This window comes from Patiria miniata, unplaced genomic scaffold (genome assembly GCF_015706575.1).
Source record: "Patiria miniata isolate m_02_andy unplaced genomic scaffold, ASM1570657v1 HiC_scaffold_1, whole genome shotgun sequence".
NCBI classification, from domain to species: Eukaryota; Metazoa; Echinodermata; class Asteroidea; order Valvatida; family Asterinidae; genus Patiria; species Patiria miniata.
Window position 1 is genome coordinate 17293345 of NW_024037047.1, and position 114993 is coordinate 17408337.

At 40.5% G+C, this 114993-nt stretch overlaps 4 protein-coding genes across 4 annotated transcripts; 2 read left to right on the forward strand and 2 right to left on the reverse strand.

Moving 5' to 3' along the window:
• The first annotated feature begins 14684 nt into the window (after positions 1–14684).
• LOC119731137 lies at positions 14685–74999 on the forward strand. Its single transcript, XM_038204166.1, has 46 exons — positions 14685–14800; positions 16810–16947; positions 17372–17515; positions 17649–17873; positions 18129–18206; positions 18901–18978; positions 22896–22967; positions 23921–24055; positions 27376–27560; positions 28649–28853; positions 29174–29370; positions 30292–30352; positions 30576–30791; positions 33077–33255; positions 38918–39015; positions 39930–40152; positions 40804–40944; positions 41859–42034; positions 43463–43632; positions 44746–44960; positions 45324–45464; positions 46130–46317; positions 47172–47325; positions 47496–47659; positions 48578–48640; positions 49570–49669; positions 50129–50308; positions 51740–51873; positions 52450–52593; positions 53203–53277; positions 54226–54375; positions 54924–55028; positions 55323–55590; positions 56066–56252; positions 56829–56914; positions 57276–57371; positions 57573–57754; positions 58456–58695; positions 58899–59071; positions 68421–68564; positions 70281–70466; positions 70764–70861; positions 71861–71931; positions 72351–72416; positions 72930–73056; positions 74106–74999. Exons 1-46 carry the CDS (start codon positions 14685–14687, stop codon positions 74282–74284), a joined length of 6753 nt encoding a protein of 2250 aa, XP_038060094.1. The 3' UTR covers positions 74285–74999.
• A 6827-nt stretch (positions 75000–81826) lies between these two features.
• Positions 81827–82872, forward strand: LOC119731145 (phospholipase A and acyltransferase 1-like). The gene is made up of 2 exons (XM_038204179.1): positions 81827–82310; positions 82790–82872. The coding sequence occupies exons 1-2, from the start codon at positions 81827–81829 to the stop codon at positions 82870–82872; spliced, it is 567 nt and encodes a 188-aa protein (XP_038060107.1).
• Positions 82873–84679: 1807 nt separating this feature from the next.
• On the reverse strand, positions 84680–85638 carry LOC119731150. The gene is made up of 2 exons (XM_038204195.1): positions 85584–85638; positions 84680–84978 (listed from the first exon to the last, which is right to left on the reverse strand). Exons 1-2 carry the CDS (start codon positions 85636–85638, stop codon positions 84680–84682), a joined length of 354 nt encoding a protein of 117 aa, XP_038060123.1.
• Positions 85639–91429: 5791 nt separating this feature from the next.
• On the reverse strand, positions 91430–107822 carry LOC119731156 (adhesion G-protein coupled receptor D1-like; the record flags this gene model as incomplete). The annotated part of the gene is made up of 21 exons (XM_038204205.1): positions 91430–92669; positions 92778–92901; positions 93336–93434; positions 93616–93657; positions 93943–94069; positions 95621–95706; positions 96247–96313; positions 96411–96477; positions 97249–97402; positions 98210–98315; positions 99034–99137; positions 99229–99352; positions 100116–100168; positions 100323–100425; positions 100543–100603; positions 101543–101668; positions 102172–102280; positions 103617–103685; positions 104018–104173; positions 106077–106105; positions 107249–107822. Coding segments are annotated over 21 exons (2469 nt in total), but the record flags the coding sequence as incomplete, so codon positions are not given.
• Between the last annotated feature and the right edge of the window lie 7171 nt (positions 107823–114993).

Consider the following 114993-nt stretch of genomic DNA (forward strand, 5'->3'; position numbering starts at 1 on the left):
CCTCCCCCTAATTAAAGAGTAAGAAGCAAACTGGCCCACTTTACAAATAGTCGTTACAGTACGTTTATTAGAGAAATTCCTTTTCTCCTAAATACGGATTGGTGAAAATTGAATAACAAGATAATTAAAAAGGGCGGAAAACCCCTTGCGTCAGAATTTGGTTCTTGATCCGCCCTTGATGCCCTATGAACTGCTGTTGTCCCCTCCCCCCCCCCCCCCCCGCTGTAAAAAAATATTGTTTATGTCATTGCTGCTTGGTTCAATAAACTGTAATGCACAAACAAGCCTTTTAATTCAGCAAAAGAATCGATACCGAATCCGACGATATCGATACCGTGGCGGTATCGTCAATCGAGGATGATCACAGGTGAAAAAAGTCACATCGACTACTGGAAGACTTTATCACAGATGTGAATAGTTTCATTAACAAGTCCACTCATATGCGCCTCTTTGTCTATGCTGGCTGGGATTTACCATTGAAGCACTACTGCCTATTCAAAGACGTCTTCATTCTTTGTGTAATGTGTACACTAACATTATATAATTATAGAGTTAGTGGTATGGTATGGGAAGAGTCCAGAGATGAACTCTAAATAATTCTCAAAGGCTGTAGTCAAACTCGCATACGCGACGTCCGTTTGGGCGCTCATCAGCCGGGCATTGTGTCTGACTATGGAACCGTCTAGCTACCATCTTCTTACTGCATGCCTTCTTATTCTGGCTTTTTGTCGGTCTGGATCTGGGACATTTACGTCTTGTTACAATGTAGATAGATGGAAGGAATTGCATCAGATCATCTACGAACCAGGTAAGATTGTATGAAGAGAAATTGCTGTTCTTGTATAGTGGTAAGTTTTGTTCATCCTCTTTCACTCTGGTTAAAATGCAGCATTGCTCATCTGTCATATTAAGTCAGATGTCTCCGATATTTTTCTCTTGGTGATATAACAAGGTTCTCTCATTCTAGTATTACGCCTAGTCTGCGAACACAACAAAAAACACGAGACCTTCTCAGCTCTCGACGGCGGTTACAGCCCGATAGTCCAAAAGGTTCGATAGTCCGAAGGTTCTTTAGTCCGAAGGGTCATTAGTCCGAAGGTTCGATAGTCCGGATAGACGATTAGGTGAGACAGTTCGAATCGACAATAAGGTTCAATAGTCCGAATTGACAATAAGGTTTGATAGTCCGATTTGACATTAAGCTTCAATAGTCCGAATTGACAATAAGGTTCCATAGTCCAAATTGACAGTAAGGTTCGAAAGTCCGATTTGACGGTAAGGTTCGATAGTCCGAATGGACAGTACGATTCGTCAGTCTGACACTTGTCGATTCGGACTATCGGACCTTATTGTCAATTCGGACTATCGGACCTTATTGTCGATTCTGACTATCGGACCTTATTGTCGATTCGAACTATCGGAACGTATACTTTTTGTTCGGACTATCGAAACTTATTGTTAATTCGGAATAATGAAACTTCGGACTATAGATCCTTATTTTCCTTTCGGACTACTGAACCTTCGGACTAATAACCTTAATCTAAATTCGGACTATCGAACCTTCGGATAAATGAACCTTCGGATTATCGAATCTTCGGGCTAATGATCCTTCGGACTATAGCATCAAATGTTCGGATTAACTAACGAACCCCCTCTTATGGGAAATTTCTGCATTCGGACTATCAAACCTTCGGACTATCGGGCGGACAAACAAACACAGTTTTATAATTCCACGGATCACAATATAGGTAAATGACATTTCAGCAAAACTAAAACACTTCACATGTAAAAAAGAACACTCTCATAACATGATAACTAGCACTTATCATAACCTTTATTTAGACACCTCCTGCTTCCAATGTTAAAATAACATGCGTTATTATTGTCAAGAGTTTATAGTCTTGCCCTGCCTTCTACTTGGCTACCCTGGGGGAAATGTGGGATTATTCAGATATTGTTTTCATGATACGACATGGTTTCATTTTATTGGTATATCACGTACCTTAAATGTGATCCGTGGACAAAATTTTAAAACTTTGTTTTTGTTTAAAATTCCATAAATGGAAAAGTACTTGAGTGACTTGAATGATCGTTTTTCTAAAATGAGCTTATTAGTTGGTTTGTTACATCCTAGATCTGCAAAGCGGTACATGCAGAACTTGCACCCCAGTTTCCCCAAGCATAGGCATACCACTTATCACAGCATTTGAATGAGATTTAAAAAACTATTATTACAGGGTTAACGAGGTACTGCAGAAAGGTTTGTGTTCCCGTAGGTGGGTTTTAATTGTAAAGTTTCCGAGCGGAGCGTATGGGTGTAGGCTTGATGTATGCATGCTGGTACGCCAGACGTAGGGTCGGGCAGACGGCCTTTGTTTAATATCGAAAAAACACCTTAAACATAGTAGAATACACCAAAAAAATAGCAAAGCATAGTTTTGGTCGAAAATAAAATGAAAGGATGAAAAATTAATTAGACCGTTCAAATAAGGCGAATGGTAAGAACCGCGTGCCGTCAAAAACGATGTCACCGTGCACAGACGGCCACGTTTGACCGTCCAATGGAGGCACCGGCTCCGCTTGCTCCATGCGGCAAATCACGCTGTGCTATATCGGTCAGCGGCAAATAAAAAAACACGCTCACACTGTCCATCTCTATACGGCTGACATTTGGGGTACTTTCATCCCAAAGTGCTGGCTATTTTCTTGTAGTTAATTCGCACAGGTGGGTACGACATGACTTATAGGTACGAGTTACCTGGATTCGATTTCATGGGTGCGATTTTACCCGGGTACGAGTTGACCTGCTCCCTGCATTCGCTGTCTGAATGCCATTAAGCAGCGGGGTTACGCTGTTACACCGACAGTAAACGTCGGCGGCAATATCGTCGTCTTATTCGCAATAACTCGAACATAGTGTCTTATTTTCATTCATCTATTCTTTATATACATGGCAGTCTTTCATTTGTCGAGGAAAACTGGCGAAATATTTTAAAAACTGGATTGATTCAGACGGGTTGTAAGAAAAAAAATGAAAAGATTTGTTTTTCAAGCAAAGCTTTCAAATTTGGACAATCTTCGGCTCATCTTTGTAAAATTCATATGTTATGTTCTCACAATTGTTCACGAGTTTAGGCTGTCTGTAACTTGTGAAAATCATGTAGATTGTTTTTTGCTGAACAATGGGTTCGGAATGGTTGTAATACGTCGTCTGATATCAGAATAGTCTTTTGGTCTGGTACTCAGACTAACCAAGCGATGCACAAGTGCATTGGCATGAACATACGTGTCATCGCACCTGTTTGTTTTATTTTTCCATTTATAATGTCAGGCATTGACTGGGGTAAGGAAGCTAAACCCAAAACGTGTTCAGGCTGCAGTTGTGACGAAACCTGGAGAACTATTAACTGCGCGTCAGGGACAACTGTGTAAGTTAATTAATGTATGGAAATACACACCTGTGAAAACTAACCTTAAAAACAATGTAAAATTTCCAGAGTTGTAATGACTCGAGTCAATGACTCGACTCGACTCCGACTCGAGCCACAATTTTTAGTGACTTGAATCGAGGGCAAATGACTCGACTCGACTCGAGTCACTGCGAGCAAATGACTCGACTCAAGTCCCTCATCAGAATGACTTGACTCGACTCAAGGAAGGCTAATAAGACCCGAGTCCCCAAAATAAAAGCAAAACTTTGCGAAAGATATTTACAATGACTTTCACCGGTGCCGGTTTTTGTTCACGTCATGTTAGAATAATGTATACATATACCTTCGTGGTTCAATCAGTGTCCCCATTAGTTGAATGGCGATCAGCTGCCACCCCCGTTTTATTTTCATTAAGAGTCAAATGTTGTGTCAGCACATGTAGAAGCCCGAATGTAAAATTTAAAAAGCCACAAAAATGACTCTCTGTCTTGTTTTTTTTTTTCATTGTATGGTGTTCAAATATTTGTGAGTCGAATTGACCTAAGCTACATACTTGACTCGACTCGACTCGACTACACACTCGACTCGACTACACTTGATTCGACTCGACTCGACTCGGGTCACTTCTTCAAAATGACTGGAGTCACAAAAAATAGTGACTCGCTACAACTCTGTAAATTTCCCGTAGTTTGTACGCTTTGATTGTGTAAACCACGGGAATTCCAGTAAATATTTTTGCCATAGTGCATGTTGGTATACACAATGCATTAGCGCCCCATGGAAATGTAGAAGTTCCAATTGTGATTCGCACACACATCCAATGCATAAATAATGCAAACGGCAGTGAATGGATAATTCAATAGATATGCTATGGATAAACATTGCGCTATTGTAAAATTGTGAAAACTCCTTTCATATGTTTGGACACATTTAGTGGCGTCTACATTACATGAACCGCGGGCAAATTAAACTGTTTAGGTGCTTAAAAAGCTGCTCAATTCATGTGTTTTTGTTTCTATACAGGAGGGTGATAAATCATCAATTTGATTTCATTTACGAGAACACATTCAGTCCCAGTACGACAAGCATGTAAGTTAAACATCCATAGTCATCAAAACATTTGATGCAAATGTTGGGCTCGATCGGTCGATCTGAGCAATCGGTGGATTCTGCAGGACATTTCGGACTTTACTTACCTTTTTCAAAAAATCCTCATGAATCATGAAATTCCACTACTGTCTAAGTCGTATAACGTTCGACCGTAAAAAAAATGAGATTGCCTCAAACAATTTTATATCAACACAAACCCCTGAAAGATTATACAGTCCGTCAGATTTGTTTTATCCTGTCGTACTTTCAAGTTCTGTGTTATATTTAAAACTGAATTCGTTATTATTGTTATTTTTTTTTGGGGGGGGGTTGCATTCGCCCACAAATAGAACCGCCCTGCGAACCCGATTGCCAGTCCCTACATTATCTGTGCTGAGAGGATTTGGGCAAAGGTCTTCCCCACGAAAACCTGAATATTGTCGAGCCACAAATACCTCGACATCTGTACAGTATTTTGTTCATATTAATGTCAAAGCTTTCACAAGATGACACTTTTGGGGTACATCGTCACCAAACTGTTGGGTGAAGAAGAGTCAGTGTAATATCCGCCATTTGCTCATTTGTTTCTCTGAGTTTCTGTTTGATTTATCGGCATCAATTACTATTGTAGCCCAAGAATTGTCTTTTTATATCTTTGCCATTTTAGCATTATCGTTGGTGGAGACTTCAAGATTAATGCGGCAGCTTTTAAGAGATTATCGGAGCTTCGGGAATTGTAAGCAATGAAAGACTTCATCTGCACGTCACTGTACACTAAGCCAAGACATTCAGAGAAGTCAGAATTTGATATCAGAAAATGTTACTCCAATAGACATAAACCCAAGTTTCTCAATGAATATGAAAAAAAGCTTATACAAAGATGTAATTTCTGTGATCTCACAACGTATATTATGAGTTGTAGGAGGTATTTCTATTGCATTCAGTTTATTAGCAATCTCTATCGACAATTTCCAGTCACAATTTGAACCTAAAGACAAATTAATTACAGACAAACATTCGGCAGCGTCTATACGTTTGACAAACAGATGTGAAGGAGGGTACTTTTTTGACGGGGAAAAACGTTCCGATTTCAAGGAATCAACATAATAAGGGAGGAAAAAACTAGGCGTGTTTATGATTAAACTTGAAGACTTTTTCTTTTAATCATTGTTTTGACATCCACAGGACCATCGTAGACACAACGTTGACAGAATTTCCCGATTTGTCAAAGTGTGACGGTCTGGAATATCTGTAAGTACCGACACCTATCTTGACTCCTATTCAGGTCTGGACTCCTATTTAGGTCTTGCCAAAATGATCAATGTGCTTGGGAAACCCTGCACACCCCCACTTGCCTCAATTCACCTAGATTCGCCATACCAATTTGAATGCGAGAGTAGGGCATTTTACTTCAACCCTGCTATGCCCAGTGCAGTTGGCAGAGAATTATCAGACATTTCAAAACATTTTAAATTTGCCTGACTAAAAGGGTTTTGAAAGGTGAAATAGTGCTGGAACTTCGAAACTTTTCGAAAGGTTTCGGAAGGTGAAGCAACTCTGTGAGCAAATTCAGTAAGTTGCCTTTCAATACCTTTCGAAAGGAATTGAAAGGTGCGGTAGTGCAGTAACAATAAATTCTGGAGGATTTTAAAAGGTCCTGCATTTTTTGTCCTCCAATTTGCCAGAACCCAAATTTTGAGGTGTTTTGAATGGTCAAACCACAGGAGCTTAAACAGATACATTTTTTCTCGGGCTACACTTTGAATGGACTATCAGACAGGATGTGATCCAAGCACAAGGGCGTACATGCTTGCAAGTATGTTCATTTTAGCTTGCGTCCACCGAGCTGCAAGGTCGGTCAGTTTAACCCTAAAAGGACCGGGTTATTTTGACCATCTCTCGGCCGGGGGAGGGGGCGGATTCTACCCCCTTCCCCTAAGATCTCGGACATCGAGTGACGAAACATTTTGAAACTCGATACATGCATAGAGCAACAAAATCTATCAAAATATGCGCGAGGCTCGAGGCTAAAAAGTCACATTAGCTTGGGTCGACAATTTTATTTTTAAAGCTATAGCGGAAAAAGTTGGGGGGGGGCGGATTCCGCCCCGGCCCTTTTAGGGTCAAATGAATGCTAACCATAACGCCATTTATTATTATCTCAACAAATAAAGAAATCCGGGATTTATTTATCCTCATCAAGCTGACATCTCTATTTTCCTTTTATTACTGTGGAGTAAATTGAGAAATCACTAAAGAAAATTATTATGACGATAATCAAATGGTCTCCAGATTTAACATTAATATTATACATGAACATTTAGATTTGTGCGGTTTCGGTTTGCAGGGACCTGACGGGGAACCGACTAAAAATGACGCCATTCAACTATAGAGGGCTTACTCTACCCAAGAACCTCACTGCAGTGTAAGTTGAACCTTTATTGGGGTGGATATATCGTGTTTTGAAAATAAACTCTTCATTTTATTTGTATCTATTTTCTGGCCTACCCCTAGCCCTAACTCTAACCCTAACCCTTCATTTAACATGAATTCGATAATTTTTAATATTAGCTTCTTAGATATAAAATCTTGGTGGCGCAACTCATCCTGAATACCCGACGTGTGAGTGCGATATTAATATACAAAGGGAAACAAGTACCCGAAAATGAAACAAAATCATGATTTGGAATGCATTTCGTTTGAGGTTTTTGCTAATATAGGCTTTACCAAACCTGCTTGATTACTATAACACGTATGTATAGTGTTCCACGAACTACAGATTGCTAAACATATATGGTCACGTGTTTGCCAATCATAGTTAGGCTTAAACTTCCCAAGTTGATTGAATGTTACAACGTTGTCCGATATTTCGAATATGGCGGGCGCTGTTTAGTTTGTGTAAAGTCCGTTGTAAATGACGTACCGCTAGTGCTTGAACACCAATATCCAATATCGGTGGATACGTGCGCTTTATAAACCCGCATTATTGAAAAAAAAAATTAGGCATTATTATTAGCCAAACCAAAAAGCACCCTTCTATTGCGTCTGCCATATCAGGCGCGGAACAAGGGGGGGGGGGGGTAAAAAGCAACAACCAGCTCCGTCAAAATAAAAAAAAATATTCATAGAAATTTATTTTAAATAATGCGACCCCCCCCCCCACCTGCTCCGACACCCCCCCCCCCCCCCCCATGTTTTTGTAATGTTAATAATGTCCGCCTGTGGGCAAAATACGTACATATCCAGCTTGGTTAGAGGGTATTTGTACACTACTCTGTAATATAGTGGTAATCGTCGGATTTGAACAGGGCCCCTATTGAAAGTATCCCCCCCCCCACCTATTGGTTTTCGGTGGCCAGGTGTCCGAATAAAAAAAAACCTGTCTACATTTCAGAATGTTTTGCTGATGACCCCCCCCCCCCCCCCGCAAACTGTCCTGGATCAGCCAATGCATATCTCAAAAAGGCTAATAGTTTATTTGAACCAACCGATGAAGTATTTCATATCTGTTATCTTCCGTCATCAGGCACTTGATGGACAACCAACTTGAATGGATTCCTCCTCATTTCATGTCCAACACACAGGTTGAGTATGTGTAAGTACATCATTCGGTTAACAGGCTAGAATTCATATGTCAACATGAACACATTATACAAATAATGAATGTTCGTGGGTGTAATGGTAAGAATAATTTCATGAGGTGACAGATGAAATGTTCCATTCCTTCCATTGCACGAACGTGAAACATTCATTATTTGTTTTATACAACACCTTAATAAATCCCTGTCATCTGATTGGTTGACTTTTAATAGCCAATTTATTTAGGTTAAAAACTGTTTAAAAGTTCGACAAGTTCATCATATTTATATTAATGCAAACTGTTCGACAGGTTAAGAACAATATTATTCAATTCATCTCGATTTAAAACAGCGCCATCAGTGCACCAGCAGCAGTGACACAGTGCAATGGAAGTTCTATTCACAGTGCAATATAACTTCCATTGCACTGTGCGCTGCGCACCACGCGCGTGCTGTGCGTTGGTACGAATAATTCCATGACATGTGATCAGCGATCCATCAATCAGATGACTGGGATTTATTCAGGTGTTGTATAACAAGAAATGATTGTAATGTATTATCTATATTATCTTACATCAGTAACAGGCGCAAGAAACTTACGCACATAGTTTCTGTACAAAATTGTGGAGGGATTTTCGTAGAAGTAAATTGAAATCGACGAAAACCATGGATTATTGCATGAAGCGGTCAATAAAATCAGATGAGATTTATTCTTAGTTGATAAAGTGGCCTCGTTGTGTAATCTATGAAGGAAAAAAAACCCAAACAAACATTTAATTATATAAAGGCTTCCTTCGTTGGAAATCGTGGACATATCTTTGTTCTGATTGTTTCTTGTAGGCGTTGTAACAAAAATGCAATGGCACAAAAGACCTCTTGTTTTGGAAATCGAGTGATCAAATAATATGTTTTATTTTCAGAGGGCTTTGCGGGAATGAACTGAGTATTATTCCTACGGATGGTCTGGTGGGTGTGGAGAAACTTCACTTCTTGGGACTCGCAGAGAATCAGATAACCTCCATCTCAAGGCGCAACATTCGTCTCCTGAGATCCCACAATCTTAAACATCTGTACGTTTGAAACGGCTGGTTTGAATTTTTAGGCATCATTGCTACTCTCTTTGTTAATTGCATCTCGATTTCACATATATAAAATGTACGTGTAATCAACAGTCTTTGCACTAAAAAAATCGTTTCAGTGTTAAAAACCAAATTCTAATAATAACAAATAAATATGTTTTCCTCAGAAACTTGCAGATGAATCAGATAAGTACTATTGAACCAAGAGCATTGTCACAACTGAGGCAGCTCAACATACTGTAAGTACGAATGCGTTGTGATGTTCGGGGAAAACATATTTTATATCCAGTTATAATACTGCAGCAGGTGAGTTGATTACCGACCAAGACCTTGAAGTACATCGTATTGTCCGTCAAAGGGCCATGGGATGTAAATCTTATTTTATGCAATCCTGGGGAATGCACCTTTGTGTCCCATTTAACCTTAGTTTTAATTTTCAGTTTGCCATTTTTATTGGGCATTTTGGTGCCTTTTTGGTTTTTATGCTGATTTTGCATATTCATGAGCAAACGTGTGATGTAATTTCAGGCAGAAACTTCCATGTTACAGCAACTTCGTGCATCAATTTTGTTTTCTTTGGTGATTCGCTGTTATTTCAGTAGATGACATTAGGTCACTGAGCACAATTGTCCCACAAATGTTATCAAATGAGCAACTTTTGGGCTCACAATTTCGACAGAAAACCCCTCAACTGAGCAGCATCTTTCTGAAGTGACATCACAGCAACAGCGCCCTCATTTGTCAAGAAAAGCATGGAGTATTTGAATGTTTAAAAAAAGTGCGCCTTTCAATAAAATCAACCAAAAATGGATGTCAAATAGTTCTTATACATAGAAGAGGAGTAGAAAGTTGCACAAGTAGTTACCAAGTAATTACATTTTATGTCATGGGCACTTTAAGGGTACTTTATAGGACATTGGAAAACATATACCCGTTAGACGTTTTGAAGCACCTTTTTAAAAAAAAATTCAGGGAGTTGAACCAGAACTTGCTGTCAGATCTGCCACCGAAGACACTGGATGGTCTGCCAACACTGCTTCATTTGTGAGTATGCTGCATTTCCTTATCTCTCTGTAATTCCATTATCAAAATCATCAAAGTAATTCACTCAGTCTCCCTTTAAAAGGAAAACTTTCATTTTTCGTTTGCAATCACCACCTTTATAAGTGGCCCTTTGTCTTAAAGATGGAGATTTTTGCTTAAAAAAAACGAGGTGCAGGTAAATGAGCGTGGGTAAATAATAATATTGATACTAATCAATTTATGTCTTATTTTAACTGGGTAGCCCATTCAGTGGAATCCACTGATCTCCCATGGGGCCCAGTAAAGAGAAGACAATGTGAAGAAATTACAGTTGTAGAGGTGGGAGGAAAAGCCCAGAAGAGTATTCTGAGGAAACCCACGGAATCAGGTAGGGTCTGAAAACCCAATTCACATATTGACCCAGGCGGGATTGGAACCCGGGTCACAGCGGTGGAAGGCGAGGAAAGTACCGCTACGCCAACCTGACTCCCCAACGCCAACTGCATTCATACCGTGAACTATCGCTGTGCCCGCTCCTCACATTACATCACAATTACTAGTAAACTGAAAAATAAAGTTACACGTTCAAAATATTATTATCAGCTTTATATAATCCATTTTAAAACCTTGCTTTAGCTTGATCCTTAAAAGCACAGTGGTATTTGTGTAATAAATGTAAACCATATAAATAATAATGATATTTTGAATACAGTGCAAGTCAAAAAGAAAGTGACAAAACAAAACACAACTAGTCAAATCAGTTTTAAATTTGAATTCCAGTGTGTAATTTCACACATTTAGAATTCCACGGACAGCTTTTTAAAAAATAGCTTCTTTTAGTTTACATGTGTATTTTCTGATAGCAAGGATCAATTTCAGTAATTCTATTTCCAAGATGATTGAAGAAAAAAAAAACAGTTCACTTTCTTTTCGACTCACCCGCAGTTAAAATAATATACGAATGCCAATAAGTGTGTACCCCACCCCATCATTCCCACAAGGCAAACCCTCGTTAAAGAAAATGTAATAAATGAATAAATAAATAAATACAAGCAGCATGGGATCAACATAATAAATCAGAGGGTATGTTCTTGACACAGAGACCTGAAAGAAAACCAGCTGAAAGAGTTAAAGGAGAAAGCCATCACCAACATGCAGAGCATGACACACCTGTAAGCTTCCTCGTCTACTTCTTTTTTAATACTTCGCAGTGCAGACGTTTGAGTGAGAAGTATTTGACATTAGATACGTAGAGTGAAGCGAAGAACTGAGAACTGTTTAGAAGGTCATGGCAGATACACGTAGAATCAGACCCGGATTAAGTGTTTCGTAGGCCCTAGGCACCAGTGTTCCGTAGGCCCCGCTCCACCCTAGGCACTGGCACAAAATTCATGTTAATGTAATACCCAAGTACAAAGCACTGTACAAATCACGACAGGCCAAACTGGTATAGGTCCAAGCTCTAACAGCCTGTTGGCACCAATTCGGGACTCGGGGCGTCATTTGCTTCTCAAAGTGGGGGTAGAACATACATGTGTATCTTGATCAGTATTAATTATGCGAGTGCGAAGCCGAAAAGGTGTGGGGTTGGGGTCCGCTTAAGGGCCCCAGAAAAAGTTGGATTCTAGGCGCCCTGTGGTGCGATCTGAGGCAATTTCTGACGACTGCCAAAGTTTTAACACAAGATCATCATTTAAACAAATTTTTCGAGTTTGGAGTTATTAAAATCAGCTGTTCTGAGCTATAGAATCAAATGTAGGCTACATTTTTTTATTCAGGGACGAAAATCGACATGTTCCCCGTTGCCCACCGATCGACGCCTATTGTTGGCACCGTGCTTCAGAACATGAAGGGCCCATGCATACATGTTGTACAGCGTCAGTTGGTGAAATCGAAAATTCTGAGAGAGACCCTAAAACTTAAAAACAACTTTTCTCTGTGCGTGCGCGTGTGTGTTTGTGCGTGGATAGGCATATGTGTTTTATGGCACACTGCGGTGTTTTCGTAAGCCCCCCCCCCCCAATTTTTTTTTTCGTAGGCCCCCAAATTGTTCGTAGGCTACTGTGCCTACTGTGCCTATTGGGTAATCTGGGCCTGTGTAGAATATACTGGATGAAACCCCAAAAAAAAAACGGTTGTAAGTTTTCGTAACAATGAACTTGCCCGTAGATCATTGTAAATTCCTATGTCAGTTGTAGACTATTGGTCAACCTTGTTGTTCGCAAACTTGGTAGCACAGTGTGTTAAAAATATATAAAATCTGTTATTTTTCAACATAAATGTGTTTCATTTCTCCGCGAAGGTATCTGTCTGGTCAGGTTCCTGGACTTAGTGTCATACGATTCAATGCATTTTCGGCAATATCGAATTCCCTAGAGGAGCTGTGAGTATTCGGCTTTTTTTCTCATGTAGATTCATTTAATCATTCGATATTCTAAAAATTGTTCTTTTGTTACAATTTTCCACTTGAATTCGGTCTTTGAGTTATATTGTTTTCCGTACGACTTTTGCGATGATGGAAAGTGAAAGTGATCAATGTAGATGTACATGTATACGGATGTGTTCCAAGCTGTATGTAATAATGACTACGATAGTCAGCGGTGGAGATTTGTGGTCAACATTGAAGGGGGGGGGGGGACCAGCAAGCGCTTTGGACATTCGAACGGCGTGCGGGTGGGGGTCTGGGCGCCTTTTGACTCTGTGGCTGCCGTTTAAGGCCAAGAGAAAAAATTTAGCGCCCCACCCGGTTCCTTTTTGGAGGCCGCCTCTTTTTTTTTTTTTTTTTAACGAAAAAATTATAATTTTTAAACAGTGACATCATTTTGGCCTCTTTGTCTGTTGCATCTAGCCCATATAAAGCTGGTATGTCATTCCTAAGTCGAAGTGGCGGCCATTTAAAAAAAAAAGCTGGCCGCCATCTTGACAAATAACTCGGTCGGGGGGCCATTTTGGAAGGAAAAAAAGAAAAAAAGGGCCTCCTCCTTCCTTTTTTTCCAAAAAGGCAGGACGCTAGACCTGTTTTTTGTTTTATTTGGCCTAAACATTTTGTTTGCATTTTACACATGGGCATAATCAAAATGTTACGTCCATTCCCACCCTGTACTCATGCATTTACATAACTGAGCATAATTTTGGGAAACCACAGTGCAGGCTTCTATAAATTTACGCACTATGAAATAATAGTTGGTGGGAAGGTTTAGGGAGGCATGTCCCCACCACTGTGATCTCCGCCCATGGCTATAGCATATCCTGTACATTTCCATGTCATTAGTTTTTAAAGTTTCTGAAACATAATAACAAGCGATTAGTTTTCTTTATCGGCAGGCATCTTGGTGACAACTCTTTGAGTACTTTCCCACACGCGGTGTTATCCCTGGAAACATTTAACCATCTGACTCATATGTGAGTAAAACATTTTCGCATGTTTTTATAGTTAAATTAGTCATTTGAAATAGACATATTATAAAAATAATCTTTATGCCATTGATGTCTGACTTTAGGTTCAACTATGATTAAAAAAAAGCGAGACCAGGCAAGTATTAAAGCTGGTAGCAGAACGCATAAAGCTTATATTTGATTGGTTTGGAGTGGATAAAAACTCATTGAATAAAGCAAAAAAGTCATGATCAGGTCACAAACTGAGACATCGTGAGATGTTCGTGAAACAAGCGGCATCTTGACGTAACAGTCGCAACCATGCTCATATAACCCAAGACGTAGCCTTGGTCAAGGGATTCGTGTATAGTGTCCGTGATGGTATCTGGCCGCTATCCGTAAACACTAGCCGCGTGCTTATGCACTGTGCGGAGCGCAAACAGCGACCTCATGAGGCTTTACGATATGCACATCATCTGGGAGGAATAACGCCTTAGTCTGGTTCCCAGACCAAAAGATTCTGACTATTTCAAAACTAATCTTCGTCATCACTTCGTCGACACTCGGAGGGCGCCGGATATTTCCGGGCATAGATAGGTTGTATTTACCTGCCATGCCTGCGAAAAAACCAACGAGTTCACATATTCATTGCTTGCATTTAAAAAACGTGAAATTCAGTCACGAATTTGTGCATCAAGTATGCACTCGGATCGTCCAAGGGGCGAGCTTAGCTGCGTCATGCATGTACTACATATATTTTGAATCTGACGACGGTTACCCATGGCGGTATGCCAAAACTGGGCTTCGTCTTCAGGTCGCAACAAAAATCGACGACTGAAATGTTTCCGACGGTCGTAGCTCAGGCCCCAGCTTGATCCTTAAAAGACATTCACGGAATATTCTATATCGTCTCAAGATCGACCCGACGGCGGCTTTTAAGTACGTGCAAGCAGTATAGTCCCATGTTTCATGACCAATGGCACCATTGGCTACATAAAATCTAAAAAGTGGTCAGTAGCGTTAGCATTTACGGTCTATGTTGCTTACAATTATTGCAGCAATCCTCAAGTACGCTTTATTTTATCTTATTCAGATATTTAGGTAACAATATGATCAGCAACTTGACGCACTTCAGTGATGATGCCTTCCCGGGCCAGCCAATAATCTACGAGAAAATGCTGGCCGGACATCGGCCCTTCAGGAGTCTCCCAAATGTTACTCACTTGTAAGTTGTCAGACTACGTCTTCTACTTATTGGCAATAATCTACCTCACTTTTCAATGTTATAATCCAGGATATTAGCTGCCGATTATCTACCAATTGTGACATTTTAGTTGCTTGCAAAGTTGAAATTGATTGTTGTCCAAACAATGCTATACTTAAGGTAGCATATATTCCATTAGCCGAAGTTTGGATGCTTTAAGGATGCTGTTTAGCCGGGGACCATTCATTTGAGATGTATTAAGGATGTCGTTATTGTGATGCTTTATTAAGCATTTAAACGTTCCTATCTGTTTTCCTTTCTGAAGTAACACGTCGCCTTTGAATTAATAAAAACAAACTTCCATGTAGGCCTATAGGCTGTAGTTGAGGATCTCAACTATTTAGAATTTGTTGTTGAGGTAATGAAGTTAACGCACAGTGTTACAAAAACCGAAATTCCTTACGAAAGCTTTCCAGTATTGTTAGATTTTTTCAAGCTGTATTTGTAAATAAAAACATAGTTTAGACGACGGAAAAATATTGGTCAACCACATAAACACCTCTGATATCCTAATCTTGTACAAAGCTGGGATTTGAAATGCTTTGTACATGCAGGTATCTGAATGACAACAAAATCAGAGGAATAAACGGAGGCGACTTGTGCAACCTTGCGATGCTCGAACTTCTCAATTTAAACGAGAACGAACTGGACGAGATCACATTAAATGACACCACATTTGCCTGTTTGCCAAGTTTGGCCACACTGTAAGTCCAAGTTTCAGTAGTATTGTACAACTGAAGTCGAGACTTGAAATTGATTTATGACTTACTTAGAATATCAACTTTCTATTATATTTAACATCAGATTTTCTTTCTAATTATTAGGTCGATGTTTGCAAACATGGAATGAAAACAAAATAAACGTGAGCAAAGGATACAAAATGTGCATTCGTGAAATAGCCCTATCTTGCAGATGTATTTGTATCCAATAAGCAATGTTCTTGTCTATATTTGCGCTCTACTCCTGAACAGAAATATGTGGGGTGGACGTTTTCCAAGGAATTTCACTTTGTATATTTTCTTCGTTTCAGGCGGCTTTCATCCAACCGTTTCGGATCTATCCCAGCGGCATTACAGCTTCCCGAGAGAGTCCCATCACTCCAAATATTGTAATTTTTTTGACAAGTTGTTCCACATGCAAATGATTAAGATATATTTCATTGGAAAATTCGTGAGAATGGAAAAACACACGCTTAGAATACTTAATAATTCAATAAGACTAGATGATAGCCGTCCGTGGACAAACATGTTTGGATAATGACATGTTTAAATTACCATATATAGTAAAGTCTGTCCCGAGCCAATGTGGCTCATCAGGCCGGCGTTTATCTCCGGTTTCAGTAGCATGAAACGACTGAGAATATTTCTACTCCCCCTGGATGGGATGCTAGTCCATCGGAGGTTACTCCCCAGCTAATGCCGGTACCCATTTATACTCCTGGGTGGAGAGGGGAAAGTGGGGTGAAGTGCCTTGCCCAAGGACACAATATATGACCAGCGGCTGGATTCGAACCCCGGACCCTCTGATCATGAGTCACGAACCCTAACCACTAGGCCACACACTCCCCAAATTACCATATATATCAGAGACAAAATATGCATTTGCAACTTTGTCACTTAATTTTAAAGATCAATATTTTAACACCAATAAATTTAATTTTTGAAATATGCCCAACAAGTATGTGACAATTGCTGTCAAAAGTGGGCTTCCGTCTTTTTGCAACACCCAAAACCCGGTTTGATCAAACACTGGTAAGGAAAGTGTACCGGTCACACTTACACCGTTGGGTACATTGGTCAGCGGCTGATTTGACATTTTACTACCTGGGTAAAGCCTCATAAACTAGTCCCGATGGCGTCTTTTTTCCTCATACAGGAGACTCTCGCGCATGTGTAAGTTCCGACTAGGGTTTCGTTGTGGACAGTGTGAAAAGCCCTTACTATCCTCGCCCATTTTTTCTTCCCTGTCAGATCGATCAGGCATAACAGCATCAGCTTCATGGAGAGGGGAACCTTTTCCAACGTGACAACCTTAAGGCACCTGCATCTCGACCGAAACAGTATTATCTCCATCGAGGATGGCACTTTCCCAGAATTCGTCGAAACCATGTAGGAGAGTACAGAAGATACAAACAAAAAATGTCTGATTGAAGACAATATTTCTGAAATGACAAAGAAAGAAAATCTTGAGAGAAAGATCTCTTCCAGGACCCCTTGTTAAATAATGAAATAAAAGCCCACCCCGGTGGGCTTCTATTTTATCATTTAACAAAGGGGTGCAACCCTCAATAACATTTAATACTGAGCTAACTTTTCCAAAAGGAGTTTGACGAGTCAGGAATAAGTTGCAACACAAAGTTGCCTTGGCCTAATTGGAGTGGGGCTTAAACACAAATCATCTTGTGAAAACTTTGTATTGTAGCTATTATTTAATAATGTGGTATCCTGCCTAAGAGCTTTATTTATAGGTTTCCTATTAGGTTTACTTGGTATAATAAGCGCAATGTTTGTATCGTTTGGCATATTTCTGCAGTAATTTGACGGGGAATGATTTTTACTTCCTTAACGAAAACTCCTTCACCAACCTGACCAATCTGACGTCACTGATTATGGATTCCAATCGGATCCTGGTCCTACCAGAGACTGCCTTTGATGGATGCACCTCACTTAGCACGCTGTGAGTAAATAACCTTCCTATGTAACAACCTCCTCAGAAGTAACACGTGTCACCGATTGAGGTGTCTCTCGAAACTGATTTCCGGACTAAATGAGACCTTACCAGTCTTTCAAATTTTGTTCCCCCTTTCAAGTTCTCTTGCAAATAACAGCATTGGTCGCTTGCTGCTGACGCATATTGAAGATTGTCCAATCAGCACTCGTCTTAGTTTGTCCAATAACGAGGTGTCTTACGTGGAGGACGGAGTATTTGCTGATATCAACTCGACATCTGTTATCGATTTGTCGGCTAACCAACTTACGGAAATTCCCAGGGCAAATTCGTTCGTGAATCTGACATTTACAGGAGAAGCATCTTTGTGAGTACTTGTAGTTGATTGTTTTTAATGTGAGGTTTGATTCAAAATGTTTCCATCCTTTATCCAGTGTCATATGTCTGATTTAATATATATATAAACATTCTAAAACGCAGTGTAATAATTTTGTTACTCCACAAGGTATTACAATTATATTGTAATTGGGTCCACATTGTGGATAAACTATCAAAAAGAAGAGATGTTAAAATATATAATATTGTATTTTAAAAAACATTGTTTTACCTTTCCTCTTTCAAGAAATCTCCGAGATAATCGCATTACCTCCATCCGTGCTGGCGACTTTGAGAATATTGATTCACAGTCTTCATGCACTGTGTGAGTTTTTTTCTTCTCAGAATTCATTTGACTTATTTTTGACTGTAACCTCATTTTAAAAGCAGCCAAAAACACGCACACATTTCAGCTTTGCCTGACATGATTTGTTATTAGAAATTTGTGTCTTGATACATGACGACATACTAGTCTGGTCAGGCATTTTGTTCTAAGCAGTAGAACACTGGTCAATCTATTGAAAGTTGTTTGATATTTTTTTCCAAAACAAAATTATTACATAACTTTGATTAACAACGGGAAGAAAATATGTGTTTGTTGTTCGTAAATTATTTAAACCGTGTTCATGTTTTCAATATTTTCTTGTTATGTTGGATTTGGTGATAAAATAACAACTTAGCACATATTTATCTGTTTATCTTTCAGGGATCTATCACAAAACCAAATCTCGATGATTGAGCACGACTCTTTCCATTCCTTACGAGTCACGTGAGTAATTTATTGAAGAACATTTCCCTTTGCAAATATTCTTATTGTCTGTGCTTTTCTTAAATAGGGCCAAGCTGCGTCAGACTGGACAGATTCCAAGCCCAACTCCCGAGCTTCTGTTGTGTCAATTTCTAAATTTGGTTGATTTCCAAACTTGGGTCGATTTTCAAACTTTCCGATTGTATTTCTGTTATACACCGTATATTTTATGGTGAGCACCGTGTTGTATGCTTTCTGTATGTTTTCTCAGGAATCTGTTGCTGAATGACAACCCTACCAAAATAGTCCATCCAGATGCATTCAGAGATGTCTCATGCAGTGCCAATTTGTAAGTATATACATCCAGACTCTATGTAGCAGTTGTATCCATAAGGGAACGGCCTAAAGCCAGGCGCACCCCTTCCCAATTTTGCCGCTTCACTGGATCACCCCATCAACGGTACGTTTTTTTTTTCACATGATGTTAGTCACATGATGATAGATGGCAGCCGTCAATTTTGAATCATGTGGGTGCAGGCCAATAAATGTGCCCGAAATTGTCGACGCCGGCCAAATCACGATTTGCATGCCCTCAAATTCTCCAGTATTAGAGCATTTTGTGGGCCATGAACTGGAGTGTTTGTAAAAAAGAAGAGCTCGTATTTCTGTGAAATTTGGATGAGATAGGGTCCCACAATTGCTCTGCCTTGCAATAGAGCGCAGGCATCATTTTCAGAATGGCGATGGGCTACATGCCTGCCTTTAGGGGTGATCATCTTTGGATGGCATTTTCTCCCAAGCATCATTGGTTTAACCCCCAGACAATTGAACAGAAAGTTATAGATGATAAAATAAGCCTTATTTTGATGTGTGTCTAAAACACTTCAAAGACCTGTGAGTATTTTCCCTGAATTTTGGAAATTCAGGAAATTTTGGAAATTGAATTTTGGAATTTTGAATCACTTGGCTTTGGCACTTTGTTTACTGGTCTGCGACATTCTTCGTGAAGCTGATTGGTCAACATAAATATTGCGTCCGATGAAATCAAAGTGCTGCCCGCACACCCTTCCAATGCAGATATCGGATCCGGTTAAATCGCATGCAAAAAAAAAATTAAACATGTTTCGCCTGGTATACAGTCAGACCAGTCCCAATTCTCAGCGCACACCTCTTCACGATGGCCCAATGATCTGGTGAACCGGTGAAAGGAAAGGTGACATGTGAGCCGGGCTTAAGCCAGCACTGTACACAAGCAGATTGTTGATAAATCTAGCAGAAAATACAGCCACGGTCTATATAGCTAGTATTTCTATTTACCGCACGCTGGCTTGTCCAATTGCAATCGTGCTTGCTTTCTATATATGTTCTATCTTAGCTATTAGAAGCATTTAGAACTTCTCCACATGTCTCTGAAAGTTGACTATAATTATTCGATGACAAAGTATCCTTGTTGCCATCAAAACTCTAAAGCAGAAAAATTGACAACAACTATGTATCTTTATTTGGAATAAAATAAAGCCTTTCCTAATGGTAATAAGAGTTATTGTCTTACATGAAGGGATCTTTCTCGAAGTCAGATATCGGCACTTGAAAGCAACTCGTTCCAGTCCCTACAAGTCGGGTAGGTCATTTACTACTTATCCTATTATGAAAAAGCTCTCTGTCTGTTTGAGAATCCGTCACATTTTAAAAACAAGAAATGATCTGCCAATACATGTATTTACAATGTTGTCCTTAATCTTGTACTCCAGCATTTGAAACAAACCGCATTTAACGTTCTGCCAGTTGTGTATGTATGCCGTTGTATTATTTTTTCCTTTTACTTTCAACATTTGCTTTAGGTGGTCTTACAAAAACTACCTTGCTGAATATGCACACAGTTTGCTTGTAATGATCGAAGTGTGAATATATGCTGTCCTTTACCTAAAACACGACTTTGATAATTTCGTCAGAGAGTGTGAACATTTTGTGCAATTACCTTGGCCTATATTCACCTATGTGTCACCTATATTCGGCGAAACATTGTTTACCCGGATAATTTCAGCCAAATCCACTGGATTAGGCTAATATTGTGATTTTGTCTTTGTGTTTAGAAACTTGTTGCTGAACGACAACCCCATACGAGTAGTTCATCCACTGGCATTCAATGATGTATCGTGCACCAGCAATCTGTGAGTACCAGTTTCTTTAATCTCTACAACAAAATACCAAATGTCTAATCACATCATCGCCACTCGGCTGTCGTCGTTATCCTCCTTCCCACATTGGCATCAGGGTCGCAATGACTCGACTCAAATCCGGTTCGAGTCGCAATGTTCATTTACTCTACTAGGATTGAATAATTGCAGGTGAATGACTGGACCTGGCTTGAGACATAGTAAGAATGACTCGACTTGACTCGAGTCAAGTCTAAAGCTGATCAATAGTGGAGTCAGTAAAATGCAAGGAATTGAGTGTAGTAGATAAAGATTTACATGTAAATGTCGACTATAACGACTTCACTGTGCTCCAGTCACTTCCTTAGAACGACTCCACTCGATTCGAGTTACGTAATTCAGTGACTCGTTACAATTCGGGTGACCATTACAACCAGTTTAGGCCCTAAACTAAATATATATTTGTATCATTTTCACAGTGAGATGTTCAGAAACAACTTGAGCGTCTTACGATCACTTTCTTTCAACAAAGTGAAGTGTGGAAGCCTGTAAGTTTTATTCCACAAAATCTCACTTTCGATTTTCTATATTGTCTGTAAACATCTTCAGTGAAGTACCCAAGTACAATGCGTTCAAACGATAGCAATGACCCGTAGCAACTTACATAAGCGTTTATAATGGTACGAAATAGACTCAGCCTCCTTCACATGCCACCGGCCAGTAGCCCGGTAATTCGGATGTAGCCTATGCACCTTAATAAATGTCAACAGTTTTTAAGGATGGATTTCAATTTACTGTGTCATGGTGTAATTGGTAAAGATGTAAGTCATTTCATTTGCGTCGTGAGGCCACAACATACAAGAGAAATATACAAAACGAGTCAATTGTTATATACATTTTCCTTTTTTGTGTGACTTCCCCCTTTTCTTCAGTTTACGATATGTGTAAATTTCATAAACTTCAGGAGTGAAAAGTGGCAAAACAAAATACATCAATAAACTCAATGGTGTTGTTTTTTGTTTCAGGTTTTTAGGCAGTAACAGTATTGCAATGGTCGAAGTTGAGGCTTTTCACGTGACAGTATCGCAAGTGTTGTAAGTAAACTATTCCTTGGCGAGACGACAAAGATTGATAGCGCTTCAACAAATCGACATTTTTTTTCTAAAAAATAAATGTTCAATTTGTTTGTTTGAATCATTCCAAATAACCGTCTCTCCTTTTTGGACCTCTGCAGCCAAAAGGGTTTTTCCATCTTTAGAACGGCTTTGCGATCACTCTGGTTCCCGGTCCATGAATTACCGATGCTGATTGTGGGGCGGGGACGAGCCTACTCCGCTCGAATGGAATTATTGTCGGGTAGCCAATAATTCGAACAAAATTATACAGTGATTGAATGTGACATTCAAAATTGAATAACATTTGTGTTGGTAAAAAAATAGCAATTAAACAAAGAAATCTAGTTTTCGGAATGAAACTTGATAATAGCACGAAGAAAGCAAATTGAAGGTGGCATGATGCCAAAACTTAAATACCATTTTATAAAACTTTGGTTCATATCAATTGGAAATTTCCGTTTGTTTTATAACAAATATTGAAGTCTCGGTGTGGCCACGTGGTGATAAAATTCTCCACATTTTCCAAATATGGTTATAACTTTTTTTTCAATGGGCAAATAAGGCCAAGATTCCAAATAATTCTCACCCCTGGTATAAACCACAAGCCTTTAGACTCCCATTGGCCAGACCCTAACCACTGCAGAGTAAGGAGTGTTGAAAGACAGCAGCCCCAAGAGGCGCCTAATGCCTTTGTGCAGTAATTGGAGATCTTACTGGCCAACCCCTTTGTGCCGCCGATCTTTCTGTGTCAACCCCTCGTGTCGCCCAGAGCTCAGACAGGTCGTAAACAATCCTGGCCCACACAAAGGCCATGTGACCTGCCTATATCTTGTGCATGAGGGGGTTATTGACCTAGAAACAGTGTGGTGATAACATTCTCCATGTTGTTTCACGGTGTGATTTTTTGGTCACTCGACTCCGAGGGTTAAAGTAAGAAATCATGTTCAACAAACATATTTTTTTTTTTTGCTCAACATTTTTTTTTATTTTTAAAGGGATCTGAGCAACAACCGTTTGAACTTCATCAAAGGCACGATGTTCGTCAATGGATCCTTAGTGAACATATTGTAAGTAAATGATTGCATCATTGTGCAGAGAATAAACCTGTCAAAAGTAATGGCGTTTTTAAAGCGCTTCAATTGCGAGTTTGAAAAGGGCGGACTCACTATTAGGCTTGTTCAGAAACTTAAATTGTGCTTGAATTGAAATGCAATGTTCGTAACAAGTGTGCGTTTGGTTGTGATTTGCCGAGAAACTCTGAGAGACATACGTTTATAAACATTAAAGTTTTTAAAATTAAAGTTCTTTTTTGTTGCATAACTGAGGTTATGCTTTAATCCAATGGTAAATCACATTTCATTTTAATCCCAAGGGATTTGCGCAGTAATCAGCTGGTTTCCTTACCGCGGGATACCTTTGAAGGTGTCAGCATACAGCAAATGTAAGTTGTCGTCCGTTGCCAGACACATGTAGGCCTATACCCACTTTAGCTCCCCCCCCCCCCGCAATGCAACCTCTGTCAAGGAAGGAGTACATATCCAACAAGCCAGCCCTCCTTTACACTTTTTCAATGTCAAGAAAATGTTGGAGTAATCACCAACCTTTGGGAGTCAGGTTGGCGTAGCGGTACTTTCCTCGCCTTCCACCGCTGTGACCCGGGTTTGAATCCCGCCCGGGCCAATATGTGGATTGGGTTTTCAGTCCCTGCCTGATTCCGTGGTTTTCCTCAGAATACTCTTCTGGGCTTTTCCTCCCACATCTAAAACTGTAATTTCTTCACATTGTCTTCTCTTTACTGGGACCCATGGGAGATCAGTGGATTCCACTGAATGGGCTACCCAGTTAATATAAGAAATAAAATAAGAAAAAAAAACTTCTCCTTCTCGTCTAACATTATTTCCCGCCCATCCAAGCGTGGATATTTGAAAATATAGTTACAATAGTCATCGATGTGTGAAGATGAACATCAGTTATATTCCAGATTCACGCAATCATAAGTTGAGTTTCTTTTGTTATACAGTCGTTTGGATGACAACAGATTGACCATTGTTCCAGACTTCTCTGCCTTGAGACTGATGATACTGCGCCTCAATGGTAATCTTATTGCATTCATACCAGATGACGCATTTGCCGAACAATCAGCACTGCAAGAGCTGTAAGTACGATATTGGTGCAGACGTTGACGGGTTTTCTATCTGAATATCCAAATTTATATCATTTAATATGTATTACTCACTTTTTTTGGAAAACTACGGAGGTATGCTAAGCCGGGCTTATGAATGTATGTTCAGGCGTCTTTGCGGAAATGATGTGCCTTTCACATTTAAAAAGGTATTCATCTCATTATTTATACGTATTAGATATCTTCAGGAAAACCTAATCACGGAAGTACAAGGTGCTGTTCTGGAACCTTTAACAAGCCTTGAGATCCTGTAAGTTTGGGCGTAATTAAATATTTCTATATTTATAAATTAAGTAACAATTAAGTGTTTCTATGGATGACTGGTCATTCTATTCAGTGTATCAAGACCAACAGGAGTTGTGAACTTTTCCTGGCAAATAGAAAAGTATATCAGGGAACAAAACAGAAAGCCCAAAACCCATTCAGTACAAGGTTATATAACCTTGGGAAAATATCACGGAACAAAGCACTTAGCCTGTACACCCAAGACAAACACATTGATGCGTGTACAGCTTCATTGATAGTTGTGCCTGCAACAAGGCAGCAGCATTTTGTACTTGACAGAACCCAAAATGTTCACCCGCCGCCGGCGGCCGCACCGTCCACTTTTCAAAAAAGCGTTATTACAATAAGCATCACCTGGCGATTCACAATGCAGTGCGCCACCAAGAGTTTGCCACGCAGAGTTCATTTTCCCCCGTGCATTGTGGGAGATGGTCGACAAATTCGCAGCGCGGGACATTTGAAATTGTTCGTTTTTCCAGTCAGTTGTTTCGTAAGCGTATGATTTGAAAATCTGTTTGCCCCCTTTCTTTTCATTTTATCAATATGGCGTTTTTGGTAAGGCGGCAGAACGCCATGCCCCAATCTGTGACAAGGTATCTCAAGTTGTCTACTGATACGAATTTAAATGGGCCATGTTTTGTCGACCGTTAACTTGAAAAATGGACTCTCCGCGGCAAACTCTTGGTGGCGCACTGCATTGTGAATCGCCCGAATTTCAAACTTACTTATTTGGTATTAAAATAATGACCAAGAAAGACATAAATGTTAACATAATATCGCTACATGATTTTAAAATCGAGCACAAAGACATTCAATGGATAAGGCAGAAAAAAAACCACCAAATGTTTTCCGAACCGACAGTGAATTGGTACTGTTAATATGTCACAAATCATCTCACCTTTATTTCTAGAAACCTCGCCAATAATCAACTGTTCTTCTGGCCGATGTATTCAGGCATGCAGAATCTATTATGTCTGTAAGTTACTGTTTGTTTGTTACTGGTGTAATTAATATAGAACCTGAATTAGTGGCGCGCTTATGCGCCTATCAAATGTTTCCCCACCCCTCCCCCCAGGTCCGATGTCGGGATTTGGTCACGTTTTTCATGACCCAGGGTGGAGATTTTGGTCACTCAAATTACATTGTTAACATTGGCGTACTAATGGAAAGGAAATCACTAGTGCGCCCCATGTATGTAAGTTGGGGCATGGTCGGGAATTGTCACTTCAATTTTGCCCGAGGGGTGGGGATTTTGTCACTTCAAAAGTGACAATCCCCACGTCTTGGGTGGGGCAGCCCGGGAGGAGAGGGGTGGGGAAACAATTGATAGGCGCATTACGGACCCCTTAAATAGGAACATTAACCAGCAAACATTTTAAAATTTGCAATAATTTTTGGTACCTTGATTTTTAAAAAGAATAACACCCTCGAAAAAGGCCTTGGTAAAATTGCTACGCATCTGTATTTATGGAAACTTGAAAAATGCCTGACGTGCCAAAAATGACTTTTCACTTCCAAAAATCCAAAATACATGTCTACTTTTGGAACTCGGTGTACTCGTACAAAGATGAACACTTATGAAGTGATTTTGTGGCGGTCATTTGGTGAAAACTGAAAATTATATAGGACATTAAAATGTCTGTTAGGGTGACCATTGTTTTAAAATAAAGGACTCATTAGCATGTTCACACACACAAATCGAAAATGACCGCTAATAAGGACTGCATTCAATCCAGCCCGACTAAATCTACAACCCATCGGCTGTAGGTAGGTCATTATACATTTTCGTTCCCACGCAAGTTCACGATGTGAAACCAAACGTGATCGAACGAGGAGACATTGGAACGAAAACGCCGGATGAGAAAGGGCTTAAGTAAAATTCGTTTTGACCCATTTCCCAGATATTTCTTATTTCCCTTTTTTTATGAATACCAAGATAAAATTTCAACATGAATGTATCTTGGGTTAATTATTGGTAGGAATCATTCTGTCAAAAGTTATGGCAAGAAAAATGGTAACCTAGTGTAAAATGCCCGTAGGCGGGTCGCGTGAGGGGTCTGAAAGCTTGCCGCGTGACCTTTTACTTTCAGACTTTTTTATGAACTTAATTTAGTCACGTTTGCGTTTTGCGGGAAACTTAATACTCCTGGAGTGTTTCATAAGAACGGGGCAGAATCCGCCCCACTGCCAATAGGTGACAGAAACTCGCTTTTAGGGTTATCCTTGCGGCAGGTATATCTTTCTATTTATGAAACTATAAGATTTGAAGCTTTGCATGGTGGGGTATCGGTATCGTTTCGGTTTGCGGTAACACCATGTGGTAATAACTACTGCTTAGAAGATATTAGTTCTGAAAAGAACTTGTCCTGCTTTTTATCAACTTTGCTAAGTAGTTTGTTTTGTTCTGATAAAAACAGTCCTGCTGTAAGTTCTAAACGAACTTGTCATTTATGAAACTATTACATATACATATACATATATTACATATACATATATTTATATCATTTTTTCTTTGACTCCCAGAAATTTATCTGAAAACAACATCCAAGCTTTTGGCCAGGAAGCGTTTTTTTCTCTCCAATCTGCAAACAAAGTGTAAGTTTTAGATTCTATTTTACCCAAGCTCCACTATTAAACATCAGGATGTGATATGTGCTGGAATGTCAAGGGTCTTCATGATTTCATTACAGAATTTTGAAGTCACATTGTCCTCTCCATAACATCAAAAGTGAACTAAAAACTATTCCAACTTTGCATGTATATACACGAATTCATTGTGACTTATGTAAATAGATTAATGCTCATTGTGATGTTTGAATTGCCTGCATTTGAAAGCTTCTTTATTTTACTGATTTGCCTTAGATAACTTTCGGTTATGTCACATGCAAAATTAATTTCAGAGTTTTATAATGTGATGACTTTATGAGAAAGATTAGTATCGCAATGTGCTTTGGAATCATCTCTCATCTCGGCGTCTGTAACATTTAACGCATCTTTCGTTTGTCCAGGTTACTAGGCGGAAACCCACTGGGTTGTACGTGTAACACAATATCATCACTGTCGCACATTGCTAACAGCGTATCGTCAGCCGTGTGCGCCATGCCCACCGCAACCAGCGGAATAGAGCTTACCAGCGAATACATCCAGGACATTCTCAATTCAAGAAGCCGTGACGTCCATCTTTTTCAATGTGGTACGTGTATGAATATATCACATGCGGGCAGTTACATATTGATTTTGAATATGGCTTCATTATTATATAGTTATTTGTCAGTCTCTTCATTTTTTTTTCTCTCAAATGAACCACAAAGGGTTACGAGTTTGTGGTTCCTGACTAGCGCCCCTCGAACAAAGATAATGACTAAATGGGGAACCGCCAACATACAGCTGGATAGCTCAGCTGGTAGAGCACCGAACGGTTTTCTGGAGGTCGCAGGTTCAAACCCCGCTACAGTCACTGTCTTTGTTTAAGTTTTGAAAATTAGAATGTTGAATATTGAGTCCTGAGACAGTTCAGCTAAGATACCGTGTTCTCAAATTATAAACGAGGAAGATATGGGTTAATAATAGAAACGAATGATTGGTTCATAGAGTTGAGTGTTAGACTGGTTACCTGCCCTAGAAATGAGTCCCGAATACGTTAAGAGGTTTTCCTCCTAATATAAATTATATGCAGGACTGCCTTAGGTCTGATTCCCGCCTTCTGAATACAAAATACAGCGATAATTTCATTGCAAACCAGATTATGGCAAAATGGCAACAAGTTGAACCACTAACGTGCAATATGTCTGTGTTGATGAGCTTCAATTTTCGCTGCATTCTAAAGTTTTTCTGGCAGCTATCAATTAAGAGACGGGCACTAACTTTTAGTATTTTAATATATCATGCCTATGCGGACGAAATGCTCGAAAGTTGCCTTCGTGGAGTCACTGGCGATCGTGTCTACTCGTTATAGTATACAATGAGGGCTTTATTTTGTTCAAATGTCATCCATGCACGTTGTTGTTTATGTTGCTTACGCGCAGAGATGATCCAACCAACGACGGGAACTAGCTACCGGTCCCCATGTATTAAGGGGGCAGGGGCAGGGAAACATACAGTGAACGTCGTTATACGGGAGCATTAATGTTAATATATTATTGTCAGACATCTTTTATCCTTGTTTGTTGATATTTGTTGTTTATATAATGCTATATATAATGTCCGTCATGGTTTAATTGGTTTCATAATTGGTTTCATAATAATTACTTTCGTAATGTGAAGCCCTCTTTGATATTTCAGGACCGTATGGCGTACAAGCAAAGAGCCCCGTCCCTGGTGAAATACTGCTCAAATGGACAGCGCCCTCAATGCTTAACTTCTATTTGACTGAAGCTGGTTGGATCAATACTACAGCCATCCCAGTCAATATAAGCGCAGTCAATATAACCGATGTGCCGGTCAATATAACAGAGAGTCAGCATGCAGACACCTTCAGTGATGAGTGGTAAGCTATAGGAATGTAGCATCAGTCAAATGACGGTGGTAGCTCGCGTTACGCAACAAGATTAAAGCAACATGCTTTTACAGTGAACATTTATTATATCCGATGACTTAATTCTTTGCTTTTACATCAATTGAAGTCGCAGCTATAACTGTTTCCACGTTTTATTATTGCAAATAATTAACCAATCCAACAACAATTAAAATCTAATTCATTGATACAAGAGATACTCTTATTCCATGAACATTGCTATGGACGATGCCAAAGCAGACACTGTCATTTGGTGCCAAAGACTACAACAGCCCATTGTTTCGCACGCACAGGTTGTATGAGATTCTCTGCAGTAGTCATAGTGCTCCATCGGTGCGTAAGATCACTAATGAGACACAGATAGTTTTGTCAAATCATGATGGAGTTGTATATGGGGGCGAGTACACCTGCCAAGTCATGCTATCGGTCAGTGGTTATACCAGCGCGCCGGATGAGTTTGTTACCGTCGTCGTCGACAAATATCTACTTGGTAAGTTGGCTTTCCAAAAGTATTTAATGAAGTACCGTGGACTCGGTAAGGATTTCATTTTCAGAAGTGGATGGATTTTGGGATAGTATTTATAGCAAATATTGTTACACTGACCTGTTTAAAGTTTTGTGTTCGTAGATGATGGAAAATCAAGAATAATCCTGTTCTTGTAATCTGGTTGCCTGACCCTACTTCAGACGAAATGGACCTATTTATAGACGTCGGGGAAGGGTCAGGTCAAAGAACCAGACTAGATGGCTTGCACCCGTTCATGGATTGTAAACAAAATGTGGACTAACTAAATTTGGTAAATTGGCGGCACACAACTAGTGCCATGATTTCACAAGATGCTTGAGGTTCTCATTCACTTAGAGTCAAGTAAGGTGTTTCTAAATAATTTAGTAGTTTTGTTTAATGTTTGCAAACGTTGTATAATACTTTTAACAAAAAGACAAAAGATAGAAAGTGACTTGAACACAATTGCTACTTAAACGACCTTATAGTATATTGGACTATCGTATTCGATATAGGCCTATGATTTTTTATGCATCGAGATACCTATGAAACTCCAAAACAGTACGATTCTTCTCAAGAAATTCAACAGGACATACTTATAATATGAGTGAAAAGAAGCGTTTGTTTATGGTGTAAATCGAGGACACACACGTGGAACATCATTGATGAATCGAGGACTGGAACCAAATCGAGGACGACCTCGATTAGAAAACGTGTACAAAACCAATGAGAGTATAAACAAAGGAAAAGGGAAGAGGACAATAGAAAATCCTCGAGTTACACCATAAACAAACGTGTTGTAGGACGTGTGTGGGTATACTTGAAATTGTCCGATCATAAACCCGTGAAACATATTGAGATTTGATACGCACTGTCTCACAGGTGGCATTATATCTTTTCACACAGATGATTTAACGCAGAATGAAACATCGGACATCGTTCTCAACATCACCTATCGAGATTTTAGGTAAATACCAGTTTTATTGAAACGAAGTATTTTGACCTTCTTTTCTTTGACGATTAGCAAAGATCGCCGTGTTTTTTGTTTTTGTTTTAAGACAAAAAATCCTTCCAGTTAAGCCATGAGAAAAAAATACACTAAAAGTGTCATGTATTTGAATTTAGATATTAATTTTTAATTAAGGGTATGTATTGAAATCTTCAAAGTCTGGTCGTCATTTCCTCTCCAGCATAGAAAACATCGACTTCAACGCTGTGGAGAAAGCACCAGTCTCCAAGCCAACGTACATGCTATCACCATACCGAACCTGGCTGGCTCTATCAAACAATTCGTCCGATAGTATGATTGAGTCCTGGTTCCGTGATGATTCTTCCATCAATTCGGTCCACGAGGGCAAGCTGGTCCTGTCAACGACCAACACCACAAATGATCACCAAGTGTTTCGGTAGGACTTGCATTGCCCTGTGCAATCTATACACTTCATTGGCAAATTAAATCTCAAAGTCATAAGCAGCGACCATTTTGAAAAATAAAATTTCATGAGTCATTGGATAAGCACTTTGCCAATACGTACATGTACAATGAACCTTCTTTTGTGACTGATTTCATAAAGGGGCCATTTTTTTTTAAAATTAATAGCTTATTTTACACCAACACTTACTTTGAATGGAATGTCGAAAAGGGTCACATTCGCCTGGAGATATACCAACAATTAAAGGCTTCTATATCAAAATGCTACTTGAACAGTCTGGTCACATAAAAGCCACATAACATCCTATATATACTTAATCGAGACTATATTGAAAAAAAAATCATGTTTGTTTGCATCATGTTTGTTTGCCTTACCTTAACATATGTACAGCAAATAACGCCATCGAGTTATGAGTCAACTCTGTAAATGTCAGTCAAGCACCGCTGATGATATACAATGTAACAAGGAAGTGATTATTCGCAACGCCTTCGAATAAAAACTAATGTGTAACTTTATCAAGACTAGCTCACCAACGCGTCAGTCAGTCCTTAAAAATGGAGCCGCTGCAATGGCTCGATTTTCAAGGACTGACATTTTTCAAACCCTTATTCCTTGGTGCAATAATTACATGAAAAGGGCAATTTGTTTTCAAGGTAAAGGCGTGTACACGAGTTAATATTTATATCCACAATGCGGTATAAATTTGTATACTGTAGTGCAAATAAACTGTACTCTTTAAGGTTGAGCAATATTCTTCTATTGAGCTGGACAAGTTTCTCCGAATATATCATGCCCGCGAAGTGAATCCTGAAAGGGCAAAATTTGGCAACTGAATATGTATGAGTTATTATAGTAAAACAAATACAACATGGTTTATTTCGGGTGGATAGGCCTATTATTGGAAGTTGACAAACTAGTTCGCTTGCTTCGCCTCGGGAATTAGTTTGTAAACCTGCAATACCTCGGGGAGCTAATATCAACTATCCACCCTCAAACCATGTTATATTTGTATAATATCGTTATAGCTAACCCTCAAACCATGTTATATTTGTATAATATCGTTATAGCTAACCCTCAAACCATGTTATATTTGTATAATATCGTTATAGCAAAATTTGAGTTAAGTCTGCCCTTGTCGTTAATCTCTCAAGTGAGTTCTGTTCCTCTCGGTTGCAGCTTTTTCTCCGAGTCATTTTTTCCTGTGGATGGACTTGGCTTCGGAACACAAGGACAGCGAGATTGCACCAATCAGCTGCATAATTTTGGGTAAGATGATCAAGGGAAAAAATGGTATGGCAGGGGTGTGGTTAATTGTCGACTGCATGCATTCACATTGTGAATATGAATCGCAAGTTTAGGAGATGTAACATTTGACAATACCATCGAAAAATCCCGTCCGAGCCGGTTGTATAGCTTAAAGGGAATATACATCATTTGCTTTTGTTGTAGGTTTCAGAAATGGATGGATTTGGGAGGTTAGTATTTTATAGCAAATATTGTTAAACTGACTTTTTGACGTTTTGGGTTCGTAGATGCTATAAAAACCAATGAAAAACAATCATTTTCCTGTAGTCTGGCTCCCTGACTCCATTTAAGATGAAACTGAGCATTATATAGACGTTGGCGAATTATAAGGTCAGAGAACCAGGCTGGCTGGCTTGTACCCATTCACAGGTGTGTCATCGATTGCAAACAAATACAGAATTAAAACTAAATATGGTCGATTGGGGCAAGTATTTGAAAAAAGCCAGGTTTTTCAAACGCTGTTCGGCCGACCAGTGTTAGAAATTGATACAAAATACCACTTTTCTTGAAACTGACAGTACACCAGGTGCCATGATTTTACAGGATGCTTTAGACTGTCATTCACTAACAGTCCAGCAGGATATTTCCTAATAATTTGGTAGATTTATTTTTTGAGGTTTGCAAATGTCGTATTTTCCCTTCAAGTGAGAGAGATCGATGTGAATTCACACACCATTTTTTTTCATGTTCACATCCCCTCAATTACTTCTGTCTTGCAATATCGAATATCAGAGCTAGGAGGTTGACATGCAGGTTCAACATATTTTATGTTTGGTTCATTGGGACATCAAATGATGTCTATTATCCTTGGCGAGGCTGTGATACCAGACAGTCATCAGACTCAAATGTCAAAACTGCTAAAAAAAAAATTGTCAGGTCAAACTAAACGACCAAAATATGAAACACAACTTTTTTGCGAATATAACTATTTAATTTGGTACTATATTGTTTAGTTTCACGAGCGCCATCCACACTTGCATCAACTTCACCGGGTCCGAGACGATAGTCCTTGGCGGAGGCGAGGAAGTCTGGCTGTATGTCAATACAATTCTGCTGATGGAACTACACAGCGATCCAACAGGAACAACTACCCCTTGCAAGAGAACCGAGCTGGTTGGAGCGTCGGAATACGGTATGGATGCATGACAAAATATTCACAATTTCTCTCATCGTCTTGTTTTATTTTTCAATTACAATACATGTATAAGTTTCATTTGGACCATTGGAGATTGATTTCTTGAAGTTAAGATGAAGTCAGCATGCATTGCTGTCTTGCAATTATTCTAGGTAAAGTTTATATGTAATTTGAAAATCCATTTTATATAGATTATAGTTTTATACATCTTGTATTTCTTGAGTTGTTCATCGGAAAACGAGTTGTTTATTTTTGTTCAAAAGTGCAGCATCGGCTGGTCTTGCATTTTAATATTCTTTCAGTAGAGGGCGAGCCACATAAATAGTGGTCTCGAAAATTATCTGCCACCAAACTCGTTGGGGGGGGGGGGGGGCAACAACTCTAGAAATACAAAGTGTATTAAATTGAATTTTCGTGTAGTGATTTGTCATTATGTTTAACATTACGAGATGTAATTTCATAAGAAACCGTCAACCAATGAAGCTATATTGACCGTAACAATACAGTGTTTTGAGCGCGACAAATGCAATCCGAATGAAAGTCAATGCTGATTTTTCCCGTGTAAAACACTAAATTGTTACGACCATATCATTTGTATTGTCGGACTGTTTCTCGTGATTTTCAATACACCTCTTGACACACATCATGGAAAATCAGTCAACGAAAATTCAGTTTAATACATCTTGTATTTCTTGAGTTGGAAAACGAGTTGTTTATATTTGTTCAATAGTGCAGCATCGGCTGGTCTCGCACTTCAATATTCTTTCAGTAGAGGGCGAGCCACATAAATAGTGGTCTCGAAAATTATCTGCCACCAAACTCGTTTGGGGGGCAACAACTCCAGTAATACAAAGTGTATTAAATTGAATTTTCGTGTAGTGCTTTGTCATTATGTTTAACATTACGAGATGTAATTTCATAAGAAACCGTCAACCAATGAAGCAATATTGACCGTAACAATACAGTGTTTTGAGCGCAACAAATGCAACCCGAATGAAAGCCAATGTGGATTTTTCGCGTGTAAAACACTAAATTGTTACGACCATATCATTTTTATTGTCGGACTGTTTCTCGTGATATTCAATACACCTCTTACACACATCATGGAAAATCAGTCCACGAAAATTCAGTTTAATACATCTTGTATTTCTTGAGTTATTCATCGGAAAACGAGTTGTTCATTTCTGTTCAATACTGCAGCATCGTCTGGGCTCGCACTTGAATATTCTTTCAGTAGAGAGCGCGCCACATAAATAGTGGTCTCGATAATTATCTGCCACCAAACTCGTTTGGGGGCAACAACTCTAGAAATACAAAGTGTATTAAATTGAATTTTCGTGTAGTGATTTGTCATTATGTTTAACATTACGAGATGTAATTTCATAAGAAACCGTCAACCAATGAAGCTTTATTAACCGTAACAATACAGTGTTTTGAGCGCAACAAATGCAATCCGAATGAAAGTCAATGTGGAATTTTTCGCTTGTAAAACACTAAATTGTTACGACCATATCATTTTTATTGTCGGACCGTTTCTCGTGATATTCAATACACCTCTAACCCACATCATGGAAAATCAGTCCACGAAAATTCAGTTTAATACATCTTGTATTTTTTGAGTTATTCATCGGAAAACAAGTTGTTTATTTTTGTTCATTAGTGCAGCATCGGCTGATCCCGCACTTTAATATTCTTTCAGTAGAGGGCTAGCCATATAAATAGGGGTCTCGAAAATTATCTGCCACCAAACTCGTTTGGGGGGCAACTACTCCAGAAATACGAAATTTATTAAATTGAATTTTCGTGTAGTGATTTGTCATCATGTTAAACATTACGAGATTTTATTTCATAAGAAACCGTCAACCAATGAAGCTATATTGACCGTAACAATACAGTGTTTTGAGCGCAACAAATGCAATCCGAATGAAAGTCAATGTGGATTTTTCGCGTCTAAAACACTTAATTGTTACGACCATATCATTTTTATTGTCGGGCTGTTTCTCGTGATATTCAATACACCTCTTACACACATCATGGAAAATCAGTCCACGAAAATTCAGTTTAATACATTTTGTATTTCTTGAGTTAATCATCGGAAAACGAGTTGTTTATTTTTGTTCATTAGTGCAGCATCGGCTGGTCTCGCACTTTAATATTCTTTCAGTAGAGGGCGAGCCACATAAATAGTGGTCTCGAAAATTATCTGCCACCAAACTCGTTTTTTTTTGGGGGGGGGGGCAACAACTCCAGAAATACAAAATGTATTAAATTGAATTTTCATGTAGTGATTTGTCATGATGTTTAACATTACGAGATGTAATTTCATAAGAAACCGTCAAGCAATGAAGCTATATTGACCGTAACAATACAGTGTTTTGAGCGCGACAAATTGAATCCGAATGAAAGTCAATGTGGATTTTTCGCGTGTAAAACACTAAATTGTTACGACCATATCATTTGTATTGACGTACTGTTTTTTTTTGAGTTTCAATATCCCCTTTTACACACATCATTGAAAATCAGTCCACGAAAATTCAGTTTAATACATCTTGTATTTTTTTAGTTGTTCATCGGAAAACTTGTTGTTTATTTTTGTTCAATAGTGCAGCATCGGCTGGTCTCGAACTTTAATATTCTTTCAGTACAGGGCGAGCCACATAAATAGTGGTCTCGAAAATTATCTGCCACCAAACTCGTTTGGGGGACAACAACTCCAGAAATACAAAATGTATTAAATTGAATTTTCGTGTTGTGAATTGTCATTATGTTTAACATTACGAAATTTAATTTCATAAGAAACCGTCAATCAATGAAGCTAAATTGACCGTAACAATACAGTGTTTTGAGCGCGACAAATGCAATCCGAATGAAAGTCAATGTGGATTTTTCGCGTGTAAAACACTAAAATGTTACGACCATATCATTTTTATTGTCGCGCTGTTTCTCATGATATTCAATACACCTGTTACACACATCATGGAAAATCAGTCCAGGAAAATTCAGTTTAATACATCTTGTATTTCTTGAGTTATTTATCGGAAAACGAGTTGTGCATTTCTGTTCCCTAGTGCAGCATCGGCTGGTCTCGCACTTAAATATTCTTTCAGTAGAGGGCGCGCCACATACATAGTGGTCTCGAAAATTATCTGCCACCAAACGCGTTGGGGGGGGGGGGGGGAGCAACAACTCAGAAATACAAAGTGTATTAAATTGAATTTTCGTGTAGTGATTTGTCATTATGTTTAACATTACGAGATGTAATTTCATAAGAAACCGTCAACCAATGAAGCTATATTGACCGTAACAATACAGTGTTTTGAGCGCAACAAATGCAATCCGAATGAAAGTCAATGTGGATTTTTCGCGTGTAAAACACTAAATTGTTACGACCATATCATTTTTATTGTCTGGCTGTTTCTCGTGATATTCAATACACCTCTTACACACATCATGGAAAATCAGTCTACGAAAATTCAGTTTAATACATCTTGTATTTCTTGAGTTATTCATCGGAAAACGAGTTGTTTATTTTTGTTCCCTAGTGCAGCATCGGCTGGTCTCGCACTTTAATATTCTTTCAGTAGAGGGCGAGCCACATAAATAGAGGTCTCGAAAATTATCTGCCACCAAACTCGTTTGGGGTGGGGGGGGGGTCAACAACTTCGGAAATACAAAATGTATTAAATTGAATTTTCGTGTAGTGATTTGTCATTATGTTTAACATTACCAGATTCAATTTCATATAAAACGGTCAACCAATGAAGCTATATTGACCATAACAATAGAGTGTTTTCAGCGCGACAAATGCAATCCGAATAAAAGTCAATGTGGATTTTTCGCGTGTAAAACACTTAATTGTTACGACCATATCATTTTTATTGTCGGACTGTTTCTCGTGATATTCAATACACCTCTTACAGACATCATGGAAAATCAGTCTACGAAAATTCAGTTTAATACATCTTGTATTTCTTGAGTTATTCATCGGAAAACGAGTTGTTGATTTTGTTCAATAGTGCAGCATCGGCTGGTCTCGCACTTTAATATTCTTTCAGTAGAGGGCGAGCCACATAAATAGAGGTCTCGAAAATTATCTGCCACCAAACTCGTTTGGGGGGCAACAACTCCAGAAATACAAAGTGTATTAAATTGAATTTTCGTGTAGTGATTTGTCATGATATTTAACATTACGAGATGTAATTTCATAAGAAACCGTCAACCAATGAAGCTTTATTAACCTAACAATACAGTGTTTTGAGCGCAACAAATGTAATCCGAATGAAAGTCAATGTGGATTTTTCGCATGTAAAACACTAAATTGTTACGACCATATCATTTTTATTGTCGTGCTGTTTCTCGTGATATTCAATACACCTCTTACATACATCATGGAAAATCAGTCCACGGAAATTCAGTTTAATACATCTTGTATTTCTTGAGTTATTCATCGGAAAACGAGTTGTTCATTTCTGTTCAATAGTGCAGCATCGGCTGGTCTCGCACTTTTATATTCTTTCAGTAGAGGGCGCGCCACATAAATAGTGGTCTCGAAAATTATCTGCCAACAAACTCGTTTGGGGGACAACAACTCCAGAAAAACAGAGTGTACTAAATTGAATTTTCGTGTGGTGATTTGTCATGATGTTTAACATTACGAGATGTAATTTCATAAGAAACCGTCAACCAATGAAGCTGTATTAACCGTAACAATACAGTGATTTGAGCGCAACAAATGCAATCCGAATGAAAGTCAATGTGGATTTTTGGCGTGTAAAACACTAAATTGTTACGACCATATCATGTTTATTGTCGTGCTGTTTCTCATGATATTCAATACACCTGTTACACACATCATGGAAAATCAGTCCAGGAAAATTCAGTTTAATACATCTTGTATTTCTTGAGTTATTCATCGGAAAACGAGTTGTGCATTTCTGTTCCCTAGTGCAGCATCGGCTGGTCTCGCACTTTAATATTCTTTCAGTAGAGGGCGAGCCACATAAATAGTGGTCTCGAAAATTATCTGCCACCAAACGCGTTGGGGTGGGGGGAGCAACAACTCAGAAATACAAAGTGTATTAAATTGAATTTTCGTGTAGTGATTTGTCATTATGTTTAACATTACGAGATGTAATTTCATAAGAAACCGTCAATCAATGAAGCTAAATTGACCGTAACAATACAGTGTTTTGAGCACGACAAAGGCAGGCATGCCCCATACCACCAAACATGAGTCTGTATTGCATCGTCCTAAATTGACACTACACTGGCACAGCTGCGTTTTGCGTCACATCGGGCAGTACGCGCGACGCACGTGCCAATCTCCATATAGGGAGTTCTATACGACTTCTCGCAAGATCGACATACCATAATATAGCTAGAGGGTTTTCCCCCGAAAAACATGGCTATAATTGAATAAAATCGTTGGAAATTAAACATATTTGACTTGTTTTGACTTTTGGACCGAAAAGTTCAGATTTTTTTGACCGAAAAGGTATTTATGAATGGGTTCGGCTCGGGTAATTATCTGTGCATCCAGACTCCAATCGGTCTCATACAAAGCATTTAAAAACGGCCAAGCACATATTTGTTCCCTTATGGAAGTGAAGCAACCCACCATATATAATTGTCATTTTTGTCTGTGTTCTCATATTTATAGGCGAGGGTTTCATTGTTCCGGAGTTAGGAACTCTTATCGATGGTGAATGCCTAGTGACAGATATATGGTCCGATGAGAAGATTGACGTCAATCTGAAGGCAAGTAACAGGCACCTTATTCACTTTAGGTTTATATAAAGATATGTTTTTATTTAGGATATTTGCAACAAATTGTTCCGTTAATTTCTTTCAATTGCGTAAGTAGCTTTACCTTTTATAGGCGCCCTCTATTGACAGATTGCACGTACCGGTGTAAAAGGTAATTCTGTCCCCCGGTAAAAGTGTCCGGGGGGACAGAATTACCTAGGTAAAAGTGTTCTCCCTTGCCCATAAATTCTGTCCCCATCCAGGTAATTCTATCCCCTCCAGGTAATTCTGTCCCCCAGGTTTTTTTGTCCCCCTCTTTTGAAATCCGGAAGGTTATTGTTTTGATGAATTCACTCTACAAGGTATACATTTTGGACTTTTAGTCTGCCCTTCATGAATATAAAAAATATTTAATTTAGTCTATTGGATGATACGTGAACACAATGTTTTGATTCGGAGTACGGTGAAGTCTATCGTGATTCTACCGCGATAGGTCAACACAGCGGCGATGCATGGCGATGGCCCTCGTCTCATTGATAGTATGATACAACGTCTCCTTGGATTGGTCTGTGTTCCCATCATAGCGCGTAACGAAATTTCCTATTGGACGAATTTCCATTGTAGAGGGAGACGCATATGTACACATGTTATAATCACTGCCTCAAATCTTGCAGCATGTACTGGCGCGTGCGACACGCTGCTGCTCTCAGTACATACTGCATGGGGACACATTTACCAGGGGGACACTTTCACCGTTGGGCAGGGGGACATTTTTATCTGGAGGGGGACAAATTTACCTAGGTAAAAGTGTCCCCCGGACACATTTACCGGGTCACGAGCCGGTAAATGTGTCGGGGGGGGGGGCACATTTACCAGGGGGGACAGAATTACCTGTCACACCGGCTTATCAACTCTCACACTCACAGATTGGTGACCTGTATCGCTTGGATATTTTCCACACGGAGCGCAACCCATGCTCGTCAGCCTTCTTCCTTCAAGTTGGAGGAGTCAGGTTCGATAATGATTGCCGACCCATCGATTATACCTTCTACGCTGCCGAAGATCTGCGCGTTGGTGACGTCATCGGTTCTTTCGCAGTTTCAGATGCCTTATCAACAGGATATGTCCACCAAGTGACAATTTTGAATGGTATGATGAATTCTGCTAACATAACCAATGCTGCTAACAAGTTTAATATTGATTTGTTTTTGCCATCCTTATTTCCTTCCATAATTGTCGGGTGGCTTGGGTGGCTTGTGCGTAAAGCGCTCGCCTCTCACCAGGGTGACCACGGTTCGAATCCTGGCCGCGGATCGCATGTGAGTAGAGTTGTGCGTTGGTTCTCTCCTGTGCCACGATGGTTTTTCTCCGGGCCCTCCGGTTTTCCTCCCTCCGGAAGAATCAAACACTTTCGTTCTCAGGCTGTGCTCCGTGGTCATATATGGGTCGTTGTGGCCGGTAGCCATAGGCGCCTTCACGTGCCAGCGGCCCGACCACGTTGTAGCCGCGTCCTTCGCAATTCAGCATACCAGCTGCGAGTAAGGATGATTAGCCTCCCAAATTATTATTATTATTATTATAATTGAAAGATTATTTGATCTGATAAATAGGGCTAACATTTTTTTTTTTTTTTTACGGTTGGTATCGATGGTTATTAATTCTTAAGTGTAGAAAACGCTCATCGTGTTCTGAGCCGACCATCCCATGTTGTATCAGTGACATTTCATACACATTCATCCCTTTATAAAACTCGTCTTTTGCTTAGTAGTGTTTTGTGAGGTTGTTTTATTATTGTTGCAGTGGACGAGGCCCAACAGTTTACCGTGGCTAATTACAGCGATGAGGATACCAGTACAGCAAGCCCGTCCTCTACTGATGCCCCACTAATCCAGACGGTGCTGGGCCATCACTTCTTTCCATGTAACCGCTCATCCCAACAAGGCATGTTCTTAGGACTGACTTATTTTCAATTTCGAATCTTACTTGTTGCGTGACATTTTAATACGTTTTTATCGAACACTTAAAAAAAGCTACGCTTAGCGATGTACCTTTACCTGTGTTAAAAGCAGTTTTTGTACAATATTTAGAAGACCAATAATTGAAAAGAGTGTAAAAAGGCCAATTGTAAACAGACGGTAACTTTACCCTGAACGGATAGATATTTGTTTAAGTTCAAAGCCTCTTTTAACTGTGCAAGATATTCATAGCGTAAGAAGATATGTAACGTTAAACCAGACCTTAACGGCGACTACGCAAAACCTAATAAGTTAATTGGCCCACCTAATTTTTCCCACGGCGGCGTGAAACGCAAAATGGGCTTGCGCTCGCTATGTTGGTGGGTTGGTAGGTGGGGAGGTGGGTTTGAGGGTTGGTGGACTGCTGGGCACTTTACTCGGCACATTCTATCCAGTGTATAAGCCTTTTCGGAGTTCCAACTGCACATTCGTAACCTGTGACAACGCGCATTATTTGTCTCAAATGACCTTTGACAACATCGCGCCACTGACTTTACAAAAAGGCTGTTTGTGCATTGTGGGTACTGTCAAAGGTCATTTGAGACCAACAATGTTCGTTGTCACAGGTTACGAATGCGCGCAGTTGGAACTCCGAAAAGGCTTATTATACTGTGTCCATGCCACGCGTGTAACACAGCTTTGCAAGTGGATTTTTGTGTGACACTGATGCGCATGCGTCTATTTTGCATAGATCACGCCCCATTACTCTCGAGCTGCCATAACCCGTCTCCACGCATACCCACCGTGGGCTGTACCACTTTGTACTTATTCTCTCTTTTTTTCGGACCAAGTGCAAATTCCCTGTGATGTTTTTAAATTATGAATATTAAATTGTTGCAGTTCTCGCAGACACAGAAGAATCGTCCACCAGCAGTGAACTCAGTAACATCCACACCGACCGTGCCATCCTCCTCCTATCCAGGCCATTGGATTACGAAGTTACACACTCGTATCATCTGAGGTTAAAGATAGTGGATGCTTTTGCCAGAACCAAGGAATGGTTCGTAGTTATCAAGGTAATACGTTTTTCTTAGTGAGTAGTGTAACACAATGTAATTTTGAATTCAAAGTGGAACAGTTATTAGTTGGAACTATATCGAGGATCAATACATTAATCTCTCGATAGGCTCAAATTATACAATATCACATTCTCAAAGGTTCCGAAAAAAATCAATGTTGGTAATTTAACTACAGGCGAGTGAAATACTTGTGGAACAAGGTATTAAAGATCAATCCGGGCAGGCTATCAATTCTACTAGGATAGCCATCAGTGGCTAAGCATTGTGCTAGGTATTGTTCAGATAATCCGTCATGGGGCAGTTGCATTGTGCAATAGCGCTATTGGTTTCTCCATTGAAGGGGGCCTCATGAGTGTAGAGCAATCCAGTGCCCAGACTCGTATTTAGACCCAAAAGCAACTCCCTGGGCATATTCGAGACCTGTTCTCGAGTGACCCGTGAATAGTGTTCTCGGGCTGCCGATAACGAACGCCCAAGTGCGTATTGTGTGCAGCTGGGCGAATATTCAAGATGACAGCCGCCATTTTAAAAGGGAAACTAATGACCTTACGAAAATAGTTTATATCGAACAGCTCTAACAATTGGCAAAGACAAGCCCACTCTATGAATTCGTACAATTTTGTGTATATAATTTTTTAGTATTTCTGCTCCTATATTGAATGTGTGATTTCAATTTTATGCACAAAAATGAACGCAAGTTGCTGTAGAATCCGCCATCTTTGTTCTTGACGTTCTCCAACTACTCCCCATGCAGTATTAGTGAGGAGTGAAAACCTTGTTCACGAACACCGTTAATAATATCGGAGCCTTATATGGCGCACGTATCTACCAACAATTAGGTACTCAAGGCGCTGGAAAATATGTCTATTAATAAAGAAAGGTAAATAAAGTTTATGAGAAATATGAGACCCAGTATGTAGCACTTTTTAAGGGTTTACAAGGTGCTGCGGCGCATATATTGCAGCCACTGCCAGAAACAGCGGGGCAAACCCTTCTTATCTTAGCGATAAGTGTTACTGGGTTCTTTAACGTGCATTACACAACACACGGGACTACGGCTTTACGTCCCATCCGAAGGACAGAGCAATAATAGTAAAGTGCCTTGCTCAAGAGCACAAGCACCATGTTCCCACGGTCAGGATTCGAACCCATGTACCACGGCACACAAGTAAGCATTGGACCACAGCACCCCAATGAGCCCGTTCCTGCGTTGGTTGCCGTGTTCATTCAACACGAATACGGGTTTGCGAATACGCCCCTTGTGTATATTGTGTGTGGTTCTTAGGATTCTAACCCAGACTGTTGTGGCGTGGAAGTGCTTTCCTCCATTGATCAAATTTTAGCAGTTATTTCCTCGTCAAGCGGGCGAGGCAGTAGACGATAAAGAACCTCACAACTCCCAACATGTTTTCTTTTTTTTTTAAGATCTACGTTGAAGATGTTAATGACAACTGTCCCGAGTTATCCAATGTTACGCGAAGCTTCTACCCTCTGCCAGTGCTACAGCAAGGACCCATCGGGCGTATCATGGTAGAGGATGCCGACAGTGGAGTCAATAGTCAGATACAACTTCATATCGAGAAAATACAAGAAATGTGAGTACATGCAGTGCTATTGTGCTAATACTTTATACAAATCACTGTTCAATGAACGTGTAGTGTACATTTTGAGGTTTTTATGCGCGGATTCCAGCCCAGCTCTGTCCCATTTGTTTCCATAGAAATTAATGGGAAAAAATGTGACTACCCCCTGCTCCGACACCCAAGCTTTTTTGGTAGTAATAATGTCCGCCTTGCACAAAGTACGTACAGAGCCAGCTTGGTTAGGAGGTATATATACATTATTCTGTGATATAGTATTAATAATCGTCGGATTTGAACAGCGCCCCCATTGAAAGCATGGTACTGCCACTGCAGCCAAAACGAGATATAGTCATATCTCTCAAGTTGCTTTATTTTTGTGCATGATATCATATATCATTACAAATAAACAAAACAAGATACAATAAACACTTGGCATCATGTAATTTGGCCATCTATATGGGTGAAACTACATTTTTTTGGCGTACCGGGCCGATCGACCGACGTTACTTAAATGGCAAACAAAATATGAGAACTATAGAAATAAGATCGGTCTCCACAAAGAAGGCGACGCTATAACATTTCGGTACCCGGATGTAGGCCGGGTTGCGGTTTTTTTCCCCAAATGACATCGGCTTCACACATTCTGATTGGTCCATTACATGCATAGCTAATGCCTTGTTCTGCATAACAAACACACACAATAGGCTTATGTCTTGTGAGAAATGATCCTCACTGTAGCTATTTAAAAGTCAAGACGAGAAAAAGTGAAAAACGCTCACTGAGATTCGAACTCGGATCACCTGATAAGTCCGGACTACTACAAACCAGTCCACGAATCAGCTGCCAATCGTCGGTGATTGAAACACCATTATTCCTTTTTATCAAATGTATTCTCTAAAGCCCTGGACACCATGAATATGCATACCGTAGAGAGAGGGCGCCCTCTTTTGATATTGTCGGATCTCGGTCTTGTTTCTTGATATTGTCGGATCTCGGTCTTGTTTCTTGATGGAATTTGCGGCCGGGTCACGCGGATCACTAAGGGAGCCCATTTAATTTATTAGCAAACTGATTTAATGAGAATGTGTTTGATTCATGAACCAATATCGATTTGACCATTTTCAGACCACTGATCAACGACACCTTCACCGTTGTGCAGTATCAACTGGTTGCTGTAGATGGTGGGATACCTACCCGTGGTGTGGCGGTAGATGTCAATATAACCGTCAGTCAGTCCTGCCTCTACGACGCTATCGGAGATCCTACTCCGCTACGTGTCTATGTCGTCAACACGGGGGACCTCTATCTAAAAATACCGCAGTATTATCTCGACTCAGCTGGTAAAAGTCACTTTTTTTTAATGTAATAGTTCCTGTGTCCGATGTTACTTTTTGTCTTTCCCGAGATGAGCATAATAAACACTAAAAAAACTTGAACCCAGCTTATCCAAGCTGCATCAGCATGAAGAAAGTTTGACTGTTTTTTACTCAAATCTAACTAGGTGTTTTTACAGTGTATAGATGCATTTTCAGTAAAATTTGTATACAGACGGGCAGGAATTTGCATTTCGAATTTGCGTAAATGGTAGCACATTCAGTTGACAATTGAAACAGCAACACAGCGATCTACCTAGCCGATACCAAATGCAACAGAAGAGTTTATATCCAGGGTTTAACTGCAGATTTAGTATTTTTCTCTTGAAGATTGTAATGGGCCACTAGGCATGGAGGATGGCTCGATTACAGACCGTATGCTGTCTGCATCCTCATCGGTGGATAAAATACATGAACCCAACAGAGCTCGGCTGAATGGTGTAGCTGACCTGCCCAATTCTATCGGTGCTGGTAGGTTTCTATTAGCCTAGTACACTAATGACCTATTGCTTTAACATAAATATTTTGAATGCTTGTATATCAACGGCGCTATGATTATTATGGTTCTTAACCTTCTGTGACTCTCAAGTGGCAGCCGTTGAAAAACAAGAACAATGCTTTTTAGTTTCGGCAAAGAGTGCAGGATGGTTAATTTTATTTGAGATCCGTACAAAATACTGCATCAGAATATCTTTCATTTCTGTAAATTCGTTTAATCACATGTTTCCTGGTCGCGTTTTCTCATATTAATAAGTCTGAGCCGATGTCAACTTCATGAAAATAATGTCCGCCCACTTCGTACTTTGGCAACAACACAATGAAGATAAATGAACAGATTGTATACATTTCCCCCACAAGCTGCGCACGCCACACGTAAGGGCGCGCGTGTCTGACTTTTGTCGGACATTATTTTTGGTTGCAATGGTACGGCTTCTTAAACATCGAATAACTGGGTTTAACAGATTGTCAAACAATAGCTATAGGAATAAATCGCCAAATTTGGAGGGAAAAAAAATGTAATTGAGTTGTAAAGGTTGGTCCTGAACAAGCGTGTGTTGATCGCATGCAGCTCATTTTTTTAAATATATTATTGGCTTCAGAGCTTTCTTCACCTGATTATGTCCATCCTGTTTTAGGCTGGATTCCCGATCCCTCTGACACTGCTCCGTGGTACCAGGTCAACTTGACTTCACTTCACATCATGTCTGGTCTCCGTACGCAAGGATGCGGCAACCAGGAGGCGTGGATTGAAACCTATAAACTGGCTTACTCCAATGACTCCTTGGATTGGCGATATGTAACAGACAAGGACGGTGCACCTAGGGTAGGCTTTATCTAGCGGTAGTTGAATCAGTGGCATATATAGCAGGCGGGTGAGGGGAGGGCAGAGGAACACTTAACCATCTAGAGACTTGTCCCATAAAGATATGTAACCTATAGGCTAAACCAATCAATGAAAGTGCCAGCACCTCGAAGCTGTAATTAACTAACAGTTATACGTCCGCCGCTTTGAACAATTTTAAGGTAACGAAGCCAAAATAGATCTCTGCCCACAACTTAAATACGCTTCTCAATTTAATACCGTTCTCAGAACGGTCTAGCATTGGTAAAATCCACGAATAGCAACACTGAACACCACTGAAAATGCTTATTAACCAGTGGCATAAATCTGTGCAGGGGACTTTGGAGGAGGCGAACAGGGAACGACCAAAATTAACAAATTGTCCAGCTGTGGCAGTTCGAAAAGTGGGAGGGGGGGGCCTTGCTGGACACCACATGACACACTGGGGCACTGTTCATGATACGTATGTATTTTATGTACATTTCCGCCCCTAAACCTTACATCAAATTGGCGCATTTACATCTTTTTTGGTACTTTGTCAGTGCTATTGAATACATTTTGGTTGTTGGGAAGTTCGCAAAATACCTCAAAATCCGCCGGGGGGGGGATGATCCAATAGGAGATTATATACCCTCCTGGATTTACGCCCCTGCAATTAGCTATGGAATTTAAAACATAAGTTAATGCTGTACAAAATAGTACTTATGAATCCACCATTTGTACGTTTTTACTTGGGCGTGTGTTTCACCTTTGTAAAAAAAAATATTGGTTGCATTAGCTTTCAAATGACCAACACTTCTGATTATTTTCTTTTAAACTCCGTTCCGTTTATACAGCTCTTCCTTGGCAACTCTGACCAGACAGCTGTAGTGGAAGTCACTTTTGGTGAAGTCTATGGTCAGTTCATACGGATACTACCACAATCATGGCATAACCGTGTCGGATTGCGATTTGACATCATTGGCTGCAGATTAAAGAGACGGATTCAGTGTATGTGAATGTAATCTAATCACTTTCGCGTCAGTATTTTTGAAAGCCATATCTGACAACCATCTTCAGCCTTTTACAATTTATCTGTTACACCGAATCCTCCTTCCTGACTATCATACATTTGTGTGCAAACTAAGGATCCAATAACTAAAATCATATTTGTTTTATAGTACTATCTGAATGCCAAAGATGTTTGACTACCTTTTACTGTGATGGAAGCGGGCATCAGCTACCGTGTGGCCGGTGCGTGAAGCCTGAGACTCCGTGTAACATGTCCGTTACTCAGCATTCCTTCGGACATGCAGCGGAGTGCTCGTCATGCCCCGTAGGATGGGTAAATGCCATGTGAATTTGTTTGGTTGTTTTCCTATGTCTATAGGGTGAGTCGAAAGAAAATCGGACCAAATGTGAAAAAAAAAAATATTTAAAGAAATATGGCTCGTTCTATTTTATAAAAAGAACATGGGGAATAAAGTATATGTTATTGACTAGTACCTATATGAACATTTCACTTAATTTGCATACTCTACTCCCAAGTTATGACAATTTCAATAGAAAAATCACAAAATTCAGCTGTCCACCACTGATCATTTACCGTTCTACAAAGTGATGAATCCCCATTAAATACAGTGAAACATGGACGTTTTCCCACCTCCACGAATGAAGAGAAAGTTGCAAAGGAAAGCAGACAAAAATCGCAATCAATATTTCAGAAAAAAGTGGACTAACCCCGTTCCTCATATTCAAAACAAAATCTGTAAAAATAATATTTCAGTCGTGAATGCGTGTGTGTAATCTATAGTTCTCACTCAGCTCAATAGCTTCCAATCAAATTCCACGGAAAGCTTTAAAAAAAAAAATAGGTTCTTCAAGTAAACCATGCATAACTTCTGAAAGTATGGATCTTATATAAGATACTTCATTCAGGAATTTAATTTGATTCCTTTTTACAAAAAAATAAATTATCCAGCCTGAGGTCACTTTCTTTTTAGCCCACCCAGTAATTATGAGCTGTAATTTTGAATTTATTATTTCAAACTTCCATTTATCTCTCATTCCAGATTTCCGATTCCCGTTTTTCGTTTCCCCATTTACCATCTAACTGATTCTCCATTTCCCAAATGCTGATTACCTATTTCCTATATCCTGCTTCAATTTCAAATGTCTAATATCTAAATTGAACGTAATAACTAAAAAAATTCTAAATATACTGATATACTAATACTTTAAATATACTAATATATAATTCCAGCTATGCAAAGATGGATATGCCACTCCCTGCCCTAAATATCATCACGGCAGATGTAACACAACTGTAAGTTCCTTTTCTGTATTATTACATTAAATATATAGGGAATTTTATTAACTTTCCATTAATGTTTCATCAATTTGCAATAATTTTAACAAGGTCTTAATGAAAAACTTTGTTTGGATTATGACCCTTTTCCTGCGTATTGTGAATTTTCTGTTTGAATATCAATCAGTGTTTACAAAACTGAATAGGGGGGATTCTTTCGACATCAATTTTGTCAAGCTTGACATTTTAGTTCCAGGCTCCTCATCGCATGTTAACAGTAAAGATTTCTTGCATACCTGGCACGTTCCAGTGCTTTATATTGATGGTAAGTTTTTTGTTTTTCTCCCTTACTTCTTACCGATTGAGAGGACTTAGGGCCCGTGACCATTCAGCCCCGGTATGAAAAGGGCCCCCCAGTAAGCTCGTCCCCTCCCAAGAAGTCCTCTCGTACCGTCCCAGCTACCAGCCCAGGAGCTGGTCCGGTTGCTAATCAGGAACTCCTCTATCCTGGGGTCTATTGTTTGCAAGTATTGACACATGTAATACATCCCAGAAGAAACCCGCTTGTGGTTTTCATCTCTCAGCGCGAAACAATAGAACACTTTCGTCGGCACAGATCAAAACCCCTGCCATGCGGTTTCGCGCACAATGGGACCGTAAATTACCAAGGCGTTATGGAAGGATGTTATCTTTAATCCGGTAAGTCTGCTATTGTTCTGCTCTGGACATTCTCTAAAGGGCAATAAATTGATGCGCCTGACTGACTTCAAAACTTCTGGTCAGACAGGACCATGTACCAGACGAGACTGGGCTGAAGACCGGACTGGCTTTGGACCGGACGAGGTACCGGGGGGCCCTTTTCATACCAGGGCTGAATGGTCACGGTCCCTTACCTCGGTAACCTTTAGAATCAGAACTGAACCTGTGCATGTCTTGTTCTATGATAGGAGTGTCCAGCTGAGTGCGCACTGTGCGATCCTGGCACCGTGTGCTTCAGAGGGATCCAGTCTATCTGTCCTCCTGGATTCTACTCAGGAGTCCATTCAGGTTTGTCCTCGATTGCTTATCAAGTGGACTGTCATTAGCTTGCAATCAGCAACAGTTTGTCAAAGACACTATTTAACAGGAACATTTTAATTTATTTTCTTTTGAATTTAAAATATTTCTTTCCACGTTTCTTTAGAGAATTTTTTTTTAATATTATGAGAGTCAAGTACATATGCTGGCGGGTTGATTTTATAAGTAATTGTTATGCTCACATAATGCTGTAAATGTTTAATTCCACTGAATACGATCATCTATTTCAATAATTGTATTTCATCATACTGTGGAATTTACGCGCGGGTAGATATAGAGCATACATGGAATTTAGCTCTCGGTTGCAATTGAGTTGCTGGCAACAAAGTCTGCTTTAGACTTGCGTGTTTTGGAATCTACTGCATAGACGTTATACTTAAATGAGAACCATGACCCCAATTTTGCTTTTCTTGTCGTTATTTGAAGAAGAATTCTGCCAAATTTGTCCGCCGGGAACCTTCCAGAACCAGCCAGCCCAAGAGTCTTGCTTGAACTGTCCGGCCGGCTACGGGAGCGCACGCGGCCAAGCTGGCTGTAGTCCGTGTGGTCGTTCAACCTACTCTCTCGGAGATGGCAGTATGTGTCAAGGCTGTACCAGTCAGACATTCTGTGAGTTCTAAAAACTCAAATTGGTGAAACTCGTTCACATTGACAATAGTCAGTTTGAGTAGCTAGTGTAAGGAAAGCATTTGGTTAATTGATTAATTTTGACCCACTGAAATCACTGTTGAATTGATATTTCCAGCAACATTCGTACCGGTATGTTCAGTTACCCCCTAGCTTGGACCTTTATTTCGTGTTATGTTCACTTTACATGATGGGCACTGAATCACTAAATTTGTCTCACTACGCATGTATACTGAAACAAATCTGTGGTTCGACTCATTACTGGAGGTTGAGCTGTAATCTCTGATGACTGCTGTTGAAGCGATTTCCTGTAGGGATGTCGCACTGAGTGCACTGCATACAAGATGTGGAGGTCGCATTGAGCGATACCACGCAGGGCTGTGAAAATAGACAGTGTAGATGGATGCAACAATCGTATCCTCTGGACGTGGGCGTCGCCAGGATTTTTTTTAGAGGGAGGCAAGCACATCCCCCCAAAACACTTGTTCTTTCCCTATATCCTCAATTAAGAATTGTTCGAGGGTTGGCGGGAGGACATTTGCCCACCCCACCCCATTGACACCCCTGCAGACGCCCATTTCGTTAAATGTGCATTAAATGAATTGCAATATGTCTTTACACCTCTTTTTTGTGTTTCCCTCCCCCTTTTCTTCGCTTTTCCGGGGGGGGGGAGGCAAGCGAAATTATCACCATGACTGCCTGCGGCCCCCCGGCGACTCCCCCCCCCCCCCCCCCCCTCGGCGACCCCCCCCTCCCCTCCTCGCGACGCTTCTATAGAGGGACAACCAGGGGAACAATATTATCATGATGATGATGAGGCATTTCCATATTGCAAATCACTGTGCTCACTACAAGCCCCTCATATCAGAAGAGCCACGTAGCTTGCTAGAGATGAATCCTGCTCAAATAAATGACGAAGTCCTAAAGGACACTGGCTGTGTGACGACTGTTACAACTGATAATATAGTAACCAACGGATAATGTATCACCAACCGATAATGTATCACAAATTGACCGATATTGTATCACTAACCGATAATGTAGCAAACGTTTTGTACGTATCCGTCGACACGTGATACATTATCGGATACAAATTGTACTACACTATCAGTAAATTCGTGCTACATTATCGGTTAGTGATACAATATTGGTCAATTTGTGATACATTATCGGTTGGTGATACGTTATCCGTTGGTTACTACATTGTCAGTTGTAACAGACGACCATTCATGGCGTCAAAGATTAGTGTTTTCCAAAAGCGTTTACTTTCAGTCCCAAAGTACGAAGACGTTAAGCTGTGTTACTTATAGTTTTCCCTCATCGTTCTAGAATTATGCCTTATAATAAGGAGAAAAACAATTTTAACGGCTGTTGCCTCAATAAATGTTGTATTTATTTCATATTTTGCATTAGGTCCGTGTTTCAATGAGCCAGGCCCATGCTTTCCTGGAGCTACTTGTGTCAATACCGGGGATGGATCATTTGAGTGTCTGGAATGTCCCAGAGGCTATGAGGGGAATGGAATCACGTGTGTTGATATAGACGAGGTAAGGGGGCACAGACAGGCCTATATCCGGCAGGAGGTTGGCAGGTTGGAACAGGTGTTATCTCACGTCTTAGACTTGCTTGCGCTTGCACACGTAGGTTTTATTTTTAGAGGAAGGAGAAGCTGTAAAACTAATTCAACTTGAAAAACTCAACCATCCTCGATTAAGATTTTCAAACAAATTGCCTTTAAAGATATTAAAAAGTTGTATTAATACGTGCTATCTATAAATGGTCACGACGTTATTTAATTGGGCCTTTAAAATGTAGAAAGTTTGTGCTTTTCATCTCTCTATACATTGAAAGCAATTGAACAAGTTAGTAAAATACACACAGTTGAGCCTCACAATTTCAAATGGTTGGGCCTTTCTCACAAAGTACGGATTTGAGCAAACTGAAATAAAATGGCCCAACTCCAAACATTGCTGCATAGAAGGCTTGATGTCGAGAATGTTTCTAGTACTTCGTGTGTGTGTTTTAATATCATATTTATAAAGTTAGCATATCTCAAAATAATCAAGGGTAGACATTTGTTTGACATAAGTTTACCGATGTGTGATGGTCAATTGTGTTCGTAGTGCGCCACCACCAATCCGTGCTGGGACCCTGACTCCTGCAGAAATCTATTAGGCGGATATGAGTGCGGAGGCTGCCCACCAGGCTACCAAGGCTACACTCCACATGGGATAGGTATAACACATGCAGAAAGAAGCAAAAACCAGGTACGTGCCCAAACCATGACGTGGGTATACATGTAAACATGTCTTGACGGAGAAGGACAATCATTCCTCTCCCGAACAGTGAACAACATTTCATGTAACTTTAGGCCTGTATCATTTGTGATAATTTGTCTTTTATTTTTTTTAACGATAATTTCTATGAAAGATTTGTAGAAGTGAAAGAAAATTAACTAATTGATCAATTTATTTGTAAACAATGAAAGCAAAATTTTACGAAAAGGAAGTAACTTAATGCCTGCACTTTAATACGATCTCACCTATACGGCTCTTTTCTTAAGTTTGAATATAAGGGTGGTTGTTCTTTTTTGTAACTGTAAATGCAATGCAAATTTGACCTCACTAAATTTTCTCGGCGAAATCATCGATTGCGCCAAATCTTAAACTCGGACTTTATAACACCTCCCGTTTTGCGAAGCAAATTGTCAATTCTGACTGAATTATTTTCAACAGAAATTGCTCCTAGATTAAAAAACACAAACATTTTCTTTTAGAGAATCCCTTTAAGTTATAGTGCATGTTGAAGATTTTCTTAATAATTTCATATAGCTTCAAAATAACGGTTTTTTTTGTAATATTTTTTGTTGTTTTCAGACATGTGTAGACATCAATGAATGTGCAGCTGGCAACGGAGGTTGTCACCCATTATCTGAGTGCATTAATTCAGTCGTGAGTATTCAAATATCAGTCGTCTTTAAGATTGTATTTATTTTATCTGGACCGAAATTAATAATTATCTATAAATAACTAATATGGTTTACCCATTGCTATTGTTCGAAAGCCCGTCACGTGGCCGGTTTTAAACGGTGAAAACACCGGCTGGCTGGGCTGAAACACTTTTCCAGTGTCACATTAAATTGAGACTCCTTTGAAATCTAGTCCCTTTTACCCTTTTATGACGTGCGCAAACCTACCAATGAGTCGGTATTTCGTAATCCCTAAATTCACACTACACCGGTTTAGCATAAATTTGGGTTTTATGAAATACGGACTCATTGGTGGTATTGCGCATGCTTATGTATAGATAATTAGGAGAGGGACCGGTCACGTGAGAGCGTTTAACCAATAGGAAGAAAACGGAGTCCGATTTGCACAGGAGTCTAATTTTCATATCACACCGTTGCAGCTGCGTTCTGCGCCACATCGCTCATTACGCGCCAATCTCCATATAAGGAGTTCTTTACGACTACTCGTGAGGCACATACTATACATAGCTAGAGGGCTGTTAAAAAAGCCTGAAGTAAAATTGTTGAACAAAATCTTTTGACATTAATATTTTTGTAACTTCTCTTGACTCTTTGACCGAAAAGGTATTTATGAATGGGATTCGGTTCGGGTCATTATCAGCGTACAGACTCCAAACCGGTCTTAAAAATAGTGTTTAAACCCGGCCAAGCACACATAATTATATTCCCTTATTATCGCTCCCTAATGCTGTTGCGATTGACATAAATCTGGTGACATTTCCTAGTTTTGAATTGGGGTTTACATCACAAAATGGTGTGGGATGTACATGATATGATTGCCTCTGGTCATAAAAATCATGGAAAGAAAATAGTTTGGATTATCTGGTTGCAAAGAGCTACTTAGTCAATACTTTTCTATTCAAATTCTCAGGGAAGCTTCAGATGCGGTTTGTGTCCTGCTGGTTACTTTGGTAACGGCGTGATTGGATGCAGTCCAGGAGATTTCTGTGTGACTGGGAAGAATGGGTGTCACGTTCACGCTGACTGTATCTCTACAGGGGCTGGAACCTACAAATGCCGAGTATGCTCGACTAATCAACTCTAGTCTTTGTCTGTTCTCAATTTCCACTTTATTTACAATTTACAAAAGTAATGGTAATTATTGAAGTAAATTTATGTAAATGCATGGCTAGCCTTTGGCTTCTGCTTTGACATAATTGGCATTCATCTGATAACTATACCATAGAAAATTCACCTGTTATTATTATTATTATTTTTAATTATAGCAGGTTATGAAACCAAGGATTCCTCAAAAGCGCCTTAGGCTTTGCAAGCCTGACGAAACCTGTTGAGAGAAGACAATGAGAAGAAATTACACTACATTTAGGAGGAAAACCCCAGAAGAATATTCTGGGAAAAACCCACGGAATCAGGCAGGGACTGAAAACCCAATCCAAATGTTGGCCCAGACAGGATTCGAACTTGACTGCCGTTGGGAAATAATCAAGCACTTCCCTTCTTGTGTGTTTTCTTTAGAACCCCTTAAAATATCACTTTCTCGCAATGTATCCCGTGCATTTTTATGTATCACTTCCGACTACTTTTTATTATTTTTTTTGCCGAGCAAAGTGTCGCAGTGGCTGGGCAGGTAACGGACTTCTGTGTGGTTCAGATGCAGACTGGGATGGCCGTCCATCATTGAGTCTTGCCTGCTCACAAGAAACATGCAAAGCGGTGAGTTGGTTGTTCCGCTACCCACAAAAACCTTGGTGTACATGTACTCTATACCGGACGTGCTCAATTCAGGCATCACACGGTGATAATTAAACCGAAAAAAAGTGGGAGCCAATTTAGGATCGATAAGACTAACTTTGCTATTATGGATACTGTATTTCTTTTTCTGTGTCAAACGTTAAGGATTAAAATGTTAAGTGCTTTATAGCAACTGTAGGCGTATAACTAATTGAAATGGTCTAAGTGTACAACAATTCCGCGCATTTACTCAGTGCGATTTCCCTTTACTAACAGGATAACTGCCCCAAGATTCTGAACCGTTGCCAAGAAGATAACGACCGGGATCAGTTAGGGGACGTGTGTGACGAGGATGATGACAACGACAGTGTCCATGACATTAAGGACAATTGTCCATACATCAAGAACTACCTGCAGGAGGACAGCGACGGTGACGGTGTGGGTGACATTTGTGATAATTGCCCTGACGATGTCAACGGAGACCAGGAAGACAATGACAATGACGGACTGGGAGATGAATGCGACCTGGACGATGACAACGATGGTATGTATAACAATGGAGGATTAGTATTGCTAAGATTCTAAACAATAATTGACAGCAGTCACTATATATATATGACAATTGGACTCTAATCCTGTTTAAGAATCTCCCTCTTAACGGTCCACTAAATTAAGCATCCACTACTTAAACTACTACACCAACAAGAGTGCAGCAATCTCCTGATGATGAACAGAGCACTCTGTTCGAAGCGTAGAGTTAAATCAACTGGCTCTTCTTAGAACCACACAACTTATCACTCACATGGTGTTACCGCAAAGCTCCCGTTCATTAGTCCTCTAATATTGTTTCCCCAGAATACTTCTTTTGCCGGTCAATAAAAAAAATCACTTCCACTTGTTTCGGTAATTTTAAACATTGTATGATATTCATCCGTAGATGTAAATAGTTTGCCGTTTCACATTTTAGGTGTGATAGGCTCGTGAAGATGAATTCAAGTGAGGTTTTCTTATTTGCTTAGGCCACAACGATACGGCAGACAATTGTCCGTTGACCGCTAATGAAGACCAGTCAGCAGACAGAGACTCGGATGGTATCGGGGATGCTTGTGATTCCTGCCCTGATGATTCCAGCTCAGACACGGTCGACACCGACCAGAACGGATACAGTGATCCTTGCGACCCAGTTGGGGCTACAAACAGTGACAAGTAAGGCGAGCAACTACTTAGTATAGAGATGAAGAAATCATAAAGCTATAAACGATAATTTGTTAACTCGATCGGATATTCGAATTAGCAAGACAGTGTTTTTTAATGGGAATACTTGAGCACTTTGCACTCAACCAACCAAACAGATCACTTCTATAAAAAGAGGGAAAAGGGCTTTACCTCCTCATTTTTAATCACTAAATTTGAACATTTATGGATGACCCCCGGTTAAATATCAATCTGTGTGAGGTTGTGAGTGTCATTTGTTTCGGTTTTTTTGGGTATACCCTAACCTTAGTCAGGAAAATATCCAAAGGAGACTGTATGTCCGAAGCATTCCCCAATAAAATACGGACAGAGTGTGTTGCCCAAAACGTCGAGAAAACAACCGGTTCTCACATTTCAACTCTCTTAAGGAAAAACAAAATTACGACTTTAATTTCTGAAACATATAAGATTGAACCTAGTTTAATAGTTGTTGTTGCTCTGAATTCAGAATTTTCATGTTTTAAATATATTTATATTTTTTAATAATTGTTAATGACTTTTTCTTCATTTCGTTACTCTATTTTGAAGTGACGGTGATGGCGTACTGAATCTGGATGATAACTGTTTCAGTGTACCCAATGCTGATCAGACAGACACTGACCTAGACGGGATAGGTGAGTAATCACCAGCTACATAATCCGGTTTCCCAGCAGAGGCATTTCCCCTATATTTTCTATCGATTTTTCTCTCAAATATATTTACTTGTGGAGCAGTTATTTTTCCTGAACGCAAAATTCAGACACTTCCGGAAATTGGCGTGAAATGTGGTTATGTACAGCACTCAATACGTTCATCAAAGCTATGACCAGCCCCCACCCTCAGCTGCATTTCGATTTGTCCACGCCCCGTCTGAACATTTCAGGTTGTATTATAAGGAGTGTTTGCATTTGCACCAGGTTAAATGAAAATGTACTTTTGATGTTGCCCTTGACGTAATCAATTTATTTCAGTATAGTTTGTCTTTTATATAACTAGGGGATGTTTGTGATGATGACAAGGATGGTGATGGCATCAATGATGCTGAGGATAACTGCCAACTGGTTCCCAACCCAAGACAGGAGGATCTGAATGGTGGGTTCAACGAACTTTAGATACAAATACTTTTATACACAAAACACACTTGACCAACAATTTCATTTGTAGGTTCATGTGAGTTTCTAAGACTGTGTATGTATTCTGAGTCGAGTCCGAGGACTAGAGTCCGATGCCCTCCACAAAAAGAAGCTTATAGTTTCAAAAGAATCTGATCTTGACATATTTCGTAATTGACAGGAAATAACTTACCCGACGCTTGCGAGTCCGACCAAGACGGTGATGGGACCATAGACAGTGAAGATATCTGCCCGAGGAGTAACCGATACCAGACTTCAGATTTCTCGGTGAACTTTATCTCCGTGGAATTGGACCCATCAAACAATGGAGGGAATACATCAAAGTGGAGTATTACAGACAATGTAAGATATTCATCTGATTACATTTTAAATCCAAGACAATTTTCGTATCACATTTTTGTGCCCGTTAAAATATCACGAATGTGTAAAATTACTGTTCTGATCCATTTACGTAGGTCTACAGTTCATTGACTTTTTTTTCAAATGAAAAAAAAAGTTGGGCGTCTCTAAATGTCTCGTTTCCGTGAAATTTCAAGACGGAGAGTTAGTTTTTGTTCACGTTCAGAAGCAGTAGGTCCGGGCATGTAGTGACGGTGATAACGTTGACGGCTTCGGTGCCGGCATTGTGCACAGCAGGATACGAACTAAGGGTAATTTAAGGGCAAGTATGCGCCATTATCATTTGATCCAAAACAAATATCCACGTACAGCCAAAACGGTCGAAATAATGGGGAAATGATTGACTGATGTTTCGATCTTTGTTAACCAAGACAAAACAAATCTTGTTGCGGCATATGATAACATCTCACTGTGCGAGTTGAGGTAGGCCCCAATACCTCGTGCAGCGAGTATTTCGCATTTGTGACATATAACTACGAGATATACTTGTAGGTTTCGCCGATTTAGTTGGCGAATGGGTGTGTGTAAGCCTCACACCTGATATCTAGTGATTATTATCGCCTTCATTGCGATATAGTTCACAGTGGCAGGTTACTTTTAAGGATTTTGATAAGAATTTGATAACTAATTCATTTTGATGGCAGGGTCGGGAAATTCGACAACTTTCATCGACCGTTACACCGTGTATGCTGATTGGACAACACGCCCTGGCTGCACTCGACTACTCCGGTACCTTCTTCGTCAACAACCCGGGCCAAGGGAACGGGTACATCGGCTTCGTGTTCGGTTACCAAAGCAACAGGAAGTTTTATCTGGTGATGTGGCGGCGGGAAAATATGAACAATGCGAATGCGATGGCGGGAATACGAGGTCTTCAGGTTAAGGTAAAATCATCATGCGTCTCATAATTATCACGGGGGAAAAGAATAACTATTAAATGTAGGGTTAATATAGACAACATTGTTATCGAAGGAAAGATAACATCAGCTTAAAATGAAAGTCAATACACTTTAAAGACAATGTCACTCACTCCTGTACTGATGATGTATCAATGAATTTAAACATCTGTAATTACCTATTTCATCAGAAAGTGCACTCGTCCAGTGGGCCAGGCCAGACACTGTCCGATGCAATATACCACTCGTATACAACGGCCAATGAGGTGGAGTTAATTTGGCACGATCCACTATTACAAGGGTGGGACCTTAGCACAGGATATCGATGGACTCTTCGACACCGTCCCGACATCGGGCTGATAAGGTAAGCGATTCTAGGAGCCGTTGGCTCGAGTTCAGCGAGCGTGGATGTGGATACCTGCGTTCTTCGGCCTACAACATGTGTACTGTGATGAATCATCAACTATACGTTTTATACATTAACATGAACTGTATAGTGACTTGTCTGTAGTGCCCAGTCACTCATACTAGAACATCAGCATTTAATTGGCCAGCGCTGTTAATGGGCGTGGCTTAAGTCATCTACTAAGCAATACTGCATTTTCATTGGTTGAGGCACCCTGTGTACTTAAGTAATGAGGGGCATTTATTGTATGTGAATGTATATGACCATGTTGGCCTATAAAAGGCACAGTTCGAGAGAATAAATCTCACTTCTTCGCCTGGTGGGACCAAAGAAGTCAAAGAAGTCTCCTGTCTCTGTTTTATTGTCTAATTGTCACTAATTAGGGTGTAAGTCTCCCCCACTTGAGCCACTCGAGCCACTTGAGCCACTTAAGCCACTTAAGCCACTGGTTAGCCACCCAGAGCCACCGGTCAGCCACCCAGAGCCACCGGTCAACCTCCCAAACCACAGGCTAATCCACCCAAAACCACAGGTTAATCCACCCAATCCCCTAAATCCCAAACACAGTTGAGTTAGCGCTTTCCCCTGGTGGAGCAGATTTGGGAGTGCTGTTCGTCACTTGGTGCTGTGGCCTCCAACCGCAGGTGCTTCAACTCCATCGGGACTGGGCCAGAGAGGCAAGGGACCGACTAGGCGACGCACGTTACATTGGTGGCAGCGGTGGGATCCACTGAGAGTGACGGGACAGCTAGCCAAAGGAACCACAGGGTGAGAGTGGTCAGAATTGATCTACCAGAAGCAGTGATTTGAGGATAACGGAATTCAGGGTGGACGTGGAGAACCACTAGTCACAGCAACAATGGACAGCAGAGACAGGATGTTGGAAGAAAGTGTGGGATACTTTGAGACGACACCGGCCAGGGTGACCAGCAGAGCAAGCATTAGGCTACACCCTGCGGTAACACCATCGCCTCCTATATTGACACCGGCAAGATCTGACGAGAGGATGCCGGGTGTTGGCATCAGGGCGCAGGAGCCAGTGACGGCACAAAAGCTCTTCCAACAGACCGGAAGAGTTGGGGAAGTGATGACGCCTACGGTCGGCACAGCGGAGGCCTTTCCTCAGGCAAGATTCATGTCAACACCAGTGACATGGGGACCGGGGGTGGTAGAGCAGCCAGTCTACCGGAGTTTGACTGATTGGGGTGGAGTAGAACCAGCAGAGGTTCGACGGCAGAGACCTACTGGAACGAGCGATGGTCTGGTGGAGTCTGGATGGCCTTCGGCCCGGCCAAGGATGCAGGCTCCAGGGGAAATGCCAGGTAGCTTAAACACCCCACAGTCGGCGTTTGATGCGAGGTGTAATCTGCAGCAGCGGTTGGGAGAGGCGCCTGGACATCAGACGTGCACAGCACCACAGCGGGTGGTGGAAGAAGTCAGGAGCACAGGGCAGCACCTGAGGAAACCAGTGGATCCGGGAGAGAAAGGATCAGTAGAAAAGAAAACTCTGCCTGAACAAAAGGGGCAGGATCCACCCAAGAGAGCAGCAATTGCAGGGGCAGAAGGAACCAGCAGAGTTCATCGGAAGCCAAATATCGTGCCGGATCGATTCGCCGGGGTGGTGCCATGGAGAGACTACAAATCTCATTTTGAGTCATGTGCAGTTATTAATAGCTGGACGGCAGAGGACAAAGCTTTCTTCCTGGCAGCGAGTCTCAAGAGTCAAGCACAGCAAGTGCTGGGAGACAGGGCTACTGGAGAAGTGCTGACCTATGCGGAGCTAACAGCAAGACTAGAAAGACGTTATGGGCCTGGTGAGCAAGCCGAAACGTACCTAGCCGAGCTTAGGAGCAGAACAAGGACAGAAAACGAAAGTTTGCAAGCGCTGGGGCAGGGAATACGTCGACTCACGGAGCTGGCGTATCCTGAGCTGCCCCGAGATAGCAGAGAGCGTCTGGCACGAGGGTATCTGGTGGATGCCATACCCGATGCAGAAATTAGAGCGGGAATCTTCAGAGCGCACCCTAAGACGTTGGATGAGGCGATCAGAGCTGCGCTGGAGACCGAGTCTTTTCTGAAAGCGGAGAGACAACGGCAGCGAAACCAGGGTGGTCGCCCAGACAGAAACAATCGAGTCACAAGACAAGTGGAGATTGTCTCAAGGGATGAGTTTGAAAGGCAAACACGGGCAATGTCGGAGCAACTGAGGCAGGTGCATCAGATGTTGGCCGGGCTAACTCAAGCAATGCAGAATGACACACGGCGCCCTGAACAAGCCGACTTCGAACAGAAGCGTCAAAAACTAGCCTGCTACCACTGTGGAAACACGGGGCACTTTAAGAGAAACTGCCCTGAACTGAAGAACAGCGCACCGTCGGGAAACGACTCCGGACCAACCCAGGGGGTCGTGGGAAGGTCGGCAACACAAGACCCCAAACCTGTGATACAGATCCAGAAAAAGTAGAGGATGGTGGAGAACTTCCAAGGAAGCAGCTCCACCCAGTACCACTACCAAGTGAAGTTGCTTCATATGGGGTATTCGTGCCGGGTGAAATTGGGACACATCCACTGCCATTCCTAATAGACACTGGGTCGTCAGAGACATTGATAGACACAAAAGAGTACAACCTGATGGATCGAGAAACCAGACCTATACTGACACCGGTCGATGAAGTTATCCGCCAAGCCGATGGGAAACCACTCCCAGTAAAAGGAAGTGCCCAGATGGAGATACAAATTGGAGGATATAAAGCGGAGGTGGAAGTCTTGGTTGCATCCATCAGAAACCAAGGAATACTCGGCATGAATTACCTTCTGACAACTGGCAGTGTACTGGACTTGAGGCATCGGCAATTGAAGATTGGGGAGCATGTAATTCCTTTACAAGGAAAAGATCAGACAAGCATTTTCAGCTGCCGAGTGCGAGCAGACAGGACTACAAGGATACCACCCGGGCATGAAGCAATCATCACTGGTGTCCTGGACGAGAAGAAAGACCTCCATGGATGGGGGATCATCGAGCCAAATGACAGGAGTAAGGTGGCAAAACGAGGTCTGATGGTAGCGAGGGTACTTGTGGATGCCACTGCAGATAAATACCCGGTTCGAGTGTTCAACCCAAGTACTACAATTGTGATGATAAGTGGAGGAAGTGTCTTGGGGACCATCACATCCACGGCTGATAAGGACATTCAGAAAGATGATCGATCTACGATTAGGATGATGGAAAGAGGGGAAGAAACAGCAGAGAACAAGGCTGGTCAAGAGCTTCCAGAACATCTCACCGATCTGTACCAACAGAGTGTTGAGAACTTACTGGAGAGTCCAGATAGAGACAAGGTGAAGAAGCTACTCATCGAGTATCAAGACGTTTTCTCAAAGGGCACGGGAGACCTGGGGAAAACGGACCTGGTGCGTCACGAGATCAGGACAGATGATACGGCCCCCATACGCCAACGTCCCAGACGTCTCCCTACCTGGCAACGGGCTGAGGCGGACGAGCAGGTACAAGACATGCTACAGAAGGGGATAATCGAGCCATCAAATAGCCCATGGGCATCTCCAGTCGTCTTAGTGAAGAAGAAAGATGGATCCACCCGGTTCTGCGTGGACTACCGGTTTCTCAACGAACACACACTGAAAGATGCATACCCGATACCCAGGGTGGACGACAGCTTAGATTCGCTAGCAGGGGCACAATGGTTTTGTGCCCTAGATCTGGCTAGTGGATACTGGCAAGTGGAACTAAATGAGGATGCCAAGGCCAAATCAGCTTTCGTTACTAGAGGAGGACTGTACCAGTGGAAGGTCATGCCTTTTGGCCTCTGTAACGCCCCGGCTACATTCGAGAGGCTGATGGAAAGGATTCTCTCCGGGCTTCAGTGGGAAACACTACTACTGTACCTAGATGACATCGTGGTCTTCGCCAAGACGGTGGATGAGGAGATAGGGAGACTTGAGGAAGTCTTCCGGAGGCTGAGACAGGCCAACCTCAAACTAAAGCCGAAGAAATGTAGCCTCTTCAAACAATCGGTAGCCTACCTGGGACATGTGATATCTAGTGAGGGCGTAGCCACGGACCCCGAGAAAGTGAGAGTTGTGGAGGAATGGCCAACACCTCGGTCCACCAAAGATGTAAGGAGTTTCATTGGATTGGCTTCTTACTACCGACGTTTCATTCAAGGGTTTGCCAAGATTGCCCAACCATTGCACCGACTTATGGAAAAGAACCGGATGTTTCTGTGGACAGAGGACTGCGAGGTTGCTTTCCGCACTCTGAAGACACAGTTGACATCAGCACCCATACTAGTCTACCCCGAAGAAGGAGGAGAGTTTGTACTAGACACGGATGCCAGTAGCACAGGCCTGGGAGCTGTGCTATCCCAAAAACATGATAGTGTGGAGAAAGTCGTTGCATATGCCAGCCGCACTATGTCAAAGCCAGAAAGGAATTACTGCGTCACGAGGCGAGAACTCCTGGCCGTTGTGACATTTGTCAAGCACTTCCGGCATTACCTGTATGGTCGACACTTTGTAATCAGAACCGATCATGGAGCCTTGAGATGGTTGCTAAACTTCCGTGACCCAGAAGGACAACTGGCTAGATGGATGGAGATCTTGAGTGAGTACGACTTCACGATCCAACATCGGCCAGGTCGAGTCCACCAGAATGCCGATGCACTCTCCCGCATGCCATGTAAGCAGTGCGGAAGAGGTATGGAGCAGAACGAAAAGGACCAGGTGGAGATGCCTAGAATTAGTTGCCCAGAAGATTCGGCAATTGGCGATCCTCGGAACGAGGGAAGACAGGAGGAGACAGAAGGGAAAAGTCAAGGCCAACAAAACGTACCGACGACAGGGGTGAATGCAGATCGTGGGACCCGAATGATAAGTCTCTCACCAAAATGGACGCTGAAGGAACTGAGGGAGAAACAGTTGGGTGATCCTACGATTGGACCTATTGTCAGAGCTAAGGAGAATGGAGGGGACAGACCAGAGTGGGAATCTCTCTCCACTGAGTCAGCGGCAACCAAAACATATTGGGCCCAGTGGCAACAGCTGAAGATGCAACAGGGAGCTCTATGCCGACGCTTTGAGACAGATGACGGAAGGCAATGTAAGTTGCAAGTAATTTTGCCGTCATGCCTGCGGGAAAGTGTCCTGGATGAACTCCATGATAGTAAAACGGCATGTCACCAAGGAGTGCGCAAGACCCTACACAAGGTCCGACAAAGGTACTACTGGGCAGGAGTATCGGCCGATGTGCGTTCCAAGGTTCGACAATGCACAGTGTGTGCAAGGAGGAAATCATCGGGCAAGAAACCCCGAGCTCCCCTTCAACAATACACGGTTGGCGCACCGATGGAGAGAATCGCTCTGGATGTTATGGGCCCCCTGCCCAGGAGCGACCGAGGCAACGCGTATGTACTAGTTGTGGGAGATCCATTTACGAAGTGGATTGAGGCGTACGCACTGCCAGACCAGAAGACACCGACCATAGCAGAAACTCTGGTGGAGCAATTTATTTGCAGATATGGCTGTCCAAAAGAACTCCACAGTGACCAAGGCACAAACTTCCAGTCTGCCATATTCAAAGAAGTTTGCAGATTGCTGGGGATCGACCAGACGCGGACTTGCCCATGGAACCCTAAGTCCGACGGATTCATTGAAAGATTCAACCGAAGCTTGGTGAATCTGGTTGGGCCGTTCGTAAAGCCAGACCAGAAGGATTGGGATGTCCAGTTGGCATACTCGATGATGGCATACCGAAGTACGGCTCAAGAAAGCACCGGAGAGTCACCTTGCACCATGCTTATGGGGCGGGAGATAGCACTACCACTACATGCGCTTACCGAACTACCAAACGACAGTGATGACCACATGTCGACTGACTATGCCAAGAATCTCCGACAGAAACTGAGTGAGGCACATCAAAGAGCTCGGAGCAAAATGAAAGTAAATCTTCGGAGGCAAAAGCGCAACTATGATCGCCATGTTTCGGGTAGCAAGATACAAGCTGGAATGTTTGTATGGCTGCACAACACTGCACGCAAGAAAGGATTGTCTCCCAAGCTGCAGTTCAAATGGATTGGCCCGTATCTAGTCCTGAAGAGGTTATCAGATGTGACCTTCCGGATACAGGAGAAACCAAAATCAAAGCCGAAGGTTGTGCATTATGACAAACTGAAGATCTACACAGGCCCAGAGAGAAGAAAATGGCGAGCCGAGGGGAGAGATAGCGTTCCTGTGGAGCCGGAGACCGAGGATGAGCAGGAACCTCCACCAACTGATGAAGATGGTGTTCACTTGATGGACGATGATCCACTTGGAGAAACCACAGACGACATGGGGGAATACCCTGGCCAGGGGGGCAAACCTAACTTCGAGCCCTCGGCTGAACGCACGGAGGAATTCGAGGAAGAACAACACATTTCCACCCAAGAAAACGGCAGTGAAGATATCACAACGGGCCTAATTCAAGACGAGGAGCAAGAACCAGCATCAAATACCCAAATTTCCGTCGGGCGGTACCCAAAACGCCAGCGACGACGTCCCACTAGGCTACAGGATTACGATGTTTAGCCCGTACAAGAAAGAAAAGGATTTAGCAGAAAGAAAAATCTGCTAAAATGGTCATCGTTGCCGCAACTTGTAACTGGTATCCTGTACTTCATGTGTGTGCTGAAAGGGAATCAACCAGACACCACGTGGTTGCATAGCAACCACGCACAGCGTGTACCGTTTGTGCGTGCGAGACATGTATGGGTGGGCGTGGCATGGACGTGTGACGCGTACGCTATACGGCGCGCGTACATGCCTCAGCTCATTCTGTGGTTGAACCTTGAACCGTCCACAACTACGACCGCACATATCGCACTGTATACAGCCACAATAGCCACCACAGCCACCGCAGCCACTATAGCCACCACAGCCACCGCCGTTTCCACAACCTACAGTAGTACAGTACCACTGTCCACCATGCCTAGGGGCAACCATGGTGACAAGCCATCGGCCGGCAAGCGGCGTGACGAGAAGCGACCGGGGGATGACGGGGCCAGCAAACGCCCTAGAACGAGCAGTCATCATCACAAGAGCAGCTCAACACCAAGCGCCCATCCCCAGAAGCCTGAGGTCAAGATTTCCGTGATACGCCCGCCAGCCACCACCTCCTTCCCTTGCCATGTGGGTGGTTGCAGGAAGAAATTCACCTCTCGAGCCAGCCTGGTCCGACATGAAAAGGAGAGACATAGGGAGGCCTTGCCCTTCGCTTGCAGCACGTGCGGGGAGCGGTTCACCAGGAACACCAGCTTGCACCGCCATGCCGAGTCCCAGTTGCACTATGGTGGGAAGGATTGCTCCACCTCAGCCAAGCCTCGAGCACCCAATTCTCCGTCCATCATGCCACCGGAGCCGGAGCTGCAACTCCTCCCTGTCCCATCCCCGCGTGGTTCCCCCTCAACCTCCACTGCTACTGGCCACCCCAAGACTGGGGGAAAGTCATTGAAGCTGCTTAGGCAGCTTCACACTGAGATGGTGCCCCAAGTGAGCTCCTCCACGGAAAGTGAAGACCCAGCTGGGGAGATGGCGGATCACATAGAGGTAACGACCATCACCCGGGTATTCCGCCGAGGAGTATTGCACTCCCAGAAAGAGGCAAAGCAAGATTTTTACTTCTAAAGTTAAAGTTCCAAATAATTACAGAGTTTTAAAGGTTAAAGTTTGAAATGTTCAGTTGTTATAAAAGTTACAGTTAATTTTGAAACTTTAAAAGTTGAGGACCAAGTTATTTCTAAAGGAGTTGGTTTAATATGAACCACTTTATTTTGTTATACATGTACATGTACTAAGAAGGCTTTTATAGAGGTATTTTGAAAGTGTTGCTCATCTATTTTATATAAAGCCATCTATTTTATATAAAGTCATCTATTTCATATAAAGTCATGTGTTGATAAAAAGGATTAATCATTCCATTTTAGAGTTGTTCTAAGATGATTGTTAAACTAGGTTTGTGTGCACAAATATTGCTGCCTATGAGCTTTATTAAACCCACTTTGTCAGCTGTGAAGATTGTAAACTTTATATAAGAATACTGAATGAAGGATGTGGCTCTGATTCAAAATCTTAAGTTTTCAAATGTTGTTGTGTGGAAACTTTAATCAATTAAGACTCAACAGTTTCAGGGACTGAAAACTCTGGGGGGAGGTCATGTGATGAATCATCAACTATACGTTTTATACATTAACATGAACTGTATAGTGACTTGTCTGTAGTGCCCAGTCACTCATACTAGAACATCAGCATTTAATTGGCCAGCGCTGTTAATGGGCGTGGCTTAAGTCATCTACTAAGCAATACTGCATTTTCATTGGTTGAGGCACCCTGTGTACTTAAGTAATGAGGGGCATTTATTGTATGTGAATGTATATGACCATGTTGGCCTATAAAAGGCACAGTTCGAGAGAATAAATCTCACTTCTTCGCCTGGTGGGACCAAAGAAGTCAAAGAAGTCTCCTGTCTCTGTTTTATTGTCTAATTGTCACTAATTAGGGTGTAAGTCTCCCCCACTTGAGCCACTCGAGCCACTTGAGCCACTTAAGCCACTTAAGCCACTGGTTAGCCACCCAGAGCCACCGGTCAGCCACCCAGAGCCACCGGTCAACCTCCCAAACCACAGGCTAATCCACCCAAAACCACAGGTTAATCCACCCAATCCCCTAAATCCCAAACACAGTTGAGTTAGCGCTTTCCCCTGGTGGAGCAGATTTGGGAGTGCTGTTCGTCACTTGGTGCTGTGGCCTCCAACCGCAGGTGCTTCAACTCCATCGGGACTGGGCCAGAGAGGCAAGGGACCGACTAGGCGACGCACGTTACAGTACTAATTAAAAATGACATCTTAAAACAACCTGTTTTTCTTACACATAATCTTTATTGAGCATTGAGGAAGCGTAGTTCTTGTGGCTAAATTCACCTAATTGTGTGTGATTTGTGAGCATAATGAGGTAGCTTTATATTTTTTACATGTGATTTTCAATAATTTTTAAAAAGTTAGTTCCGTTATTGTTTTGCTTTGACAATTAAACACACCGATCTAGAACTTCATAATGTATTAAAGAAAGGGACAATTGGTAATTCAACTTGAGAAAAGTCACCAAGACTTGTTCATAAACGAATGCTCGGGGAGGCTTCAAGGGGGCGTGCCGCTTTGACCCGTCCATAGTTACGCATGCGTGATAATGAAATCACTGTTTAACTAAACGAAATACCAGTTCCATTATTGTCTGCTTGTCATGTTTTACCTGGACGCAGGGTGTTGATCGAAGCAGCTGCTGGTATCCTGGTCGATTCAGGAGACCTGTACGATACTACATACGCCGGTGGAAGGCTTGGAGTCTTCGTGTACAATCAGCCAGATGTCATTTGGTCGGACCTTTCCTACAAATGTGTCGACAGGTAAGGGCCGATTTATAGTTGGCGAGATTGCGAAAGCGATTGTGAATTTGTGACGACACAGCACGTACATGCACTACGAATTCGATCGGCTGTGAATTCGCACCTTTCAATAATATTGCGCAAATTCCGCTGCCAATATTTTCTGAATGTCAATTTTGGTTCTCGTTGCGTGAAGAACGTGAGGCGAATTCGAAATAAGGACGCATTTACTGCGAAATTGCGATGGCGGGAGGCGAATTCGAAATAAGGACGCGTTCGCTGCGAAATTGGCCGGAGTTGAAATGTTTTTTTCCCCCAAATTGCAGCCCGAATACTTGCCGCTACGTCACTTATGCGTGTTCGCTTTCGTTTTCGCGCTGATATATGAACCGACCATTAATCGGAACTAAAACTTCAAACGTTTCTCTCACCAGTAAAGAACTGGTATGCACATGAATGCGTGTTCCTTCAATGCTCTACGGATCAAAATTTCAAAGTGAACACAGCCAGTTACTTCACACATCTACAAGAACACCCATTCTGGAATTTGTATTCCTGTGGAGACATTTCTTTGTTCTCGTGTAGTAAAGTTTTCGAGTTTGCAATTGAAGTTTCAAAATGCTCTTATTTTAACCAGAGTTAATTTCCTGGGCTGAAATTTGGACTAAATATCCCTTTTCTAAAACTCTTCCATTTGCGACAAATCAACCCACCTTGGAAATTCCTAGTTTTTGAGTAAAATCCATATATCTATTTCGTGAAATTCTTGTGGAGACGTATTCATCTATAGAAATGTTCTTCTGGAGACGTATACAATCTTTTGTTCCCTATTGTGTTCATGTCTCCGTAAGGTAGTAAATTTCAGCACTCCAGAGAGTGTTGTTCTAACAACTGAATCGTGTTCAACTAATATAGAAGCAGTTAGAAACGTTACCAATCAGAATATCTTCTAACCATGAGCAACCAGAAACACATGGTATTTTTTTGGGACTCGTAAATTAAACTCTCCCGGTTTGGTCTCCTCCTGAGGTCTCTTAAACCCCAGTCACACATTCACGGTTTGGAGCCACGAATGTTGACCAAGAATTAATCAATCATGATGAACCGTCGAGATTCGTGGAGAAATCGGCTTTCTTAGAATGTACTACGGTTTCAGGACGGCTAGTCACGGCTGTCATACGGTTTCCCTACTAATACACCACGGTTTGTCAAGAATGCAGACGGATTGTTGAAAAATATCCACGGTATTAACAATAATGACGTTAACGCCACGGTTGTCTGCGATTGGGTCACCGATGCCAAGGTTCTCCTACAAATAAAGCATGCATATTCGTAGTATACAACCTTAGTAGAATCCTAGCACATCGTGCATATCCGTAGGACATTCGTAGCGAATTCGTACAGATTTCTACCACGAATTAGCTACGAATCTCCAAAAATATGCACGAATGAGCCACGAATAACACTACGAATAAGTACGGTTGTCCTACGGATGTCCCACGGTTGCACTACGGATTAATTTTCATGACGGTTCACCACGGAAGTTATGAACAGTTTCAACCTTCCGTAGCCCCTCCACGAAAACCCAAGGAAGATGACGGATAATCACGGATGGACTAAGGATGATTACGGTACTCCCACGGTTTATCACGAATTTCAAACCGTGAAAATCCGTAGCTCCAAACCGTGAATGTGTGACAGGGGCTTTTACCCTCATCCTGGTTCTTTTGTTTTCAGAATCAACCAAGCTTTGAGGTTTGACGGCTTGGATGATTACGTCATCCTTCCTTCTATCCAAGCCTTGGACCTGACTCTCAGCTTCACCTTAGAAGCATGGATACATCTTCCTGTCAATTACACCATGACTAAATTGCCTGTCATATGCACCATGGATAGTCGCTTGTGCATGTACATTCTAAATGGGTAAGAAATCCCCTGTGTTTCATTTTGTATGAAGGTCATGTTTGTCATATTTCGTAGGCCCATTTTTCATTTCTTTGCTTAGGGTAAAATTAAAATATCATCAAAAATGTGGTGCACATTGCAAATTTTCGGTTTAATTATGGCATGCACATATGATTCCCCTCGGCGACGACATGGTCATACTGTATGAGGCCACGCGAAGTGACGCCGACAAAGGAAGCATATACAGAAGGAAAGGAATATACGCTTGAACCATAACTTTTTACCCTATTGAGGAATTGTCAATTTTGCATAAAGGTCGTTGATTGGTCAGTTTGGAGATCGGACAGCCAATAGCACGTCAGCACTTGTCGGCTCAGCATGGCATCATGTTGCTATGAGGCTGAATGTTCCGAGTGAGTTTTTTATGTTTGTTAAGACAAGATAAGTTTGCGGTTCACCAGTTTGCATCCTTCTCACGCCTCACCGCACCCATCCTTATAACATCGCATCATCGTTGAAATCCCTCATTCTCCTGACGACGGGCAGAGCATACTGTTCGAAACGTTGAGTCCCTCCGGTTCTTTTCAAACCACACATACAAAAGAGATTTATTCACATAGTGCTACCGCAAACTTATCTTGTCTTATATTTGTTAGTTATAATAAAAAAAAAGACATATAGAGGTATGCCATAAGGAGATCCGGTGTTAGGGTCTTGGTGTGCTGATTGTTTCGGACTTTATACAGTCACACTAGGGCTGGATTTGCCTGTGAACGGGCACCGCGTTTCATCCAGGGGTGTGGTAAGAAAAACTGAAACGTTCCTTCGCCATCGCAAAGAAGCGTCCGGACATTGGATTATAATGTGTGAAGATGGGATTTAGGTTGGGGAGTGGGGAAGTACCTCTTCCCTCGTGTAATACTTGTACAACGAATGAACGTATGAGTGCGACTTTTGCCGAAATTTGCCTTCCGGAAAGATCAGCATATACCGGATATAACTGAGACTGTTAACCGTTTTTTTAATGTGGAAAAGGATTGAAAAGAAAATCGGGGAGATAAGAGAATATACTTAATATTACGACTGTAATATAAACGACACAACGATACATGTATACTGTATTAGAAATAATACGAACTGTTTGCAGATAATAACATTATTCAGTGTTCCAGACTAAAAATTCTTTAGCATGCTCAAGGTTGCCGACAGTTGGAGAAAAACCTGTTGCATTATATTTTAGCAAGCTTGCCTGTACTTTTTGTAACTTTAAATATTATTTTTATTTTCGACCAACCTCTTGACGCTATCGGCAATAAGCCATTTCAAGCTGAAGCATAAATGCTTTATCTTTTGACGTGATGATATTTTAAAAGTGTTTAAATTAATCATTTACTTTCTTGTGAATATCTCAGCCTGTGAACTGAGTGTGTTTGTCAATGGGACATCTGAACATGCTGAGTCGTCTGTATCAGCGCAGAGCTGGGTAAGTGTGGTGGAGTATATCAAATTCGAATCCATTAAAAATGTTAAAAATTTAAAGAGTGGTTTGAGTGGTTATGGGCTCCGTGCGCTAACAGAGAGGGCGCCCTTTTACCTGGTTACGACTTCCCATGGGCGGGGACCATTGATCTCCATATACACAGACGGGCAGGACACATGCATTTCGCTGGTTGACGCGCGCGCACCGTTCTATGTTTGTGACACACGTACGCCAGGGGATTTACACGCATTGGCTGCGCTCCGCGGCAAAATATTGCAGTCAGGCAAGATGGCGTAGTTCAGTCAGCCCCCAACTGTACTTTCTTTGCCGGTGAGGGGGTACTTGTGAACGGAGCGGATACAAGAGACGCTACAGTTATATTTATCAGTGTGGGGGTGTGTTTTTGTCTTTTCTTGCTGCAGCAAAATGACACGGAGGTGTTCATCGGCAGAGATGACATGAACTTTTATGCAGGAACTCTGGACGAGGTAAGACACTATGATTGAGATTGACGTAAACTCGGAAGAATTAAAATTAACAGGAATGTCACAGTGTGGATCCTGATCGTTTTTATTCAGGTTTACATTTTAACACGTCAGCTGCTGCATTCTACTCCTTGTGTGGGAAATCTTGAAGTGATACTCCAGTTTTTACACAGGATATTGGAGAAATGTTGTAAGGAAGTACTCATTTTGAAAGTTTTATGTATACAGCGATATAAAGGTCATATCCCACAATGTCAAAACAATTTTAAAACAAATATGGTTCTCAAATTAATTTTTGAATCGACCATCCACTCAATTTTCAAATATTGGTTTTTAAGTTATTAACAAAAAAAATATTAAACTAATTACATCCTCAAGAAAATAACAGGTTTTTAAAATTTGGTTTTCGTAACTTATTCCTGAAAAATCAGGTCCTTAACAATAACATCATAAAAACAGTCATACAAAAACTTGACCGTCTGTCATGTCGTAGTGCTGTTTGTTTGGATTTCACAGGTCCGCATATGGGGTTTAGCTCTGTCGGATCATGAGGTTCATGAACACATGCAACTCCCAAATCTGGACCGACAGGTGCACAAGAATCTACTGGACGCACATTACAACATGGATAACGAGGAAGTCGGTAAGGGGACGGGACAGATTGGGGGATAATACGGCGCGATACCTACCGACTTCACGTTTGACTTCCTTTTAAAAGTGATATTTTTTCATGTTTTGTATATCAAGAACAATTCTTAGATAAACCGAGGGCCCGATTTCACAGCGCTGCTTAAAGATATAGTCCATCATTTGTAATTTGTGCATTTTGTTGGTTTGAAGCAACAAAAGTGTTCAAAATCTAATGAAGGATACTGAACAACTAACCTGATGAAGTTTCAGCTCAGCTTCAGCTGTATATTCCGAGAAAAACAGGATTCTAGGATCTCAATTTCAAATCAAAAGTTGCTGAATCATGTTTTGAATTGTTTTGAATTGCAGCTATACGCGATGTCGCGCACTGATCCCACGAATTATAGCAACTGTGCGCGCATGTGCGTCGTTCCAATGCTTGCGCGCGCTGCGCTGAATAACAAAACGAACTACTAATTTAAATTTTCCTACGGTGCGTCTTAAGACGCACCGTTGGAAAGGCCTTCTTTCGTTGATTACTTCAAAGTGATAGCTTGCCAGAAAGATTAATTTCACAGGGAGTTTAGTCCACTTACTATCTTTCAACCAAGTATGTTTTTCAACAATAATACGCCAGTTACTTTTTCGGATGGCTGCAAATGATGGACTGTAGCAGTTGGCAGAAAAAAATGTGCTTACTATAGCAAAAAATTATGCTGTTGCTTATACACCATTTCATGGCGTGGATGTGCTAAAGGTTGCGCGGGCATGTAGATTTCTATATTGTTACGTCACTGATTTAAGCAACTTGTTCCTCTGGGGTTAAGCGTGTTTTTGATGTGCCTACTGCTTACGGTGCTTACTGCTTACTTAAGAAATAGATGGAGGTTCGGTAAGCACAAAATCGGCTGTTAGACAGCGCCATGAAATTAGGCCCAGATATTCACGGAAGTTTCAAGTTAATTTTGAAACATCGCCGTCAGTGTGTGGCATTTGAATATTACTGTTTGGGTTGTGATTTCAAGAGTACATTTAATGTACTTCACGTTGCATTCTTTGCAGGTAGTAATTTGCTGCTAGATCAAGGTTCCTTCTCCCATCACGGCTCGATCCAGGGACGGGCGAGCTTCGTGCCTAGCTCTCTCGATCAGGGACGCTATCGGGTGAGTCACCCGGACAGCAGACGACGTAAACGACGCAGCCTGGAGTATGAGGAAACCAACAGGCACCAAGAACTCTGACAGAAATCTGGCCAGTGCTTCCCATCGACATTAATGAAACTTTTTTGTGACAATCAAAATTGCATAAGGGCAGAATTTTTTTTGAGGCTGTACTGCTGTTTTAGTTTCGAGTGGAACCCTGAAAAATATACTTTACTTTTGAATGACTATTTTTCCAGCAAGGCTGAGATTGAAAAAAAAAAGAAAACCACCCCACGTTTAGTTTTGAACAATAACGTCCAAAAATTTGAATAAATTGCGTTCCTATAATCATCTTATCGATAATCTGAGGAACGGTAGTCTGCTGTGGTTTGTTGTAAATGTGTGTGGACTTGTTTTGCTCAAATTGCAGCGAGTTAACGTAGGTATTCTCTGACATCTCGAATATTAAGTGCTAATCGCATTTGCTTGGGAAAGTTTACTTCTTTTTCAACCCAGACATTTTTGGATACAGGAATTTAATGTTCAAATTGAGTTTTAAATGTGTCGCTGATCTAATGATTGTTAAATGTTCCAAGTTTTGTTTAAGATGTGTGTGTTTGAGTTTTGTTTTGCGTGAATATTGTTGATTCATCTCTCACACTTCCCATATTGATTTATATATTTTTAAGACCTGTTTTGCATACTGCTGAATATATTTTGATTTAATTTGTTTTACGTGTGAGTGGACTTGATTTGTCAAAATTGCTGTGAGTAAAGTTAAGCATTCTGCAGTGTCTCGAAGTTAGGGAAATTATTTGCAGTGTATGTTCGTAGCTGAATGAAATGTCAAGGTATTCCGCAAGCTGCTCATTGAAGCCTACTTAACTTGGACGTAACGCCAGAATTCCCGAATTTCTTTGTCAAAATTAACGAATAAATAATAGGGCTCTTCATACTTCGTTTGCCTTCCTATACGAATGAGTAACTGTTTATTTAACTTGGATTTACCATTTTAATAAAGTCTACATTTTCCAGTAAATACTTTTATATCTTCTTATTTACATTATTTTTTTAGCATAGGCCTAATCAATTTCATTATTATCAACTACTACAGTTTCCAACTTTCTTCAATTTAGTATTACAATAATATTATAATCAGTCTACAGGCATAACCGACAACTCGACTTCATAAAAAGGTTTACAATAATCCGGTCAATTTAAAGGGTTAAAGACCTTCGGAAGATCCTCTGAAGCAATCAAAGTAAATTTGAGAGATACTTTTATTAACATATTGTTTGGAGTTCTCAATATAAACCAATTTTATTCAATACGAAGAATGAGAGACCCATGCGAAAGTGTTTTTTTTTAGTCAAATATTTGTTTAGTGAAAAAAAAATTCTCGAGAAATCCGTGGACCGATGTGGCAGTGTTTTACATCATTTGTATGCGACGCCCGTAATGGTTATAGTTCTTTTTTTTTCTTTTTTTCAAATGCGATTCCTTGGTACCAGATACAAAAAGCTTTCAGCATTTGCCGGTTTGTGCTTATAACGTTCGTTAAATATAAGATTAGCTCCATCCGTTTTCTGCGACAGGGATTAACAAATAAGGGCTCAATCTTTAACTACACACTCCGTCATTTTGAAGCCGACGAACGTGCATCGCCATGATGCCGTATCGTCGTTTCCTAGCAAAAAGTGTGGAAAATGGTCTGTTTTAACTGGAACTGCATACTCTTGTCAAGGTTTCCTCCGTGTTGACACAAGACACTGTTGAGGGAGAGAAAAACAATATTTTGTCTAAATCTTCTGTCTAGTTTGTCTATTTTTCATGATAAATCACTTGCTTACTGTTCAATTAAATGCATTGCTTAATTTTTGAGAGAATTTGTCGTCGTGACTATCGTTTCCGTGCAAAAAGTGTGGAAAATGGTCTGTTTGGACTGGGACTGCATACTCTCGCCAAATTTTTCCCCGGGTTGAAACAAGGCACTTTTGAGGGAGAGAAAAACAATATTTTGTCTAAATCTTCTGTCTAGTTCGTCTAGTTTTCATGATAAATCATTTGGCCACCGTTCAATTCAATGCATTGCTTAATTTTTGAGATAATTTGTCGTCGTGACTATCGTTTCCGTGCAAAAAGTAAGGAAAATGTTCTGTTTGGACTGGGACTGCATACTCTCCCCAAGTTTTTCCCCGGGTTGAAACAAGGCACTGTTGAGGGAGAGAAAAACAAAATTTTGTCTAAATCTTCTGTCTAGTTTGTCTATTTTTCATGATAAATCACTTGCTTACTGTTCAATTAAATGCACTGCTTAATTTTTGAGATATGTTGTCGTCGTGACTATCGTTTCCGTGCAAAAAGTAAGGAAAATGGTCTGTTTGGACTGGGACTGCATACTCTTCCCAAGTTTTTTCCCGGGTTGAAACAAGGCACTGTTGAGGGAGAGAAAAACCATTTTTTTGTCTAAATCTTCTGTCTAGTTTGTCTATTTTTCATGATAAATCACTTGCTTACTGTTCAATTAAATGTATTGCTTAATTTGTGAGATAATTTGTCGTCGTGACTATCGTTTCCGTGCAAAAAGGTAGGAAAATGGTCTGTTTGGACTGGGACTGCATACTCTCCCCAAGTTTTTCCCCGGGTTGAAACAAGGCACTGTTGAGGGAGAGAAAAACAAAATTTTGTCTAAATCTTCTGTCTAGTTTGTCTATTTTTCATGATAAATCACTTGCTTACTGTTCAATTAAATGCACTGCTTAATTTTTGAGATATGTTGTCGTCGTGACTATCGTTTCCGTGCAAAAAGTAAGGAAAATGGTCTGTTTGGACTGGGACTGCATACTCTTCCCAAGTTTTTTCCCGGGTTGAAACAAGGCACTGTTGAGGGAGAGAAAAACCATTTTTTTGTCTAAATCTTCTGTCTAGTTTGTCTATTTTTCATGATAAATCACTTGCTTACTGTTCAATTAAATGTATTGCTTAATTTGTGAGATAATTTGTCGTCGTGACTATCGTTTCCGTGCAAAAAGGTAGGAAAATGGTCTGTTTGGACTGGGACTGCATACTCTCCCCAAGTTTTTCCCCGGGTTGAAACAAGGCACTGTTGAGGGAGAGAAAAACAAAATTTTGTCTAAATCTTCTGTCTAGTTTGTCTATTTTTTCATGATAAATCACTTGCTTACTGTTCAATTAAATGCACTGCTTAATTTTTGAGATATGTTGTCGTCGTGACTATCGTTTCCGTGCAAAAAGTAAGGAAAATGGTCTGTTTGGACTGGGACTGCATACTCTTCCCAAGTTTTTTCCCGGGTTGAAACAAGGCACTGTTGAGGGAGAGAAAAACCATTTTTTGTCTAAATCTTCTGTCTAGTTTGTCTATTTTTCATGATAAATCACTTGCTTACTGTTCAATTAAATGCATTGCTTAATTTTTGGGATAATTTGTCGACGCGACTTTCGTTTCCCTGCAAAAAAAATGTGGAAAATGGTCTGTTTGGACTGGGACTGCATTCTCTCGCCAAATTTTTCCCCGGGTTGAAGCAAGGCACTGTTGAGGGAGAGAAAAACAATATTTTGTCTAAATCTTTTGTCTAGTTTGGCTATTTTTCATGATATATCACTTACTTACTGTTTAATTAAATGCATTGCTTAATTTTTGAGATAATTTGTCGTCGTGACTATCGTTTCCTTGCAAAAAGTAAGGAAAACGGTCTGTTTGGACTGGGACTGCATACTCTCGCCAAGTTTTTCCCTGGGTTGAAGAAAGACACTGTTGAGGGAGAGGAAAACAATATTTTGTATAAATCTTCTGTCTAGTTTCTTTTTTTTTTCATGATAAATTACTTGTTTACTGTTCAATTAAATGCATTGCTTAATTTTTGAGATAATTTGTCGTCGTGACTATCGTTTCCGTGCAAAAAGTAAGGAAAATGGTCTGTTTGGACTGGGACTGCATACTCTCCCCAAGTTTTTCCCCGGGTTGAAACAAGGCACTGTTGAGGGAGAGAAAAACAATATTTTGTCTAAATCTTCTGTCTAGTTTGTCTATTTTTCATGATAAATCACTTTCTTACTGTTCAATTCAATGCATTGCTTAATTTTTGAGATAATTTGTCCACGTGACTATCGTTTCCCTGCAAAAAGTAAGGAAAATGGTTTGTTTGGTCTGGGACTGCATACTCTCGCCAACTTTTTCCCCGGGTTGAAAGAAGGCACTGTTGAGGGAGAGAAAAACAATATTTTGTCTAAATCTTCTGTCTAGTTTGTCTATTTTTCATGATAAATCACTTTCTTACTGTTCAATTAAATGCATTGCTTAATTTTTGAGATATTTTTTTTGTCGTGACTATCGTTTTCGTGCAAACAATAAGGAAAATGGTCTGTTTGGACTGGGACCGCATACTCTCCCCAAGTTTTTCCCCGGGTTGAAAAAAGACACTGTCGAGATAGAGAAAAACAATATTTTGTCTACATCTTCTGTCTAAATTGTCTATTTTTCATGATAAATCATCTGGCCACCGTTCAATTAAATGCATTGCTTAATTTTTGAGATAATGTGTCGACGTTACTTTCGTTTCCCTGCAAAAAGTGTGGAAAATGGTCTGTTTGGACCGGGACTGCATATTCTCGCCAAGTTTTTCCCCTGGTTGAAACAAGGCACCGTTTAGGGATAGAAAAACAATATTTTGTCTAAATCTTCTGTCTAGTTTGTATATTTTTCATGATAAATCACTTTCTTACTGTTCAAATAAATGCACGGCTTAATTTTGAGATAATTTGTCGACGTGACTATCGTTTCCCTGCAAAATCAGGAAAACGGTCTGTTTGGATTGGGACTGCATACTTTAGCGAAGTTTTTCCCCGGGTTGAAACAAGACACTGTTGAGGGAGTGAATAACAGTATTTTGCATAAATCTTCTGTCTAGTTTGTCTTTTTTCTTTTCATGATAAATCACCTGGCCACCTTTAAATTAAATGCATTGCTTAATTTTTGAGATTATTTGTCGACGTGACTATCGTTTCCGTGCAAAAAGTCAGGAAAATGGTATGTTCGGACTGGGACTGCATACTCTCGCCAAATTTTTCCCCGGGTTGAAACAAGACACTGTTAGGGTAGAGAAAAACAATATTTTGCCTAAATCTTCTGTCTAGTTTGGCTATTTATCATGATAAATTACTTGGCTACTGTTTAATTAAATGCATTTCTTAATTTTTGAGATAATTTGTCGACGTGACTATCGTTTCCGTACAAAAAGTCAGGAAAATGGTCCGTTTGGACTGGGACTGCAAACTCTCGCCAAATTTTTCACCGGGTTGAAACAAGACACTGATGAGGGAGAGAAAAACAATATTTTGTCTAAATCTTCTGTCTAGTTTGTCTATTTTTCATGACAAATCACCTGGCCACCGTTCAATTTAATGCATTACTTATTTTTTGAGATGACATTGTTTATAGCTCGCTGGAGTTCACTGATTGTCCTTACGTACCATATAATTTTCCATCCACATGAACTCAATACTATTTACATTTTATGATATTATATTTCGAGAGTTCGCTGACAGGCTCGCTAACTAAATTTCCACTCATTCATTCATTCATTCATTCATTTGATCATTAACTGTTGTGATGACATGATGAGTTGGGCTCATCTGTCCCCCTGTCGAGCATAGTGTTGTGAAGAGACGAACCACTCATACCAGTTTCCAACTCGAGGGATGTTTTCAGGGTTATGTTGGGACGACCTCTACGACAGGGGGCATCAAGTTTCCAGAGAATTCCCACTCAGTGAGTTATATTAATACACAATCGACATAAACAGTTAGAGCTCATAAGACGATAACCAATGTTACTCAAACTTACAACTTGAAATTACTAAAATTGATCATTAGAGTCTTCATAAGTTATTTGAACACGCGATAGGTTATGCACATTCCAATTATCGTATGACTACAATTTTATGATACAATTTAAAATTCACTTTTTATACTGTATATTTTTATTTCACATCTAAAAATATCTTCCGTCACCTTTCAGAATAGTTTCTAAATATATATAAAGTCAAGATACCTAACAAATACCTTTGATAACTGATATGCTAAAAAAAAAGGCTAAGGAAAGGGTAATCATTTCATAATCGCATAAATAATTCAATTACATATCCTAAACGGAATAATTATGAAATATACATTGTTATCATTCATTTAACAATAAATTTGTTGACTGCTGTGATGTGGGATATGACGTTTTTGACATCCGAGGTGCACAAAGCGTTATGCGCCCGATGGGGTTAGAAACGCCATAGCCCACATCACCATATGGCAACAAGTCAAAAAGATAAAGGCTTGTAACTAACGTCTTACTATGCACGAAATAAATGACGTAACTGCGATGTAACCTTTGATAACTGCAGGCTTTCTTGCCTGAGCGGTTGCAGCACCCAGTCGCGAGCGTCCGGGCAATCCCTACACGCGTGCGCAAGGCGCGTAATTAAAAGCAACGCAGTGTGTGAGCTTTATTTATAATGGAACGCAGTATATATGGAATAGTTTATATTCAACGTGTATACGAAATAAACGTTTATTATTAACACGTGGCCGTTGTAAACCAATGAAATTACAGTAGGCTATGCAAGCACACCATAATTTGCCCTTTGCATTCTTTGTAATGCACTTCCGTTTCAAATGGTTCCAATACTGCTTTATGTGCAGTGGGCGTGGTCTAAACTGAAGTGACGTCACACCTACGAGCCCGATTGTTGATTTGTGAATATTTTATTGTTCTTCGTCCAGCTTCCATGCAGCGAATTTAACGTTGGTTGGTGTGAGGTAAGATCCATCCGATGCGGGTGTCAAAATCATATCTGTTGAAATAGAAAGAACGACATTTACTCTTCATGGGAAACACGTAGCATTTACACATATTTTGCAATGAAGCTAGTGATAGATATAGATGATATAAATGTAAACATACGTGTGGTGATGGGAGTCGTTGTCTTGGTCTGTATCTTCATTGTCGCCATATGTTGCCCCTGAGGCTCACCCGATGAGCAGGTAGTGGACACAAACTAGGTCCGACTACTGTTCTGGTCCAGAGTGTATGTGGTTCCAATCCCTACCTGATTGCGTGGGTTTTCCTCCCACCTCTAAAACTAATTTCTTCTCATTGTCTTCTGCAAAGGTTTCTTCAGGCTTGCTAACCATAGTGCCTATGGCAATTTTGAGGACTCCTTGGTTCTACCAGAATTAAACAACAACAAAAAATCTTATATTAAAATGAACATTGGAATGTGGATATCATGACGAACTGTTGAGACATACCAAAGGATAGCCGTAGTTCTCAGCAGTCGAAGCTTTCGAGATTGCATCTCCACAAGTGAGGGCGCGCTTTTCCCTGCTTCGCTGGATTGCACTTCGAACCTGTAGAACTAGAAGTTTACATTTTTAAAGTGCCCGCTCCAGCGACCATGTACCAGCGCGACGTGACGAACAAAATCAGCTGTTTCTTGTTTACCCCAAACAATTAACCCCTGTCCTTTGCGCGCAAATGCGCACTTCCAAAAACGGGCTTTCTGCGATAAGGTCCATTGCACGACGCTTCGAGTATTTCGTGTGATCAGACACGACATATTTTCTCAGGAAATGGGACTCAATAATGGCAAAGGTGTATGTGACTGGTACAAGCCTTCACCTACAGATATTACAGCATTGAAAGCTAAGTTATACCCGGGTGATAGGCTGGAGTTCACCAACAGCCCAGATGGATTGTGGTATTGCCACTGGGGTATATATGTCGGTCCATACCAAGGTGAAAAACACGCTGTCATCCATTTCGGTATATTCGAAGGAGGGAAGAGATTTGCCAGAAAGAAGCTATCAGGCAGAGCGAATGCTGCCCCTCAAAAGCCCGAGATACGAGCTGATACTATTGAGAAGATTCTAGGCGGTTCCTGCAAGGTGAGGATCAACAACTTCAGAGACACTCTAAAGCAGCATCAGGATACCGACTGTATCATTCAACAGGCAAAGGACATGCATCAATATGAAGGACAGACGACTGTTTACGATCTCGTCGACAGCAACTGCGAGCATTTCGTGAATTTGTGTCGATACGGTGAACACCACAGTGAGCAGGTTTCTCCAGGAAAAGAATCGCTTTTTAATGGCTCTGAGTCGATCACGAGGACATTATTAACAGCAGAACTAGGTTAGTATCTCAAGTTAGCTAACTCTAAAACGCGCGTGCACGGCCAGGTACATTAATTGAAAACAAGACAACGCAAGCTAAAAGCTTGGCTATTTGAGCGCACAATATTCTATTCCATTAAATCTGAATGGCTATCAGAGGCGGACCCAAGGCTTTGGCTCAATGGGATCGCATTCAGGAGACATGATTTTGTTTTTTTAACATGACTTTTTTCCAATTTTTGCGTTTTGCGGGGGGGGGGGGGGGTTAGACCCTCTCGGCCAATCCAATGCCCGTAGATCATTACTTGGATTCTTTCATTCATCTGTTTTAAGAAACATTGGGACGTATTTAGCTCAACATTTGAATGAAAGTTTATGAATTTTTGGAACAAACCGTTTGTTTTTTTTCATTTACAGCTGTCATCCTTAAGGGCTTCAGTATCGGTAGTCAAACCAGCGGTTCCAGTTCAGCTGGAGGGAGGGATGTCAATCCAAATTAGGGAACAGCGACGCTAAGGTAAATTTGCCAGTGGTCGACGAAAATTGATGGGTGGTGTCGTGCTGTTGGAGACAAAAACGTGTTGTACATAGACTATGCATTACAGCTGAAGTGTTAAAATGACAGTGCTCAAATGTCCGTTCTGAGATTGACAATTGACAATTTGGATAAACCTTGTAAATAAGGGCTGAAAAAGGAGTACAATAATAGAGATACATTATAACTAGAGTGAGAAATTAACAACGAATGTGCTAAAGGGCCACCATCACAGCGAAAATAATTCTGGCAAACAGTTTGATCCTGGTTCAGACTAAATCTTCCAAAAAAAGATCATGTTCAAAACTAATTTTAAAGTGTATTTGTTATGTAGCTTTGATTTTGCAGTATCTGCTGCAAAATAATGTAATTTAGATACATTTTGTATATACGGACCCTTGACCTCTCTTGTTCGATGGGGAGCTGGCAAACACAAGGCAGATTGCATTGTAAAAGCAGACAGGATTTACCATTACCATAACAATATTTACAAACCAATGTCATTAATTCTTCCCAGATATATTCGTAGCATTCAATAATTTCATTTTAAACACACTTCTGAAGCTTAAGTTGGTTCCTCCTACCAAGTTAAACGATTCTTGCACATGTGGATCACGGAACAAACTGCCAAATAGTCAGAGGGAAATTGCTTCAAGTGCATTACAAAAGTAGCGATACATTACAATAGTAGTATGATTAACTCGTCGGCAGTGCTCAAGGACCTAATTACGGCGAAATTTCCGACAAACACTCTTGGATCAGATTCTATACCTCATTTATAAATAGCTAAAACAGTTGAACCATTTCTATTGGTCGAGAGCCCGTCACATGTCCGGTCTTAAACGGATGATAAAGCGCCAGCCAGAAGTGTTTAAGACAAGCCAGCAACAAAGGTGGCCCCTGAACAGGGACAGTAAAATGCTGGTTTAAAAAATGTGTTCTTCAAAACAAATTGTTTTGAAGTTTGAAAAAAAAACTATACGTTTTGGTATTGCAAATTATATTACACAATTTTCAATTGAATTCGTCTGCTAGGAAGAAAAACCTAGCTGAATAAAGAGAATAAAACGTTGCAGGGAAATGTCGTCTGCTCGTACGCCGGCCGCGACATTTCTTTTCGCAACGAGATTGGACAATATGAATATTGTATGCGTTATGCATATTCATGATGTCTAGGGAAATTAGAGAATAAGTTATATAACAATGAATATTATTGTTTAAACCACCGACGATTGGCAGCCCATTCGTGGACTGGTTGGAAGAAGTCCTTACTTCCAATCAGATGATCCGAATTCGAATCCCAGTGAGCGTTTTTCACCTCTTCTCATTTTACCTTTTAAACAAGTAAAGTGATGAAGGAGCATTTCTCACAAGACGTAAAGCCATCTTGGGGTTGTGTTATGGAGAACAAGGCATTAGATATGCATGTCATAGCGTGTCAGTACACAGTGAGGGGGCAAAGAGGAAGGAGCTCAGGGTATAGGTGACCCATAGGCGAGAACTGAAGTTAAGTTGTCCTAGGGTATAGGAGACCCATCGGACTTGGACTTGAGGATGGGGCGCCATCCTCAAGTATCCATAAGGATGGGATGGGTGAGGCGTGAGAAGGATGCAAACTGGTGGAGCTCGAAACCGGTGAACCTGAGACAGGATGCAAGTTGACTGAAGGATGCTGGATGATCACTGGAGCGTGTCAGTACACAGTGAAGGGGCAAAGGGGAAGGAGCTTAGGGTATAGGTGACCCATAGGCGAGAACTGAACCTAAGTTGTCCTAGGGTATAGGAGACCCATCGGACTTGGACTTGAGGATGGGGCGCCAGATGTTGCTGATGTAGAAACCGATGTCTTGGGGAACAGTGTTATGCTTGATGATCTCGATGGCTTCTCTGATGCGTCGGGGGTACCAGCGGTCGATGCTAGTGGGTAGTTCTGCTTGGCTCCAGTTGATCGGGTCGTCCTCGGTGTGGGAGAGTTTGACAATGGAAGATTTCTCGAAGTCTCCCTTCCGGCCATGGGCTTTGTGTTCATTGAGTCTGGTAGGAAGGTCCCTGCCAGTCTCGCCAATATGCACTTTGTCACGTTGACATGGAATCTTGTACACCCCAGGTCTGCATTCTGGGTCACACCGATCCTTGTGTGAAGTCAGTAGGTTCTGCATCTTCAGAGGGGATGTGTGGAAGACTCGAATTCCATGCTTATGGAGGATGCGCTGGATGTGATGAGAAGTGGTAGACCTCACATCACGTGACATTCTCAGCGTTGGGTTCAAACATTTTCGTGAAGGGTTGTTTTGAAAGAGAGAAATACATTTTCCACCAATTTTGTATTGAAATAAAAGTTCGAATATCAAATGACAAGGATCTACATGTCAGTTATATTAAACAAATATTGAGTGGCTTTAAATTGTGAAATTGGAGTAATATTATCGCTCGGTAAAATCTGGACATTTCCAGTTCACTCGGCTTCGCCTCTTGCAATGGAAAAGTCCATATTTCACCTTGCGCTAATATTGCTCCCATTTTACCCTGAGCAGCTCAATATTTGTGTACCAGCCAAGTCCAACTAGTTGAACTCATATCGTGTACACAGACAAAAACTGCCTGGTCGTGGGCAAACTGCTCCGTGACAATCACCGCATAGCGAGATTAGTGTCGGACCTTTTTCCAAAACAATACATCTAGACGTATTGACAAACTCCTCTCGACTCGTACTGTCGTACAAGTAGGCCATTGGTACGTTCATGAGCTTGGAAATGTGACACTTTTTTACGACGCCACTTTCATGGTTTGCTCACAAAATCATATGGCTACGCCCTCGGCCCGGTATCATAGCGTATCACAAAAGTGATAAACGATTTGCTTAGGCTGTCTTTTTTGTCTCCTGTTTCATGGTAAAAACATGCCTGAAAACAATGTTAGTAAAATAGGTAAGTTTGATATTGAACAATCCTTAAAATGGCTTCTTTCAGGGTGTTGTCTTGGGTTGAAGTTTTTGGAGGATGGATGCAATCTGCCGCTGCGTTCATAGAGAAGGCTCCAGAATATGAACAGCAAACTAACCTGAATTCGTGAACAAGACATCGTCGAAAAAGTTGTCTTCCAAAAAGGTATGGGAAAAAATATGTTTGGCTGGTTTTAAACGAGACGTTTAAGACCGGGTTTATGTCTGGACGCTGATTATGACCCTTGCGGAAAAAAAATCGAGGTTAAACAAGTTTAACATGATCGATGATTTAAGCAGTTTTTCTTTACTTGTTTTTAAGCTAGTAACTTTGATTGTGCTGTATATTTTTGCTGCTTATTTTGATAATTTAGCAAGATTCACCACAACAATGGGAGCATGACGGGGAAAATATTAGAACATACAATATTCAACATAAAAGCATATAGGTATATAGTACAAAACTACAAAATGCTATAAGATAACTGTAGTGGATTATGCCTTATAAAGTGATCTACAGTATTGTAAATAAAACAATATTGTTAGCTAAACTTAGTTACAAACGAAACAGCCAAAATTTAATTAAATATCGTACTTGATTACAAATAAACAATGGAATCTGTGGAAACCAAGAAAAAAAAGAGAAACTATATATCAATTCCTCTTGCGATGGTTGTAGGACTCGACCATCTCGATAAAGGTTTGTTAAATACTGCTCCCAAAACCACCGGAAAGCTTAGTTAGCTTAGTTAGCTTAGATGCTATCGGTTTCAAATCCGTCCAAGGGAATTACGTTTCCGAGTGGCACACTGGCATCATACCACTAAGAGGGTGCAACTGAAATGTATTAATGCGCATTGTGGATGGAGAGCTTTCAACGAATACCATGCATTACGGCGAGATAAATGAAGATATCTTTTTTTCAAAATTGTGATAATTAACTACTACCCCGAACTTTCGACATGTTATTGTTGAATTCAAACTGCAGATGTCTTGTATTGCTGCTTTTATGTATATTTTCAAATGATGACCTTGGAATGCCTACTGAATAGTAATAGAGGAAGACAAAAAGTATTCCTTTGATTAAATAATGCACTTGTTGTTCATATACACTATACCGCTTAGTGAAAGATGGAATTGCTGTAGCGATGTATAATTTTGATTCTTTTGGTTGACAGGTAAAACGTTTTGCTCATGAACATGCATACCATTAGCATACACAAAATCGACAAGGCATTCAAAAACCTTGGAAAATAACAATCAGAAGATTAAAATTATAGTTCATTGAGATACACAGCTGCGTTTTCAATCATTTAAATTATGTAAGTACGGTTTTTATCTTCTAGTGTAATTATGTTATTTTGTTAATTTAATTCACTAAAAAAGGGTCTTTTGTCCTTTAAGTTTAAGTTGTTATGAAGCTGTTCTATGCCCCATTTTTCATATGCTCATGAAAACATTACCCTAATACACAGAACTACGCTAAAGTGAGAGACTTTGAATTAAATGTTATGTTATTGATTTCTTATTTCATTGTTAGTTGATTGTTTATACATGACAGCCACTAATACGCAATTACCTGTAAGATGTGCTACATTATTTTAAGATTCATATAACATTTTTACCAACAATTATTATCGCTTGAGTTTTATTTACAGCTATAGGCCTACAGTTTTCTTACAATATGTTGGCAAGCAAATAGCATGGTGATTGTGAAAGAATTAGAAAAGAAGAAAAAAGAATAAAAAAGTGGAATAAGTGTCTCCTTACTTTCTGTATCCAGTTTACCAGGATTCAGATTGGAACTTGATATTCTATTGCAACATGTATTCGTGTAAACCTACCGAACAGGTACGAATCACTTCGCACTATCATTGGCCGACATTATCCGCTCCGTGCACAATTACCCCATCAACGGCCGTAAAAGGAGAGTTGGGAATGATCTAGACTGGTTCCCGATCCATCCACTGCGTATTTCGAATGTCTCCAAACTTATTGGACTCGGAGATTAGTCTCAGAGACCATTTCAAGTTGAATTCGAATGTATTCGCGCGCCGACGACGAAAACGTGACAAACGCAACGCCGTTGACGCGCACAGTGCACCATAATATCGCTAACGCGTGAGCGCAGCGCGTAAATACTCGGTGCGCATTTCTAGTTCCGCGCGCGTTGCGCTTGGTCACGTGCTGGAGGAAAGATACATTTAGCTCCATTACTTTACGTTAATTTCTTGCGCGTCCACGAGGGACAACACAAATGGCGGAGAGTTATCGCACAGTGAATGGGCGCGTGTGGACGCGCTGCCGATCTAGTCTTTTTATGCTATATCTATGACCAGTACAGTAAAGTACGCGCACGCTGTGTCCCCCGTCCACGAAGCTCAAAAACGCGCCCTCATTTGGTCGCGCACGGAGCTAATAGGGGTGGAGTTTCAAGCGCATCGTCCCCGTTCAGCCGCTGACTAATTTCATACTAGAACAAGGAGGACAAAGTAATAAGCTAAATGCTAATGTACCTGATTGTATTCCTGAATTGCATTTCAAACCCGCCCTCCAAACTTCACTGAGCCCCAAGCTGTCACTAACCCCCAGTTTTAATGTAAGTATCGCTGGTGTCATTCTTCGTGGTCAAAGTGATACTTACTGCATTTCCAAGCCATGTTGACCCGGAACCTTTAAATAGCAAAAGTGACCTTTTGACTAGGAAAGTGTCAGACCAAATAAAGCCCGGATTCCGACTTACATCAGACACAAGACTTTTGTAAAGGCCTGCCATGTAAATTGTTTTTGAGACGCCCACAAAAGCAAGAAGCACCGTAGGAAAATGTAAATGTAGTGGTTCGTTTTGTTATTCGGCGCAGCGCGACCAGCGTTGGCACGACGCACAGGCGCGCGCAGTTGCTATGGCATCGGATCTGCGCGCGACATGGCATATAGCTGCAAATTCAAAACAATTCAAAACATGATTTAGCAACTTTTGATTTGAAATTGAGACCCTAGAATGCTGTTTTTCTCGGAATATACTTCTGAGCTGAAACTTCATCAGGTTAGTTGTTCAGCACCCTTCTGGATTCTATATCTATGGTTTATGCATCCTGGTGTGCGCGTTCGGCGTTGCGCGCAGCGCGTATTGTGCCAAAGAGCCAGCGCTACAGAGTTCGGTTGAACCCATTGACAAGACGACGATCAATGGGCTCTGTGGTTCAACCATAGATTCAACCTTTTCGAGATGGGGTGGTTTGGAAAACAGAAACACATTTCCACCTCTTTGTATTGCAATAAAAGATCAAGTAGCCTAGGCCTATATCAATTGACAAGAATCGATATGTCAGTTATATAAAACAAAATTAAAATATTGAGAGACTTTAAATTGTGAAATGCGAGGAATATAATCACTTGGTAAAGTACATGATTACCTTGCGATAATATTCCTCCCATTTCACTCTGAGCCACTAAATATGTGTTTAATATTGGTCGGATGTTACTGGTGTTTTTCGCAAAGTTGTTTTTTGTCCATGTAACAATACAAACAACGCATTGTAAGGGTTGTTTTTGTGAATTCCAGTGTTGCATATAGCGCACTTTGACCGTTGAATATCAAACTCCCACGTATACAAAATAAATAGAAATTATTATATAACCGACATACAGATCCTTGTCATTTGATTGGTGGAACTCACATCACGTGACATTCGTTATTGCTCCCATTCACGCCGCGGCTCAAAAAGTACTATCCGCCCACGGGGAATGGGAAATAATATTCAGCAGTTAGGATCATGACGCGGTATTTGTGTGCAAATACATGCTGGTGTGTGCGTTCAGCGTTGCGCGTAGCGCGTATTGTTCTAAAGAGCCAGCGCTACATCGTTGGGTTCAAACATTTCGTGAAGGGGTCGGTAAAATCTGGACTTTTCCAATTCACTCGGCTTCGCCTCGTGAAATGGAAAAGTCCAGATTTTACCTTGCGATAATATTCCTCCCATTCCACGCTGAGCCACTCAATATTTGTATACCATTCAATCAGGGGATGGTGTAATTTTAGACCCAATATCACGATTTCTGTATTGACACAAGCACGTATTCGATAAAACCATTAGCAGGAAGTCGTCTCAATGTTTGATGAGAATTCTCATTTCTTAATTGTCTCAGCAGCATTCGCTATATACAGGGAGGTGCAAACAGAACAAAACCCACTCTTGACAGCATTTTTCACCTACTTCTTAAGCTACTTATAGAAATTCAAATTTGTGGTATTAAAATATTGAACTTTATACATAAGTGACACAAAAAAGTATTGCAAAAATGCATATTTTGTCTCTGAGATAGGTATGGCATATACTTTAAAAATATCATGTGTCAAACCCTTTTGTCCACAGATGGCTTATTCGATCCGGTTGACTAATGAGCTCCGGAGCTTGATTTACATAGACTTACACGTGGACAACAGTGATTTTGGCGACTTATATTCAAATTAGCATAATAAGACTATCCTTGCGATTTTTTTCAATTTGTTTTCACCCACGTATGGTTAAAGAGCTATACTTTCCTACATTATAAAAACAGTAAGTTAAAATTCCTGTCAAAAGTTGGTTTCCTTCCCAGTGCACCCTGTCGGTCTTGTGAGACGTAAAGCCCAAATTCCCAAATTGCATTGTCAAACTTAAAGAATTAAAAACAGGGCTCTTCCATACTTTGTCTGCATTCCTATAACAATGGGTGACTTTTTTATTTAACTTGGATTTACCGTTTTAATAAAGTCTACATTTTTCAGTGAATAAAGTCCCTTATCTTCTGATCTACATAATTTTGAGCATAATCACTTTCATTAGTATCAACTACGATACTTTCCAACTTTTGTAAAATTAGTTTTACAACAATGATATAATCAGTCTACAGGCATAACCAATAACTCGACTTCATAAAAAGCTTCACAATTTTTTGATCAATTTAAATTTGCTTAAAGTTTAGTGAAGGGTTATAGACAACCTACGGAAGATCCTCTGAAGAACTCAAAGAAAATTTGAGAGAAACTTCTATAAACATATTGTTTGGAGTTCTCAATATATAAACCAATTTTATATAATACGAAGAGTGAGAGACCCATGCGTAAATGTTTTTCTTTAGTCAAATGTTTGTTTTGTGAAAACAAAATTCTCGAGAAATCCGTGGACCGATGTGGCAGTGTTTTACATTATTTACATGCGACGCCCGTAATGTTATAGTTCTTTATCTCTTTTTCAAATGCGATTCCTCGGTACCAGATACAAATATCTTTCAGCATTTGCTGGTTTGTGCTTATAATATAAGATTAGCTTCATCCATTTTCTGCGATAGGGATAAACAAGAGCTAAACCTTTAACTTCACACGAACGTGTATCGCCATGATGCCACATCGTCAGTGCACTTACAAGGATACATGACATTGTTTAAAGTTCGCTGGAGTTCACTGATTGTCCTTACGTAGCATATAATTTTCGACATGAACTCAATACTATTTACATTTTATGATATTATATTTCGAGAGTTCGCTGACAGGCTCGCTAACTAAATTTCCACTCATTCATTCATTCATTCATTCATTTGATCATTAACTGTTGTGATGACATGATGAGTTGGGCTCATCTGTCCCCCTGTCAAGCATGGTGTTTGAAAGAGAAGATCCACTCAGACCAGTTTCCAACTCGATGGATGTTTTCAGGGTCATGTTGGGACGACCTCTACGACAGGGGGCATCAAGTTTCCAGAGAATTCCCACTCAGTGAGTTATATTAATACACAATCGACATAAACAGTTAGAGCGTATAAGATGATAACCAATGTTACTCAAACTTACAACTTGAAATTACTAAAATTGATCATTAGAGTCTACATCAGTTATTAGAACACGCAATAGGTTATGAACATTCCAATCATCGTATGACTACAATTTTATGATACAATTTAAAATTCACTTTTTATATTGTATGTTTTCATTTCACATCTAAAAATATCTTCCGTCACCTTTCAGAATAGTTTCTAAATATATATTAAGTCCAGATACCTAACAAATACCTTTGATAACTGATATGCTAAAAAAGGCTAAGGAAAGGGTAATCATTTCATAATCGCATAAATAATTCAATTACATATCCTGAACGGAATAATTATGAAATATACATTGTTATCATTCATTTAACAATAAATTTGTTGACTGCTGTGATGTGGGATATGACGTTTTTGACATCCGAGGTGCACAAAGCGTTATGCGCCCGAGGGGGTTAGAAATGCCATAGCCCACATCACCATGTGGCAACGAGTCGAAAAGATAAAGGCTTGTAACTAACGTCTTACTATGCACGAAATAAATGACGTCACTGCGATGTAACCTTTGATAACTGCAGGCTTTCTTGCAGCACTCAGTCGCGAGCGTCCGGGCAATCCCTACACGCGTGCGCAAGGCGCGTAATTAAAAGCAACGCAGTGTATAATGAACTTTATTTATAATGGAACGCAGTATACATGGAATAGTTTATATTCAACGCGTATACGAAATAAACGTTTATTATTAACACGTGGCTGTTCTAAACCAACGAAATTACAGTAGGCTATGCAAGCACGCCATAATTCGCCCTTTGCATTTTTCGTTATGCACTTTCGGTTCAAATGGTTCCAATACTGCTTTACATGAGGTGGGCGTGGTTTAAACTGAAGTGACGTCACACTTACGAACCAGATTGTTGATTTGTGAATATTTTATCGTTCTTCGTCCAGCTTCCACGCAGCGAATTTAACGTTGGTTGGTGTAAGGTAAGATCCATCCGATGCGGGAGTCAAAATCATATCTGTTGAAATAGAAAGAACGACATTTACTCTTCATGGGAAACATGTAGCATTTACACATATTTTGTAATGAAGCTAGTGAGAGATATAGATGATATATGTAAACATACGTGTGGTGATGTGAGTCGTTGTCTTGGTCTGTATCTTCAGTGTCGCCATCTGTTGTCCCTGAGGCTCGCCCGATGAGCAGGTAGTGGACACATCGACACGGTTCCGTTTGCCCCAACCACCTTTCTGTTTATTCACATAAAGGCAGTAGCGGTCATGTAAGGACTTCAGTTCAACTACTGAGTAACATGACTGCAATTAGCCACTACTCAATTGATCGCATTGATCTTTAAGGAGGAGTCAAGTTGGCGCAGTCTTTCCACTGCTAGGGCCTAGGTCCGACTACTGTTCTGGTCCAGAGTGTATGTGATTTCAATCCCTACCTGATTTCGTGGGTTTTACTCCCACCTCTAAAACTAATTTCTTCTCATTGTCTTCTGTAAAGGTTTCTTCAAGCTTGCTAGCCATAGTGCCTATGGCAATTTTGAGGAATCCTTGGTTTCATTACAAGAAATAGACAAAATTAATTAATCTTAAATTCAAATGAAGATTGGTAGGTGGATATCATGACGAACTGTTGAACTCAGAAATATAGAAATCAGGGTGTACGAGAGACATACCAAAGGATAGCCGTAGTTCTCAGCAGTCGAAGCTTTCGAGATTGCGTCTCCACGAGTGAGGGCGCGCTTTTCCCTGCTTCGCTGGATTGCACTTCGAACCTGCAGTGCAAAACGAACACATTTGACGTCAAAGAATCGCACATGTATTTTGTCACTAATAACATATTTTGTAACATCCGTGCTACCTATTGATTGAGACATTTTTGTAATTTATAACAAGGGTTCCAGTCGGCCCCTGCACAATTCTATTGAAATTAGTTTAATTTGATTGTAATCTTACCTCACTGTTAAAGGCGCAGTAGATCAGGAAAATGAACACTCCCTGCGTTAACGAAAGAAGTGATTAACAATAAAGTACACTGTTGTTGTACTTACTTGCAAATTGAACAGAAAATTCAATCTAGTGCATCGTTGATTTTAATCAACAATCAATCATTAATTAAAATTAAATTAACATTGGCGTGATCAAAACAGAACAACTTCAGATATAGTGATAAGGAATGTCACTGTACCTAGTGTTTATTTCTTTGTATATTATACATCATGCGATCCATTTAATTAGCAAAGTTTGTATTAAAATCACAAGCATGCAATCAAGTGTTTTTACCTGAAGGGCATTGAAGATGACGAAGAGATATTGAAAGACGAGTGTGTTGGGATCCATTGACAGGACACCAAACACCCACGTCAAGCCAAGAATCGGTAGCAGAAACAACGAACCCTTCAACCCAGCTCTGTAACGGTAAGAAACAGGATTACTAATTACAAAAATTTGCTTAGCACAAAAAAGTCTGGCTTATAAAAGCAGGTTACCAGCCAAAACTCCATGTGATTTTTTATGCTAAGCAAACAACAGCTGAATACTAGTCCCTAGCAATATACATCACGTGGAGTTTTGGTTGGTAACCTGATTTTATAAGCCAGACTTTTTTGTGCTAAGCAAATTTGTGTGCTAAGCAGCGCCGTGAAATTGGCCCCTGATGTCGTTGAGCTGCCGAATAATTGGCGTAATAACAACGCACAGCGTTACCGCCCCCTCCCGGACAGACACACCTGCCGCTTCATATCAAAATATTTCCAAGGAGGAATGCTTCAATACAGGTATATTTTTTTCTTTTTCTCTTTACACAACAATTCCATTTCCAAACACCAGTCTGCTGACCTTCATTAGCTTATAAACATTTGTTTGTTTGGGATACATTTTTAGTTGAGGGTTCACGTGCTCTTTGGGTGTGGCGCCCTACTGAATCGGTCATTTTGTTCACATTACAGCAGTTGTTTTTGTTAACATTACAGCAGTTGTGAACTTTCCAATGAGACATTGAACGAATTGCAACGAACACATCAATCCACCCTAAGTTATCATTGTTTTATAATTCAGCTTTCAAAGTAGGAGCGGAATGCTCCTAATCCAGCTTAGACTTGACTCAAGTTGGACTCAAGTCGATATCCACAACACACAATGTAATCAGAACCCATCCATGAACTACTTCATCAACGTCGATCCCAAAGTGCAACAAGTGCCATATTAACATGCGTATCACCTCAGTGTCTGTACGTGCATACTGCACAGACCAAGCGCATCAACCGACTAGGACCAAGTCTAAATTCAGCTCGAGCGTGAACCGAGCGCAACATCCCAAACTCCCATTTCTAATGAATCATTAATTGCCTCTTAATTCGGGCGATTCACAATGCAGTGCGCCACCAAGAGTTTGCCACGGAGAGTTCAATTTTCCCAGTGCATTGTGGGAGATGGGCGACAAATTCGCAGCGCGGGACATTTGAAATTGTTAGTTTTTCCAGCCAGAAAGTTTGTAAAGGTATGATTCGAATATAATGTTTGCCCTTTTCTTTTCTTTTTATCAATATGGAGTTTTTTGTAAGGCGGCAGAACGCTATGCCCCAATCTATGACAAATTAGCTCAAGTTTTCTACCGACACTCATTCAAATGGGCCACGTTTTGTCAACTGTAAACTTGAAAAATGAACTCTCCATGGCAAACTCTTGGTGGCACACTGCATTGTGAATCGCCCGAATTAAGAGGCAATTAATAAATTATTTGGTTAAGGGCGTCATATTCTTCTAACGTTCTTTCGAATACAAAATAAAGTAGAAAAGTTACGGGGATATATCCTTTAACAGGCCTTTTCCAAGTAAATTGTCCACGCTTCGGACATTCGGATATTAAATTACTCTTGCCGCCATTACTTCAAGCCAACCGCGCGAGACAAATCATGTTACTCGATAAAAACAGTCATCAGAGGATCTGTGGATTACTTACTTGACGTGATCATACTCCTTATCTTTATTGGCAGCAGCTGACGTCACGATAATTCGTACAACCATCACAAGAACAATCACATTCACCTGTTGATGTAAAAACAAAGCGGCATCTGAATGTATATCGCACAAGTACGCATATCTAAATGAATTTAAACAAAACCATGGTCAAAACGTAGTTTGGGTAAACCCAAGAACTACATTCTTAAAGTGTAGAGATCTTATTATGAGAAAGGGAACTTTTTAAGACCAGACGGCGAAGTTCTCAGTCACTTAGGCCATCAGCTTGGGGGTCTGGTCGGTATCAAATCAGGGCATAAATGATTATAGTGCGCATGCGCAAGGTATACCGCCCCTAGAGTATAACAAGCATTTGATGGACATTTTGAAAAAAAAGGGTGACAACACCCAAAGCTGCAACCGCTGCAATGCTATCACATATTTTCCAACTCTGGAGGTGTATACCTTGCCAAAAAACGCTATGACGATTATTCCCCTCATGTGATACCGGTTGCCAAAATTTTGGACCGAGGCTGATGGCCTAACTATCCTTAACTGCAACAAAGGAGTGTTCGAGATTAAGTCTATTTGTAAACGTCATTAATATTAAAACAGTCCCATTCCTACCATGATGATAGCCAATGCTGGTCCAACGAATGCCCAGATCACGTTGCTCTCCATAGACAACCAACAACTGAAACAGAAAATTACAGCATAATATCAACATAAGCGATATTTACCATTGATCAAATTAAAGTGAGGCGAGGGCAAACACAAACACAAAGGAATACCTGTCGTAATTGACATAATCGTCCCACCGTGATGCCGCCGAAATGATGACAACCACGCTAGGTGTCCCTAAAAAGAAATAAGAAAAAAAAAGTCACTCATCGATGTCAATTAACCATCCACAAAAAAATGTGCAAAGTGGTCCCCTCCGCAAATAAAGCGAAGAACCTGAATTGACTTTTCAGTTAGTGGCCACGACCGTAGCCTTCGACATTATCCGAAATTCGTTTAACGGTATACACTTAAAATGAAGAGAAGATACTAATTAATATTTTAAAGGGAAGATACAACTTTTGCAAACATCAAAATACGAAATGATCAAATTATCCCGAAATACCTTACTGAATTATTAGAAAATGACAGTCTAAAACATCCTGTAAAATTGTGGCTCCTGGTGTGCTGACACTTTCAAGGAAAAGTGTATTTTTCTAACGCTGGTCGGCCGACCAGCGTTGGAGAAAACTGGCTTTTTTCAAAAACTGCTCCTAATTGTTCATATTAGTTATTCTGCATTTTCTTTGCAATTGATTACACACCTGTGAATGGGTACAAGCCTGCTAGACTGATTCTTTGACCTAACACTTCCTCAAAGTCTATACATTGCTGCGTTTCATCTTAAGTAGGGGCGGGGAACAAGACTACAAGAACATGATTGGATTTCTTGGTTTTTCCAGCATCTACAAGCCCAAAACGTGAAACATGTCAGTTTAACAATATTTGCTATAACATACTAATCGCCAAATCCGTTTATTTCTGAAAATTGCAGCAAAAGCAAATGTTGTACATTCCCTTTAAGTTGTAATTTCATAAGGAACAACGGATGTCAGAGAATGTCCTTACCCCATCCGATGACCATGTAAGTCTTCTTTTTGTCCATACCGTTGGAGAACACTCGCACGATTTGGAAGTAGAGGTGAGCGCCCTCAACGAGCATCCAGCAAAACACAGCCAGGAAGAAATAGTGCATCAGGATAGCGACGATACGACAGACAACCTGGATAAAAAGAGAATATCTTGTAAATTATCTGTAAAAAAATGTGTGTTTTTTTCTAACTGATAACTGGTAAAAATTATTGATGGTAAGTGTCATGTGTGATTAATCGGTTTTCAAAATAATGTAATTATTTGTATATGTTATTTTATTGGGATATGATCTGGTGATGGTTGTCCTCCCCTATAATCTGCTTGTGAATCACATTGTGCAGTTTCCACACAACTGCACAAACAGTCGTGAATTTCTATACGCCCGAGGAAAATGCTTTGTGTTTCCCTTACAAATCCCGTTGTTCTTGTAATATGTATAACACTCTCCCAAAGACTAAACACATAACCATACGATCGAGGACCGTTTGCAACAAAAGACCCAACGTTCGAGGTCTGAAAGGATATTTCCTCTATCGTAAAGCCATACATGTACACTGTCAAAAACTGTGTTTAGAATTTAAACACATTTTAAACACTTAATTGTGGCCATTGTCTTCACATGTTTGAATCTAATGAAGTCAATTGACAGGCTAGCTGCACATAAGTATTTGTCATACCTCTGTCATCATCTGTCTCAGATAAACGAACATGAGAATATATATTTGACATTTTTATAAGTATTTATCATTGACACTATCAGGCTTTCACACTGTGAACAAATCCTAAACTTTAGACTAAACATGTGAACAAAGTGGTTAGAAAAAGTGTTTAAACTCTAAGCACTATTTGTTCCTTTTACGCTTTTGCCTAAACTGTCATTATGTTTTCGTCATGGTTCGAAACAAAATGAAAAGGGAAACATATCATTACTACTTACCTGTTGTTTCGCAGCCATGCCAGAGACAAGCAGGAGAAAGTGCGCCACTATGAGTGCAACGGATAGGTTCATGTGGATGGTAACACGCTCAGATTTCAACAAAGATCTAAATGAACAGAAACACAACATGCACGACTTCAATTCAAACTCTCCGGCGGTTAAATGAGATACAATTCAACAATGGTATCCCAAACATCAAACATCAGTAATAAAAATTATTATTATTAGCGATAATTGAGTATTAGGGAGACATTCGCATAGACGTGTGCACACATTTTTTTCAAACTTCAATGACCTCTAACCCCAATCTTACCTTATCCTACCCCACGAATTTCGGTATTTTTTCTACTTGGACCACGAGCAATAGCCTATTTGCAACGATACCATTTTTGCCTCTAAGTAGGGGCACATGTCTCCAAAAGGTATAACTTATGACGCTAAAGAGTATCCCAAAGGTTATACTTGTTAATATAATAATAACTCTTAATGCTATAATAGGGCGACTGTCCCATAGACTTGTGAACAAACCTAAACTGTCACCTAACCCAAGTTTACCTTATCCTTTCTCCACAAAATTCGGTATTTATAATAATTGGACCACGAGGAATCGATCTAGATGGGTCGCGACAATAACATTCATTGTTCTAAGGGTAGTCTGACAATAGGGCGACACAAATTTGTCACCCCAAAAGGGCGTGTCAACCTAATCCAGACGAGACTAGCAAAATCTGTCGCTCGTACACAGCATTCAGTAATATAAACATCACTCATGACAATCATGCAATGTGCCAGCATACCCGAAGATGACCAGATCAACAAGTTACCTCAGAGCCATGAACACAGACAGAGTAGTCATGAGACCCATGATGGACAGACCACACAGGAGATACGTCAGGACCTCAAGAGCCTTCTCGTCTGCTTCAGAAATCTGCAAATGAGTGAAAGGGAACCCTGTAACGCAACTATCACTGTATATTAAAAGATATGTGCACCGTTTAAAGTTGTGCTATAATAATTACCTCAAAATCTTGAAGTTGCATGAGTACTGCAAAACTTGTTGTGTGGTTGCACTTGCAGCTGATGGACGATGACGTATCTTTGTTTTTGTCCACGTAACAACCAACGGTACTCCATTCTCCTGACCTGAAGGGTGCAAACCACCAAAAAAACTGAATGTAAACTTCTGCACTGCGCTAAATATTTTGTGATCTAAAAGGTTATTCTGAATAAGAGGTCCTTGTCGCATATATACTTAGGACAGATTGTAGAAATATTACTGGTCATCAAGCATGTGTCACTAGCACTGGAGATCAAGCACTGGTGGCTTCCAACACTGGGGATTCCGTACACACAAAAACCCAATGGTGGGCCTATTTCGCATAGAGATGAGGGCTACATTTAGACCTGGGCTGATAGATTGGCAACCGTTTTAGGATTTTTTGGAGGGGGGGGGGTAACCAATATTGAGCTATATCTGGTAAAATTTAAAAGAAAATTGTCCTAGAGGTCGTTATCTTTCATTTCCATTGGAATTCTGTCCGATTTGGTGTTGTTTTCTACGAGCGCGTATTTGGTGGAGTGGAACCTGTCGTATAAAAACAGTTTGCATCTACACTGCAAAAACTGTAGTGTTAATTTAGCACCATTCGGTATCTATATAGGACAACACCAGTAAAATTTGACACCAGATGGTCCTATTTAGATACCAATGGTGTAAATTTATTACTCCGGTTTTTGCAGTGTACTGTCTGCATTTCCAAAGTGGAACAATAACACAATCACAATGAATTTCATTTGTTTTACCATCAAAGCTAGCATAAAGCACCATTGCATGTTCTGTATGATGCTCTCCTGTACTGTAATTTTATGTCACTTTTTTATAAGGTATTGAAGACTGTTAACCTACCGTTTACTTTCATCCAGGAATGCGCACACGGGTTCCTCATTTGGTTTTCGTTCCTACAAATGAAGCGAACTCTTAAATAATTTTCTTTTACAATTGAAATAAAATTAAGTCTTTTTTATTAGCTTCTGTGTGATATAAAATGGTATGCTGTACTTTGGAAAAGTAAGAAACGATCACTGTTTAATGAAACTGAAAGTAAAAATTTACCTGAAGAAGTTTCAGTTGTAATGTGACTGGAACGGATACGATCTGACCAGAAACTTGCAGTGAATGAACGATGACGTGGCTAGCAGGTTGTCTCCTCGACAATCTGTATAGAAAGAACGACAATGAACAGGGCTACCGATCAGACAACAGTTTGGCAATTTAAAAAAAAAATTGAGACTATGGAATTCCATAAATTGTTTTTCCATGTTTTGACGCGTACCTTTCGTGAATGAGGTTCCCTTTCCTTGTTAACAAAGTTGTGAAAGAGAGATTGTCGTTTCCTGCAAAATGAAAACAAATTAATGCATGTTGAAGGTAGCCAACAAACTGAAAGGAATTTTAAATAAAATCTTGCAGTCGCTATAAAAATTTTCCCAATTTTATAAATTAGTTTGGCCCAAAGATTCGTTTATCGCGCCATTTTCGATTTTCACCGTGAAAAATACATCTTCTTTTTTTAATGTTTTATTAGAGTAATATTGGAGTTTATTCACTTTTCAATGAGACACACAACAAAAACAAATCGAAAGCAACACCCACCGACGTTTAGTGTTTGATTTATACCTTTCTAATTACTGGCTCTCAGACAATGATTTGGCTCTCGCAGGGCGGGTTTATTTGTGCGCAAATGAAAGCCCCTTTTTAGAGGCTTGCAGACGCCCAAAATAGAAATAAAGTAGATATTTCTTTAATTAAAACAAAACAAAATTCCAATAGAAGAACAAAAATCCCTTTTGTTTTAAGAGCACGGGGTATGCATGTTAAACCTTAAGATTCGCCCCAACTTTTTCCGCGATACCAGTGCCAAAAAAAATGTCCCGATCTGAGCTTTCCTGACTGTTTAGCCTCGAGTCTTGCGCATCTTCATTGATACCAAAAACATACAATTCTGTCCATGGGCTACCGCGCAGCAAATTTGTTTAGTCGCTATGCGTCGTTAAAACTGAATTTCCCCATATTGTGTACACAAAGCAGAATTACCATTGGTGCATAAAAAAATTGAATAATGAATTATCAGATAATTCCAAAACCCCTTAATCTATAGTCGTGAAATTTCTTCGGTATGTTTAAAGTGTTCTATGCATGGACCAAGTTTCATAACCTTTCGTCACTCGATGGCCGAGAACTGAAGGGGGGGGCGGAATCCCCCCCCCCCCCCCCACCAGCTGTGAGATGGTCAAACAATCCGGCTTAAGTTAATATAACTTGACAAAACTTACCTTGCAACATCAAGTTGTCAATTGTTTGTTTTTCCAGAGTTATTGACGTACTTGAAGACTCGTCATCAGACGACCGTGACTTGAAGCTGTATTCACTTATATTCGTGGACTTCAGCACTTCGTACTCTATTTGTCAATCAATAAAATGGATGCTATATTAATGTGGAGTGTTTATTTCACAAATTTGGTCAACAGAGGGCGCTCGCCTACTCGCCCTTAAATTGCCAAGACTAGCCTAGCTGTATTATGTGCACTAATCTAAAAATAGAACGTGCGTCCATGCAGCGGATGGATCTGTCTGTAAAGACCGGCAATCGGTTTTGTGTAACGATAAATAGACTGCACATGCCTAGAAACTAGATTGGGAGGTATTTGATATATTTGATATTCATGTTTACTCTAAAGAAGGAAAGGATTAGGTCCTCATCAGTATTGTAAAACACATGTGCTAGTGTGTGTATAAAAATACTCGCCCAAGCGAGACCCAAAATCAACCCCCAAACGCTATATACCGCGCGAACTACATTAATGTTACTTCACTCATAAAGACCTGACAAAAATCACAAAACACAAGTACACTTGTCAGTAACAAAATAATAGAGGATATGCAAATAATGGAGTTGTCCTACCTAGATTGTTAGCTTTCCGGACGTGTTGATACTCTGAGGGCGCCTTCCTCGCCAGGTCCTCCAGCAGATTCTGTGAAGATTGGACTAAGTTGGTGGCAAAGTCCGGTACCTATTAAACAACGAACGAAATGAACTATTGGTAAATTTGTTTGAGAACATCTGTTTTGATTATTCCTGCTAGAGTTTCTGACTGCGCTGACCTTAAATCAGAACTGTTTAGAGAGAGTTGCGACAACTATAAATTTGGACATAAATTTCACTCAAACTGATCTCGCGTACTGTGCGTATTTTCGCACACAACCACCAGTTTTTGACAGTTCAAGCTTAAACTAACCTAACCCCAGGAATTCATGACAGAATGTCTCCCGCTACAACAGAGAGGCTGCTTATTCAAATTTGGTTAGGAATTATGAAATTGCAGGCGAAATTCGTACTGATCGCCACTGCGTGTATTGGTAGGCCTATATTGACAAATGCTGCACCATTCAAATGAAATCCGTTGTCTCAATAAAACGCTCAAACCTCTTATGATAAGGCGAACAATATAAATAGAAAGGTATCGCATTGCCTACGTGCGAGAAAATTTAGTCAGGCTGTGTATGACAGCGGTATATCATGATTATGTAGCGTGTTATTGTGCCTGGCATGAGTGGTGAAATCAAGTAAATCAAGTCCCATAAAGACCAGTGATAAATCCCGATACTTCTTAAATTTCTTCTTAAAATACCCAGAACTCTCACAGGTGTTCAGGCTGCACAGAAAAAAATGATGATCAACATATTTTTTTTGGTGGGTTGACCGATGACTTTTTGGAGAAATTCTCACCTAGAGAAGACCACCCCTAAAACGAATTATATTTCTCAAACTGGAAAGTAACCATTTTGAAAAAGGATCCCTCCACAACATGGCTAAATAGCGCCACTTTCAGACCCAATTGCATCTGAAATGCTCAGAATTGAAAGCTCCAAGTCCAGGCCAGAAGTGCAGTGCCATAATATCTTTAAGTACCCAATTCCATGACTCTCAGAACTCGCTGATATAAATAATTTGAATGTATAACCATTATTCATGAGCTCGGCGGACGTATGTTAGGCATATTTTCTTGGTTGCACCCTGAGCGAGTGGCGGGGCAGTTTGTATTTCCGTCCGTGTTTCACGGTGGGCCATGCCAACGTCGTACGGCCACTTGTGAACGTACGTCGTGGCGCAACATTAACCAAAAAGAAGCCTGACTTTGCTCCCCCCCCCCCCTCAAATAAACCACAAAGAAATCTTATATATGCATAAACACTTGTATATATGAAGAATAATAAGGTTCGGTGAAGAAAATCGACTGGAGCGGGTTCAGGGACCGGCGACTTCCGTATTGTTGTTCGGTTGTTCCATTCAGTGCAGTAATTACTGAACTTTTGAAAATGAAGTGAACGAGATTTTATGTTACTCACCGCTTGTGCTGTATCCCATGTTTCCACAAAGCGGTCATCTAACAAGTTATCGACATTGTCCACGTAGGTCTAAAATTGAAGAATCAAAAGGATTTGTTCAGGACAGAGCATTATAGTTCACACCGTTGTGTACAACTCAGGTATAATAAATGTTGTAATGAAATCAAAATGATGACATTGCTGATTAAAAGTGACTGGTGATGAGTTTCTTTTTGTTATATCCGATGTTGTTTAACGTGCCGCAAGTCTTACATGACTGTGAATTAATGTCCCTTATTTGACTTAATATCGATCATGTGCAGTTGGATAAGGGTAACAAGCATAAACTATATGTAAAATTGCAGTGATGCTGAACTTGAGTCGCTTCCCTGTTCCTTTGGAGTTGCATTGTAAGAACTTACATCGGCGTAGTCTGTGACATTTGCGACTCCAGCCGGTATGACGTCATGGTCAGCTATCCAAGTCATCAACGCCAGCAGATCGTGCAGTGGCAATTGTTCTTCAGAGGTTCGATTCTTGATGTCCTCTACTGTCGTTGACTCCGGTAAACAATCAAACTGACCACACACAAGGTTACAATCAAATCAAAGAGAAGAAAGCGCTTGTTAAAAAAAAACCCGACATTACTAATTAATTATTGCTCATGTTTCGTAAATTCAACCAAGTTGCCTCAATTAATAGAATTTAGAGATATAGGCCTACGCACTTAAATTGGCTTGTCGTCTCAAGGTATGCTATTTTCATTTCAGTGAAAAAAATCCACGTTGAAATTGGATTGGTAAGATAACTTTGATTAAAGGGAATGTACGACATTTGCTTTTGCTGCAATTTTCAGAAATAAATGGATTTGGAGGATTAGTATGTTATAGCAAATATTGTTAAACTGACTTGTTTCACGTTTTGGGTTTGTTTATGCTGAAAAAAAAACCCAAGAAAACTAATCAATTTCTTGCAGTCTGGTTCCCCGACCCCACTTAAGATGAAACTAACGTAACGACTTTGGGGAATTGTAAGGTCAAAGAATCACTCTAGCAGGTTTGTATTCCTTCACAGGTGTGTAATCTATTGCAAAGAAAATGCGGAATAACTAAATATGAAAAAATCATAGGTCTGGAGCAGTTTTTGAGAAAAAGACAGTTTTTTCCAACGCTGGTCGGCCAACCAGCGTTGGAAAAATACAGGTTTTTCTTGAAAATGTCAGCACACCAGGAGCCAGAATTTTACAGGATGCTTTAGACTGCCAATCCCTAACAATTCAGTAAGGTATTTCGTGATAATTTTATCATTTCGTTTTTTGATGTTTGCAAATGTTGTATCTTCCCTTTAATAAAATGATTACATTTTCATCGAGAAAAAAAAACCGAACACTCCAGCCTGGTTCTAAATTTCAGTAGATACAGTGTTTAGACCAATGCAAGCACGCTGTCACGGTATATATCACGAAGGCCCCCTTCAATGGCGAAAACATTGTGCTATAGCTATTGATCCGTCATGAGGCAGTTGCCTGGTACAATGGCTGGCATTGAAGTAGCCTCCGTCAACGTACAATGATAGCGTGCCATCATGTTAAAGATGCGTTCCCGAGCTATTTAGTAGTTTCACCTCGAAAATAGAAAAAAAATCAATTGCCAGTTTCTAAGGCCAAAATAAAAAAGTCTCCGGTTTCTGGTATGCGCGCGCGTCGCCGTAGCCATGCGCGTCGGCAAAATGAAAACGTTTTTTTTTCAATGAAAGATGATGTCTCAAAACCGCCAAACTCACTGGTTTGACTGGAATCCTGCTGCTGCACAATTTTAACGTGTTTTTAGATTTGGTTATGGTCGAGAATAAGCTTTATGTGGCCTCTCTGGACTCACATATATTTGCACTAAGTTTAGTCGGGCACCATTTGCAGTCATCAGCCAGCCGACATTTGAAGCAAAAAAAATCAGGTAAAATAAAAAAAAGCCGCGTCGCCGCACCACTTTTTGAGCAAGCTCCATACCAGAAACCGGAGACTTTTTTTTTGGCCTAAACGATACTAATGTTATTCACTTTGAATGAGACATCGAACAAAAAAAAATCCACCGACGTTAAGTTTTTGAATTATTTCTTCCCAAGAATCGATTTATTGGCTGCCAGATAATAATTCGGCTCTCGCAGGGCGGGTTCATTTGTGCGCAAAATGAAAGGCCTTTTGCCAAAGGGTTGCAGACGCACCAGCTCGAAATAAATTAGTTTTTGCGTTAAACAAACACACAAATTGAAGTTACCTTATATGAGAGGAAAACAAAATCAATGTTTGTGTCAGTTAGCTTAAGCGCCTTGAAACATGACCAAGAACGCATCAACGCATCCTTAAATTTTCTGGACTTTGATTTTCGCTTTCATTTTTCAATGAGTTTCACTTAGTTGCTAATGATAAGTGTATCTGTGATTGTTGCAGAAATTAAAGGTAATAACTATACATATCAATCTTACCTCGATGTGACCCACAAAGCATCGAGAATCTGAAAGGCATGGACATAAAACACATTGAAATCACTTCAAAATAATCACTACAAATCTAGTGACTGGATGTAGTCACCGAGATACTCTGGGTACGCCATCTTGACAATCAAAGCGAGACATATAATGCGAACTAACATGGCGGCATTAAATAGTGCCACGGTGAACGGGTGACTCTCAAAGTTACAGCAAACAAACAGTCGTATAAATGGATACATTATATTTCCCCAAAACACCAATTTGTGGATGCTAGTTAGTCCAGCTCATGTCTCATTGGATACACAAGTCTATTGAATACATGTACGCCAGGTACATAAACAAAAAAAAAACATCGATTGCTACTAAGCGGAAGCAAGGCTATTAAATTCCGAACCTTTAGCTACTTTACTGGTAGCCTTTCGCCCAGGCTATCGTGGCTTAGAGCGGCGGAGTTGCGAAGACCCGAAGTGACTGGAGCAAAGATTAAGTCAGCAAGCACGAGTGGCAAAGCCACGAGGCCTTTTACAACTTGATTTTGTTGAATTATTCATAGTTTTTATGCAAATAAGAAGCGTGCTGAAGGTTAACCAATCACAACGCAGATTTTGCCTAGTCGCTTCCATTTTTAAAAGAAGGGGGAGTAAGGAAAACGTAAGAGCAAATTACTGTAAGTTCAGATGAAAAATAAGTTCATACCCTCAAATAATTTCTTGAAATACCCTTATAAGTAAAGTTAAAATAAGATAATGTAAGAACAATTACGTGGTCACGATCTCGTGGAAAACTAGACTCGCATTTTTTGTTTTTAAATTGTGTGCAAGCATCCGGGCGCGTCGACGCGTCCAGGTAGTAGCCACGCACGCACGAAAAGGCTGATGATTGGTTGGAATTTTGCTACCCTTTTGGGGTAACAAAAATCGAGATTATAAAGAAAAACATAGGAATTTCTCGACAAGTTACAAAAGGCCCTCGTGGCTTTGCCACTCGCATGTGTGGTCTCCATCTCCAGTCGCTTCGCGTTTTCGCTGCTTTGAATGCGGGCAAGTTAAGCCACGATGGCCTTGGTGAAAGGCTACTTTACTGGCAGAAGCAAACACATATTTAAACCTACTAAAATTAAAAAAAGGGTTTGTTGTCGCTTTCGGAATAAACGTAACATTTCTTACTTTCAGCCGTAGTTGACGGTGTCAAAGATGATGTCATAGGATGAAACGATGAAGTTGGCAAATCTGCCCAAGTGTCGGTCCATTGCGGTGCAGTTGTGGGTTGCTCGGTAGAGTGGGATAAATCTGCTGTCGTTTGTTCATTGGTGGAAACTGTATCGGTTGCTGGTGCATTTGGAGACTGTGCAGTTGATTGCACATCAGTTGAATGTGCAGATGTAGTTGACTGTACATCAGTTGAAGGCGCATGAGCAGTTGACCGTGGATCAGTTGAATATACAGACGTAGTTGACTGTAGATCAGTTGAAGACGCAGGAGTAGTTGACCGTGGATCAGTTGAATACACAGATGTAGTTGACTGTAGATCAGTTGAAGACGCAGTAGTAGTTGACCGTGGATCAGTTGAAGGCACATCGGTTTTGAGAGAAGTTGCCGACTTTTGGGTTGTTGACTGAGAAATTGTTGTGGATGTCTTGGTGGTGACGGAAGCAGACGTGGTGGATTGCGGAGTCGTTTGTGCCTCAGTTGTTGACTCCACTACGGACGTGAATGCAATGACAAAATCAGAGATGTTATTTTACTGGAGATTAATCTAAATCAAAATTAGTGTGCTCAAGTAGTAATGAATAGATTTACACGTAAACTACTACGGACAATTCTTGAGTTTTCCACAAAGACTGAAACAGAATATACAGGCACGACACAACATAAAACACAACACAACACCCGAACACGCGCATCGAAAATTATTGCAGCCTGCCGCATGACGTTGCAGTTGCGCAAAATAGGGGCACACATTTTAAGTTGAAATAAAAAAAAAGATAGTGGGTTAGTAATAATGATGAGTAACAATAAGTTTAGAAAAGGTACAAAAGTGTTCTTCGTCACACCATTCTGTCTGCGTGTGTGAGTATGTCCATGCCTGTATTATTTGTTCGTCCGTCTGTCTATCTTTTCGTGTGATTGTTCTTAGTCATCTTGATGGTCCATTGTAACTCATTCCTTGTTCCGTGTTCATCTCCAGTCCCTTCGTTCACGCTGTCTCTTTTTTATCTGAAATTCTTCATGTTCCCTAAAAAACTTGAAAAGAATAAGATGTTACATACAAGAACATGTTTTTGTATAACCATACACATTCGTAAAACTGTAGTCGGATCTCAAAAAGACCCAACTCGACATTTGCAGTCAGCTTGGCGAAACTACAGGACGAGTCAAATAAAGTGGAACCCCAAAACAAAGAAATATATTTCAAATACAAAAACTATGTAGTACCAAAAGTAATTATGACTTGGAAGCCCATTTATAAACTACTTTTAAGTGAGAAAATTATTTCAATTACTCTACACGTTAAAATTGTATCACTATTTAAACGAAGTAACCCTCAAATCAGCTTCGTCCAAAAAAAAAGTATTGTGTGTTCTGACTGCTTTGGAACAACAAGGAAAATGACACAGAACAATAGGATTTACAAAATCCTTTTTTGTTTTAAAAGACGGGCCTTCAAAAGGACTTTGTTGAATACTTTTCACTTTTAAACTGAGGTTTTCTCGCTGGTAATGTTTGGAGACAATTGTAACGACAATTCTTGAAATCATTTCGTTTAAATGGTGATATACTTTGAACAGATTGAGCAATTGAAGTAATCTCTTTCATCTTAAAGTAGTTTATTAAATTGGCTCTAGTCCCAATTATTTTGGTGCTACAAATTTTGTTCAAATATGAAATACATTTCTTTGGTTTTGGGTTCCATATTTTTTTTGTACTCACCATGTACAATTCGGCCGATGTAACCATATCGCGAGTCGGGAAAATATGCAGTGAATGAAGTTACGAATCTGATCATATTATGATGGACCTGTGTATTCTATAGCGATAAGTACATTTCCAGTCAGTTTTCAGAGACTAGAAAAAAACCAGTCAATGTCTGACAATGTTGTGTTAGAGCGAAGACTACATAATTGTAAGATACCAAATGTTAAGGTAATCCGATGCAAACTTTGTAATAGCCTGCTGTTATAAAATTATTATAAAATTACGAAGAACACTGCAAAATGATTTTGGGTGAACATTACAATTGGAAAGAAAGGAACAAGAACTGCTCCATGTTACATTGAAACTACATAAAACTCACCTTTAATCTTCCATCCAACCAGTGTCGTCCAGTTTCATCGATATCGGATGAAGATTGGACCCATTTGGATGCTACCATCGTCCCGGTTAATTCTTCCGAAAATCAGTCTAGTGCTAACTCGGCTTTAGCATATGTGCGTAGTCCTTTTCAGTTCTGCAGTTAGTGTCGTGCGTTGAAGATAACAGGCTGTATTTTGCCTCCAAGGCCGCGCCCCGTAGTGTCCACATCGATGATGTCATGTGATACTTGATCTCGTCCAATCACAGACCTTCACTTTTGTCATGTGACTTTTACATGTTTTATGAAACACGGATGAAAAGCTAACGGCAACCATAGCAATGGGCTGTTTATTTCTGTCGACGTTTGTGCATAAACTATAACCATAGTAACGAGGAGTGCGTCCAGCTTGAGACCTGTGAATTTAATTAATTTGACATTCTTTCTGATCCGAGCGTTTTACAAGCAATTACGTTTGATCATTCACCAAGGTAATCACCCAACGATAACAAAGGCGCAAAGACAAGCATTTTACTTAGGATTAATTGACCCAAGGGCACTTCAGTTTAATTGAGCCTCCCCGTGTAGGTTATCACATTGTGCGGAGCTGTCGGATAATTTTCTCGGAGGTCAGGAGCCGTGGATGATTTCTTGAAATTACTACAGATCGATTTGAAGCGAGTCGTATAGTCAATATCTGTCTGGAACGGACACACGGACAGCATCCAGACATGACAAATTCACATGCTAACAATAACATTTATCATATATGTGTCTATCATAAGATCGCAAGATTCTCCGCTTCAGAAATTTGACCTGTTCTGTCAAAAGCAGACGCTTCTGGGCAGAGGTTGAAATTGAGATAGGGCCAAAAAACGCTGTGGGGGTGATTTTTTTCCATTTTCAAATTTTTGTATATTTGTAATCCTGAGCATGTCTAAAATATACTATAAAAGTTTGAAACCCTAATTTGATCTCTAATTATAGTATTTTTGATGATTTGTTAAGGTATATCAGTTAAAGAAATGTCTGTTTTGTGACGTGTGTGTCCATTTTCTCTGTTTTCTACTTTTCGACCCAATGAACTTCCAAATAGCATAACTTTGCGCAGGAATGACCGGTTTCAAAAATTAAACCACCTATTAAAAGGAAACAGAACATATTTTAACAATATGCAAAAATCTCATTTTTGACCTTATGCCCAGAAAAGTCTGATTTTGACAGAACAGGTCACAAATAAACCAGCCACGTCAAACTGTGAGATTGGCACAAACAACGAATGCTATTTTTCTTAATTTCTGTCAATACTTCACAAAGGTAATACATCAACAGATAATGGAGAGAAAACCATATTATAATTTAGCATTGAGGGCAATTTACAGTCTCGAGTACACCTGCCATCAATAAATTACTTATTGTTTGTTTTTGGTTTGCCACGCTTGTGAAATGAACAGCTCGTTATATCAAGAGAGAAACACATAGGGTAGAAATATAGATTCATCTTTCACTCTGGCTGCCAACCGTGGAATTCAGTACACGCATCAAATATTGTAGTGTTTCAATCTAATTTATTTCCAGGCAGTCTTGTTTGCACGCCGTTCTTTACCTGTCGAATTTATTGCAAATTTAATTCAGGTGATTAAATATTGACATTTTGGAGGGTCCGGTCGTGGTGTGGTATATCCATATCTAAGTGTTATTCAACGAAGCCATACGAGAGCAAAAATGTGAAGGCAACGTAATAAATTATTAAGTTGATATTTTGATGGAACTGTAAAAAAAAAAAAAAGCCGCCTGCGAAAACAACATGGTGCATGCAAATTGTATTGTGCAGCATACGGTGTTCAAACTGTTAACAAACAAAACACGATTAGTGGCAGTAACTTGTGACTTTAGTATGTTATGAACTGCGATAAACTATTCGAGGAAACATTGCTATTTGTGGCCCCATCTCAATTATAGAAAAAAATATATGGGGGATACCACATCCTAGTGTCCAATCTGTCCCCCGAAATTGCCTTCCTTACATAGTTTTCAGACTATTGTAGTTCCTTCAGTTAAAGGGAAAATACAACATTTGCAAACATCAAAAAAATAAAACTACCAAATCATTTTAAAATACCTTGCTGGACTGTTAGTGAATGACAGTGTAAAGCATCCTGTAAAATCATGGCACCTGGTATACTGTCATTTTCAAGAAAAGTGGTATTTTTGTATCAATTCAAATGCTGGTCGGCCGACCAGCGTTGGCTTTTTTTCAAATACTGGCCCCAATTGACCATCGCACTTGTTTGCAATCGATGACACACCTATGAACGGGTACAAGCCAGCTAGACTGGTTCCCTGACCTTAAATTTCCCCAATGTATGTAAACTGCTCTGTTTCTTCTTATATGGAGTCAGGGAACCAGACTACAGGAAAATGATTGTTTTTCTTGTTTTTTTATAGCATTTTCGAACCCAAAACCTCAAAAAAGTCAGTGTAACTATATTTGCTATATATTTCCAACCCCCCAATTCCATCCATTTCTGAAAATTACAGCAAAAGCAAATGATGTATATTCCCTTTAAGAACACTTCAGCAAACCTAGCATTGTTTTTAAGTAGATACTACCAAGAAAAGGCAGGAAGCAACTATAGTCCAAAAGGACTCCTGACACAGGAAATAAGACTAGGAAAGTGATGAGAGATCAAGCTTGTTGGTGAAGCTCTTGAAAGACTGTGGGTTGTAGAATGATGGGAAGCACATTGTGGAAGAGACTCCCTCGATTCGGATGTGCGGACAGTGAAGGATGTTACAACTGATAATGTAGTAACCAACGGATAATGCATCACCAACCGATAATGTCACACAAATTGACCGATACTGATTTTGTTAAATCCACTGCAATTTAGTTTTTAACTGCGATAATGGATTGAGATAAACCAATATGAATTGAAATGAAATGGAAATACTGTATCACTAACCGATAATGTAACAGAAATTGACCGACAGTGTAGTAAAAATGTACTACACTATCAGTCGATTGCTGTTACATTATCCGTCCTAACCGATAATGTAACAAATGTTGACCGATAGTGTAGTAACATTTACTACACTATCGGTCAATTTCTGTTTCATTATCGGTTAGTGATACAGTATCGGTCAATTTGTGTGACATTATCGGTTGGTGATACATTATCCGTTGGTTACTACATTATCAGTTGTAACAAAGGATGATGAGTGGGATACAGTGCGAGACCTACGGTATTGAGACTGTGAATGGTGAGCGTTAGTTCATTGTGCATCTCGCGGTGAACAAGAGAGGAACACAGGATGCAGGAAGCGTGAACGTTTTGTGGACTTGCCACATGTCCACACACGCATACGCCAGGTTTCCTCCTCTCTTTGTGGGTGAGGGTTATCTGTCGCAAAATGAAGAGGAACACTCAAGGAAATCATGATTTAAAGAGGTTGTGGAATGCTCGAAGACATTTCCGTCATTTTTTGGGTATGTGTAGCCTAAGGTGTGATGAAATAAAAACAACTATTGTTTCTGTCATGAAATGAGTACAAAAGGGTACTTTTAAGAGCTATTTTTCAGGTCCTGTTTCGACCCAAACGTGCAATTTGTGTAAAAGTCGTCGTTGCGGGCAGCAAACAAAACACAGTAAATCGTGACGTAATAAACAGGACTCGTTTATGCTACTCTGCATCGGGAGTCCTGTTTATTACGTAACGATTTACTGTGTTTTGTTTGCTGCCCGCAACGACGACTTTTACACAAATTGCACGTTCGCGTCGAAACAGGCATGACAGGACTTGAAAAACAGCTCTCAAAAGTACCTTTTGTACTCATTTCATGACAGAAACAATAGTCGTTTTTATTTAATCACACCTTAGGCTACATATAACCGAAAAATGAAGGAAATGTCTTCGAGCATTCCACAACCTCTTTAAAAAATGGGTAGAAAGAGTGTTCACAGTTCAAGTAAAATCAGTTTGTTTGTCTGATTTTTCATAAACTACACAAAGACAAAATATTGTCCACACTTGGTGTGTACAGCCCGCCGCTCACGAGAGCTATACATGCTGAGCAAAAAAAGGCATTCGAGGCCGTTTGCTCAGCACGTAGCTCAGAAAATATCCCCGTGTGCAGTGAATATTTGCTGAGTGTTCTGCCTCGCTCGGCCGTAAGGCAAATATCTCCCCTGTTTGATTTCTTCCGCCTCGCAAGGCGAAAAACTTACCGTGCTTACAAGAGCTACGTGCTGAGCTAAAAGATTAACTTGCTAATGGAAGCACAATATTCTTGTGTGTCGGTCGAGTGATTTAAAAACTTGGGACCAACGCCAGCATGCTTTAAAAAGATTTGTACTAAAAAAATATTTAAATCACGTGTACAGAGTACATGATTTCATTGGCTAGTTTATCTTTTTAGCTCAGAACGTAGCTCAGGTTGACCGCACACGGGGAATTTTTCGCCTCGCGAGGCGAAATAAATCAAAAGGGGAGATATTTGCCTCACGCCCTCGCGAAGCGGACAACTCAGCAAAAAATCACCGCAAACGGGGATATGTTGTGAGCTACGTGCTGAGCAAACGGCCTCGAATGACTTTTGCTCAGCAAGTAGCTCTCGTGTGCACCGGGCTCAACAGTGACCAAAGAAGTAACGGTAACAGACTGAAAGGAAGCAACACAGCGTCGGTGGGCTAGGGACTGGAGTAGGTTGGTGAGGATGTTATTGTTGACATGACGAATGGCACAAAACGGAAACTCTTGTAATTCTCCAGCCGATAGTTATTACAGTGAAATGCCAAACGGCCATCGCCCATTGCTATACTGTCTGCAGTTCAATTAAAGCAGGCGCCTTGTCCCAACTCAGAACAAACATTGACTTAACGGACACTTGATATTGAAAATGGTTTTCTCATAACACAGTGTTGGCTCGTTAAGAGTGCCAGCAACATTTGATACTCAGGTGACAACCATCTGGATAGTGCGTTTTTCACTCAAGTGCTGCTAAATGTTTCTGTCATTAATTCAACGTCACATTTTGTGGCCCATTCGATGATGTTTGACTTCATGAAAATGAAACAATGTTGAGTTTGACTGTTCGTCCGATCGTCCAGGAAGAGGGCGCCCTGCAACTCACCATTTGGACATAATGTCCGCGTTGGATTTATTCTTACTTTCTCTGTGGTCATTTCATTTGGAAAGCAGTCGTATTCACTAGACCATAGAAGCCGTATACGCACACAAGGGCGGATCCAGAAGACAATTTTTTGGGGGGGCCCAAAAAAATTTTGGTCCCCCCAAAGAGTGGGTCAAAAAATTACGGCGTGGGGTTCGGGGCCCGCTTAAGGGCCCCGAAAAAAATTTGGATTCTAGATGCTCTGTGGTGCCATCTGAGGCAATTTCTGACCACTTTAACCAATGTTTTTTTGAGGAAAAGATGGTGGTGTACTCATTGCCTGCCTTTATTGCGACGTCACATAACAAAAAAAAAAAATTGGTTTCGTTTTGGGGGGGGGGGCATGGCCCCCTTTGGCCCCCCCCCCCCCCCCTGGATCCGCCCTTGTACGCACATCGGATCGGAAGTCATTGATTACAGTAAATTAATCCGAAATTTTAAAAAAAT

What these genes read in the sequence shown, in the direction of transcription:
- LOC119731137 (XM_038204166.1), top strand. Translation starts at nt 14,685, where the DNA reads ATGATCAGCAACTTGACGCACTTCAGTGATGATGCCTTCCCGGGCCAG. An exon ending in GTCTCATGCAGTGCCAATTT is followed by an intron (nt 18,979 to 22,895) that starts GTAAGTATATAC and finishes TTATTTTTAAAG; the next exon opens with GGATCTGAGCAACAACCGTT. An exon ending in GGTTGGAGCGTCGGAATACG is followed by an intron (nt 33,256 to 38,917) that starts GTATGGATGCAT and finishes TCATATTTATAG; the next exon opens with GCGAGGGTTTCATTGTTCCG.
- LOC119731145 (XM_038204179.1), top strand. Translation starts at nt 81,827, where the DNA reads ATGGGACTCAATAATGGCAAAGGTGTATGTGACTGGTACAAGCCTTCA. An exon ending in TCGATACGGTGAACACCACA is followed by an intron (nt 82,311 to 82,789) that starts GTGAGCAGGTTT and finishes TTTCATTTACAG; the next exon opens with CTGTCATCCTTAAGGGCTTC.
- LOC119731150 (XM_038204195.1), bottom strand. Translation starts at nt 85,638, where the DNA reads ATGGCCTACTTGTACGACAGTACGAGTCGAGAGGAGTTTGTCAATACG. An exon ending in GTTTGTCAATACGTCTAGAT is followed by an intron (nt 84,979 to 85,583) that starts GTATTGTTTTGG and finishes AACGTGACAAAG; the next exon opens with TGCATATTGGCGAGACTGGC.